Source organism: Dama dama, chromosome 1 (assembly GCF_033118175.1).
Source record: "Dama dama isolate Ldn47 chromosome 1, ASM3311817v1, whole genome shotgun sequence".
Lineage (NCBI taxonomy): Eukaryota > Metazoa > Chordata > Mammalia > Artiodactyla > Cervidae > Dama > Dama dama.
The window spans coordinates 55,687,796-55,801,633 of record NC_083681.1 but is presented as its reverse complement, the minus strand read 5'-3'; the positions used below and the strand labels follow the sequence as shown (position 1 = coordinate 55,801,633).

The 113,838-nt window shown below is 50.4% G+C and overlaps 1 protein-coding gene across 1 annotated transcript; it reads right to left on the bottom strand.

The window, feature by feature from the left end:
* Positions 1 to 7,961: 7,961 nt before the first annotated feature.
* Positions 7,962 to 109,827, bottom strand: MYO7A (myosin VIIA). The gene is made up of 48 exons (XM_061150984.1): positions 109,764 to 109,827; positions 95,908 to 96,021; positions 91,677 to 91,829; positions 81,851 to 82,035; positions 81,071 to 81,192; positions 80,831 to 80,973; positions 80,458 to 80,571; positions 78,942 to 79,095; positions 78,143 to 78,219; positions 77,545 to 77,664; positions 76,682 to 76,824; positions 75,489 to 75,699; positions 74,964 to 75,099; positions 70,919 to 71,025; positions 64,151 to 64,288; positions 61,621 to 61,779; positions 61,095 to 61,187; positions 58,906 to 59,000; positions 56,917 to 57,001; positions 56,145 to 56,363; positions 55,604 to 55,711; positions 50,647 to 50,856; positions 50,034 to 50,237; positions 49,547 to 49,723; positions 49,006 to 49,095; positions 47,551 to 47,678; positions 45,099 to 45,225; positions 43,784 to 43,903; positions 43,064 to 43,237; positions 41,714 to 41,941; positions 31,916 to 32,086; positions 29,395 to 29,512; positions 28,531 to 28,657; positions 27,196 to 27,365; positions 26,063 to 26,253; positions 25,241 to 25,365; positions 24,393 to 24,550; positions 23,262 to 23,415; positions 21,560 to 21,715; positions 20,929 to 21,034; positions 19,204 to 19,317; positions 18,051 to 18,138; positions 17,764 to 17,870; positions 16,904 to 17,089; positions 16,430 to 16,546; positions 15,301 to 15,384; positions 14,297 to 14,416; positions 7,962 to 8,725 (listed from the first exon to the last, which is right to left on the bottom strand). The coding sequence occupies exons 1-48, from the start codon at positions 109,779 to 109,781 to the stop codon at positions 8,636 to 8,638; spliced, it is 6,534 nt and encodes a 2,177-aa protein (XP_061006967.1). The 5' UTR covers positions 109,782 to 109,827; the 3' UTR covers positions 7,962 to 8,635.
* Positions 109,828 to 113,838: the final 4,011 nt, after the last annotated feature.

Below are 113,838 nucleotides of genomic sequence, written 5' to 3'. Positions count from 1 at the left end.
TCAAATTTCTTAAGATATACCGTGATCTCCAGTGACTCTGTTTTATGGATTTTAAAAAGATCACTCTGCTGGCTTTTAAGATGACTGAAGGCTGTGTTCCAGCTACCTTACGATTTTTAGTAATTTATTAGTAAACTAGGGCTTCCAAAATGAAGTACCAAGGACTGGGTGCCTTAAACAACAGAAGTTGATTTTTCTCACAGTTCTGAATTATGGTTTACCTTAGTGTATGTGAGTGTATTTATCTGCTTAGGGTTTGCTAAATGTCTGAGATAAGTAAGAAAATAAATGTTGTGTCTGTATTTTTTCAAATATTTTTCTCCCACTACTCTCTTTTTGGGATTCCTATTACCCAGATCATTTATTTTTATTTTTAACCTATTCAATTTTAATATTTTTTTCTTTTGACGGCACCAGGTCATAGCTGTAGCACATGGATCTTTAGTTATGCCTTGAAAACTCTTAGTTGTGGCATGTCAGATCTCGTTCCCTGCCCAGGGAGGGAACCTGGACCCCCTGCATTAGGAGTGGGGAGTCTTAGCCACTGGACCACCAGGGAAGTCCTCTATCCTATTTAATTTTTATGCTTCTTTTTGGATATATTCTATTACCATATGGTTAGTTTTTAATTGCTGTGTAACAAATTACCAGAAACCTAGAAGCTCAAAACAACACAAATCTATCATCTTACAGTTTGTGCAGGCCAGGAGTCCAGGCATTGTTTTGCTGGGTCCCCTGCATAAAATCTCAACAGGATAACATCAAGATGTTGGCCTGGACTGTAATCTCATCTGAGATACAGTCCTCTTCCAAGTTCACTGGTCATTGGCAGAATTTAGTTCCTTACAAGTACAAAGCCTTCTATGTTTTCTTAATCATTCTTGAAAGAGTTTTGCTCTAAGAGCCTAGAGACTACCTTCAGGCCCTACTCATAAGGCTTTCTCACAACATTGCATCTTACTTCTTCAAAGCCAGCAGGAGAATATCTCTTGTAACAGATGAATTGAGGAGAAAAATAACAAAGGAAACAAAACAATACACAAAACAAATAGAAAACAAGTTGAAACATGTCATAAATTCAACCATTTTATTAATTACATAAATATAAATGAACCAAATTCTCAAAACCAGGAGTAGGGAATGTCAGACTGGATAGAAGAAAGGAGGACCCAAACAGATGCTGTCTACAAAAGAAATACTTAAAATATAAAAACACAAATAAAGTAAAACCAAAAGGATAGAAAATAATATGCCATGTAAAAATAAACATAAGAAATAATATCTGAAAACTTCAAACCATGGAGCATTACTAGAAATAAAGATTTCATAATGATAAATAGTTGCTGTATCAGGAAGACACTGTAAATTATATACTTAAGAGCCAAGCATCAAAACATATTAAAAAAAGACTGAAAGAAGTCATACTCAGAGATTTTAAGATTCTTCTCCCATCACCTGAAAGAACAACACACAAAAAATAAAATCAGACAGGATATCTGAATACTTTCAGAGAACTTGACAGAAAATATTATAATTTTTCTATTTTCTATCAGTTTTCTAGTTGACAGAAAATATTATATTCAACAACTGCAGAATACCAACATTTTCAAATGTACATGGCATATTTGCCAAAATAGACCACACAGAAAGCCATAAAACAAATCTAGAAGAGATTGCTGATTTACCTCATACATGGACACAGAGAATTAAGCAAAATGAGAGGACAGAGAAATACGTTCCAAATAAAAGAATGACCAAACCTCAGAAAAGGAACTAAATGAAATAGGGATAAGCAATCTACCTGCTAAAGAGTTAAAATTAATGATCATAAATGTGATCACTGATCTTGGGGGGAAAGATGGAAGAGCAGTACAAACTTCATCAGAAAGATAAAATGTATAAGAAATTACCAAACAGTAGTTATAACTGAACTGAAAAATAGGTTAGAAGGGTTCAACAGCAGAATGGATGAGGTAGAAGAATATATCTGTGAGCTGGAAGACAAAAAAATGTAACTCACCCAGACACAGCAGCAAAATGAAGAAAGAATTTTAAAATGGGAAGATACTTGATGAGACATTTGAGACTGCATCAAGTGTAATAGTATTCACATTATAGGGCTTCTAGAAGGAGAAAAGAGAGAGAAAGATCCAGAAAAATTAAATGAAGAAAAAGTGGACTAACACTTTCCTAATATGGGGAAGAAAGCTGATATCCAGATCCAAGAAGCCCAGAAAGTTCCAAATAAGATGAACCCAAAAAGACACACACCAAGACACATTACAATTAAAATGGTAAGGGGGAGGGGAGGGAGGAGAGAGAGAAAGAGATATATATATATATACACATAATTATGACTGATTTGTGTGGTTGTATGGTAGAAACCAATACAACATTGTAAAGCAGTTATTCTCCAATTAAAAATAAAATTTTTTAAAAAGGAAATAATCCAAACATTCAACCATAGTACAGTATGAGCATTCTCTTAGTTGATGAAATACAATGTATCTATTAAAAAATATTAAACTTCCACATTCATACTTATTATGAGTCTAAGGGTCAGGGTACAGAAATGTGTTTGTGTGTGTATGTGTGTGTATATATATGTGATTTTACTACTCTTTTTTTAAAAAGGTAAAGATAAAGAGAAATCCTAAAAGGAGCAAGCAAAGACCAGCTTGTTACACACAAGGAAAATCCCAAAAATCTATCAACAAATATTTTAAGCAGAAAATATACAGGTCAGAAAGGACAGGCATGATACATTCAAAGTCCTGAAAAGAAAAAAATGTTCAACCAAGAATTATCTACCCAGCAAGAGTTGAAGGGGAGTGATCAAGAGTTTCCCAGATAAACAAAAGCTACGCGAGTTTCATCACCACTAAGCCAGTTCTGTAAGAAATGTTAAAGGGAGTTCTTTAAGCTGAAAAGAAATAGCACTAATTGATAAGGGAGCATGCAAAAGTAAAAATCTCACTGGAAAATGTACATATATAATAAAGGTAATATATGGATCACTTATATGAAGATTAAAAAACAAAAGTAGTAAAAATGACTGAAATTACAGTAATTAGTTATGGGTGCCAAAAATAAAAATATGTTAACTGTGTCATCAGTAAATTTCAAAAGCTCAAAATCACACACTGTTCTGTGACCACAAAAGAAATTAAATTACAAAAAAAAAAATCTAGATAATCCTAAATACTGAAAATTAATGTATTTCTTAACATTTCATTAATCAAGGGGTTAGTCACAAGGGAAATTGGAAAAGATTTTTAAAGGGTAATGCATATACTACAGCAAAATTTGTGGGGTACAGTTTAAAGTCTAACTTAGAGGGAAATTTGTAACTTTAAATGTTAGAAGGTAGATTGTTAAGGTAGACACTTATTAAAACAATCTAGAATAGCATTGAAACATGTATATTATCAATTGTGAAACAGATCGCCAGTCCAGGTTTGATGCATGAGACAAATGCTCAGGGCTGGGGCACTAGGATGACCCAGAGGGATGGGATGGGGAGCGAGGTGGGAGGAGGGTTCAGGATGGGGAACACATGCAAATCCATGGCTGATTCATATCAATGTATGGCAAGAAAACACTACAATATTGTAATTAACCTCCAACTAATACAAGTAAATGAAAAAAAATCTATAAACATAAATTTTTCTCCAAGTGAAAGGAAGGACATAATAAAAATAGGAGCAATGAAATAGAAAAGATAAAACAATAGAGAATTTTTTTAATTTATTTTTAATCAGAGGATAATTGCCTTACAATATTGTGTTGGTTTCTGCCAGACATCATCGTGAATCAGCCAAAGGTGTACATATGTCCTCTGCCTCTTGAACCTCCCACCCCATCCCACCCCACTAGATCGCCACAGTTTGCGCTCCCTGTATCATACCGCAAATTCCTACCAGCTATCTGTTTACTACATGGTAATACATATGTTTACATGCTACTCTCCATTTGTCACACCATCCCCTTCCACCACCGTGTCCACAAGTCTGCTTTCTATGTCTGAGTCTCCAAAACAATAGAGAAATTTTTTTAAAGTGAAAAGTTAGTTCTTAGGAAAGATAAATAAAATTGATAGATTCTTAGTAAAATGAATGAGGGAGAAAATTTGATTGCCTGTATGGGTGAATGATTAATGAAAGAGGGACTATCTCCAAATCCTAAAAGTATAAAGGAAAATTATAGACATTTTAAGCCATTAAATTTGACAATTTAAATGAAGTAAACAAACTCCTTGAAATATACAACTTACCAGAACTGAGAGAAGTAAAAACAGAAATTTGTAATAACCCACTATCTATCAGAATCAAATCTGTGTATCAAAAATATAGCACAAAGAAAAGTCCAGACCCAACAAGTTTCACTGGTTAATCAAATATTTAAAAATAATACCAATTTTATACCAACTCAGAAAAAGAAGGCAAAGGAACATTTCCTAGCTGATTCTTTGAGGCCAGCAATAATCTTCATAAAAGATATCTAACAAAGATAGTATAAGAACTAAATTTATAGATCAGTGTCTTTCATGAACTTAGACATAAAAATCCTGGACAAAACATTAACAGATTGAATCCATCAAAATAAAAGAGGGTAAAACATCTGGAGCAAGTGAGAATTAACCAGCAGTACAAGATGAACATGTCATTTGAAAATTAATCAAATTAATCTACTATATTAACATAAACATAACTGACAAAATTTAACAACTATTTATGATAAAAGCTCTGAGTAAGCTAGGACTAGAATGAAACTTCCTCAATCTAATGAGAGATTTATTCAAAAACCTCCAGCCAATATCATTTTTAACAGTGAAACAGTATTTTCCCTCTAAGATCAGAAATAAGGCAAGGATATCTGCCATTTCTGTTTGGCATTGTACTAGAGATCCTAGCCAGTTTAGTAAGATAAACAATAGGCATAAAGGAAGAAATAGAACTCCTGATTCACAGATATGATTATTTACATTAAAAAATTCTAAATTTCTCTAAACCTACTAGAACCAGGAACTTAAGCAATACCTCAGGACACAAGGTCAATGTACAAAAAAACCAACTGTATGTTGATACATTATCAGTTAAAGGTTGTAAACTTTAAAAATTGAAATAGCATCATTTAAAACAGCATAAAAACATAAATAGGAATTTTAGGAAGATACTGTAAGCCTTTGCAAAGAAGATAGATGATTGGTCACTGAAAACTACAAAAGTTTAGTGAGATAAAGAAGACCCAGATAAATGGAGAAACGTAACACATTCATGCATTTGAAAACCTAATATCATAGATATTGGATGTCATGGAATTTAATTATAAATTCAAGTGCAATAAAAGTCCTCTTTGCCTGTGAGGTTGACAAAAAAATGAAACTCATGCGTGCACCTGTTTCTCAAGACTGAAAATACAGTCAGGGCAAAAGCAACTGAATTCTGGGCTTGCTTTTTAGGATTTTCACTCTCCTAGATTTCAGTTCCACTGTTCCTCATTATATAGTAAATCCTTAGATAAATTTAAGATGTGTCCTTGGTTTTGTACACTATCCAGTTTTTAATTTTTCTTTCATACGAATCTGTTTCCTAGCTGTGTTACTATAAAAAGTCTCCATTGTCTATTTTTTCTATCATTCAGTTAGGAAAAAAGCTGTATTTTGAGCAATTACTGTGTGACAGATACTCCTGAGTACTGTATGTGGGGTGACAAGCAAGACAGAGTATCTGTCCTTAAAAAGCTCCCATTTTAATGGAGAATGTGTTCATTTTTCTATTCAAACTGCTTTGGAAGGAGTGGTTATGAAATGCACAAACTTTAAGCACATGTTGATCTGCCTTCTGACGGCTCCCGTGGTGAGTTAGAACCTCAGACAATAGACTTAAATTCCAGCACCTTGATGAATAGAGGACCATAGCAGTCTTCCCAAAGCCTGGGTAGGGACAGAAATAGGGGGAAAGAATATGAAATGGTAAGAGAGGGGCTGACATTTTAAAGATGACTAGGATTTTGCCATGTGACCAGCAAAGGTTGGAGAAGTGACTTTGGAGGAAACTATGTTATTTTCTATCCCACAGAAACTCCAAGTGTAAGAAGTCTCCATGAAGAAGTTTTGAGAGTTGAAGAAACTCCTGGAGTTTAACCAAAAGTAAAAGGGAACATCCAGGCTCTAAATCCATTATAGCAGAGGCTCTCAAGGAAACCACTAAACCAACGATGCATCCCAAGGAGGATGTTAGACAACCTGTGGCCACATAGCTGGTCTCTGAACCCATCCAAGCACCCACTTCAGAGGCCAACAGAGAAGCCACCCTCCAGACTGCAAACTGCATTGCCTACCATGAAAGCAAATGAACCAACAATTCCCTCCATGGAAGACCCTCCTCCTGAAACATAACCTGAACACCTCCCCCCCATTGATAATCCTCTTTTATGATGGTTTCTACCACATTCAGAATGCTCTTCTCCTTTGGGCTGTCTTCAAAGAAGAATTAGCCACAACTTGCCTCCTCCTCTTTCTTCCTCTCTGGGCCCAGGGTGAACTGATGGTAGAGAGCGGTCAAGAAAGAAGTGCAGAAGAGCCACGGAGGCTCTCAGGAAAACCATTTCTGATCTCGCCTTCCATCTTCAAGTGATGAGCAAAGGGAAAATCGTGTGATCCTGGAGGTGGAGCTGGTCGCTCTCGGGTGAGACAGGATTTGTCTCATCCTAACCCTTCATAATATTCCCCGCTAAACGAGTAGCTGTGGTGAACATCAGCATGTAAATAAAGGCAGCCTCTCAGGAACTCAGAAGGTAACGGATACACTGTTTGCACCCCTCTGTGGTCACTCAGACTGATAAAGACTAGGGGATGAGTGCCAAAGTGATGCCATCCAGAATCAGAAAAGGAGGAGTAGCGTGGGGCATGAGTCAGGGGCAAAGATCTCATCCCACACACATATCCTGTCATATAGCGTGCCTGGGGTGCTTCCTCACAGCTGGTCACTGGCTGATTCCCCATTGGGGTGATGGGCATAACGCAGTGGCCTTTGGCCATCAAGGGAAACTAGAACTAAAATTCCAGTGTTAGAAACAGCAAGTTGCATTCCACCCATGTGACCATCACCTATTCACGCTCCTTCTGCGGGCCTCACGTTCCCATGTATATGGTGATGGGCAGGGGCAGACACCACAGTACCTTCCCTGTGGCTCTGGTTTATCCTGGGCTGACGGTGGAGTCCTGTAAACATCAGTGGGGGAGGGCTGCCTCAGGCGGCCGCACTGTCATCCCAGAAAGCAGGGCTGTCTGATTTGGGGTCTCCATTTCAACAACAGCCCCTCCACCCTCCCACACAGGCGTCTGGAGAGAAGACTAATAGCACTTCCTGTGGAGTGGTTTGTCACCTACATGCAAGTGACCCCAGACCCTTGAGTGTGTGAGGGCAAACGAGCTGGTCTGGCAAGGCTGAATATCAGGGGTCTAGAGGACAGATCACTGACGTGCCTGTGGCGAGAGGATTCTCCCCCGTCACTTCTCCAGGCTGTCATCCCAGCCACAGCCCAGAGGGATGCCCCACCCCCACATCACACCTTCCCCATCTGAAGCCCTCACCCCTAGACCTGCCCAGGTCATGTCCAAACTTGCTTGTTCCGTCCTAGTCACAAAGTAATATTTTACAGACACCCACCGGACATAAGGATTAACCCAAGGCAGCATGGTTTCTGGGGTTCTTGGAGGTTTCTTGATGGACCAAGGAGACATTTCTGGCAGGATACAAGGGCCACTCTGGATCCACTGGCCCTAGGTAAGGCCCAGAAGCTGGTCCCCTCCCTGGATCTCCAGCCAACCACAATTAGGTCTCCACCTCCCAGGTTGACATCCAGCATTTCCCCTCAACCTACCCCAGTCCCAGCCTGTCCCGTTAAGCCCCTTTTAGCACACTATGGGCTCAGGCACCCCAACCCCCAAACCCAGACCAGCTTGATCCTGCACACACAGACCACAGAGAGAGTTATATAGGCCACTCCCCAACAGGGCCCTGTTCCTGGCCCCACACACTGCCCTCTCCCACTTCCCCCAGCAAAGACACTACCAGACTAGGAGATAAAACACAGGCTTTATGCCTGAGATCATCAGGGGAGATTTGAACAGCAGCTCAGCACTCACACTGTAATATTTAGAAGCAGTCTGTCTCCCTCATCCCAGCTGAGGCTCCTGGACTTAGGGCTATTAAGCTAGTTCCTGAGGTTTCAGGATAATCTGTTTGGTTGTTCCCAACATAGAGAACTAGGTCATCCTCTTGGTTACATTTCCGGGCCGTGACCTCAAAAGAGGTCACATGGTAGGGCTAGTATGAGTTAAGAATGACATCCGAGGAGCACAGGCTTTTATGACTGGGATTATCACAGCAAGCCAGGACTAGAACCAACCAGGTGTTTCAGGCTGGATGGAGGGAGTTCTACATCCCGGCAAGGTCACCTCACCGGAAGAAGGGTGAGAGGCCACGCTGGTGCAGTCAGTGGTGGCCAGCTGGTTCAGCCTCCCTGCCTGGATAGCCAAGGTCTTCCCCTGGATGCAGAGGTAGCTGATGGTCCTGAGCCAGCTGCTTCCTAGAGAGTAGGCACAGGGCCAGAGCTACCTTCCCACTGTTCACTTGCCACTCCTGGAGCCCCGCTGTTTGCTCATGGCCGTAAGCATCTGGCTAATATAGGAAGTCAGGAGGTCATCCATCTTGTAGCCCTGGAAAGAGCGGCAAGAAGATAAAACAGAGCACCGAGTAGGACACAGCCACCCACTCTTACCCAGAACACAGCTCCCAGGAAACTGCAGTGGACAGAAACCTGGAAAAGGCAAATCCTGCCCCACTCTGGGCTCAGCCACACAGCTGGAGGTATGGATTCATCCAGCCAGATATCTAGGGTTCTAAGTTGTTGTGATCCCACATTAAGGTGCTAGTTTGTGGGTTGCTCAAATCCCTACTAAGAATAAACACTGGATAAGAGGTTAGAATGTCATACCTCATTGTTTGGATGTGTGAAGAATGGTATTAGGACTAGGATTGAAAAGATTAGGGCTAGTACTTCTAGTTAATTGGGATTAATGAGTTGTTCATAGGATATGCAAGTAGAAAACACCACTCTGGTTTAATGTGTGGTAGTGTATTGAGAAGATTTACCAGGGCATAATTGTTGGGATCTCCTAATAAATCAGGTGAAAATAGGACTAATACTATTGGAAAATAGGACTAATACTAATTCTAGAACTAGTAAAAAGACACCTAGGATGTCTTTAATTTAGTAGGAATGAAATGGGATTTTACCTATATCAGATGATTTCTGTGGGATTATTAGCTCCTGTTTCGTGAAACATTAGTAGATGGACAGCAGCTACTGCTGCAATGATAAATGGAAGAATGAAGTGGAAAGTGAAGAATTGTGTAAGAGTTGCTTTATCTACTGAAAAACCACCTCAGATCCATTGAGCAAGGTTTATACTGACATATGAGATTGCTGAGAGAAGGTTGGTAATAACTGTCGCCCCCCCCCAAAATGATATTTGTCCTCAGGGTAGTATAAAACCTATAAATGTTGTGGCTATAACCGTAAATAACAGGAAAACTTCAATGTTTTCATGTTTCTAGAAAACTGTAGGATCCATTATATAGACTGCATCCTATAGGGATAAATAGGCAGATAAAGGATATAGAAGCTCTGTTTGCATATATGTGTTGAACAATTCATCTGTAATTTACATCTCAGCAGATATGTGTAACTAAAGAGAAGGAGGTTATCGTCTGATATGTAGAGCATTGCTAGAAACAAACCTGTTAAGATTTGTAAAACTAAATAAATACCTTTTAGGAACCAAAATTTCATGATGAAGAAATGTTTGATGGAGCTGGAAGATCAGTGAATGCATTGTTAATAATTTTTATTAATGGTCATGATTTTTCAGTGTTGGTCATTAGTGCTCTTGTAGTTGAATAATAATGATTTTTCATGTCAATGGCCATGGTTAGAGTCCATGTAAGAATAATGATAGCATACATTGTATTTTAAGTACTATCTTTGTAATTAGTTTTGTGGGTTTTTTCTTCAAAACCTTCATGGTGGGTTTAAGTTGATTGTAGATGGTAATGTTGGAATTGTGTTGAATTTTCATGGATTTTGGGGGGGATTAATAGTGTTTGGATTTATTTGTTGTTGTTGTTCAGTCACCAAGTCATGTCCAACTGCTTGCATGCAGTTGGACTGCAGCATGCCAGGCCTCCCTGTCCCTCACCATCTCCTGGAGGTTGCCCAAATTCATGCCATTGAATAAGTGATGCCATCCAACCATCTCATCATCTGTTTCCCTCTTCTCCTGTCCTCAATCTTTCCCAGAATCAGGGTCTTTTCCAGTCTCTCAGCTGCTTGAATACTTTTTATACAGACTTTTGCCAGCAAAGTGATGTCTTTGCTTTTTAATACCCTGTCTAGGTTTGTCATAGCTTTGGATTTATTTAAGGGAGATGTTAGTGGTGTTTGGGCGCCCTGGTGGCTCAGACAGTAAAGAATCCACCTGTAATGCAGGAGACCTGGGTTGGGAAGATCCCCTAGAGGGAGGGGCATGGCAACCAACTCCGGTATTCTTGCCTGGAGAATCCCCATGGACAGAAGAACCTGGCAGGCTACAGTCCATGGGGTTGCAGAGAGTCAGACAGGACAGAGCAACTAAGACAGCATTAGTGGTGTGTGGTTACACAACAGCTGTGGCTTCCGAGCAGTACCCTGAAGTTTGGATCTCCAATAAGACTCTATTAGGAGCATTTTTTTCAGATTTAATAACAGAGTTTTCAGTGGTATTTTATGTTTTAAAAGATGAGGAAGTGGAGGTTGTGTTTTAAGTTTAATGGTTTGGGAGGTTGGGTAATGCATGATGCAGGTGATTTTGGGTTTTTTTAGTGAAGAGTCTATGGGAACTGCAACACCATATAGCTGTGGTACTTGACTAGTGATTATTGCTGGTTGATCATTGCATATTGGTGTTGTGGTTATTACGGAGACTACTTGTGGTAATTAAATAGAATTATGTTTGGGAAGAGGGTGATGAGGAGTGAGGAAATATACCTTGATTAGATCTTTTTGGTCTGATACTAATGTAGAGATTTTTATCTGAATAAGGGAAGTAGTTTTTCGTAAAATATTTTCTAATCAACAGTCTGACTTCTGGTTTGTTGATAGATTTAACTAGGGTAATAAACAGTGTATAATAATACTTTCCCTCTTAGGGAAAATACCCTAAGAGGTTGGAAACTGAATATATTTGAAGAGTAAACTTTAAATTCTGTGTGTTATTATTAATTTCAAGTGCTAAGGTAAAACCTAGAATGGTTATGACAAGGGAAATTGGTTTTAGGTAATAAGGTATAGTTATTTAAGGGATTGTTGTTGGAGGGGTATTGTTGAAAATATAAACAGCTTCTGATTAATAGACATTTGATGGAACTGACTAGGAGACGATTATTTTCATTAGTTAAAGTTAGGGTGGGAAAGCGAGGTTGTCCTAGTAGTGCAAAGATGATAAGGCGAGTGCTGTAGACAGCTGTGAGGGGGGTGGCACTCAGACTCGGCAGGATCAGGTTTGGATTATCAGATCTTTAAATCCAGCAAGGAAAGGCATTCCTGTTAGTGCTAGGCCAGTGGGAAAGGCAGTTGTGGTAAAGAGTATTGCTTTAAACAGGCCTCCTATTTTTATGGATGTTTTATGGGTTCATTATGGATAATGAGCCCAGAGCATATCAATAATATGACTTTAAAGAAAGCATATGTACAGATATGGAGAAATGCTAGGGAGGGTTGATTGATGCCAGTTGTTACTATTATAGGCCTAGTTGGCTTGAAGTGGAAAAAGCAGCAATATTTTTTTTAACATTCTGGGTAAGAGTGCACATTGCCATAAACAGTTATTGTTTGAATAAACTTATTATTTTATGTTAAAGGAAAAAAGTGGATGAGTTAGAAAAGACCTGCTACCACTACTGTGCTTGAGTGGAGCAGGGCTGAGACAGGGGTAGGGCCTTCTGATGCTGAGGGACTGTAGTCCTGGGTGGAGGCCAAGTTGGGCAGATTTTCCAGTTGCAGCTGGTATGAGTCCTAGTAGGGGTATATTTGAGTGATTTAGTTGGAGAATAAAGACTTGTTGCAGATCTTATGCATTTAAATTACCAGAAATCATGCTAACAAATCTGGTAGCTCCAATACGGTTATATAGAATTGCTTGTAGAGCAGCTGTATGTGCATCTGCTCATCTGTATCATCACCCAATAAGCAGGAAAGATCATTCCTACCCCCTCATACCCAATGAAAAGCTATAAGGGTTATTAGCAGTAGCAAGAATTAGTCTTGCGATAAAAGGAGTAAATATTTGAGGAATCCACTGATGATAGGATCTGAGTGTATGTTTCATATTGAGAATTCTATGACGGACTGTGTAACAAATAATGCTACTGGTACAAATATTATTGAGAAGTAGTCTATTTTGAAGCTGAGTGATAATTTGAGAGTTTGGATAGTGATTCAGTATCAGTTTGAGATAAGCATTCATGCAGGCCAAGAGATTATTATTATTGGGATTATACTAATAATAAAAGTGTATGAGATAATGGATATTGTCACTCTTATTTGTTGACATTTGTTATAATTGGTATTAATATAAATAATGTAACTCATGTGAAAGGAAAATTACTTTTATTTGTAGTTGCACCAATTTTTTGGTTCCTAAGACCAATGGATAACTACTATCCTTTAAAAGTTTGAAAAAGTCATGTTACATGGTATTTTTACCATAAATGCATGCTAGTCATGTGAAGACATTCGATCAAGAATCAGATATTGCTAAAGCAGTTCTTACATACTTTCTTGGTAAATAAGGCTAAATCTTCTGTCTCTAGATTCACAATCTAGTATTTTTTAAAACTATACTTAGAGTACAAGGGGCCTAAAATGACTTGGGGATATAGTGATAGAAGTAGAGAGGTAAAATATGAAGTGTTAATGAGGGCATTTTCTTGTGTAAAAGATTATAAGATGTTACTAATGTAATGTGTGTATTTGCCTTGTTATATTATGATGAGTATGTATAGGGAGTATAAGGCAGTAATTACTATATTAATTCCTATTAGAGTAATTGTAATAGTCAATCATGAGAAGGATGCTATTACTACAAATAGCCCTCCAAACAGACTAATGGCTGGGGTAGAGGTAATTTGTCAGACTTGCTAACCATCATCAGGTAGCTATTATTGGGAGGAATGTTTGTAGGCCTAAGGTTATTGTTTGGCTGTGAATTCATTAATAACGTGAATTTGTTAAGCAGAATCAGATGGATGATGCGAAGCCATTGGCAATTATTAGAGTGGTAGCTTCTGTATAACTTCAAGGTGTCTGGATAAGAACAGCTACAATAACAAGTGCCAGGTGGCTGATGGAAGAATATGTGATGAGTGATTTTGACCTGTTTGATGTAAGCAAATTGAACTGGTTATAATTATAGGGATAATATGAAAAAAGGATATACTGTAAAATCTGTTAGTGGATTTAGTGTTGTTACAATTCATAATACACCATAACCTCTGAGTTTTAGTGATATGGCTCTAAGTACTACAGAACCTGCAATGGGGGCTTCTACACATGCTTTGGGTAATCAAAGATGAAGGCCCTAGAGTGGTATTTTTACCATAAATGCATGCTAGTCATGTGAAGACATTAGATCAAGAATCAGATATTGCTTGAGTGCAGTAGTGAAATGTTAAGAAATTTAGGGAGCCTGTAACATTTTGGATATAGTGAGAGAGCTCCTACTAAGTGTATAAAATAAAACATAAAGGCCTGCGTTAAGGTGTTCTGTTTGATTACCTCATCAGGTGATGATAAGTGTTAGGACTATTGTTGCCTCAAATAGAATGTAGAGTATGATTAATTCTATAGCAGTAAATGTTATGATTATGGTCTCTCCCAGAGTTAGGGATTTCTGAAGTCTGTACCAGCTGAGCTCAGTCCAGGAGACCTCATTGCTAACAGCTCTGCTGTTGACCTCAGTGGCCAAAGGTTCAATCTCTAAATATTAAAGGCACTGGGACATAGTTACTGAGTGGGTGGTCTGTTTCTCATCTCTAGATTAATAAGCCCATCCCCCAGACCTAATCTGACCTGACCCTTGATCCTGACTGCAGACCAGGCAGCACACTCCTCCTGTTTGTTGTGGGGACTGGGAGGATGGAGAGAAGGCAGGGCTGGGGAGCCCCCCAGGCCTGGAAGGAAGAGCTCTCACCAGTGACGTCTCACAGAGGAGTTTGCTCCCACGCACCAGGTTCCCAATGGTGATGTGGAAGTAGGTGTTGCCACTGCTCCAGTTGGAGATCTTGGTGAAGGGGTGAGTGGTTAGGATGTCCTAGGGGAGCAGAGAGAATCTGAGGCTGCACATCTGGACCGTCTGACCTCACTCCCCTCAGCTCCAGCCCACAGACACCACCCACACAAAGGACCTTGGGCCCTCAGACAAGGCAAGGAGCAAGAGAGTAGAGGCCAGCTGTGCCGTGGAGCTGCTGTGGGAGGCAGGCCTTGGTTGGGACCAGCTAGTGGGACAACCAAGGAAGCCCAGGAGGTTGTCACATGTGTGGAGCTGGAATTGGAAATTTTAAGAGGATGAGGAAACTGAAACAGTAGTCCCAGATGAGATGATCCAGTGGAGTTGAAGGGGGGAGACAAGAAGACACAGCCTTGTGGAACACAGTGTACGGGCCGGGTAGAGAAGCGCCCAGGGAAGTGCCTGAGAGGGAGACCAAGGGAGATGCGAGGAAAACCAGGTGAGTGGGCCCATGGATCCAAGCGGAAGATGGTGGTCTTTGCCCCCTTCGCCAGCAGCCCCAGTTGTGCTCTCCTGTGTCAGTGGTAGGACCTGCTCAGCCCACACATCTGAGCATCAGTTACCCCAGCACAGCCTGCCACCTGACCAATTGTGGGCAGAGAGCATTCTGGAGAGGGGAAGGGGTTGGTAGTGTCTGATGTTGCTGAGAGACCAAGTAGTAAAGAGTGGAATGGATTTCATAGTGAGGACTTTGTTAGTAACTCAGAGAGCAATTTTGATGGAGAGATGAGAGGTAAGGAAGTAGACACAGCAAACATGGACAGCCTCTCAAGACATGTGGCCAGGAGGGTAGATGAAGTGAGGATATTGGTAGCTGACAGAGTGTCTTGAAGTTTGGTTCTGGTGTCCTTTGTTAGAAGTACAGACAGAAAAGCCCCCCTTACCTGCTCTTCCCTGTCACTGCTCACCTTGGTTCTGGGATCAATGAGGCTGACCCCATACTTGTTGATGGCAATTAAGAGGATCTCAGGAAAGTTTGGCTCTGTAGTTTGCTAGTTTAAAAAAAAAAAAAAAAAAAAAACCATCAGATGGGGAACCCAGAGCAGGAAATGTTTTGTACATCTGGAGAGAAATAAAGCTGCCCCAAGTTGGGCTTAAGTCTGCCTCTCCAGCCACAACCTCAAGTTTCTGCCTCTTCTGGGTCCTCAGTGCTACCCTGAATCCTTTCATGGGTTCCCCAGCAACCAGCACGAGTTTCATCCCTTCTGTCCTCTTCTCTACGAGTCCCCGAGGTCTCTCTATCTCAGCTCTAAAGTCTCTCATCTTTAAAAAGACCTCCTTGAACCCTATACTTGCCTCCAGATGTACTTGCCTACCTCTCCTTGCACAGCCAAGCTGTGTCAAAGGGCCCCCATCCTAGGTGTGTAATGAGGCCACCGCTCCTCTCCATTCTGACCTGTCCCCTCACACCTCATGCCTATCCTCTCGCGCCAGTCTCTTCTCCATTCTCCTGCCTCTGGTCCCATCAACCCTGTTCAAAACCCTCCAAGGCTGGGCACCACCTCCAGGAGGAAGCCTACCTGCCTCTCACCACAGTCCACTCGCCTCATACCTCATGCCCATCCACACTCACCCACTTGCACTTCCTGCCCATGCCTGAGCTCTCACACTTCTGGGTCTTTGCTCAGGCCAGACTGTCTGCAGGAACACTGCCCCCAGGGTCTCCCTGGAGAGCTCAGGTGTTGCCTCTCCCAGGAAGCCTTCTCAGCCTTCACAGTCTGGTTGGGCCTCCCAGGCTCTGCCATCTCCATGAGGGTTCCCCACTGTCACAGAGCACAGATCATCCTCTATTACTCTGACCTTTGTACACATCTGCCTCCCCTGCCAGTCGAGGGGCTGGCCGCTCAGTGTCCTAGGACTGAGCCCAGGGCCCAGTACTTAGCTGAGACACCTAGCTGGGACAAAGCTGAGGGTCATTTCCTCCTTTCAGTGCCAGGCAGGTGGCAGAGACCACTGTTGTCTCCGCAAGTCATGGGGAGGAGTCCTGGTAACATGTGGTTCCCCTCCCCCTCTCAGAAGCACCCACCGATAGCATACCTTCACCTCAAAGAAGGCTGAGCCGAAGGTGGGCCACTTGAAGATGAGCTTCAGGAAGGCCAGCTTGGCCTCCTCCTTGGACTTCCCCGCATGCTTGTTGAAATAGGCGACGATGGACTGCAGAGGGAGGGTGGGTCAGAGTCCTCTCCCCCGCCAGTCCTGCCCCCTCTGCACTGTCAGCAGCTGTCATGAGCCATGGAGGGCCAGGCAGCCTCCCACTAATACCAGTTAATGGACTCCTGACAGCCCTTCCCACCCCAAAGCAAGCAGGTCAAACACTATCAAGGAAAACCAGGTCACCTTAGTAACCAGGACCAGACAAATTGCTGCGAAGTGACCAGCTGAATTTACAGGGGTCACAAGAGATACTTCCCTGGGCTGCTGTCCAGCACCTGCCCCCTTGACCCTGGGGTGTCCAGAGACCCATTTGAAGGGGGTCGGGGGGGCTTTCCCACTGTCTCCCTCTTTGCTCACCCGCTTCCAGTCGTCAGGTGAGACCTGCCGGATGAGGTCCTGGGGCACCAGCTCCCGGAGCAGCTTGGGGATACTGGGGAAGTAGGACTTGTCCTCCTCGAACTTGACCCTATAGATGAGCGCCCCCAGCTGCAGCACCTCTTCCCGCGTGCACTTGTGGTAGCCTCGGAGATACTTGGGCAACTCCTGCCAGAGACAGAGAAGGTCACAGGCGTGGAGGCACCTGAAGGAAGCAGGCTTCTCCCCTTAAACACCCCCACCGTGAGGCTGGGTCCACCTGCTCCCCAAGGAGGGAAGGCACAGGACAGGGAAACAGCCTTAGGCCACACAGATGCAGCGCTTTACAGTTTTAAATCAGAGCCAGGGGTGAATATTATCTCATTTACCCTCATAACAGTCCAGTGAGGCAAGCAGCTGCATTTCAAAGATGAAGAAACTCAGAGGGACCAGCTGGGGTGCCTGAGACTGTTCCATAACTCTGGCCCCCACACCAGGCCTATCCTTCCTTGGGAAAAAGCCTCTCTGGCTAGCCACCTCCCACTGTGTTCCCTTGAGACCCACTGGCTTCCTCAGCAGCACCAGCCCCTTCCCCACCTTGAACTTTCAGACCCAGAACCACAGTAGCTGAAGATGAGCTGACCAAAAGCAAAGATGAAGCCTCTAGCGCTGCCCACAGGCTCCTGAAAACTTAACAACTGTCTTATCCACCCTCTGAAGAGTAGGGAACTGGGATGGCCTGAAGACACGCCGCAGAGCGGGAGCTACCCACCCACTGTTGGTCTGCCGAGCAGGTCTCTGCTTTCACAGTCAGCACCCACGGCGGCAGCCCAAGCACAGCCCGGAGCCACCGAGCGGCTCACCTGGTAATAGTGGAAGATGGAGTCGGCCATGGGGTCCTTCCCGGGCACCGTGGTGGTCCACAGCTTCTTCATGAAGAACACTTGGTAGGTCAGAGAGGGAACGACTCCTGTGGCAGAGGGCAGGCGGTCACCCAGAAGATGCCAGCACAGGGGGCTGTCCAGCCCATCACCAGCCCCGGAGGAAGCCCCAGCTCGGGGCCCCACCCACATGGGCCTCAGGGATGGCCCTCAGCCAGCACCTGCCAGCCCCAGACCTCAGACGATCCCAGGACTCAGCCTCACGTTACCATCCCTGACAGGCCGGGCCTTCTTTATCCAGTCCGTCAGATGTCGTACAAAGTCGAAGAAGAAGTCGTTCTCGGGGACACTGATGACCTAGGGACATGGTCATTCTAGTCCACTCATTTTAACTTGAAAAATACTGAGTTCTCTGACTTTCCCACCCAAGGCCTCCACGGCAACCCCTTCTCCAGAAAGATTCCTGCTTGCAGCCAGGGTGGGTGTCTGTGGATCAGCCCCATCTTGCCCCAGTTTTGCCTGCGGAGTGTCCGGCCAGTGTCAGTGACTCCACTCATTCAGCAAAGAGTCACTGATCACTGCCCTAGGACCCTGGGGGGAAAGGCTGAGGTGGGGGCCCAGTCCCTGCTTTGGACATTCTCTGGCATCTGTTTCCTGAGCCACCCACGGAGCCCCTCCCACCCAGGTCCAGGACCTCACTAGATCACTTTGGGTCACAGTGTCTGGTACAGGGTCAGACCAGTGAGGAGACAGTCATGAATGCACACAGAACTGTGGGTGAGCAACAGGAGGGAGCACCTGACCTGTGCAAGGGTCAGGGAAGCCCCCCAAAGGAAGGGCTTTAGAGCTGGACCTTTGTCCCCCCATATTTATGTCCATGGGAGTCAATGAGGGGCGGAGGCAGGGCCCTGCACTTCAGAGCCAGACCTACCTGGCTCTGAGTCCCTGCTGTGTGATCTGGGATAAGTTACTTAACCTTTCTGAGCCCAGGGACTTGTAATCTATTAGTGGGGATAATCACCCTCTCTCTTCAAGGGCTTTTTCAGAGGTGAACCGACAGCCTGGCAGCTGAGGGACCAGTCAAATCAAATCTGGAAAGTCCATGTGTGTGGGGGCAGGGTGAGGAGCCTAGTGTGTCCAGAACACAGAGTGCCATGTGGCCCCCAAGAGATCTGTAGCCAGCCTGTGCCATGGCTCAGAGAGAGATATCCGGACAGCGGCTACATGGAAGGGGGCGCTGCAGGGATGTAAGGAGGAGGCAGAATCAGAGGCCGTGTGCAGGAGTGCCTCTTCCTCTCTTGCCCCATCCTTCCTTCTGTCTCCCTACCCCACTGTCCCATAAGCTCCCAGAGGCCCAGCAAAGTTCTCAGTAGACAGCCCAACAGCAGGTAGATTAGCATCCAATGGCCACCCATGACCCACCTTATCTGCAATTTTGACAAAGAGGCTGAATCCCTCGGAGGACTTGAGGAGCAGCCGGGCAGCGATGTTCTGGCAGAAGTCCTTGGCCTTGGTGCTGGACTCCACCTCGAAGGCCTGGTGCAGAGAGGCACTTGCTTGGCTCTGGCAGGGCCTCTTGCACCCCTAATGGCTGGGCCTCAGATACAGCCCCTTCCCATTCAAGACACCCTCCTTCTGAGGGGGCTTCCCCAGAGCTCAGCACAATGCGTAAGTGTACAAACTACTATGTAGAAGATAAACAAGCTACAAGGATATACTGTACAACATGGGGAATATAGCCAATATTTTATAACAGCTATAAATGGAATACAGCCTTGAAAAACTGTGATTCGTGGGCTCCGCTGGGGGCTCAATGGTAAAGAATCTGCCTGCCAATGCAGAAGGCATGCGTTCAAACCCTGATCCAGGAAGATCCCACATGCCTCGGAGCAACAAAGCCTGTGAGCCACAACTGCTGAGCCTGTGCTCTAGAGCCCAGGAACCACAGCTGCTGAAGGCTGCGTCCTAAGAGCCTGTGCTCTGCACCAGGAGAAGCCACCTCAGTCACAAGCCTCTGCGCCGCAACAGAGAGCAACCCCTCTCACCGCAACTAGAGAAACGTCTGCGCAGCAGCGAAGACAGAGCGCAGCCAAAAAAATAAATAAAATTAGTTTTAAAATGGTGAATCACTGTGTTGGACAGCTGACACTCATAATATTGTACATGAACTATACTTCCATTAAAAATAAATTTTAAAAAAAGTGAAAGCAACTCCTGTCTGGATCTTCCCAGTTGGTGCCCTTCCCACCCCTCCAAGCACTCCCAAGCCTTGGCCTCCAGGGTCCTGGATGCGGCTGTAGAAGCATGAGTGATGACGGAGGCCAAGGAAGCGCAGAAGAGATGGGGGTGTGGAAGAAAAGAGGCTGAAGGAGGGAGAAAACAAACTCCAGAAAGGTGAGGTGTCACAAGCGGGGAAGCCGCCCAGACGGGCTGAGAAGGATAGGAGAGTCCGGGGAAGTTTAGAAGAAGGAGAGTGGTTTGGGGGTCGGGGTGGGGGGTGGTGAATGTTCCATGTAAGCTTCCACTGGGGACAGGAGAGGATTTTAGGAAGATTTTCTGTCCTTGTGTCTAGAATCCTATAATAGAATTTCTGTGAATCTAGTCTCTAGACAAGTTTTTAAGCTGCTTTTCAAACCAAAAGTTTCAATGTTGGTCTTGTTTATCTGAATGAGATGCTGTGCTGGGACGGGGAAGGGGGTATAGATCAGAAGTCAGCCTGACCAAACAGGTGTGACAAGAAGTCAAGTAAGACCTCTGCCCAGGGGACCAAGGTAGAGGGCACTCACAGGTCAAGTGAAAAGGAGGGAAGGGGTCTGCAGGAGAGTGGACTTAGGACAACAGGGGAGGTCTGGGGCTGTGGAGCAGGCAGGCCTGTGCCCAGGAACAGAATGGGCACCGGGGAGGTGGCATCAACACAGAGCTCAACTTGGAGGGAGAACGCACGTTTCTGCAAGACAGAGGCTCCTCAGAGAAAGGGAGGGATGACCTTGTCAAGGAAGCTAATCCAATTAGTGAGAGGCTAGACCAGGAACCTAAGGGCTCCTGACTAGAGGAGTCTATGGCCCCAACTCCACTGAAGGGCAGGAGAATAGGGGCAAAGATGGGGGCGGTGGGGGAGAGGCATCAGGGCTGCCCCATGTCCCTTACCTCGTCAGTGTCATCAGGAAAGTAGACCTTGTGGAAAATCTGGGTGGTTTTGTGCTGGATAGCTTCCACCTCCACCAGGTGCGGGGGGTACTTCCGGGACCCGTTTCTGAAAATCAAGCAAGGGGGAGAGGGGCCAAGTCAGGAGGCAGCCATGGGAAGCAGAGAACAGGGGGAACTTCGGAGTCAGGCAAAGCCCAGTCCTAATCCCTGTCCACCACTTCCTACCAGGTGATAGTCACAAACTCAAGCCTTTTGTTCCTCATCTGTAAAACAAGATGATGATGGTACCCACCAGTAGGGATGTGGAGGGGAACAAATGAAGCAAAGGATGCAAGTGAGCTCTGCAGAGTATAGAGTGCAACCCAGGTGTCTGCCTCCCCAGCAGACTTGACGGTTTTAGAAAATAGCTTTCTGAGCAACCAGACTCTCAAACTATCTGGAATGGGTAGTAGGCACAGCAACCTTTGTCTACTGGGCAGCTGTGGGACCCCAAAGATGGGTCCCACCCACTGATACTGAGGTCATCAGTATCACCAAGGGACTCGTCTCCCAAGCCCATGTGGCTGGAAGCCCATCCCAGTGCCCACACTGTGCCCGCTGCCCCCCCACCATCCCTTGCAGACGGCCGTACCTCAGGGCTTTCTGGAGTCGCTGCAGGCAGTCGATGGCGAGTGGGCAGTGCTTGCGGGACTGCAGGAAGCGCTGCACGTGGGGCAGGAGGATGTTGCTGGGTGGGAAGAGCCCTGTGCACAACCAGAGTAGCTCCCAGCCCCGCTCCTCACTGTACCTGCGGGAAGAGGCGTGGTGTCCAGCAGGGCTCCTCACCAGGGCAGCACATGCCTGCACTCACTCCCACCCCTCTCTGAGACCAACATGGACCCACCCACCCGACAGTCAGATCCAAATCGTGCTACTTAAAGTGTGATCGACCAACCTGCCCCAGGCCACACACTTACTCGTCACTCGGCGGTAAAGTGCTTGTGCCAAAATGAAAATCAGTATGTCACCAAGCACTCTGGTTCACTTAAGATTTCTTTTTTTCTTTTTTTTTAGTAAGACTTTCCTATGATGCAAGCAGTATGTGGTTTATTCTGGCAGGAGATTTTTAACTCATCTGTTACTTGAAGCAAGAGACAAAGTTTTGATCCTTGGGTCAGGAAGATCCCTTGGAGGAGGAAAATGGCAACCCACTCCAGTATTCTTACCTGGAGAATCCCATAGACAGAGGAGCCTGGCAGGCTGTGGTTCAGGGGGTCACAAAGAGTCAGACACAACTGAGCACAATGAGCATGATTACTTGAGTAGCACTGAGTTAGACCAGCCCCAGGGCTCCCTCATGCACTCCCCTGAGCTCCTTCAGCCTGGAAAGAGGGAAGCTTGGAGGGCTTCCAGAAGGAGGTAGCATCTGCTCTAGGCTTTGAAAAGTGAAGTAACTGAGTCGTGTCCGACTCTTTGTGACCCCATGGACTGTAGCCTACCAGACTCCTCCAGTCATAGAATTTTCCAGGCAAGAATTCTGGAGTGTATTGCCATTTCCTTCTCCAGGGGATCGTCCTGACCCAGGGATTGAACCCGGGTCTCCTGCATTGCAGGCAGACACTTTACCATCTGAGACACCAGGGAAGGATGAGGTTTTGAAGGATGAGGCAAATTCTAACATGCAGAGGATATGAAAGGTTTTCCTGGCAATGGACACAGCATGTACAAAAGTGTAGCTTTGTGAAAAGATGTGACATGTGGTCTGATGGTGGATTTGTGTAAGAGATAGAGTGACAAGGCTGGGGAGGGAGTTGGAGGCCTGGGAATTAGGAGAGAGGGTGGGTCTTGTCTCTGGCTCTGAGATGAGCATGTGCATGACTTCCCCCTCCTGCCACTGTCTGGGCCATCAGGGAGGAAGTGACACCCTCCGGGGTCCAACACCCCCAGCCCATGAGAATTTTTAGCCAGAGCTTCTGACAGACAGCCTGCTCAGCCTGAGTGAGGGATGGGACAACTGCTCAGGAGATGTACATGCAGGCAGACAGCTACATCTGGGCTGGAGGCAGGTATCTAAAGGAGGGTATCCAGGCAGAGGGAAGCGGGCAATGAGGAGCTAGGACTGTTCAACTTGGGGGATGACAGACTCCAAGGGCACAGCCGCCACCTTTGGTTCTTGACCCTCCACCATGGACCTTGAGGAAGAGCCCCGAGGACACGTTCCTGCTCCAAGTGAAGGAGGATGGCTCCCAGACAGAGCCACCACTGCCTCAACAGGGAGTGAGCTCCCCGTCTTACTTTCAGCTGTTATCTCCAGGGTGGGGGCCTGCCTGCACCCTCCCACCACCCCGGCTAACCTGATGTGGTTGTCGGTCAGCTGCTTCAGGATCTGCACATACACCTCGTCCTTGAGGGGCTCGGCCTTCAGGGCTCCCTCGAAGATCTGGTCAGTGAGCTCATTGACGGAGCGCATCCTCTTGGACGGGTAGTCACCCATGTACTTGAGCACAGGTGGGGAGCCGTCAAGGAAGGCCGTGGCCAATCACGGAGCACTGGCCCAGGAGGCAGGCGGCCTCCTCCTCCTCTCCACCAGGGTCTGCCCCTCCCTGATCCTGTGGCCCTGGCCTCAGGCTGCTCACCCAGGAAATGGGCATAGTGTGCCCACACTGCTCTCCATGCCTGCTGCCCACCCTCTCTCCCCAGCTCCTCTGGCCACTCCTCACTGGCCATCCTGCTCCAGGCCCCAACCTCAGAACAAGAATCCTTACAGCAACCAGAATCAACTTTCCAAATCAGAAATCTAACTGTACCACGCCCCTTGGCCGCAGGACACAGTCCAAGCTTCTTAACAGGCCTGGGGAACCTTTCATCCATCGGCCCAGATCTTTGAATTCCCTTCTGGAGCTCTACACTCTAGCTGTGCTGAGTTAATCTGTGCCCTTGAAACAACCAGGCTCTGTTTTGCCTCAGGGCCTTTATGCATGCTTCTCCCTCTGTCAGGAGGGAGAAGCATTCTTCACCCATCTTCCCTTGGATGGGCCCAGGTGGGTCTCCAGCCTAGATGTCACTTCCTCCAGGAAGCCCTCCCTGCTCTCCAAGGCCAGGTCGGGCCACTGTGCTGTCGGGCCCCATCACAGCACTGACCCTGACCAGCATGTCTCCCCTCTCAATTACGGGCACCATGAGGCCAAAGTCTGCTCACCCCTGGGCCTCCATGCCTGGCCCAGCACACGGCACAGTTTAAATCTGTCACCCAAATGACAGGGTGTGAGGAGAGAGCGGAGGGGGCAGCCCCCGGCACCCTGGTAAGGGAGCCACCCCGTCAGCATCCCCCCATGTCTGCCCAGGCCCCAGCAGGGCCCCTCAGAAGAAAGTAGGTGATGAAAACCCTAGAGGCCTGGCCTGGTCCCACCCTCCCCTGGTGAACCCCTCCCAGTGGCCCCTGCCTGCCCTCCATGTCACCCCCCGCCCACTGTGGGTGCGGATATCGATGAAGGCCATGCAGGCCTCCTGAGAGAGCTCCTCGCTGCCCAGGATCTTCTTGAGCAGCGCCTGCTTAAGCGGCTCCCGTGTGTGGTTCCACAGCCGGTCCTTGCCGCGGGCCTTGGACACCATGACGCGGCTCAGCGTGTGCTTGGGCGGAGGCCTGCGGAGCACACCCAGTCGGCACTAATGGCCAGGATGTAACTCCAGCCCCATCCTGCCCCGTGCAGGAGGCTGAGCATAGGGAACTGGCCCTGTGCTTCCCCACTGTCCCCTGTGACCTGGGGTGAGTCACCAGCTCTGCCCAGGCCTTAATTTCTCAGCTGACAAATGCAGACACTAACAAGGCTGGCTGAGCCCCAGCCAGCCCTGCCTGCCTCCCCAGCCTGCTCGCCCTGGCTGCCCTCTGCTCCCTCTGCTCAGGCCATGGCATATGTTGCCCTGGCACTCCTCCACCCAGCAGCCCAGACACCACTTCCCCCAGGAAGCCTCCACTCCATCTCCACCCCACCCAGCATCTCCATCACAACACCAGGCACACAAAACAGCAGCTGCCTGGTTTCATGCCTGCCTCCCCACCAGGACTGTGAGTCCATGAGGCAAGAACAGGCTCGTGAGCTGAGTGCCCAGGACTCCACCTCTTAGAGCAGCACAGTCACAGGATCTTAAATGAAGGCAGGATAAGATGTCATGACATGAGAAGGGTCACCTCGATAAGACTGAAACTGCCCTCTGGCTCCCTCTGACCCAGGCCCTTCTCACAGGTGGGGGCACCACAAAGGGACCCCATGATGCAGACCGGAGAGTAGCAGAAGCCTGTAGTTCCCCGTCCTGTCTCCCCTTCCCCCATCACCTGAAGTAGTCGTAGGAAAACTCCTCCAGCGTGTAGGGCTTGGCGCGCGCCTCGGGCTCTGCCGTTCGCAGCTGCAGGAGTCGGATAACGTCCTGCCTCTGGTCAGGGGTCATGGTGACCAGGGCCTAGAGACCAAGAGACAGGAGCTGAAGTCAGCTCTCCACCTGGGGGCCCTGGATCAACATGGTAAAGTCCAGAGCCTTCTTGACTGGGGCTGGGGAAGACGGCCTTCATGGGGGTGGGCCCTGGGCCTGTCTGACCTGGGAGCCCCTTTCCTTCTGGGGAATCTCTGACGTTACCACTGCCTCCATCATGCTGGGCTTAAGACCCTTCCCTCAGTGCCCTGTCTGAAGGAGGTGGGGTCATCAGAAAGCCTGGACAAGGCCAAGGATGCAATGTGAGAAGTAGCTCAGGAACTGCCTGGAAAGCTGGGTTCCAAGTCCTCAGTGTTGGCTGGGGGGATGGGAGGGAGGATTCCAGAGGAACCAGGGCCTGCCTTCCCAGCTCTGACCTCACTGCCTTTTTAGCTAGTGCAAGCCCCATCCCCATTCTCCTGTCCCCTAGGCCACTCTCCTCTGATCCCCCAGCCCAGGCAGGTCTTCATCTGAAGCAGTTTCTAGGCTCCTCTCCACCTGGTACCAGTTTAATAGTTGCCCCAACTTTTAAGTCTGTGGTCCCATGAGACCCCCGGATCATCTTCATAGAAGCTGCAGAGCATGAATCTACAGTAATCCCCCATTCTTATTTTATGATGTGGGAATAAGACAAGGAGGGGCCAGAGGAGCCTCCCATCCATCTACCACCCCCAGCCAGGCCACATACCACAATCTCCCTCGGTGGCATAGTGACAGTAGGCATGACATAAACGCAGTCAGTGGGGAAGTCCCCACGCTGCTTGGTCCTCTCGTTGATGCCGCTGGCCCAGCCCGAGTTCATCACCTGTTCGCCCGTGTCGTGGTCCAGGATGAGGAGGTCCCCCTTGGCGAAGCTGAGGAAGCCGGACTCCTCGCCGGCTGGAAGGCAGAGATGGGCGGGGCCGCACAAGTGTCGAGGGAGGGGCAGAGAGGTCAGAGATGGGTTGGAACACCTTTATTTGGGCTGATGATCTATAAGCTGCTCCTCCCCACTGGAACTGAGGCCCTGTCCCTCTCAGATCTGCTCAGGAGCCACCTTGCCGCAACCCCCTACACACACACAGACACAGTCATTGGTCGAAAGCCTTCCGTGGCTCCTCACTGGCCTAAAAGAAATTCCTCGACAGATTCACAAGGCCTATTACTGGCGACCGCCTTCCTGACTTCCTCTGCCTCCCACTTCTTGCCTCTTCCACCTTTCCTCGCCCGTTTCAGCCAAACTGACCTATCTGCCGTTCCTAGCCTCCAACCTGGGCTCTCCAGCCTCTGCTCCGTGATCCTCTATGCCCCAAACATTCTGCTCACACAAATGTCCTCTCTGAACCCCAGGCTGCATGGGGGCCACCCCCCCACACCCAGGTTCCCATAGGCTCTGAGCTTCCCAGGTCACCGCTCTGTCACAGGGACTGTCACGGTCTGCTCCCACCCCCTCCCCACGATGGCAGGGCTGGGGTTCATCTCTTTCTCGAGCCCTGCCCAGGACCTCAAAGGCCTATGGACCAGGGATGCATGGTTTATAGTTGCTGTTGCTGTCATCACTTGAAGATGGTATTTGGGGAACACTGAGAAGGAGTGTTCCCCTGATCTCATGTGGAGAAGGTGGCAGGTGATAAGTATTTAGGATCGGGGGAAGGAAGATTTCCCACAAGGCACAGATCAAAGGCACAGAGGTGAGCTGTTTGGTCCATTTGGCACAGCAGGTGTCTGGGGAAGGCGGAGTAATAGGCACTTGAGATCTTGAGCACCAGGCCAAGGCCAGGGCATGTGATCTACCTAACACCCTGACCCAGGGACTGGCGGCCGGTGCCAGGAGCCACTCACCGGGGTTGGGGTTGTCCTGCAGGGCCACCACATACTTAGACCTCTTCCGGAGCCCCTCTAGGAAGGTGACCACCAGGTCACGGATGTCCTCGGCGTTGCTGGAGGTGAAGGTGTACTCATCGCCCTTGATGGTGGCCAGCGTGAAGCTGGGGGCTGCCAGCTTCGCTCCCCTGCAGGACCAACACGGAGAACAGGGCCCCGTCGGGGTCAGTCCAGCACAGCCCAGGTCAGAGCAGCCCAGCGAAAGCAAGACACGGCACTCCCTGAAGGAGACCAAGGCCAGCCCAGTCAGAAGTGGCCTGTCCAGAGAGAGGCCGGCCCGGCCAGGGTGACAAAGGGCCCCGGGAGCCACAGCTCAGCCTGACTCACCCATGGCCAGGCCAGAGTCACGCATGGTCTGGGGAGGCCTGCCTGAGGAGCTCACTTCCCTTTTGTTGTCTAATTCCTACTTACCCTTTAGGGCTCAGCCTAGATACCATTTCCTCCAGGAAGCCCTCCCATAGACCTCAGCACACTGGTCCCTACTTGAAAAGTGGCTTATTTGATGTCCATCTCCCCTCTCAACTGCAGCTACAAGAGAACAAGGATTATCTTGGCACCACTGCATCTGTGCTTGGTCTGAGCTGGATATGACCCAACCCTGGCCCACACTGGACACTGCTCAGAGACACTCAGAGACACTACAAGCCCCAGGTCGGGGACAAGGCACTGCTGGGACGAGTCCATTGCAGGACCCACTCCCAACGCTGCTCCTGTGTGCAGTGCACTTCTCTGTTTACAAAGGCTCCCATCAACTATGGCATTTATTCCTCACCACTGCTTTCTGTTATTGCAAGAGAGTTAAAACCTCTATTTGAGAGATGAGGACATGGAGGTGAGTCCCACACAGGCCCCCAGATGACAGGCCAGCTCTTTTTGCATATGCTCAACTGTCCCTGACTGTCCTAACCACCCACATCCATCTCAGCACAACCAGCAATGTGCCATAAAGACCCACCCCCCCACCCTATTGGGAGGAAGGTGCCAGGGGTCTGCAGGGCGCAGCACATGCTCTCAATCACCTGCGAGCAGGACAGGCCACTGCATGTCTCTGCATCTTGATGTCCTCTGTGAGGCGGGGGCTTCCCCCCAAGGCCCCCATGACCTGCAGGAAAGACCTCGGAGCCCTCTCCTCCCCACTCTGTCTGACTGTGTCTCCATCTACCCGCTTCACTTCAGAAAGTGCTGAATGAATCAGGACCCCGCGTTTGAGTCCCACCCCAGCCACTGGTCTTCGTGCAGCTCCGGACAAGTCCCCGCCCTGCACTAAAGTGGGGTGTGAGGAGCTAGACTGACCTACTGCTGGACACGGCCATGATCTCGGGGAAGGACAGCTCCAGAAGCACCTGCTCCTGCTCATCCACGAAGTAGACACCAGTCCAGTTGACTGCCACGATGACGTCGTTCTTGGGGAGGTTGGGGCCTGGGGCAGAGACAGGGGCACTGAGATGGTGCCAGCCCAGTCCCAGGCCCAGCCCTTCCCAATCCTCATAACCACCATGGAGATGGCCAGCCTGGGGTACACTGATGTCCGTTTTACAGATGGGGACACTAAGACTTAGGGAGCACAACTTCCCTACAAGCCCAAACCCCAGGTGCGGTGGGAAGAGAGTGCTGGATTAAGGAGCTGGGTTTGCACACTGTCGCTGCTGCTGGTCTGTGCGACTTGGGCCAAGGCCCTGAGAGCGGTGTGGCAGGATATGGACGGGGGAGGGTCACACTAACTGAGCCCCAGAGGTTCCCTCCAACCTGGTATTTGGTGGTTCTGCAAATCCAGCACCAGCAGAGGGCCTGGTGTGGAGCAGGTGGCTGATGCTGATGCCCAAGAATGGCTAAGCAAATGGCCTGTGTGGGTTTGTGACGGCTGCATCCGCTCTCAACTTCACGGGGTCGGCCACCCTATTCTGTACACAGTAGGTGCTTTAATGATCACAATACTCAGTTGTTCTACCCAGTGTGTGACTGAGCACCTACTAAGTGCCACAGAGCCCTACTGGACTGCAGAGAGGGAGGATCCACTCAGCACACTGACCTGGGGACCCAGCAGCCCTGAGAGCAGAAGGCTGGCTGACTAGGGAGTCTGGCCCAGGCCGCTCCCCTCCCCTGACTGTGAGCTGGAGCCTTCGAGGGAAGGACAGGAGGCAGGAGGGCTGGGGCTACCTGAGAACTTGTAGGCTTCGTAAAACCTGGAGAAGAGCAAGGGCCACTTGAAGCGGGCATAGTTGACCACGTCCTCTTTGACCTTCTGAGCATCAGTTCTCCTCTGGGCATAAATTCCCTGGAGGTGCACAGACAAGGACAAGGGAGAAAAGACATGGCACAAGCTCTGTCCCTGTCCCCAAAGCCAGAAGTGGGCCCTGGGCCACTGTGTCCTTGCATGCACCATGGCCTCACCTCACCCCACCAGCCCACAGTGTCCCAATCACTCTGTCTTCCTCCGATTCCACCAACAGCAGTGAGCCCTTGAGACACAAGGCAGCGGGCAGGAGAGGTGTTTGGGGAACAAGAACATGAGTGGCTAAGAGTGGGGGAGCGGTGCCAGGCATGACCAAGAAGAGGGAGTGGGAAACGGATGGGCAGGAGCCAGGTCGTACGGAACTGTGGGTGAGGCCACCCACCACTGCGAGGCTGGGCATTTAGTGGAAACTGGCAGGTGAACCTGAGAGTTAGGAAGACAGCAGCATGGAGAATGGTTGGAGCCTGAAGGGGGCAAGCAGCTGGGGGACAATCCAACACTTTCACAAGAAATGAATGCACCAATGTTTTATTATCTAAAAATATCCTGCTGCATTTTAATAAGAACTTGGTGGTACTGAAGTAGGACTGAAGTGATCAGAATGAACTTACTGGTTTTTATCACCTATAAACACAAGCATGGATAAAGACACATGGGTGCCAGCACCTAAGCGGTTGCATTTCCATGCACTAAGAGGACTCGGAAGCAGTGCCATCCCAGGAGCTGTGTTGGGACTTCCCTGGTGGTCCAGTGGTTAAGAATCCACCTTGCAATGCAGAGGATTTAGGTTCGATCCCTGGTCAGGAAACTAAGGCCCCACATGCTGCTGAGCAACTAAGCCTACAAGCCATGACTACTGAGCCTGTGTGCTTTGGAGCCCGTGCACCACGACCAGAGAGTCCATGCACTGCAAGGCAAGACTCACATGACATTACCAAGATCCTGCATGCTGCAACTAAGACCTCATGCAGCCAAATAAATAAGAAAAAAAGAAAAGAAAAACTGGGAGTTGTGAGTATTTAGGAATAAGGGGCTCAGTGTCTCAAATCTAATCTCCAATAGCTCAGAAAAAATAACGGGTATGTGTGCTGAGAAAGTCACAGCAGAAGTGGGACAGTGTTAAATACTGGTGAATCTGGGTGAGGTGTATACTGTACACAGCAGCTCTGATTTTTTTTTAACCTGCAACTTTCTCATAAGCTTGAAGTTATCTCAAAATAAAATATGTTTACCCATCTGACCCTAATAATCACACTAATTCACATCTATCCACCATACGAGGGGTCTGGCCCAGGGCTCTGGGCCATGCAGGCCAGGGCACTACCATCCAGCAGAGACCCAGTGAGCTTGGTCATGGGCTCTGGGAGGGCAGACAGCACACCTGTTTTGCCCACAGCTGAGTCTCCAGGGTCTGCTGCGGTGCCCAACACACAACAAGCACCCCAAATGAAAGGAATTCATGAACAGCGGCACCCAACCCAGAACAGGCCACATGTCACATGCCCCTTGGTGGTGGACACCGTGGACCCGGGGAAGGCAGAAGAGCCAAGGTGGGGATGGAGGCTGGAGCTGCTGGGGTCTTCAGCAGCTGACCAAGAGTGAGGGGTGAGGGAGAGGAGGCTGCCAATGTCAGAGAGAGAGGGAGGGGCGGGGAGGAGAACATGCATCTCTTCTAGGGGCACTGAGGACAGGGACGTCCTTGGGGGTGAGCCAAGCCTAGAAGCAGAGGGGGTGCCAGGAGCATTCGGGTACAGGTGGAGACTTGTGGGCAGCTCACCAGAGAAGGCAGAACTCAGGGGGAGACACACAGGGCTCCTGGGTTAGGGAAGAAGCCGCATGGGGAAGGGGATGATCTTGGAGCCCTCGATAGCTTGTGTGCAAAGGTGATTCTGCTCTTATACAACCAGGGCCTGGAGATGAGGGGGTGGCCTATGGATCCCCTTCAGCAGCCAGGGTCCCCCCACCCCACCAGGCCACCCCTGCTCTACTTAGGGTAGGTCTGTTAGTTTAGAACAGAGCTATTTAGGGCTGGTTATGGGCCTGAGGCCTCAAATAAGAGGCAGAGGGAGGCCTGTACCTCAAATTCCCCAGGCAGGAAGTTGGGCCAGAGCTCTTCCGGGGAGAAAGGAAGTGCATCTCCTAGAAGCTTCTCTAATGTGCAACCACCCTCCTGACCCACAGGGCTAGGAAGAGCACAGAACTGGATTTGACCCATCTGTGTCCCCAGCGTCCAGCCCAGAGTAGAGAGCACAAAACAGCAGCGAACCGATGTCCACAGTGGAGAGAGGCTGCTGGGAGCCAGGAAGTCAAGGTGCCGTCCTGTCCCCCAAGTCCCGTGGACAAGCAGATGCCAGGTAAGAGCCGGGATCCCTTGGATTTCTCAGGTCCCGACCCCTCGTCCAGGTCACCATAAAGCCCTCCCCTTCAAAGCCCCAGGCCTCTGACCTTCTTGTGGGCTGCGATGGCCAGCTGGGCCCACTTCTCCAGCGTCCTCAGGGGTGTGATCTCGCGGTCAGGGATGTAGGTGGGCACGAGGTTCAGCAGGCGCTCCAGGATCATCTCGGAGCCATAGTCCACGAAGTACTGCTGGGAGGCCAGTTCAGCCAGGTCATCCTCCTAGGTAGGGGGAGAGCTCATCAAAACAAGCTCTGGGAAGCTGTTCCAGGCCACCAAGCCTCCCGTACTTTCAGACCCAGGCCTTGGGGACTCTGTGCTCTCCCTGACTCACCAGGAGCTCCCGTCTGCTTGGTGGAACCATGAGCAGCCCAAGGGCAGGGTCCCACTTGCCTGCTCCTGGGTCGCCCCCTCAGCACCAGCACAGAGTTGGACTATGCCCAAGGGCACATGAGCTGACCCAGAGGAAGCCCATCAGTACTGGGTCAGCCACTACATTCTCAGCCTGGCGAGAAGGGCCTGCCCTGGAGAATAGGAGGCCTGGGTATGAGACTGTCAGAGGTGGGTGGAGGTATCACTGTGACTACCTCCATCATCACCACAACACTACCTGGGAATGGCCAAGGTATTGAGCAACCCCTGGGCTATACTGCCGAGACTGCAGAGTGCTAGGTGGGTGCTAAGCATTTGCCCCTTTTCTGCCTAAGCCTGGAGCATGGCAGCCCCAGAGATGACTGCCTGGGGCTCCCTTGGGCTCTGGAAGCAGGAGCGATAGAGATAAGACTCTTGGGCACCTTGAAGACAGTAGTTTTCCAACTAGCTTAAAGTATTTCAAAATTTTAGCAACTGATATGGCTATATTAATAAATTCTGCTTGAATATCAGTTCGCCAACACCAAAACCACCATCATTATCCCCACCACCATCCTCATCACTACCCATACCACCACCTGCCATCACTACCTCCACCATTGCCATCTCTGCCACCAACACTTCCCTTCATTTCCAACACTTCCCTTCATTTCCATCCTCATTCCTCCATCGAATCACCAGCAGAACCATAAATGTCACAAAACTATCAAAAACAAAGCATGCACGTCAATCCTGTCCTCAGAGATAAAAATGTTTGCAAACTCTGGTCTAAATGAATGGATCTCTTACTCCTTTAGAGAAACTTCTAGAGTAACTCAGAACAATACAACAGGATGCACAGAATAAGATGGTAGAGTGAAAGGACCTGAGCTCACCTTCTCTCATGAAAATACCAAAAGCACAACTAACTGCTGGAAAATCATCAACAAAAAAAGGACTGGAACCTACCAGAAAAGATACTCTACTTCCAAAGACAAAGAAGAAGCCACAATGAGACAGTAGGAAGGGTGCATTCCCCATAAAATCAAATCCCAAATATCCTGGGTGGGCAACCACAAACTGGAAAATAATTACATTGCAGAAGATTTTCCACAGGAATGAGAGTTCTGAGTCTCATGTCAGACTCCCCAGTGTGGGGGTCTGACCAAGGGACGAGGAGCCCCCAGAGCATTTGGCTTTGAAGGCCACCTGGGCTTAGTTGCAGGAATTTTACAGGACTGGGAGAAACAGACCCTCCAGTCTCAGAGGATGAAAACAAGGTTTCACATTCGGTTGGACCCAGGGCAAAGCAGCAGCTCCATAGGAGCCTGCAGGTCTTGGAGGGTCTCCTGGGGAGGTAGGGGGGAAAATATGGCTCACTGTGAGGACAGGTACACTTGTGGGGGAGGGACTGGGTATTCTTTGGCATAGAGTTGTCCTGGAGGCCACCATTTTGACATCAAGATGTGGCCCCACCCAACAGCCAAAGGCACTAATGCTGTGATGCACCAGGCCGAACAACCAAAAGGACAGGAACACAGCCCCATCCCATCAGCAGACAGCAGCTTAATATCTTCCTGAGCCCACAGCCATCTCCTAAATACACCTGTTGACACAGCCTTGCCCACGAGAGGGACAAGATCCAGCTCTAGCCGCCAGTGAGCAGGCACCAATCCTTCACACCAGGAAGCCCACACAAGCCTCTTAGACTAGCCCCGTCCACCAGAGGGCAGACACCAAAAGCAAGAGGAACTATAATCCTGCAGCCTGTGGGACTGCAAACACAGAAAGACAAATTGAGACAGCAGAAGAATATGTTCCTGATGAAGGAACAAGATAAAATGCAGAAGAACTAAGTGAAGGGGAGACAGACAACCTACCTGAAAAAGAATTCAGAGTAATGATGGTAAAGATGATCATCAAAGATCTCAGAAAAAGAATGAAGGCACAGATTGAGAAGATAAAATAATTTTTAACAAAGAGCTAGAAAATTTAAAGAAAAATAGAGATGAACAATAACTGAAATGAAAAATACACTAGGAGGAAAAATAGAATGAAGCAGAAGAAAGGATAAATGAGCCAGGAGACATAAAGGTGAAAATCACTGCCATAGAACAGAAAGAATAAAAAAAAAAGAAATGAGGACAGTTTAAGAGACCTCTAAGACAACATTAAACACATTAACATTCATGTTATAGGGGTCCCAGGAGGAGAAGAGGGAGAGAAAGGGCTGAGAATATATTTGAAGAGATAACAGGTGGAAACTTCTCAAATACAGGAAAGGAAACAGCCACCCAAGTCCATGGGAAGCAAAAAGTCCCATACAGAATAAATTCAGGGAAGAACATGTGATACATATTAATATACTGACAAAAATTGAAGACAAAAAGAAAATATTAAAAGCAACAAGGGGAAAGCAGCAAATAACATACAAAGGAATACCCAAAAAGTTATCAGCTGATTTTTCAGCAGAAACTCTGCAGGCCAGAATGGAGTGGCACAATATATTTAAAGTGATGAAATGGGAAAACCTACAAATAAGAGTACCCAGCAAGGCTCTTATTCATATTCGAGGGAGAAATCAAAAGCTTCACAGACAAGAAGAAGCTAGGAGAATTCAGCACCACCAGACTAACTTTGCAACAAATGCTAAAGAAACTTCTCTAGACAGAAAAGTCTACAACTAGAAACAAGAAAATAATGACTGGGAAAGCTCACCGGTAGAAGCAAACATACAGTAAAGGTAGGACATCATTCACACACAAAGGTGGTATCAAATCCAGCAATTGTGAGAAGAGGGTACAAATGCAGGATATTAGAAATGCATTTGAAATTAAGTGATCAGCAACTTAAAACAATCTTGGATACATGTAGACTGCTATATTGAAACTTCATGGTAACCACAAACCAAAAATCTACAATATATACACACACAAAAAGGAAAAAGGAATCTAAACAACACTAAATATAGTCATCAAATTACAAGGGGAGAGAATAAAAGAGGAAGAGAAGAAGCAAGAACTACAAAAACAATCCCAAAACAATTAACAAAATGGCAGTAAGAACATGCGTAAGTGAGTGCTAAGTCACTTCAGTTGTGTCCAACTCTTTGCGACACTATGGGCTGTAGCCTGCCAAGCTCCTCTGCCCATGGGATTCTTCAGGCAAGAATACTGGAATAGGTCGCCATGCTCTCCTCCAGGGGATCTTCCCAACCCAGAGACTGAACCAGTGTCTCTTACATCTCCTGCATTGGCAGGCAGGTTCTTTACCACTATCACCACCTGGGAAGCCCCAATAAGAGCATACATATTGGTAATTACCTTACATGAAAATGAATTAAATGCTACAACCAAAAGACATACACTAGCTGAATGGATACAAAACTAAGACCCATGTATATTCTGTCTACAAGAAACCCACTTCAGATGTAGGGACATACACAGACTGAAAGTGAGGGGATGAAAAAAACCACATTCCATGCAAATAAACATCAAAAGAAAGCTAGAGTAGTAACACTCCTATTAGACAAAATAGGCTTTAAAATAAAGACTGTTATAAAAGACAAAGGAGGACACTACATAATGACCAAGGAACCAATCCAAGAAGAAACTACTATAAATATATATGCACCCAACATAGGGGCACCTCAATATATAAAGAAAATGCTAACAGCCATAAAAGAATGTATTGACAGTAACACAATAATAGTGGAGGACTCTAACACCCCGTTTACATCAATGGACAGATCATCCAGACAGGAAATCAATAAAGAAACACAGGTCTTAAATGACACATTAGACCAGGTGGACTTAACTGATATTTATAAAGCATTTCACCCAAAAGCAGCAAATGCACATTCTTTTCAAGTGTACACAGAACATTCTCCAGGGTAGATCACATGCTGGGCCATAAAGCTAGCCTTAATAAATAAAAAGTGAAATCACATCAAGCATCTTTTCTGACCATAAAGCTATGAAATTAGAAATCAACAACAAGAAAAAAAATTGTAAAAAAAAACACAAACACATGGAGGATAAACAACATGCTACTAAATAATCAACAGAGAAATCAAAGGGGAAATCAAAAAATTCCTAGAGACAAATGAAAACGAAAACATGATAATCCAAAACCTGTGGAGTGCAGCAAAACTATTCTAAGAAGGAAGTTCATACAATACAATATTACATCACATAAGAAGAAAAATCTCAAATAAACAATCTAACATTACACCAAAAGCAACTAGAGAAAGAAGAACAGAGCCTAAAGTTAGTAGGAAGAAAATCATAAAGATCAGAGTAGAAATAAATGACAGAGACAAAGAAAATAATCCCAAAGATCTTCAAAAAGATAAGACTGATAAACCTTTATCCAGACTCATCAAGAAAAAAAGGGAGAGGGGGAGAATCAATAAAATTAGAAATGAAAAAGGAGAAATTACAATACCACAGAAACACAAAGTATTTTGAGACTACTACAAGCAACTATATGCCAATAAAATGGACAATCTAGAGGAAATGGACAAATTCTTAGAGATGTACAATCGTCCAGAACTGAACCTAGAAGAAATAGAAAATACGAACAGACCAATCACAAGTGCTGACATGGAAACTGTGATTTAAAAACTTCAAACAAACAAAAAATCCAGGACCAGATGCCTTCACAGACTAATTCTATCAAACATTTAGAGAAGGATTAACATCTATATTTCTGAACTGTTTCAAAAAAATTGCAGAGGAAACAACACTCCCAAACTCATTCTATGAGGCCACCATCACCCTGATACCAAAACCAGACAAAGATATCACCAAAAAAAAGAAAATCACTGATGAACACAGACACAAAAACCCTCAACAAAATACAAGCAAACCAAATTCAACACTACAGTAAAAGGATCATACACCATGATCAAGTGAGATTTATCCCAGGGATGCAAAAATTCTTCAATATTGGCAAATCAATATGATCTACTACATGCAGAAAATTGAAGAATAAAATCAATATGATCAACCTCATACAAGCAGGAAAAGCTTTTGACAGAATTCAACAGCCATATGTGATAAAAAAAAAAAAACTCTCCAGAAAGTGGGCATAGAGAGAAACTAACTCAACATAACAAAGCCCATATATGACAAAACCACAGCTAACATCCTTCACCATGGTGAAAAACTGAAAGTATTTCTTTTAAGACCAAGAACTAGAGAAGGATGTCCACTGTTGCCACTTTTCTTCAATGTAGTTTTGGAAGTTGTAGCCATGTCAGAGAAGAAACAGAAATAAAAGGAATCCAAATTGAAAAAGAAGTAAAATAGTCACTGTTTGCATACGGTATGATACTATACAGTAAGTCCCCTACATACGAACCTTCAGGTTGTGAACTTTCAAAGGTGTAAACGTGTTTGCATGTCCAGGCACATAAGTCAGTTCGTGTATCTGGCATACATTGTCATGTGAGTGCTCCCTCTACAAGGGGCTGGCATTTGTGTCCGTGACTGCACAGTACTGTATAGAGTACAGTATATTTATTTCAAGCTAGATCTGCAAGAGGATGACTGCGTTGAACTCCTTGCTCTGCAACACAAGTTTACTAATGAAGACCTGATGGAACTGGAGGCCCAGACAAAGGACAAAGAAGTGCTCGGGCCTGGTGCACTGGGAAGACCCAGAGGGATTGGGTAGAGAGGGAGGTGGGAGGGGGGATCGGGATGGGGAATACATGTAAATCCATGGCTGATTCATGTCAATGTATGACAAAAACCACTACAGTATTGTAAAGTAATTAGCCTCCAACTAATAAAAATAAATGAAAAGAAAAAGAAAAAAAAGAAAATAAAATAAAAATTCGTTTAAATAATAAATAAATAAATAAGAGAGACAAGAGGAAGAAGTAACCAAACAGATTCACAACACAGGGAATGGCAAGGTCTTCTGTATTTGAGGAGGCACTATCAGTTTTGAGGCACAGAACCTAAGCACAGAACAGTGCACGAAGCTTGCAGCTGCTGTTTAGAATGCAATCCAGGGCCACTGTGTCATTATGATGAGAAAAAAAGATCCAGACATCACTGGATCGTTTCTTCAAGAGGGTAGATAGAATTGAGTCCAGCAAGGAGCCAGAACCTGCCGTCAGCGTCAGACGTGAGTGAGACTGCAGCTTGCCCTCCATCTCCTAGTGCTGGTGATCCGTCAGCTCTACCATCTCCCACCTCCTCTCCCTCCTCCAGTCAATAACCTTCTTGCCCGTTTACTCAATGCCAGCCTCTCTATGCCAGCTGTTGTACTGTACTTTTAAGTTACTACATGCAAGATTGGAAATGTTTTATTTTGTTGTCTTTTATGTATTGTTTGTGTGAAAAGTACTATAAGACTATTATACTACAGTACTATATAGCTGATTGTGTTAGTTGGATACCGAGGATAACTGTCAGACATCAACAAATTAGACTCATGGATGCACTCTCAGAACAGAACTCGTTCAAATGTAGGGGACCTACTGTACACGGAAAATCCTAAAGATGCTACCAGAAAACTACTAGAGCTCATGAATGAACTTGGTAAAGTTCTAGGCTACAAAATTAATATGCAGAAATGTCTTGCATTTCTATACACTAACAAAAATCAGAAAGAGAAATTAAGGAAACAATCCCATTTATCATCACATCAAAAACAATAAAATACCCAGGAATAGACCTATATAAGGAGGCAAAAATCCTGTACTCTGAAAACTATAAAATGCTGATGAAAGAAACTGAAGGTGACATAAACAGATGGAAAGATATACCATGTTCTTGGATTAGAAGAATCAATATTGTCAAAATGTCTATACTGTCCAAGGCAATCTATGGATTCAATGCAATCCCTCTCAAATTACCAATGGCATTTTTCATAGAACTAAAATAAAAACCTTTAAAATCTGTATAGAGACACAAAAGAACCCGAATAGCCAAAGCAATCTTGAGAAAAAAGAAAACAGAAAAAGGCTGTCTAACTTCAGACTATTTACTACAAAGCTACAGTCAAAACAGTATGGTACTGGCACACAAATAGAAATATAGATCAGTGGAACATGATAGAAAGTCCAGAAATAAACCCAGAAACTAATGGTCAACTAATGTATGACAAAGGAAGCAGAACTATACAATGGAGAAAAGACAGTCTCTTCAATAAGTGGTGTTGGAAAAGCTGTACAGCTCCATGTAAAAGAATGAAATTAGAACATTCTCTAATACCATACACAAATATAAGCTCAAAATGGATTAAAGACCTAAATGTAAGACTGGATACTATAAAACTCTTGGAGGAAAAGATAGGCAGAACATTCTGTGACATAAATTACAGCAATATCTTTTCCAATCCATCTCTTAGAGTAGTGAAAATAAGAACAAAAATAAACACGTAGGAAATTCAAATGATTTTGCACAGCAAAGGAAATCACCAACAAAACAAAAAGATAACAGAGAATGGGAGAAAATATTTGCAAACAATGCAACCAACAAGGAATTAATCTCCAATATGTACAAACAATGCACACAACTCAGTAGCAAACAAACAACCTAATCAAAAAATGGGCAGATGATCTAAATAGATATTTCTCCAAAGACATACAGATGGTCAAAAAGCACATGAAAGATGGTCAATATCACTAATCATATCATAGTAATGCAAATCAAAACTACAATGAAGTATCACCTCACACCCAATCAGAAAGGCCATATTCAAAAAGTCTACAAATAATAAATGCTGGCGAGGATATGGAGAAAAGGGAACCCTCCTACACTTCTGATGGGGATGTAAATTTGGCATAGCTATTAACAACTAAGCACAGCACACTATGGAAACAGTAAGACAGGTCTTTTAAAAACTAAAATTAGAACTACCATGTGATCTAGCAATCTCACTCCTGGGCATATATCCAGAGAAAACCATACTTTGAAAAGATAGATGTGCCCCAGTGTTCACTGCAGCGCTGTTTATAATAGCCAAGACATGGAAGCAACCTAAATGTCCATCGACAGAGAAATGGATAAAGAATATGTCGTGAAAGTGAAAGTGTTAGTCACTCAGTCATGTCTGCCTCTCTACAACCCCATGGACTGTAGCCAGCCAGGCTCCTCTGTCCATGGAATTCTTCAGGCAAGAATACTGGAGAGGGTAGCCATTCCCTTTTCCAGGGGATCTTCCCAACCCAGGGATCGAACTCAGGTCTCCCACACTGCAGGCAGATTCTTTACCATCTGAGCCACCAAAAAAGCCCAAGAATATGTCATGCATATATACACAAAAGAATGTTGTTGTTGTTTCATTGCTAAGTTGTGTCCGACTCATTTGCAACCTCATGGACTGTAGCCCATCAGGATCCTCTATCCATGGGATTTCCCAGGCAAGAATACTGGAGTGGATTGCCATTTCTTTCTTCAGGGCATCTTCCCAAACCAGGGATCAAACCCACGTCTCCTGCTTGGCAGGTGGATTCTTTACCACTGAGCCATCTGGAAAGCCCCACAATGAAATATTACTCAACCATTAAGAGTTGAAACCATTAAGAATGAAACCATTAAGAACGAAATAACGCCATTTGCAGCAACATGGATGGACCAAGAGATTATCATACTAAGTAAAGTAAGTAAACAAAAGACAAATATCATATGATATCTCTTATATGTGGAATCTAAGAAAAATTACACAAATGAACTTATTTATAAAACAGAAACAGACACACTGACTTCGAAAACAAATTTCAGGTTACCAAAGAGGAAAAGAACACGGGATAAATTTGGAAGTTGGGATTAACATATATACACTAGTACATGTATTAATAAAATAGATAATCAATAAGGATCTACTATATAGCACAGGGAGTTCTATCAATACTCTGTAATAAGCTATATGGGAAAAGAATCCAAAGAAGAATGAATATATGTTCACGTATAACTAAATCACTTTGCTACAAACCTGACTCTAACACAACATTGTAAATCAAATATACTCCAATATAAATAAATAACCAAATAAATAAAATGATTTGATAGCGATAAAAAAAGAACAATACAGCGAGTTGTGAAGCACGTACTCTGTGCCATGCGGTCACCGCAGCAGGGCAGGAACACCTCCCACAGGCGAATTCAGGCTATTCTTCAAAGCCCTCACTCCTGTGTGCCAGGCTCAGCCACGTCAGTCATGTCTGACCCTGTGGACTGTAGCCTGCCAGGCTTCCCTGTCCATCACTGTCCGGACCTTGCTCAAACTCATGTCCATCGACTCAGTGATGCCATCCAACCATCTCATCCTCTGTCGCCCCCTTCTCCTCCTGCCTTCAATCTTTCCCAGCCTACGGGGTTGGTGTTAAATCTAAGAGGAGCCTAGATGACACCCCACTTCCACGTGACTAACCTCCCCATTCACCGATGGTGAGTCAGGGATAGCAACACTCAGCCAAATTCAGCAAACGGGCGACTAAGAACCAAGCAAGCTCAGCCAGAAAATGTCACTCTCACTCACCTTCTCACACCTGTACTCCCCAAACTTGACCCCTCGCACCACCTGCTGGTAGATGAGGTTAGTGGCCACGTTGTCTTCTGAGGGGTTGTGCCAGGGCGTGAAGACCTCCTTGCGGAAGAAGAGCCTCCATGGGGCGTTGCGCTCCTGGGCGCCCTGCTCCTTGGCGTACTGCTCACACTGGGAGATAGCATCCATGACGTGGTCACTGCCACTGCCCAGGGAGGACACCTGCGGGCACAGGGCTGGAAGTCAGCCAGTGGAAGGGTGGACAGGCAGGGAAGGACTGCAAGGAGCCATCAACTGCAACAGCTGTTCTGGCTCAGATGGAAAACCAAGGCTCAGGGCAAGGAGGTCACCCAGGTCACCCAGGAGGCAGACCAGCAGGGGGGAACCCCTGCATCCCAACATGGGTGCTGAGCTGGCACAGCCACCGGGGGATTCCTATTTCCTAATGAAAGCTTTTTGTGAAACTCTGGTGGGCACATGGTCACTGAAAACGCAGAAGATATCTGTTGGCATCAGAAAACATGTTGCTATCACTGGACCTGCTAGGATGGGGGGTGGGGGGCATCTCTATGGTCTGTGGTGATCCTGGGTGTGCAGGCAAAAGTCACCCACATCCAGGCCCAGCTCAGCTTCTCTGGTAGCTCAGTGGTAAAGAATCCACCTGCCAATGCAGGAGACATAAGAGATGCAAGTTCAATCTCTGGATCAGGAAGATCCCCTGGAGAAGGAAATGGCAGATTCCCCAGAAAAGGAAATGGCAACCCACTCTAGTATTCTTGCCTTGGCAAATCCCATGGACAGAGGAGCCTGGCGGGTCACAGTCAATGGAGTCTCAGAGAGTCAGTCATGACTTAGCAACGAACCAACAACAAGGCCCAGCTCAGCAGAGAGGGCTCCAGGCCGACATGCACCCCACAAGGCACACACTCTAGGTCTAGGTGGTCCGAAACAACTATAAAGAAACTACCATTCCTGATAAGGAATCATAAGTCCATTTGCAAACAGGAAAACTGAATCTCAGAGCCAGTGGCTCTCTCTCCACCATGTTCTTTCTCTGTCATCAGCAGAGGGTTGGATCCACCTGGGCACACATGTGTGCAGCGAGCCCCGGGCTTCAATCTCCATTGTATAGTTGGGTTTCTCTTGAGGTGCTTAGGATCCCTCCATGATCCTAAGGAGCTGGGGCAGGGCCAGGGTTCCCATTGGTTTATGGAGGAGGTAACTGAGGCCCTGGAAGGTCAGTAACAGTGCAAGGGCACCCGAGCCAGTAGGTGGCAGCACTGGGGTGGGAGCTGGGGGGTGGCCCTGGGGGTTCCGGGAGGAGGGTTTCCGGGCTGCCCTCACCTTATCAAACAGGGCGATGTAGAGAGAGAACCCAAAGCGGTCCTTGAGCGAGATCTTGTCAGCCAGCGCATTGCAGAGCTCCTTGGCCGTGGTCGCCGAGTCCGTCAGCAGCGTCTTGGTGGTCCCGTCCATGAACGTCACAGGCAGCATGATGGGCTTCTTGGACTTGGTGGCCTGAAAGTGACCCAAGAGGCTGTGTGGGAATCCTTTCACTTCAGAACATCTTACTCCCTCTGGGATCCAGGCTCCCTCTGGAGATGGAGCCCTCAGACCTAAACGTCCCACAGCACGTTGCCTGTCCCTGGTCACAGGTGCCCAGGGAGCCCTGCTGTGCTCCCCACCCTGAGAGGACCTGCAGGGTCCCTGAGCTGGGGCACTAGGGCTGGCCGGGTGGTCAGGCTTTGGCAGGTGCCAGGGACGCCTGTCCTCCTGTCATGTAACCATCACAAGACCCTGTGAAGTGACATTTTCATTGCCATGCTGCAGATGAAGCCATTGAGACACAGAGGAACACCCCCCCAAGTCACGTTGACTATTAACCCAGCAGATGGAGTCATTGCCCACAGGGGGCTTTCCTGTTCCAGGGGCTTGAGACTCCAGAACTCGAGGGTGCGAGCTTGAAAGACCACAGAATCCCAGAGCAGGGAACGTTTCTAGGGCACTGGGGTGTACTGGTCACACAAGCACACACACACAAGCACACACGCAAGGGGGTTGCACCTGCAGCTCCAGCCAGCTGGGTGGCTGTGTCCGTGTCCCATTGACAAAGGTCCTCCTGAGTCGCTCCTCACAGTACGGGGCGTAGCCAGGGGGTCCCCCATGGATGAAGTTCCGCAGGTACTATGGACAGAGGACCAACTCAGGGGACCCCACTCCAGCCTCCCTCAGCCTCTCCACCTGTGAGACAGGCTGATAGGCTGGGACCTGGGACCCTTTACTGGACTGCTTGCACCTAGACAAATATCTCCTTGAGCAACAAAATGCAAAGAAATCAAAAGTGACCGAAAATAACTGCACAGGTACAGTGGGAGCAATTATGAACAATAAGATACAAAAAGGCCACAAACCAACTGCCATTTCTGAGCTGCTGGGAGCAGAGGCAGGGACTCTTCCATGAGCCCTGCACACACCACCACCACCAAGGGGGTGGGCAGACAACCTCTGATCTGACCCACCAATCCATCCCACCCTCACCTCATTTAAGGAGCCAGGGAGCAAGCAGGGACACCCATTTCTTGTTCTTGCTCCCTTGTACTGCAGCACCAGCCTCAGTAAAGCCTTGCCTGAATTTCATGTCTGGCCTCTTATCAACTTTATTGATTAAAAGGTGCACAGACCCAGGTCATGGACCATCAGCAACTTTCCCAGGTCTCCTGCCTCTGGTTCCTCCACCCATACTCAGAACCTGCTCCTAGGGACACCTCCATCCATGCCCCTCTTCAGCTTCCCAGGGCTCCCCACTGCCCTCTAGATCAAGTCCACGTACCTCATGCTGGCAAAAAGGCTGCCACGATCCAGGCATTTCTAGTCTCAGCCATGCCTCCGGCCTCACCCCACACACCACCCCTGCCCTGCACCCAGCTTAACTACTCCTCTTCCTCCAGGGTCCACCTCCCTGACCCCTCCACTCCTCATAGTGCTGACCAGCTGGGCTGATCCAGCTGTCAGCTGCTCTGCCTCTGTGCTGGGTCCCCAGCACCCAGAGCCTGGCACCCAGGGTCACAAAAGAACCTGAGATGAACTGAAGTGCTTCGGACCAGCATGTGGAAGGTCCAGGAGATACTGCTGTCAAACACAGCAACTGCATAAATCAAATGGGGCCAGGGGAGACAGAAGTGAAGTGGTGGGTGCCTAGGAGGAGGGCCAGGAAGATGGGCCCTGCAGAGGCAGGGAGGTCTGGGAGGAGATGACCTGGGCAGGACCTCACTGCCAAGCCCCTCTGCCCTCTGAGATGCTTCTTGGTTCTCGGCTCCTTGACACCAGAGACCAGGCCCAGTTCCCCTTCCCATCACTGGAGGCCAAAAGCCTCCCCTACCTTAACGAACTTCTCAGAGGGGGCGAAGCAGCCCACGCAGAGAGAAACGAGGATCCAGCCCCGGGCATAGCTGCTCTTGGAGGGGTTATGAGTGAGCTGCTTGCTGATCTGGCAGTAGATCTCATCCCTAAGCAGAGTAGGGTACAAGGAAGGGAGAGAGACTGTCTCAGAGGGAAAGCCCACCCTCCATCCAGCAGCAGGTGAAATGCCTACTCCCCCACTTGCCAGGGATGACCCAGGAGGAGGGTGGTCAGTGTGGGACCAGGTGGGGAAGGCTGAGCCCAGGGCTCTGGGGAGGGTCTGGCTTTGGAGGAGACAGGCTCATCGGACGTGAAGCATGTTCATGCCTGACTCCAATCCAGAGTCCAGGGCCCCCAGTCCACAGGGTGGTGCACACCCTACTCTGGGCATAGGGCCATGGTCAGTGGTGACCACTCTGATGGGAAACACAGGCTCCATTCCCCTCCCTCGCCCCTCACCAAGCTGCGTGGCCTGGGCAGGTGAGTTCACCTCCGAGCCCAACCCACAGTCACAGCAGCAGGTACAACTTCCACTAATGAAAACCGGCAGAGCAAGAAATGGGAAAAACATCTAGGGAGTTTCTCTGGGGGAGGAAATGAGTAGGGACTTTGATGTTCTCTTGATATGTTTCCGTATGTTTGAATATTTAATTGGCCATGTGTTACTTTTGATCCCTGGGTCAGGAAGATGCCCTGAAGGAAGAAATGGCAACCCACTCCAGTATTCTTGCCTGGAAAATTCCATGGGCAGAGTAGCCTGGTGGACTGGCAGTCCATGGGGGGTCACAAAGAGTCGAACACGACTGAGTGAGTGAGCATGCACGCATTATTTTTGTAATCAGATAAAATCAGTGAAGGTAATTTTTTGTGTTGTTTTCATTTTAAAGGGAAATGATAGCACCCTCCTTATAAGATTGTTGTGAAGAAAAATGAGCCAAGGCTTATACAGCCCCTGGCACAATGCCCAGCACAGTAAACCCCCGAAAGATGCCGGCCTAGCTGCAGCCTTAAGATGCTGCCTGTCCATTCAGGGCCAAAGGCTGGACCCACCATGGTGCAGTAACCACCAGGGGGCACTCACTGCTGTTCTTCTCTCAGAAGGTCAGATTTCTAATTCAGTGTCTCCCCAATTTTGAGAGCTCACAGACCCATACAACTTCAAAATAAATTCTGGAAGTTGCTAACTTACTAAGTTGAATAGCTTATAATTTATTTGTCATCAACTTATAATGACAAATAAGGACATTTAAAACACACCAAATACACAGCACCTGCCCACTATCTATATCACAATCATTTTATAAAATGAAGGTAGTTTTAATATCCAAAAGTAGGAAAGGCAAAACCTCAGAACAAAGAACCGTCGTTTTAAATAAGTCAAATTAGAAACATCCTTATTTTCCCCATCTTGTCACAGACCAGTAGCTGGAAGCCCTGACCCTGTTCACTTTCTGAGCAGGGAGATGGAGGTCGACAGAAGGGAGGGATTAGTCCTGGACCCTCAGGGAGTTGGCACCCGAGCATTCTGACTCAGCCCAGGGCTCCTGGAACTGTGTTATTTAGAAGCACCACTTAAGGTCTGATGGTGAAATTAATTGGGAGGTAAATTCTTGACCCTTAACCATACCTTGGGCAATTACCTTTTCTTCCCAGGGGCTAACAGCCCCGAGTGCTACATCTCTGGTGAGCAAGGCAGTAACTGGCCTCAAGGAGCAATGAAAGAGAGGCCAGTGACCCCTGGGCAAACCTCTTCCCTTCTCTGGACCTCCTGTCTCCTATTGGTAAAATGATACTTGACCTCCCACCCAGCCCATCCTGCTGTTCTCCCAGCCAACACACATGAGTTCATGGTTGGCTCTCCTAACCAGACATCTTGTGCAGATGGAATTCTCAGAGAAACTGTGTTTTCCTGCCACTGATGCAGCTGAGTTGATTCCTTAATTGCTCCTGAAAAGTCACAGACCATCCCAGCTCCTCCACAACACCCCAGGGACCCAAGCAAAGGCCTCTCCTGGGCCTGAGTGGGGAAGGAGGCATGTGCACGATGCCTTCTGACCACAGTAACCCTGACCACAGGCCTGGGCTGGGTGCACTGAAGGTGCTGGCAGGGATGAGTTACACATCAGACAATGCTAATAGCCAACAGCTACCATTTACTGAGTGCCCACTATGGAGGTCCTAGGTCACACTTGCCATAGTTTTATCTGCCCACAAGCCTACAAGGCAGGTACTATTATTATTTCATCTTGACAGAGAAGGAAACTGAAGCTTGCAAAGATAAAATCACTCTATCAAGATCACACAACCAGCAGAGCTAAACCCAGGCCTGCTTGGCTTAATCACTTGCTAAAGTGACGGAGCCACGATTCTGCCACCCAAAGCCTTGTGGGGCTGGAAGAGCGGGATGGCTCCCCCTGCCAGCAGGCGCTGACCGGAGTGCTGGCCGCAGGATGCCATTGCCAATGATGAAGTGCAGCTTCTCCAGGTTGGAGGTGGGCCGGTCCTCCAGCATGCTGTTGCCCTGCACCGTGGACTCCCCGTCATGCAGTCTCTTGGTCACCTGGGACACAGGAGAGGGTGAAGGCTCAAACAGGGCTCTCCCGCTTACCTGAGTCTGCCCACTCCCCCAGAAAGCAGAACTCTGGGAGTGGCCAGAGAGCTGGCTGCTCAATACCGTCATACCGCTGGCCCATGCAGGACAGACGCTGGGTCAACGCCTGGCCCACACAGCCGGGGGGTGCTGGCCTGGTGCCACCCCCTTCTGAGGACAAGACTCCTCTGCAGTCTCCCTGACAGCGCTCCCCACAGGGAGGTCCCCCCAGCCAGGGCAGGGGCTGCTCCTCTGACCCCTGATGGGATCCCTAGCTCTCTAAGATGGACTGCATACCACTCCGACAGCCAGAGTCTACCCACGTTCCAAGCACCACCATTACCCATCATTAACACCCTGGCCCCATGCGAACAGGGTGTTCAGGCCTGGGTTCTTTCAAATGGACTTCTCAGGTTCCCCACAGCCCACAGTGCCAGCCCACCCTGTGCCCAGAGACACGGAGCAGGTGAGAGGTGAGTGGTAGGAGCATGCCCCTGCAGACAGGAAGGGCTCCGGAGGGCCTCATGTCTGCTGAGCACCCACAGTCAGCATCTCAGGCCATCATCCTAGGAACCCACTAGCAGGTGTTTTTCTTCTCTGGGTGCCTTGGCTATGGAGCAGAGCTGGGATTCAAATCTGGGGCTCTGAAGCTATCAGACCGGACTGGAGCCTCGGATGGGGAACAAGAGGAAGACAAAGGCAAGGCAGGCTCAGAAAGTCCCAGAGAAGCAGCCTGAGCCTGTCTTGGGGAAGGCTTCCTGGAGGAGGTGACCCCAAAGCACAGAAGAGGAAGGCAGAATTTTAGGCAGAGGAAACAGAGTGCACAAAAGCAGAGGCTTGGAGGAGCCAGTCCCTCTGCACCATGAATGCCTTCGTGTCTGTCAGCCCTCGCAGCCTGGACAGTCCTGGAGCAAGGGGCCAGGACAGTGCTCAGAAAACTCATGGTGACTAAATGAATGAATTCAAACAAACTAATAGTGTTAATGCCCCCAAGGATACTCTTAACCCACAGAAATGTTTTCATCAGTTAAAAAGTCCCTGGATCAGACGCAGTGAGTCCATGCCCTGGCAAGAAAGGTCTTCCCTCCCACCATCCTATGGCCCCTGTTCCAGGAAGCCCCCCTGACTGGCCCCTGACTGAGCACAACACCCTCTTCCTTGCATCCTGTCTGCCTGATCACACCTAACACTGTCCTGCCAGCCACCCCAGTCCCCTGAGGACAGACAGGATCCATTCCTGTCCGGTGGGTCCCAAGCCCAGTCTAGGCCACCAAGACTGTGCAGGGTCTGCTCTCACCTCCTCTGTCAGTTTGGACTTCTTTTTCAAGGTCAAGTGCACCAGCTTGTGCCTCACACTGCTCTTCTTTTGCCCATCAGGGAGCTGGGCCTGCAGGACAAACAAGGGTCAAGGTCAAGTGACTGGCCCATAAATAAGACAAGAGCAGCTGACAATGTATCTAGAATTAGCTCAAGCCCACACTAACATTTACAACATATACCTTACCTTGCCCTTACAGCCCACCATCAGTCAAGTGGCAGATGGGAAAACAGACTCTGAGAAGTACAGTAACCCACAAACCACCCCCTAACAAGTCCAGATGAAAGCTGGCTCTGACTGCAAAGCCTATTTCAAAATCTGCACCTGCCACATGGCCTCAACAGTGGTCAGCACTCTACAGTCTAGACAGCGCTCACACATTCATTCTCAGGAGTAGACAGAGCAGGTCAAAGGTCAGGGGGGTGAGGTAGAGGCAAGTTTTTGTATGTCCTTCTGCTGAAGACCTTAAGGCTGGGGATGGCCTGGGTGGGACCATGGCCACCTGGCACCTGGGACTCACCTCACCCTCGCTCTGCAGAGCCTGAAGCTCCCTCTTGTAGGTCTTCTTGCCCAGGGTCTCGTAAATCTTGGTCATCACGGGGATCTTCTCGCTGCCATCACTCATGGCCGTGTGGTACCTGGGCTCCGGGAGGTCCCCCATGAACCGGAGGATGGTGATCCAGACTGCCAGGGCCGCCTGGGAGGCAGAGCCATGCCACTCAGAAAGCCCGAGCACAGGATGTTACCAAAGCCATCAAAATGATCCACAGCTGGGGAGAGGCTAGAGAACCCCAACCTACCCCCCACCAGAGGAGGACCACTGAGCTGAGTGCCTCTGGGTGTTCTCCAGGCCTTGCGCTGTGATCTGCCCCAGGCTGGACGCCAGCATGGTGAAGTCAGCCCTGGTCCCTGCACACCAGGGCCCCTGCCCCTCCGCACCCATGCTGAGCATGGGGTCCCTGCCCCTCCACACCCATGCTGCCCGCACAGACGGTCCCAGCCCTCACCAGCTGATCACCCTCATCGTCGTGGTACAGCAGTGGCTGCTTGAGTGGCCGCCGGGTGTAGGTGTGCGTGGTCGTGCCCTGGAAGTAAGTGGCAGCGAACTTGGCGAATTTATACTCGGAGAGATCTTCCTCGTCCTCGTCGGGCAGGGGCAGGGCTGCGTCCAGGTCCTCTTCCACCATCTCCCTCCGCCCGCGCTCCAGGTCCTGGAGGGAGGAGAGGGGTTCCCTGCCATGGGGGCAGACCTGGGGCTGAGCTAGGGGCTCCCAGCCAGTCCCTGAGGGGCCAGCTCTTCCTCTAGGAGTGTAGGGGTCTGTCCATCTGGTTCACTCCCGAGACAGAGCCCAGCGCATGGTGGGTCCTCAACAGACAGACGAATAAAGGTTTGTGAACGGCCTTGGAGGGGGGCAGTGGCTGGCCCAAGGTCACACTGCAGGCTGGTGGCTGGACAGGGCCTGGGACCTGTGGTCCCTGTCCCAGATCATCACTGCTGCCTTCTGCTCAGAGGGGACCAGGTGGACTTTAACACAAAGTGGCATAAGGGGAGGGAAGGCCACCTTTCCAGGCCCACTAGGCCTGCTAGGGTCTGTCCCAGCTCCTTCCCCAGCCTGGTACCTCGAAGCCACTAGGAGCCTGGCCCTCCTGGCCTGGCAGGCCACCCGAAGTCCCCAGGAAGCCAAACATCTTGTCCACCATGTCCGAGTGATTGATGGGCTCGTGGCGGGCCCTCTCCATCTGCTCCAGGAGTTCCTTCTTCCTCCGAGCCTCCTCCTTCTCCTTCAGCTCCCGCTCTGCGTCCTCGCGGGCCAGCTGGGCCAGGCGCTCCTGTGAGGCGGAGGTGAGGCAGTGTCAGGGAGCAAGCCCCCTGTGGGGAGCCCACAGGAGCCCCTGCAGCAACCAGGCCTGAGTCCCAAACCCACGAGGCGCTCCTGACGCTGTGAAGGACTGAGCCTTGGGCCTCGCCACCCTGGGCCACACACTCAGTTCTCACAGCCCAGTGAAGACAGATGCCACACCAAGTCCAGACAGAAATGCCACCTGCCCTCAGGGCTCAGCTGGGACCACCTCTTCCAGGAAGCCCGCTCAGGCTTCCCCAGCCAAAAGGGACCACACTGACCCAGAAATCCCAGAGCCGCTGGGCAGAGGCTCCAGACCAATCGAAATATAATGCAGTCCATCCTGGGCCGCAAAGAGTCAGACACAACTTAGCGACTAAATGACAACATATACAGTGGCCTACATTTAAAATAGTTCTTTTAAAAAATAGATCAATTTTAATAATGCACTTCATTTAACCCAATATTTCCAAAGTATTGAAACAGAGCAGGACTCTCTGATCCCTGCCCTACCTCTACATACCTTTTGCCTGTGGAAAACTTAGGTCAAAGAATAAGTTTAATCAGAGAAGTGAGAAATGCTGAAACAAAGGAAAAGAGTCTAAGGAGATGAGTAACAACAGGGTCATCATTAAGCATAGTCAAGGAACTTTAGTTCTTTCTCAAGGGCTACAGATAATATTCTGAGCCCTACCCTGTGAGCTGTCTTATAGATACCAGAACACCAGGTGGAGAAGTTAACTGCGTGATGACCAGACAGTACCCTGGACATGAGCTGCCACAATTCTGAGAACTGACCACAGAGAAATGAGAACAAGTGCACCCCAGAACTGAAGATTAACTGTACCTGAAACAACCAAGATGATGCTAGTCAGACCACTGGTGACCAGTTGAAGATGACTGTTAGAGATGACTGTGCTATTTCTGCATGTAACCTCCCCCCAACTCTGTCTATAAAAGCTTTCACCCCCTGCTTATTTGGGGCAAGGTGGGGTGGGAGTCGGCCTTTGGACAGATGTCTGCCACCCTCCCCTGCAGTTGCCGGTATCTGAAATAAAGTAACTTTCCTTTCCACTAATCTGGCCTGCTTATTGGCTTTTGAGTGGCGAGCAGGCAGACCCCCGACGCATACCTTTTGCTAACAATATTATCTCTGCATGTAATTAATATTTAAGATATCTCAGCTATTTTATATTCCTCTTTTTTTTTTTTTCAACTAAGTCTTCAAAATCAAGCTTGTATTTGGGAATTCCCTGGCAGTCCAATGGTTAGGATTCAGTGTTTTCACAGTCGAGGGTCCAAGTTCAATCCCTGGTCAGGGAACTATGATTCCGCAACTTTTATCCAGAGTTATCTCCCAGCTGAGAGTCTGGACCAACAGCCTTCTGACCCAGCACAGAATAGGCACTTCATAGATCACAGCCTTGTCATGGCAAAGGGGCTTGTGTAACTCAGTGAAGCTATGAGCCACCCAAGACAGACAGGTCAAAGCAAAGAGTTTTAACAAAACATGATGGAGGAGGGAATGGAAAACCATTCCAGTATACTAGCCATGAGAACCTCATGAACTGTATAAAAAAGCCAAAAGATATGACACCGAAAGATGAGCCTCCCAGGTCAGAAGTTCCAATATGCTACTGGAGAAAAACAGAGGACAAATACTAATAGCTCCAGAAAGAATGAAGCAGCTGGGCCAAAGCAGAAATGATGCTCAGCTCTGGATGTGTCTGGTGATGAAAGTAAAGTCCAATGCTGTAAAGAGCAACATTGCATAGGAACCTGGAATGTCAGGTCCATAAATGCGTAAATTGGACATGGTCAAGCAAGAGATGGCAAGAGTAAACATCGACATCTTAGGAATCAGTGAACTCAAATGGATGGGAATGGGTGAATTTAATTCAGATGACCATTGTATCTATACTGTGGTCAAGAATCCCATAGAAGAAATGGAGTAGCCTCTATAATTAACAAGAGTCTGAAATGCAGTACTTGGGTGCAACCTTAAAAATGACAGAATTATCATGGTTTGTTTCCAAGGCAAACCATTCGCCATTACAGTAATCCAAGTCTATGCTCCAAACACCAGTGCCAAAGAAGCTGAAGTTGATCGGTTCTATGAAGATCTAGAAGATCTCCCAGAACTAACACCAAGAAATGATGTCCTATTCATGATAGGAGATTGGAATGCAAAAGTAGAAGTCAAGAGATACTGGAGTAACAGGCAAGTTTGGCCTTGGAGTACAAAATGAAGCAGGGAAAAGGCTAACAGAATTCTGCCAGGAGAATGCACTAGTCATAGCAAACACCCTTTTACAACAATACAGGAGATGACTTTACACATGGATATAACCAAATGTCAATGCCAAAATCAGATTGTTTATATTCTTTGTAGCTGAAGATGGAGAAGCTCTACAGAGTCAGCAAAACAATACCTGGAGCTGACTGTAGCTCAGATCATCAGTTCCTCATAGCAAAATGAGGACTGTAACTTTCTTTCTTAAACTAAAGAAAGTGGGGAATACCACTAGGCCAGTCAGGTACGACTTAAATCAAATCCCCTATGAATATACAGTGGAGGTGATGAATGGATTCAAGGGATTAGATCTGGTAAATAAAATGCTTAAAGAACTATGGACGGAGATCTGTAGTACTGTACAGGAGACAATGAACAAAATCATTCCAAAGAAAAAGAAATGCAAGAAGGCAAAGTGGTTGTCTAAGGAGGCTTACAAATAGCTGAGGAAAGAAGAGAAACAAAAAGCAAGGGAGAAAGGGAAAGGTACACTCAACTAAATGCAGAGTTCCAGAGAATAGCAAGGAAAGACAAGAAGGCCTTCTCCAATGAACAATGCAAAGAAATAGAGGCAACAATAGAAAGGGTAAGACTAAAGATATCTTCAAGAAAATTGGAAATATCAAAGGAAAATTTCACCCAAGATTGGCACAATAAAGGAGAGAAATGGTAAAGACCCAATAGAAGCAGAAGAGATCAAGAAGAGGTGGAAAGAATACACAGAAGAACTGTACAAAAAAGATCTTAATGACCCGGATAACCACGATAGTGTTGTCTCTCACTCAGAGTCAGACATTCTGGAGCATAAAGTCAAGTGGGCCTTAGGAAGCACTGCTGCCAATAAAGCTAGTGGAAGTGATGGAATTTCAGCAGAGCTATTTAAAATCCTATAAGATGATGCTGTTAAAAGTGCTGCACTCAATATGCCAGCAAATTTGGAAAACTCAGCAGTGGCCACAGGACTGGAAAAGGTCAATCCTCATCCCAATTCCCAAGAAGGGCAGTACTAAATAATGTTCAAACCACCAGACAATTTGACTCATCTCCCATGCTGGTAAGGTTATGTTTAAAATCCTCCAAGCTAGGCTTCAGCATTATGTGAACCGAGAATGTCCAGATGTTCAAACTGGATTTAGAAAAGGCAGAGGAACCAGAGATCAAATTGTCAACATTTGCTGGATCATAGAGAAAGCAAGGGAATTCCAGATCACTGACTACACTAAAGCCTTTGACTGTGTGGATCATAACAAACTGTGAAAAACTGTTGAAGAGATGGGAATACCAGACCATCTTACCTGTCTCCTGAAAAACCTGTATACAGGTCAAGAAGCAAGAGTTTGAACCCTGTACAGAACAACTGACTGGTTCAGCATTGAAAAAGGAGTATGGCAAAGCTGTTTATTGTCACCCTGTTTATTTATACACAGCACATCATGCAAAATGCAAGGCTGGATGAGTTACAAGCTGGAATCAAGATTGCCAGGAGAAATACCAACAACCTCAGATATGTGGATGATACCACTCTAATGGCAGAAAATGAAGAGGAACTAAAGAGCCTCTTGATGAGGGTAAAGGAAGAGAGTAAAAAAAAGTCGGCTTAAAACTCAATATTAAAAAAACTAATTTCATGGCATCTGGTCCAATTACTTCATGGCAAATAGAAGGGGAAAAGGTAGAAGCAGTGACAGATTTCCTCTTCTTGGGCTCTAAAATCACTGTGGATGATGACTGCAGCTATGAAATTAGAAGACAATTGCTTCTTGACAAAAAAGCTATGACAAACCTAGACAGTGTGTTAAAAAGCAAAGACATCACTTTGCCAACTAAGGTCCGTATAATCAAGACTATAGTCTTTTCAGGAGTCATGTACAGATGTGAGAGCTGGACAATAAAGAAGGCAGAGTGCCAACAAACTGATGTGGTGCTGGAGAAGACTCTTGAGAGTCCCTGGGACTGCAAGTTGATCAAACCAGTCAATCCTAAAGGAAATCAACCCGAATATTCATAGGAAGGACTGATGCTGAAGCTGAAGCCCCAGTACTTTGACCACCTGATATGAACAGCTGATTCACTGGAAAAGACCCTGATGATGGGAAAGACTGAAGGCAGGAGGAGAAGAGGGCAACAGAGGATGAGATGGTTGGATAGCATCATCAATTCAATGGACATGAACTTGGCCAAACTGCGAGAGATGTTGAGGGACAGGGAAGCCTGGCATGCTGCAGTTCATGGGATCGTGAAGGGTCAGACATGACTTGGAGACTGAACAACAAAATCTCCCAGCTGAGGGCCTGGACCCACAGCCTTCTAACCTGGCACAGAACAGGCACCCAGCGCACATATGAAGGAAGGTCACCTGAACAGAGGATGAACAGACAGTGTTGGCTGAGAGCCACTGAACCAGTGAATGGAAGTGCAAGGAGCCGGCACAGCCCCAGCTCACCTGATGTTTCCGTTCAGCCTCCTCCTTGGCCTTCTTGGCGCTCATCTCCTTCCGGAGCTTCTCCTCCTCCGCCAGCCGCATTTTCTCAGCATCCAGGCGCCGCAGGTACTGGGGGAGGGGGGCGGCAGGGTGGACACCGTACCATGCATGGAGCTGTCACAGTGCTCCCTGCCAGCTTGACCCCACCCCACACCCTTTGAGTTCCAGGACTGGGGATGATTTTGCCAAATAATTTGGCAGAGGGAAACTGAGGCATGCGAGAAACCCTCCAGGTCCCACAGCAGACTGAGGGCACCTTTGATCCCAAAGCCAAAGCAGGCTCGCCTTGGCCTCCCAAAGACTCACAAGAGGGACTGGGCCCCCGCCCTACCCCTGGCTGGGAGGAGGGAAATGAGGGTCCAGTCTTGTGCATCCTTCAGAGGGAGAGCCCTTCACCACCCGCCCCACCCCCCCAACAACGCAGGATGATTTGTCTGCCTGAGGTGGAGCGGCACCCTCGGAGGACCAAGAGCCAGGGGTCCTTGTGGACTGGGCCCCTCACCTCAGCCCTGAGGCGCCGGTGCAGCCTGCGGGCAATCATGCCCCGGGCATAGGCCTGCACGGTGATCACGGCCCAGAGGCGGTGGCGGAAGGCTTTGCGCACCAGGTAGGCCCGGCAGCGGGCCTGGAACCCGATGATGCGCCGGCGGGCCAGGCAGTACTGCTGGTGCAGCTTCCGGGAGCGGTGCAGGGCCTGCAGCCTCAGGAAGCCCAACCGCATCTGCAAGGACAGCCACCAGCTCAGAACCACAGCCCTGATGCCAGACCAGCCCTGCCCACGGAGGTCACTGCCCTGGCTCCACTCGCCAACCCACAAGCCCTAAAGGCACAGCTGGTTCCACTCAGACCAAAGTTCCCCAGGGACTGGGCTTGGCTTCCCCCTGAGGTGGGTCTCCCCACCAGGGACACCATCGTCAGACCAGAAGCCAGCCTCCTTCCTGTCTGCCTCTCCAGCCCCAAGTCCAGGCTGCAGCCCAGTTCCTTCCCAGAGGTCTCTGTGACACACCCATTCCTGGCCCCCTGTAAGGTGTTCAACAACCTGAGGCTCACAACCCACCAGGACATTGCAGAAGAAAAGCAGAAACATTGCTGACCAGCAGGGAAGAACCACAAGAACCAGATTTGGACTTTGGGCTGGAGGAATGGTAGTGGCTGGTGGAGGTGGGGGCGGGAGGCCAGCCAGGCCCCGCAAACAGGTAAGTCCTGTTGCTCTGACAACAGAACCAGGTTCAAAGGCCTTGCAGGTCACCAAGCAGCTCCCTCCGGAGGCTCACCAGCCCATAGTTCCTCCTGCAGTTGTGGCCCCGCCAGTGCCTCTGGATCAGTGTGGCGGCATTCTTCAGCTTCAGGAAGTTGGACCTGAAACAGCAGCAGCATGATGCAGGAGGATGTCTGTAGGGGTCTGGGTGGGGTTTGGAATCAGGTGAGCAGGGCTGAGTCCCAGCTCTGTGTCTCCTTGGCTCCACAACCTTAGGCAAAGACATATACTCTCTTTGTGCCTCAGTTTCCTCATCTGTAAAATGGGCAGAATAACACCTGTCCTGCCTACCTCACAGACTTGTCACATAAACTCAATAAGGTAGGCATTCAGAAGGTTATGAGTGAATAAATGTAGGACTTCCCTGGTGGCTCAGATGGTCAAGAATCTGCCTGCCACGTAGGTGACCCGGGTTCAATCCCTGGATCAGGAAGACGCCCTGGAAAAGTAAATGGCAATTCACTCCAGTATTCATACCTGGAAAAATCCCAAGGACAGAGGAGCCTGGTGGGCTACAGTCCATGGGGTCACAAAGAGCTGGACACGACTCAGTGACTGAACAACAAACAGTAAATAAGATAAGGATTAAACACTTGAAACACTGTGAAAGTGAAAGTGAAGTCTCTCAGTTGTGTCTGACTCTTTGTGACCCCCTGGACTGTCGCCTACCAGGCTCCTCCATCCATGGGATTTTCCAGGCAAGAGTACTGGAGTGGGTTGCCATTTCCTTCTCCAGGAGATCTCCCCAACCTAGGGACTGAACCCGGGTCTCCCTCATTGTAGGCAGACGCTTTACCATCTGAGCCACCAGGGAAGTCCTGGAACACTGTAAACATCACTTATTACTGATTGTCTAACTCCCTCATTTTATATGTGAGGAAACTGAGACTCGATGTGGTTGGGGCTAGAGTCCTGGTCTTCTGACTGAGCACCATGTTGTTCCCCTGCGCACACTAGGCTGCTGCTACAGGCGGACAGTCATCTTCGACCTCGTGGAGGACAAGAGGTCACATATCAAACAGCAGGTGTCTCCTTAACAGAGAAATAAGAGGAGGACTGAAGGATGGCTACCTCAATGTGGGTGAGTCCATGAACCAATGCCTGGATGCTCACACAAATGAGGGTACAGCCATGGAAAAGGATGGACAGGTGGATGGACAAACAGATGAATGGGTGGACCAAGGATGGCTGGACAGGTGGGTGGATGGGAAGAGGAAAGGGGTGGCCATATGAACTAAAAAAGGGGCAGGAAGTGTGGTTTTTGTGGAGCCTGAATCACAGAGTCAGCCCTGCCCAACTGGGAGGTGACACAACTGTACACATGCCCCTCACATGGAATACGGGATACACTTTGTAATTTACATGTAATTTACACAGAATACAGGACACACTTTGTAATTTACATGTATTTTACACGGAATATGGGACCCACTTTGTAATTTACATGTATTTTACATGGAATACGGGACACACTTTGTAATTTACATGGAATATGGGACACACTTTGTAATTTATATGTATTTTACACAGAATACGGGGCCTGCTTTGTAATTTACATGTATTTTACACGGAATACGGGACCCACTTTGTGATTTACATGTAATTTACATGGAATACGGGACACACTTTGTGATTTACATGTATTTTACACAGAATATGGGACATACTTTGTAATTTACATGTATTTTACACAGAATACGGGGCACACTCTGTAATTTACAAATCTCATAGCATCCACGTGTGTGTCTCACGAGCCCATGTGTGCAGGCATGTGTTGCTGGGCATGGGGGATATAGATGGGTCCATGTGTCTTAGTGTTCATCCATGTTCACATGATCCTGTGTGTATGCCTTGCACATGAGTGCATGTTTCTGTGTATGCACGTGGGTGTTTATCCCCCGTGTCTGCATGGGAGGAACTGCAGTGAGCCAAGCACATGCACACATGTGCATGCATGCACACACACACATCGCGGAGACAGGGAACAGCCCGTCCAGACACAAACCTGTCTTTGAAGCCCCGGATGACCTTCTGGAGGAGGATGACTCTGTCGGTGATGGCCTTGTCCCGCTCCACCTCCAGCAGCATGTCATGGTGGTCCTGGAGGGCAGAGCCTCCTGAGCAGAGCACCCACCAACCCCTCCAGTCCCAGAGCAGAGGCTGCCCCAGGTGGGCCCCTCTTCCTTCACTCAGGGCTCTGGCCTAGGGCTCAGTTGGGCCCTAATGGCTTCCAGCCCTGCTCTGGCCCCAGGGGGCAGCCTTCCTCAACCCCAAGTACAGACAGGTACTGTCATGGCTGGTTCCCAGAGGCCTGGGTGGGACAAATGGAGCAGGAGGGGCCCAACACGCACACACACTGACTCCATCCCAATGGCCATCTCTACCCTGAGACCTGGCTATTCTAGGTGTTTCTGTCGTATCAGCCGCTGACCTGGGCCAGGCCACCATCATTTCTCTCCTGGATCTTAGAAACAGTTTCCTGGCCTCTATCACACCCTCTCTGATACTCCTCAAGAGGGATCTTACAGCAATACCCCATGCTTCCCAGGGTCAAGTCAGGTCTTCTTCCCTGGCACCTGGGCCCTCCACCATCAGGCCCTGCCCTCTTCTCCAACCCTCTCTCCTCACCCCCAAGTCCCCAACCCTCACTCCAGTTGGATAAAACTTCATGGTTCATTCAATACATGAATCAAATATCTCCAGCTGCCCACCATGTGCTAGGTGATGGATGGGGCTGCAGTGAACTAGGCAAACCTGGGGCCTGCCCTAGGGAGGGTGAGTCTGGAAGGGGACTCAGATAATCAGATAATCCATCAGATAATCACACCTATCAAGATAATCACAGGTCACATCACTTGGGGACAGGGCCCAGCATGGACAGGCTGGTCAGCCAAGGCTTTCTGAATGAGTGAGTGAATGAATGAGAAGTAGTTTTGGGGTCTAGAAACCACTGCCTATTTCTGAAGAGCCCAGAGAGGTGAGGATGTGGAGGACGGGGACGAGGACAGTCCTCAGACGTCTCTGGTACTAGATGTCATCATGCTATAAGCTTTCCCTCCCTTAATCACATGAGCTGAGCATCAGGACTACAGGCTGGAAGACCTGATCTCTGCTCCGGGGCAGTGCCTGACCTGGGGCACCTTGCTTCCAAATGCTGCACCTCTGAAATGGTCATAATTCTTCTACCTCATGGGCTGCTATGATGACTAAATGAGATGATGGACAAGAAGCCCCCACTCCCACTGGAGCCTGGCACACAGAACAATGCTTTCCAGATAGCGGTTGTGAGATGCAGAGGCAGGAAATGAGGGTTCAGGGAGATGAAGACACTGGCCCAGGCCCCTCAGCCAGAGAGGCATCAGACTAGACCTCAGGACTCTCTCCAGCTGACGGCTGGCTCCCCCTTCCCTCTCCCCAGCTGTCCTGGGCTGCCTGGGCCCCACCCCGTGCCAGAGGAAGGAGCTCTGACCCATCACCAGGGACAAACCGGAAATCTAGAACAGCGGAAATGGAAATGGGGAAGCCAGGGTTCACCCTGTCCCTGCTGTGGCTGTCCCACCTCCACCATCTCCCAGCAAGCTCTCCCTGCCCAGCTTTCTGCTCCCAGCTCTGCCCCCTCCCAGCTGCCCAGCCCCCAGAGTCCTGCCCAGGCTGTGATGGGAGCCAGAGAGCCCTAGGTGCCAGTTCAGGGAGCATGGAGACAGGTCCAGGGACATAAGGCAGTCAGGCACATGCCACACAGCCAACCACAGCCCAGCATGAACCATGCCTGGCAGGAAACCACAGGAAAGGACCAAAGATACACTCAAGAGTGCCCCACCACAGGCACGTCCCATTGTACAGATGGGAAAATGAGACTCAAGAAAAGGGCAGTAACCTGCCCAAATTCCCAGGGCAGACCACCACAGGGTTGAGACTAAATCCAGGCCTCCCTGGTGAGGCCACCTCTGGCCTTTGGTTCCTCATGACCCCTCCCCCAGGCTAGAGGTCAGAGGCTCTCAAATACCAACTGCCCCTCCACCACCCAGGAGGCCAGACCCCACACCTGCTCAGGGCTGGAGGAGCACAAAGGCCCAGCACTGACCCCATTCTTTGCTGCAACTCCTTATAGGGACCCCTAAGACCTGTTCCCCACCCCCCTCCCAGGGAGTTCACAGCCCCTCCAAGGCAGCCAGAGTCAAAGGCCATGCTCACCTTCAGAAAAATCTTGGTTTTGCCAATCTGCCAGTCATCGTGGGTGCCCAGCACAGCCTCAGCCATGCGCTGACATGTCCCCCGAAGGTCGTCCTGGGCAGGGAGGTGGGGTTGGGGGGGTGATGCACAAGAGCTTGGGTGGTCCCACCAGTGGGACACCCAAGGTATCCCTCCCAAGGCTGGGGGACAGAGATCTTGCTCCAGCTCTGCCCCTGACTCTGTGTGGCTCCAGCCAGGCCCCGCCTTCTCTGACCCTCACTCTTCTCCTTAGCTCTGTCTGATGACTGTAAAACCCTCGCCTACAGCCAGGGCCCACTCAGCACATGTGTGAAGTCCACGCCAGGCAAGCACGGCAATGGAAGCTCTCAGATGCACTCCACTGCCTGACCCCAATTTTCCCAGCCACACCTGAGGTGGCCAAGCTGATGCTGTGCCCAGCATGGTGTTCCAGTGAGAAAACTGGGACTTTTGCCCGGCCCAGGGCTGGTGCCCTCCCTCCCACCGCCTCTGCCCCCGGCCTGCGTACCTGCTTGTAGGCCGGCTTCACGCCGGGCAGCAGAACTCGGTACCGCTCCACAAACTCCACGAAGCTGTAGCGGATGGGGTAGCCGGCTCGGCGGATGCGGATGGTCTCCATCATGCCCGAGTACCGCAGCTGGCGAACACACAGGTGCCGGTCGAACAGCTGTCGGGCAAGGAGCCAAGGGCATTAGTGCTGAAGGCTCCCGCTGGGAGACCAGCCCTGCTCTCTGTTTTCCTGGCCCCAGACAGAGGTCCTGAGAGGCCAAGGTCACACATTTCAGGAGGCGCAAAGGCGGGACCAGACCCGGATCTGCAGTCCAAACCCATGGAGCAGCACAGAATGAGACCCTCACTCGGGATGAGCTGAGTGCATTGAGGGCGCAGAGGAGAGACAGCTTAACTGGGACATCTTGAGGGGCTTCATGGAAGAGAAGATTAGCTTTATTCTAACCCTGCTGACAAAGGTCCACATAGTTGAAGCTGTGGTTTTTCCAATAGTCATGTACAGGTATGAGAATTGAACCATAAAGAAGGTTGAGCACGACGGAATTGATGCATTTGAACTGTGGTGCTGGATAAAACTCTTGAGAGTCCTTTGGACAGCAAAGAGATCAAACCAGTCAATCCTAAAGGAAATTAACCCTGAATATTCACTAGAAGGACTGGAGATGAAGCTGAAGCTCCGATACTTTGGCCATCTGATGCAAAGAGCCAACTCATTGGAAAAGACCCTGATGTTGGGAAAGACTGAAGGCAGGAGGAGAAGGGGACAACAGAGGACAAGATGGATGGATGACATCACTGACTCAATGAACATGAATCTGAGCAATCTCCAGCAGATAGTGAAAGACAGGGAAGCCTGGCATGCTGTAGTCCAGGGTCACAAAGAGTCAGACACAGCTGAGCAACTGAACAACAGTGACAGGAGAAAGAGTGCTGGAGCAGCAAGCACATGCAAAGGCACACAGTCATTTTTGTGACGGCCGCTGGGTTGGTGGAGAGGCTGGGCAGGGCCTCAGAGGCCAAGCTAGAAACATGGCAGGATGTGACTGGGTCAGATTTGTGTTTAAGACCCACGTCCCTCCCTGCAGTGGGGAGGGGAATGGGAGTGAGGGCTTGGGAGGCAGAAGACTCAGGGAGGAGGTCTTGTAGCCAGGTCCAGGACAGAGATGCTGAGGTCTGGGCCCAAAGAAGTTTTGAGAGGCATGTGAGAGCAGGAGAGATGGTGCCCAACTATAGGGCCCTGGCCTCAATCTCCTGGACCTCCTACCTTAGAGGGCAGCTCGCTGGAGCCCTCTGATTCTCACACCCCTGCAGACCGAATCCTGACCCCTAGAGGGACTGGCCAGCCCACTCTGGGGAATGTTTCCAGGCAGGGGACAGGGGACAGGGCCAGGAGGCGGAAGGCTGACTTCCGCCACCTGCTTCCTCTCTGTACCGGCACTTTCCCTGGCCCAGCGCTGGCCTCCTGCCTTCCGTCCCTCCGCAGACCCCAGCTTCCCCTGGGCCTGCCCTCCTATCTCTGGGAAGTGTCTAGTGGTAAACAACACCCCGCAGAGCTGTGGAAGGAGAGCACTCCCAGCAAGGGGCAGTCCAGGCTCCTGGCTCTGCAACCACTAGCCCCCGGCCTCCTTGAGCCTCCTGTACCCCATCTCGAATGCGTGCTTAGTCGCTCAGTTGTGTCTGACTCTTTACAACCCCATGGACTGTAGCCTGCCAGGCTCCTCGGTCCACGGGGATTCTCCAGGCAAGAATACTGGAGTGGGTTGCCATGCCCTCCTCCAGGGGGTCTTCCCAGCCCAGATCAAACCCATTGATTTTGGGTCTCCCGCATTGCAGGTGGATTCTTTACCATCTGAGCCACCAGGGAAGCCCACCAAATCTCAAATAAGGGGCCATAAAGGTCCCTCCCTCACTGGCTGTTGGGAAAGTTGAATGAGACTGTGGAAAGACAACCTAATCTGTTCTGGGCACACAGAAAGGGCTCAACAGATGTTATTCAGAAAAGTCAGAAATAGAAATATTCCCAACTACTCAGAGGAATCCAGGAAGGCTTCCAGGAGGAGGTAATCATTGGCAGAAGCAAAGGAAAGGGGACTTTCAAAGTTGGGACCACAGAAAGAACCATTTGCTGAGTTCCTTCCTAGGCGCCAGGCAGTTTGCATGCATCATTGAACAGAGTACTCCCAAGAGGTGGGTAAAATCAGTCCTGTTTCCATCTGAGAGGTAACTGAGGTATCAGAGAAAGAAGTGACTCCTCTACAGTCACCCTGCAGGAAGGTGGTGGACTCAGGATTTGAATATGCATTTAGCCCACTACTACAGAGTCCAGGCTCTTTTCAGGGAACTGGGCTGTCTCTGGTAAAGAGGAACTTCGTTCTGTAAGCCCCTCAGGGGCCCTGCCATTCCCCTCAGGGGACAAAGTCTCCCATGACCCACCCAGTCCACCCTGCTCCCTTGGCCCGGCCCCTCCCATCCCTCAGGCTGTTCCCAGCTGTCTACCCCCACCCCCCATCCCTGCCAGGGCTGCTCACCATGGGCTTCTTGAACTCATTGGGCTTGATGCAGCGCACGAAGAAGGGCTGGCAGGCACCCAGCGTCCGCATCAGCAGCTCCAGCGACCGCTTAAACTGGCTGCTGAGTGTGGGCGAGCGCTTCCTGGTCTCGGCGCCCTGGGGGGACGGACCACAGCAATGGGAGGGGCTGACCCTCACCCCTCCGGCCCTCCAGAAGGGAAGCAGGAGAGGTCGTCAGCTGTCGGGGCCTGAGGGAGAACCTCCCAGGGAAGCAGGCTGGCTGGTCGCGTAGGTTTTCCTATGACCGCCTGGTCTGGGCTAGAACTTAGACGCCCCCCAAACACACCCCCATGTGGGAAGCCTCCCTGATCCTGGGTCCAGGAGCACTGCAGAGAGAGTGAGGAGCTCTGGGGTCCCACTCTAGGTGCTGCATGACTCCGGGCAAGACACATGCAGCCCCTCTCCAGCCTCTGTCCTCCCTTTGCCATATAAATGAGTGGCCAGATCTCTGGACAATGGGGTCACCTCTAGAGGCAGGTTAGACAGACCTAAATTCAAACCCTAGCTCACCACCTCTGAGCCCTGTGATTCTAGGCAGGTCACTAAGCAACACTGGGCCTCAGTTTCTGAGGTAGGATAGGGCCATGTATCTAGCTGAGTGGGCTGTGAGTCTGTCTCAGTCAACAGCCACCCAGCAAGGTGGGGGTGCTGCCCGCACCCTCTGCCCTCCCTGCAGGATTAGCAGGTCAGCAGCAGGCGGGCGGGGCAGACGCACATAAGCCTCCTAAGAAGGCGCACAGCTGGCCTCTGGCCGCCGACCAGCACCAAGGCCCCGGGGCCCTGTGCTCCACCGGCCACTATCTGCGGGAACTGGCCAGCGGCCCCCTGCACCTCCTGCCCCACTGGGGTCCCTGTCTCAGAACACTGTGAAATGAGGTGGGGTCCTAGGGGAGAACCTGAGCAACAAACAGGCAGCAGACAAACAGCAGAACATCTCAGACCCAGAAACTGGACATAGAGACCAGATTCGATTCCAAAGCATTTTGACATTACTGCTTTCCTGGCAATTTCTTTTGGATGAGAATTTTTAATAAGTGAATTTGATTGTGATTTTAAGATTTTCTACTTTAAATGCACTATTGTATCTGATATCCTGTAGCACCAAACACTGGGGATGCAGATGTCAACGTGTGAGGTGGGCTGGGTGAGGGAGAGGAACTTAACCCATGCTAGAGTGAGACCATACACCCCAGGACTGAAATGAAACATGTCAAGAAATAGCAAATCCTTGTTATTCTGAAATTTTCTGTGTTTTCCATTATAGTGTTATCTAGAATTAGGATTCTCCCAAGAGAAGCTGGAGACTATTTTGCACGGGGATTGGGTGAATGTCAAGTCTGCGACCCCCATATCTGCCCCAGCACCTAACCCAGCAGCAGCACCAGGTGACCCCCACAAGTGGGGGGAAAGCTGTCCAGGTTGGGCTGTACCCAGCCTACATTAGAGGCCTTGCCACAAGCACATGTGTGCATACACGGAGTGCAAACACAACAGACACACAGCACACACAGTACATATACATATACACACAACACACAAATGTACACACATATACGCACACATCACACACACATGTACACAGAGACAGTACATACAGACACACACACATACACACCACTGATAAACACCACACACAGCACACACACCATACCTACACAACACACACAGACACATACACACACACAGGCACACACACCACACCTACACAACACACATAGACACATACACACAGGCACACACACCACACCTACACAACACACACAGACACATACACACACAGGCACACACAACACACCTACACAACACACACAGACACATACACACACAGGCACACACAACACACCTACACAACACACACACACACACAGGCACACACAACACATATACACAACACACAAAGCATGAGCACATGTACAACATGCACAAACAACACACACACACAGACACACACGACACCTACACCACACACAGACACATACACACACACAGGCACACACAACACATACACAACACACAAAGCATGAGCACATGTACAACACGCACAAACAACACACACAGACACATACACACACACAGGCACACACACCACACCTACACAACACACACAGACACACACACACAGGCACACACAACACACCTACACAACACAGACACACACACAGGCACACACAACACATACACATACAAAGCATGAGCACATGTACAACACGCACAAACAACACACACAGACACATACACACACACAGGCACACACACCACACCTACACAACACACACAGACACACACACACAGGCACACACAACACACCTACACAACACAGACACACACACAGGCACACACAACACATATACACAACACACAAAGCATGAGCACATGTACAACACGCACAAACAACATACACGCACATAAGGCACATCCTTCTCTGGTTGTGCACACTGGAACCACTCCTTTCTGTCTTTCCCGCTGAGCTATGAGCCCCGAGAGGACAGGTGGGTTTGCCTTGCTTACTACGGTGCCCCAGGGCCTGACACAGCAACAGTCAACAACATTTTGCTGAACTGAAGTGGAGCTGAACTGGTTGCTCACATTCAAGGGCTCCTAGAAATTGTCCAGCTGCTCAGGCCACAGGTCTAGGGGCCAACCCTAATTCCTCCTCTCTCATATCCAATATGCAGCAAACCTTATTGACCTTACCTCCAAAACGGATCCAGAATCTGACCCTCTTAACCACTTCCTCCACCGTCAGCCTGGTCCAGGCTGCCTGCCTGGCTCTCCTGCTATTGCAGTAACCTCCAAACTGGTCTCCCTGCTTCTGTCCCTCACACTGACCTCTACCCCACTATCAACACAGCAGCCTGAATGAGGCTGTTCAAACACCAATCCAGTCATGTCTCCCCTCTCCCAAATGATTCAAAACCCTCAATGGCTCCCCAGTTCACTCAGCATGAATACCAAGGTCCTTTGTAAGAACCAGCACTGTCCCACAGGATCTGGTCCCAGTTATCTCCAGCCCCTCCACCACCTCACTCCCCTGCTTCCAGCCACTCCTGCCTCCGTGCTCTTCCTACAATACACCAGGCAGGCTGGGGCTTATAAAGCACCTTGGAGTTTTACACTTACTGTTCCCTGTTCCCTCCAGAATGCATGTGGCCGGCTTCCTCACCTCCTCACCAACCTCTCCGTAAGGCCTTTCCTGATCCCTCTGCACAACTGCAAAACCCCACCACTGGCTCTCCTCCCTCCATTTTTCCCATCTCATATATCACCATCTGACATGATAATTCACATATTTGCTTATTAACTACTTTCCCCTTCTGCTAGAGGGTAAATCGCATGACAACAGAGGATTCTTTCAGTTTTGTTCACTACTGTGTCCCCAGGACACAGGACAATCAATATCTGGCATATAATGGGTACTCAATGGGTATTTCTGAAGGAAGAAAGGAGTAAGGGGGCTATGAATCCAGGGTCTGCTCTCAACTCCGTGGCCACCTGGTTTCTGATTTGGTTTTATTTCACTGAGGGGAAAGGTCATCTTTTCCAACATTTGTTGTTTTCTGGGATAGTCTGCAGATATTTAGGGATGGGGTAAAGGCAGAAGTGAGAAATCCAAAGGTCTGTGTTAAATGATTCCATGGAGGGGATGTGGGGGCAGGCACCTGAATGTAATGCAATGGGGGCTGGGAGGTCAGTGGCAGGAGATGCCTCCTGCATGAAGAGTGAACAAGCCTCCTGTGGACTCAGCTCCGTGGGGACATGTGCCTTGATTGGGGGTTAGAGGCTCCACGCCCTGGAAGAAGTACCATGCTTTTGGCTTACTGCTCCCCTCCAGCAGTAATGATTGGGGTGGGGCTTCCTGGAGCACCCCAAGAGGCAGACACAAGAGTCAAAAGGCAGAATTCAGGCACTGGGGACCTGCACAGATCATGGGTCTTATCACTGAAAGGATGTGGACCCTAAGGAGAGCACGGCAACCAGTATACTGTCATCCAATAAAATTTGACTCAGCATCCACACTTCACCAAGCCAATCTTGTTCTTTTAACAGAGCTATCATTTTTCCAACAGAAACAAAGCATTTTCTTAAGACAACACTCTCACAGACAGCACAGTACAGTGAAAAGGAGCAGGGACTCAAAAGCCTCACTTTAGCCTTCATTTGTCCACCACCTTGGCCAAGTCCCAGCATCTCCCCAAGATAGAAAAGTGAAAGTGTCAAGTTGCTCAGTCGTGTCCGACTTTTTGTGATCCCATGACAGTAGCCTGCCAGGATCCTCTGACCATGGGATTTCCCAGGCAAGAATACTGGAGTGAGTTGCCATTTCCTCCTCCAGAGGATCTTCCTGACCCAGGGATCAAACCCACATCTCCCACGTTGGCAAACGGATTCTTTACCATCTGAGCCACCAAACCTGGATCAAATCCCTGTGTCACCAGCTGTGTGACTTCAAACAAGTACCTTGGCCTCTCTGTAAAGTGGAGACAATAGTAATTACTCATGAGGGAGCTACAGTGAATGAATGAGATGAGAAATATGTGTGTGTAGCTCACAGGCTGGCCCAGAAGAGCAAAAGTGATTGTTATCAAATTGGTCCCTGCCATGTTCTAATCCTGTGCTCCAAAAACTCCCTTGGGGGTGGGCATTTCTGGACGCTGCCAACCCCCCCGCCCCAGTCTTATGCTGGAACCTCTCCACAGTTCCTCTGCAAGTAGGTTCCCAGCGTCCAGGGGAAGAAGACTCAGAACAGGAACTTCACAGGGAGGCCCCCACAGCCTCCAGGGGCTTGGAAAGAGAGGTAGGAGGACAAGTGGGTTCAGTGGCCTTGGAAGACAGCCCAGGAATGTGTGGGCTTGTCAGGGCAGCTGGGTCTACAAGAGGAAAGACTGGGGAGAGAACCCACAGTCATTCCTGTCTCACTAACTCTGTGACCTGCAATGTGTGGGCTTCGGGGTGGGGACTACCGGTGCTGGAGTTTCAGGCACCTGCACCCTCACTGGCAGTGGCCCTATGCCTCCCATCAGCCAGCTGGGCCGCAGTGTTGGCCTGGAGCCGACCCATGGCAGAGAGCCTCTGTCCAGACATGATGTGCCAGGGGCCCTGCTCCACAGCTGTGGTTTTGTGAATTGTGTCAGGATTCTGCCAGGCATGAGACAGCAGGGGGATGCCAGACAGGAAGGAAGCGGGATTCAGCATTAGGACTGAACGTGAGAGGATGTCAGACCTAAGCAGAGAGGAAATTGAAGGTAGAGAAGAGGTCAGAGCTATGCTGCTGCTAAGGTCACCCTGCATCTCTGGAGCCCAAAGCACCTTGGGAGTTATGCACCACCTGGAGCTGGTTGTCAGGACACATCGAGAATGCTGTCCAGGACCTAAGAAGGACCAGGGTGGGGGTAGCGTCCCGGCTCCCTCAGATGCTGGGACTTGGAGTGAACCACACACCACCTCTGAGCTTCAGTCCCCGTCTGCAAAATGCAGAAACCACCACCTGCCCCTCCTGCTTCACAAGGTTAATCAGAGGCTCTGACTGAGTCTCGGACGTAGAAACCCTTCGCAGGGCCTGATGGGAGGAGCAAGCCTTGATACCTCCAGAGACTCAAGGGAGCAGAGAACTTGGTAGACAAGGTTTTGGGTCCCAGCCTGGGCCCTGGTACACTGGGCAAGTCTCATCTCTTTCTCTAGGACTCAGTTTCCTCCTTTAAGAAACTGAGATGCCTGCAGTCCACACAACTCAATAAACAAAGATCAAACCACTCCACAAACCACTCCACAAAAACACACACTCCACAAAAATAAATGAAAACCAAACAACAACAACAAAAATGGCCGTTTCCCCAAGCCTCAGTGCCACGGGGGCCAAGGACACAGCCCAGTCCCAAGGGCCACTGAGGCCTCTTGCGCCATCCTCCATCCCCAGCTGGGGTCTTTTACCTTCACAGAAGCTGCTGAGTGGTGGAGAGTGCCCGATGAATAACCACAGAGAAACTACAACAGGAACCAGAGTGCACGGCGGCAGCGAGATGGGGTGGGGGGCAAGGAGAACGTGGTGGGTCAGAAAACAGAGGGCAAAATCCACCAGGGAGAGAGGATGACCCTCGGGGCAGCAGAGCTTCGGGGGGAGGGGGGGTGGGCAACAGAGGCAGCTGGACAGGCACAGAGGGGGCCATAGCTCTGCCCTCCTGTGAGTCCCTCCTGCGCTCTCCAGGAGGCCATGGGACAGGAGGAAAATACAGAACAAAAAGGCATACAATCCAGCAGGCAGTCCACCAGACTACCATTCCAGGGACAAAGAAAGCACCAAGGGTGGGAAATTCTCCATCCCCCGTGCGGGGTCCAGGGCTGGTGCAAATAGACTTTTGTGCCCGTTTCTCTCAACGCCCCCACACCCATCCACATCCTCAACGCTGGATGTCCCCCCTTCACCCACACTCCATCAGTGGCTAGAGGGTCAGGAGGGGACCCCAAAACTGCGTCCTGATCAGGCTCTGCTCTGCAACATCTCATGTGATCCTTCTCTGGGCTTTACACCCCACCCGCACCCGCTAATTAGTATAAGAGGACTAGAGAGGAGGATCTTGGAGGCCCCCCAGCCCCTCCTGGAACCACAGCAAAGCACTGCCCCCACCGTGTGGCCAGAGGAGCTCAGCTGAAGCCTAGACAAGGGGACGCCGAGACACAGGCCTGGCTTCTGGGGGCCCTGCCTGCCCAATGAAAGCACCCCCGTGTTACCATGGCAACGTCGGCCTGGAAGATCTGCTTGATGAACTTGTTCCTGGAGGAGTGCACCAGTTGGATGATGTCTCCATGCAGCGTGTCCCGGTTCTTCTCCAGGAAGCCTGGGCAGCACCACAGAGCAGTCATACATTACAACTCCAGCGGCCTCCCCCCAACCAGACTCACCCCCTTCCCAAAGCCACCACGCCTCGTCCACGAAAAGACCCTCAAAATCCCCCTAGTTCAACCATGTCCACTTTATAGTGGGGGCCTCTGGGGCCAAGAGAGGACAATGGCTTGCCCAAGGTCACAGAGAAAGCAAGGGGCAGAGCCAGAGCTGGAACTCAATCTCCCCGGCCACACGCCGCCCCCTCTTCCAAGCCTGGACAAAGAGAAGGGCAGGAGGTCTCGGTCCCCGGGAGGGAGCGGGGTTATCTTTCCCACCAAACCACCCCAATGCCCGAAACGCCAGCTTTAGTCTTTTGAACAAACGTGAGATAGGCTGGGGCGTTGGACCCTAGGCTGGGGCGTGTGATCCTTTCCTGGAGAGCTTGCACCTGGACAAACCTCTCCCTGAGCAATAGAAACAAAGGAGCTATGAGACTAAAAATGCAGTGCATGTATAACTTGGGCAGTTATGGGCAGTAAGACTCAAAAAGGCTACAAACCAATTACCATTTCTGAGCTGCGGGGAGGAAAAGCAGCAGGCTGCCTAGGAGCCCTGCACCCAGCACCAAGAGTGTGCGCAGGCCACGCCAGCCACCCTCCAGCCCGACCCACCTCACCAGTCCGCCCCCACCCTCACCTCATTTAAGGAACCAGCCCGCCCCCGCCCAGGGAGCCAGCAGGGACACCTGTTTCTTGTTCGAGTTCCCTCACTCCCTCATGCTGCAGCACAAGCCTCAGTAAAGCCTTGCCTGAACTTCTTGCCTGGCTTCTTATCAATTTCTACGGATTAAAGAGTCCAAGGACCCAGGTTGGTAACAAAGGTGTCAAAAACCCTCCTTCAGTGGGCCCGCTAGGAGAGAATGCAAGTTTGTTTGGCACCAGCTAATAGTAAAGGAATGAGTGTAAAAGTACCTTGCTTTTGGATATTGCCCTCACAGCTGTAACGCTCACAACTTCCCCTGTATATGTCAGACAGGTGGAGATTATCTTCCCCAACCCGGACAAGGAAAGAAATCGACGTTCAGAGAAGCTAAGCAAACTGTCCAACACCACACAGCAAGCTGCGGGCAGAAGTTAAGACCTGAGCCCAGGCACCAGCCCAGGGAGGCTCCCTGCACCACACAGACTTCAAAGAGAGCTCCCATTCCCTGGCCTGAGGATTAAGGAGCTGGTTAATGGGGGCCCTTGATAGGGTGGGGCAGAAGATGGGTGCCTGAAAAGGAGGAACCTTGCAGAGAAGCAGCATCCTTCCCCCCAGGACTCAGACTGCCCTGGCTAATGGACAGAGACCCAGTGAGAGGCTGCCCACCTGACATCTGGGGAAGGGCGAGCTGCAGGAGACACTCAGTACTGGAAGGGGGGCTCTGAAGCTAGGATGGAATTGGAGGACCCTAATTAAAACATAAAGAAGGCTGAGCACCGAAGAATTGATGCTTTTGAAATGTGGTGCTGGAGAAGACTCTTGAGAGTTCTCTGGACTGCAAGGAGATCAAACCAGTCAATCCTAGAGAAAATCAACCCTGAATATTCATTGAAAGGTCCAATACTTTGGCCACCTGATGCAAAGAGCAGACTCATTGGAAAAGACCTCGATACTGGGAAAGATTGAGGGCAGGAGAAGGTGGTGGCAGAGGATGAGATGGTTAGATAGCATCACTAACTCAATGGACATGAATCTGAGCAAATTCCAGGAGACAGTAGAGGACAGGGGAGACTGGTGTGCTGCAGTCCATGGGGTCGCAAAGAGTTGGACATGACTTGGTGACTGAACAACAACAAATTAAAGCTCTATGACAGACTCACTATGGGACCCTAGAGAGTCCCCTTCTGGGCTTTACGTTCTGTATCTTTTGAATGAGCATGATGTACCCAGGAGCTCTTGCTTCTTTTCGGATCACCTAAACCATTTATGTTATAAATAAAATGCTAAAAAATTAAAACAGTGCTCTGTGAACAGAAAATGCCAACAGAATTGTTAAAAGCAGCTCAGAACTGATTAGTGACCTTAGGTAAGTCATTTCCCTCTTGGGGCCTCAGTTTTCAAATCCATAAAAGTAGATGAGTCTTCTGTTCCCTCTAGATCTAATAGTATTCTATAATTTTATAAGTGAATAGAGTTCACTCAATTTTCATTTTCATATCCTCAGCAACAGTATGAAATATGAACCCTGATCAATGAATGTTAGTTGAACTGAACTGAAAACACCCTCTCTTACCCTAAACAACAGACCCTTTGGTTTACCCAACAGTCCTTCAAAATTAACATTGGCTTCCTTCTTCCTAACAGGAGGCTCAAATCTCACACGTGATATCTTAAGGAAGGCTGACGGCCCTCTGATCCCATAACTGCTGCATGATTCACTCTCTGCCTTCTGGACCAATTCCACAAGGAAGTATGAAACCGGTGGCTCTTTGCTTGTTGACAATTTCACTGACTTCGGCTGTGGGAGGGACCCTTCAGGGCTGAGGGCAGTAGGGCAGACACATCCCACAGCTGATGCCCACTCAAGGTCAGCTCTTTGCACCAGGTGGGAGGGATGGAGTTGGCAAGGGCAGTCTGTGGGCTTTTGACAGACGGTGTGAGAATTCCAAAGGGAAAAACTTAACTATGTTCTGATCTTCTTCCTCAATTTTAGCTTTAAAATGAGCCCAATTATATCTCCCAGGAGAAAAGAAGATGAAAGTCCTTCAAAGACCAAACTCGGTCTTGTTACTCAAAGACTTTTGGTGACTAACTGTGCTGGTCCTAGGTCTGGCTTTGCGCCCAATAGGCTGTGGGATCTACAAACTAACTGGTCCTTCTGAGCCTCAGTTTCCCCTTAAGTGCAAAAGAGTGTTGAGCCCATACAAAGAACTGAAACCAGGGACTAAAGAAGATACTGTACCCCCATGTTCACTTGGATTACAAGGATATCAAGCCAGTCAATCCTAAAGAACATCAACCCTCAATATTCACTGGAAGGACTGATGTTGAAGCTGAATCGCCAATACTTTGACCAACTGATGCGAAGAGTCGACTCATTGGAAAAGACTCTGATGCAGGGGAAGACTGAAGGTAAAAGGAGAAGAAGGCAGCAAAGGAAGAGATGGTTGGATGGCATCACTGGCTCAATGGACATGAATCTGAGCAAACTCTGGGAGATAGTGGAGGACGGTGAAGCCTGGCATGCTGCAGTCCATGGGGTCGCAAAGAGCTGGACACACCTTAGCGACTAAAACAACAATGCCCATGTTCACAGCAGCATTATCCACAGCAGCCAAAAGGTGGGAAAAACCCAGATGTCCATCAACAGATAAATGGATAAATAAACTGTGCTGTGTGTGTGTACATATATGTATATGCAATAGAATATTATTGTCATAAAAAGGACAAAATTCTGACACGTGCTACAACATGGATGAACCTTGAGGGTATTAGGCTAAGTGAAATAAGCCAGACACAAAAGGACAAATACTGTATGTTTCACTTATATGAGGTACTTGAATAGTTAGATACATAGAGACAGAAAGCAGAGTAGAGTTTATCAGGGACTAGGGGGTGAGGGGAGGATGCAGTTACTGTTTTATGCATACAGAGCTCCTATTTGGGGTGATGGATAGACTCTGGAGAGTGGTGACAGTTGCACAGTATCGTGAATGTGGTTAATGCTACTGAATTATAAACCTAAAAATTGTTAAAATGGTTAATTTTATATTACATATATTTTACCAAAATTTTGTAAACTCTAAAAAAAAAATTTTTTTTAAAAAGCACTGAACCCAGTGTTTTCTAACATCCCTTCCCTCTTTGTATTTCAGCACTCTGGTGTGTCTATCCTGGGCTGGAGAAGGGGAAGGAAGGGAGGGAACACAGGCAAAGAGAGACAGCCAGCCGCAGGGGGCGCTCCTATACCTTGACTCTCATAGTAAACGATGCCTGCAAAGTGGTTGATCCCAAACTGGGTCTCGTGATTGTTCTTGGGGGGAATGTAGTTCGAGTTGAGCTTGTGCTGGGAGTTGAGCTTATGCAACATGGTGGTGTCCGTGCCCTGTGGGAACCGAGGAGCACCCATCAAGCTCTCCCTCTCCTCCCCACCCCACTCTCCACCAGACCCTATTGCCTCTCCTGCCCTCTGTCATTTCACCCCCATTCTATCTTTCCCAAGAGCCTCCCTCCATTTATTTATATCCCAACACAGGAGCTCTCTGGGCCTCCATTTCCCCATCTGTTAAGTGGGTGAATTGGAATTACAAAACCTTGAAAGTACATCCCAGTATAGAAAATCTATTTCCCAAGATTAAAATCATGCAAGTAGCCCCTCCCCAACTCTAAGACATATTCTGTGCCTGGAGCACCTATCCTGCGCCAGTGGCATACTTGGATCTTCATCGTATGGGGTGAAGGAGTCTCGTCTGCCTTGCCCTGCCCCAGGCCCACCTTGGGGAACTTGCTCTCCTCATCAATGAGGGAGATGATGTTCATGGGTTTGTTGGCAATCATGTCCAGGGCGTCCTGGTTGTCTGTGAACTCGATGTGCATCCAGTCGATGCTTTCCAGGTCATACTCCTCCTGCTCCAGCTTGAACACGTGCCGCACGAAGAACTGCTGCAGGTGCTCATTGGCAAAGTTGATGCAGAGCTGCTCAAAGCTGCAGGCAGGGGCAGGGGACAGGGGGGCCGCAGGGTAGCGGGAGGGGTGTTCAGGCCCTGCTCTGCCACTTAGGGGTGACCCCAGCTTGGTGGTCAGTGTGCCCCTGGGATTTTCAGTCTCTAAGGTGGAAAAGTATTGTTAAGTCCAACCTCCTCCATGACAAAAGAGGGCATGGACGCCCAGCGAGGGCACAGCACCCACCCAGGGTCACTGAGTGAGTCAGAGGAGAGTTAAGGATGGATGACCAGGCCCTGGGAGAGGGCTGGCCGATGGGCACCACACCCCTGGCAGAGCACCCAGGAGAAGAAGAGCCAAGGCACTGGGGAGGTGGGCCTCAAAGACTCAAAGCATCAGCAGATATGGGAAAGGGGCTCACAAGATCTGGCAAGCAGGGCCTTGAGGGTGACATCTCTGAGCCACCAACTCAGCGTTCTCCCAGGTGACTGACACTTTGTGTGTTCAGGGTGGGTGTTTGGGTAGGGGGAGGGCTTTGAGACATCTGAACATTATTGGAATTGAAGTGATTCACCAGGGGTCACATAGCTAAAAAGTGAGGCAGGCCAGCTGCCTCTAGCCCCAGCATTCTCCTGGGCCTGCTCCATCCATCTGCCCCTCACATGACCCCCAAGAGGGGTGAGACATCAAGCAAGGCCAAGACCCCATTTCAAACATTGCTCAGTCTCAGCCTCACTTGCTTCGAAGCATCTTGCAGCTTGGAAGTGGACTAATGGGCAGTGGAGACAAGAGTGTCACAATGGGCTAAGAGCCTTCGCCCCACCACCACACTGGCCTCAGCTGGCCCAGGGACTGGAGGGGATGGGGAGGAAGGGGAAGGGCCCCCAGGATGTCTGTAGTCACATTTTTCAACAGCCTGGAAGAGTGTGCTTGGGACCAGCTAAATGCAGTTTAAAGGGAGAGATGTGATCTGTAAGTCCACACTTTAGAAGAAAATTCCCACAAGACACAGCCCCACATGGTACCTGTTCACCGCAAAGTTCTCGAACCCAAAAATGTCCAGGAGACCGATGGACCGGCGAGAGTTCTTCACTTCCTGGGAAGGGGGCTTATAAATGGCTGCGTTGATCTTGTCCACGATCCACACAAAGAGCCGCCCGTAGATGCCCTGAAGGGAGAGGCAGCTGCATAAGTCACAGCTTCCCAGGGAGACCGGCCGGATGGAGACCTTCTCTGGGCCTCGGAGGCCTCACTCCAGCCCCTTCCTGCTGCAGGAAACCCTCACGTCTTTATTCCAGCTGTTCCCTCTGCCTGGAGCACCCTCTCCTGCCTGAATAATGTCTGCTTGATTTTCAAAGCTCTATGGAGATATCAGCTCCACCAAGAAAACTCCCCTCCCCTCCCCTGGAAGTTTGGGTCCCCACCCCTCCAACCATCTCTGTCTCCCAAGTCCCAGAGGCCAGGACAGGGTCTGGCACAGGGCAAGGGCTCAATGGATGACAAAATGGCAGGACTGGGGGGCCTCCCCACCTGGCCCATTCCCTCCTTGGGGTCTTCTCTAGAAGGAGAGACCAGAGAGGGTATCCACAGGGCTGGGAATAGCACAGCAGACTGAATGACCAGCGAATATGATTCAACGTGAAGCAGGCCAGGGGTGGAAGGCCTCAGGTCACCAGAGCTGTTCAGGCCCTTGAAGAACACAAGTCCCAGCCCCTTGGGCTCAGGAGGAAGGCAGACTCCTGTCCAGGCCCCAGAGAGCCAGTGGCTGGAGCCAGACCCAAGGGCAGAGTAGGGTCAAGCCTGACATCCCTCCACTCTGGGCTCCTCGGCTCCTGCCCATCAACAACCCAGCCTCTCGTGGGGTGAGGAGAGCAGGCAGCCACTCCACCTTGACGAAGGCGTCTCGCACGTCCAGCGCCTGCTCCCTGCTGAGCGGAGTGGACACCGTCTCCCCGCGAGTGATGAGGGTGCGGCTGGTCAGGCAGTTCATCAGGTTTGGGGGGTTCACCTGATGGGGCGACATCCAGGCGCTCACTCAGCCCCCCGCCAGCCTGTCCCTCCCTTGGCCACAGCCCAATCCTCCCCAGTCATCAAAACCAACCAGACGCCTCTGTCCTCCACAGCCCCTTCCCACCCCCAGGAGGTCACCTGTCCCCTCCAGCACTGGCTCCACTGGCTCAGACTCTGACTTTATTCATTCCAGTTTTCCAACTCAAGGCAGAGGCTAGTATATATTTACTAAAAGACTGACTGACCCGCTCAGGGTCCCCAGACCCCCACCCTCTCCAGGGGCAGCCTGGAGGACTAGGGCTCTGCTCCCGCCCTGGGACCCCATGCCCAGCACAGATCCTGCACACAACGGGTTGGTTCTCCATGTTGAACTCCCAGGATTCTCCAAGCAGAGGGCCCCGGCTCTCTGAGCCAGAAGTCAAAACCATCCCTCTGAGAGAAAGAACAGCAGACGGGGACAGCAGGCTCTCACTGACCTCCAGCAAGGACGCGGCTGTTGCCAGGGACGGCGAGAAGAGAACCTCGCAGGCATCCAGGTTTTCAAACGTGCGGTCTGTCAGCGGCATCAGGCACAGTGTCAGGCAAGGGAGGTGGGGGCCGGGGACAGCCTAGGGCGACGGGGTGGCCCTGCCCACTCTCAGGGGAGCTGCCCTGTCCACGGAGGGCACCACCATCATGATTAAATGCTTTTCTGGGCTAATAGCTGTCTGACGAATGTTGTCTCCATGAGCCATGGGGACCATGAGGGCAGGAAGTAGGAATGCCCAGCATCTGGCCCCCTGCCTGACATCCAAGTAAGCAGACCCTGGCAATCACGCCCCCCCCCCACCTCCCGTGACCCCCACTCCAGACTCCCAGAGTAATCAGGGACTCCTGACACAGGCCTGGTGAACCTGCCTGGCTCTGTGCCTGACACCATCTGCCCTTCCCCAAATATGCCCTACTCTGTCAGGCCCCAGGACCTTTGCACAAGCTCTTGTTGCTGCTCAGCGCACCCGTTCTCCATGTCTCTGTCTTTCAAGACTCATCAGACTGTGAGCTCCTTAGATCTGGGATCATTCATTCATTCACTGAGCAAACTTTCCTAGGGCTCTCACTCGGCCCAGGAGCCACGCTGGACGCCAGAGCGAGAGCAGAGAGGACCTGGTACCTGCCACAGCCTGGCACCACCTCCCAGCCCAGCACATTATCAGTGCCCCGGGAGCGCTAGACGAGTGAGCACGTCTCCTTCACTAGCCTTCCCTCTTCACTAGACACGGCTGCTGGGTCCCTCACCCTCATACTGCAGGTTGCCCAGGTGCAGGATGGCAGCTAGAAGCTTCGAGATCTCCCAGTTCTCCGTGTCAGTGAACATGAGCACCTTCATGGCCGAGCGGATGTTGGCATATTCCTGGCTGTCCTCGCGGCCCTCACAGGTTATGCAGTTACCCTGGTGGGAGGAAGTTGGAAAGCGGGAAGCAGGAGGGTGTCACAGAGACCATAGGTTACCCCCAGAGAGGCAGCGCCTGGGCTAGGCCAGCCTGAGTTTCTGGGCACTGATCTCACCTAGGACTCCCCCAGAAAATCTAGAAAGCTCCTGGCTGGGCTTCTCAAGAACACATTCCCACATCAGGGGAGCCTGGATGCCCCTTCTTCCCAAGAGTGAGAGAAGCCAGGTCACTGATGCCAGGCCTCCCACTGTCACCCTGCCCTGCAGACACAGCACCGAGGTCTTACCACGCCCCTCGCCCCCTGTGGACACACACTCTCAGGGACTTAAACCCCTCACCAGGTGCAGCCTGGGGTGGAAGGTGGGGTGGTAAGTGTAGACAGGCAGGGTGTCAAGGGGTCTGCCCCACTGTGTGTACCTATGAGACGTGTGTGTGTGTGTGTCCAAGTGTGCCAGCCAGCTAAAGGAAGTGTCCAGGAAGGCCTGTCACACCTACAACACACACACACACACATCTTTGTTGTCCCATATCCCTCATGTGCTATAGCCCATAATTGTGTCCGTGTGGCTGGCCAAGCTTGGGTCTAGACAACCAGGCATGGGCTCCTTCCAGGGCAAAGGAAGCCAGTGCCCCCCCAAGCCAGCCTGCTGTGTGCATGGCCCCTCACTGGCACCGAGGGGCAGCAACGGCCTCAGGCCCACTTATCCTTGGTGGCCAGACCCCAGCAAGAGGCCGGCACCAGGGCCCTGCAGCCAGCTAGCTCCCAAGGCTGAAGCCTGTGCTCACAGGCCTGGGGGGGCCCTGGCAGGGGTCACAGTCTCCACGACCTCAAAGACTAAAGTACCACAGCACATGTGTGCATGCAGGGCCCAGTGTGTATACACGTGGGCACGTGTGTGCCTATGTGTCCCTGGGTCTGGGACACCTACACATTTAGGAATGTGTGTGTCTGTGGTGGGCTTCCCAGGTGGCGCTAGTGGTAAAGGACTGCTGCCAATGCAAGAGGTGTAAGAGATGTGGGTTCAATCCCTGGGCCAGGAAGATCCCCTAGAGGAGGGCACGCCAACCCACTTCCGTATTCTTGCCTGGAGAATCGATGGACAGAGGAACCTGGCAGGCTACCGTCCATGGGGTCACAAGTCAGACACAACTGAAGCATTATTACTAGTGTCTGTGGCGGGAATTCATCTAGATGGGTGGGGAAGCAAGTGTGTGCCCACATGGGAAACATGCTTTATGGTAGGCTGGTGCCCTTCAGAGGATAAAAGAAGGCCCACAGAAAAGTTCCCACCCACCAGGCCTGGAGCTGGGGAGGGGCTGGGAGAGGCATCCCCCTCCCTGGGTGCCCACCTGGGCCTCACCATGGCCAAGTAGTTATAGTCCGTGGCCTGGCCCAGGCCCAGCTTCTTCTTCTGCTCCTCATTCATGCCCTCCAGCATGCAATAGAACACGTGGTAATTCCTTTCATCTGGAGCCTGAAAACGTGGGCACAAGGTGTTGGGGGATGCGAGGGCAGGACAGGGCCCTCGGGCAGCAGACAATTAAGCAGACTATAAACAGTTCACTGTTTTAACAAGTGTCTTTCATGAAAAAGTCCCCATGGGTAGGTTTCCTGATGGGATCCCAGGCCCTGAGGCAAGCAAGCAGGAACACAGGGACAAGCAAGGCCATGCAAAGTGCACCCCCCACTCCCCACCCCGAGTCAGGGGCTCCTGTGCAGGGGCTCGGGCCCACCTGGCGACAGACTCGTGACTTCTCCAGCAGGTACTGCTCGATCCTGGCGCCCTCTATGGCGCCCCGCTTGTTGAAGTGGATGTCGATGTACTTCCCAAAGCGGCTTGAGTTGTCATTGCGGATGGTCTTAGCATTCCCAAATGCTGCAAGCGTAGGAGAAGGTCACGGGTCATGGTCAAGGTCAACTCCCCCCACCCACCCCACAGCCACCCAGCTCCTCCCTGAGTGCCCCAGCCCTACCTTCCAAGATGGGAGTGGCTTCCAGCACCTGCTGCTCAATCCACGAGTGCTGCCCACTGATGGCCGCCAGGAACTGCAGGATCAGCTTCGTGCTCTCTGTTTTCCCCGCCCCAGACTCCCCACTGCAGAGGAGACACAAGCAGAGGCGGGACCTGTTACAGCTGCTGCCCCACTCCAATCAGCTCCCCATCTGTAAAACGGGCTGAAACCAAGGACTTTCGGGGGCTTCCCTGGTGGTTCAGATGGTAAAGAATCTGCCTGCATTGCAGGAGACCCAGGTTCAATCCCTGGGTTAAGAAGATCCCCTGGAGGAAGGCATGGTGACCCACCCCAGTATTCTTGCCTGGAGAATTCCACGGACAGAGGAGCCTGGTGGGCTACAGTCCATGGAGTCGGAAAGAGTCAGACATGACTAAGTGACAAACACTTCACTTTCAAGGACTTTTCAAACCTGGGGAAGGTAAAAGGAGCTCGGTTAACTTTCCTTCCCCTGCATCCATACTGCCACACAGCATGGCATTAACTAGATGCTCTGTCAATGCTTTGTCCTTTTATCCTCTGCCCAAGAGAGAATGGGAGCCTGAGGTTGCAACTGACCATAACTTAACAGGAGCCAGCAGTAAGGTTGGCATCAAAAGCTAACATGAGCTCTGGTGACAATAGAGATAAAAGGCCTGGGAAAGGGGAGGTGATTCTCTATATTATGAGGCATTAGCAGGAGCATAGAGCAGGAGTTCCAGGGGCTAAGCCTGGAGCTCCAAGCTGGTGCTGGGTGCCCACCTGATGATGCAGCACTGGTCACGGCTGTTGCGCTTCATATTGAAGTAGCAATTGTCAGCAATGGCAAAGATGTGGGGGGGCATCTCCCCAATCTTCTTGTTGGTATACTGGCGGATGTGTTCTGGCGAGTAGATAGAGAGCAGCTGGTAGGGGTTCACAGCCACCAGGATGGAGCCTGTGTAGGTCTGTGGGCAACAAGGAACAGAGAGCTCATCCCTTCCTATGTAGGGGGCTCTGATTCTAGAAAGCTCTCAGGCTCTGCCCTACTCCGTCCCTCTGGAAGGCAGAGCACTGGCTTTGGTGTTGGAATCCTACCTCCCTATGAGCTGGGGGGGTGGGGGTGGGGGGCGGAGTGCAGGCAGCGGGCTTCAGGTTAGCATTGGGCCGGCTCGGAGTAGGTGCATAGAAACATTTGATGAAAGGAGGAAGCGGGGGGCCGGGGAGGGAGGGAGGGTCTCAAAGCCTCGATTTCCTTATCTTTATCTGTAAAATGGGTATAGTATAACTGTCTATGAAGATTAAAGAAGATGGTGGACTTTAAAATTCATAGCAGGTAATCCTCAAAGGCTGACTCCCACCTTTGCCTCCAAACCCTGCACCTCAAACTATGGGAGTGAAATTCACAAATTGGACCTTTCCAGAGTAGAGGAGATGGGTAGGTGAGAAGGGAGTGGAATGAAGCCATTAAGAGCTAAAGGGGCTGGGTGGGTCCCCGTCTCTGCAGCACTGCCCCTGCACTCTGGGGAACAGAGCACCCCCAGCCATCCTGGGTGGTGTGGGCACAGGGGCCAGACAGACCTCAGAGAGCCTTCCGGGGGGGTTTCCCCTCCTCGAGCTCCTTGGTTAGTGCACCTGGGTGCAAAATTTCCTGCTGTGGACCCAGATCCTGCCACACAGGGGACAACAAGACCTGGTCCTCCTGCCTCCAGGTCACAGTGAGGCCCTCAGGGGTTACTTCTCCTTCTCCGCCCCCCTCCACTTCCCATTCCAACTGTAAAAGGTCATGCCCAGCCGATCACTGGTGATGGATCTATTGACATCTGAGCCCAGATGGGCTGAAGAAAGTTGTGAGTTTGCAGGGGAGGGATCAGCCCCATCCATCCCCTCCCACCCGGGGCTGCGGGCATCACACCAGAGCCACAGCCACACCCTGGCAGCCTCAGCCCCTAGGTGGCCATGCAGGGAAAGCTCTGCTGCTAGCACCACATACCAGGCCAGTGCCCACCCCAGGGCCAGCTGTGCCATGCAAGGCAGCCCTGGCCTGGGCGCCCCAGACCCAGGCTTCCGTCCTATCAGACATCGCCTTTCTGAGCCCCAGAGGACCCTCCTCTCCCCATCCTGGCTCTTCCTCTGAGTAGCCCAGGCCAGAAGCAGCTGAGATTCACCAGGCTCACTGCCTGACCATGTGCCAGAGCCTGAGCAGCAGGGATGGGGTGGGATGGGGAAGGAGGCTGGAGGGGAGCTGCCAGGCCAAGCACATACGGAGAGCGGGAGCCTGCTCTGTGCTACTCACCCGCCCTCCACAGTTGGTCTGAGGTTGGAAAGTAGGGAAAAAAGAGAACTCATCAGTGGGAATGGGGTGATAAGGATCTTCTCCAGCAGCAACACCCAACACAGCCCAGGTGAGTCCATTGGGCTGGCTCCCCAGAGCAGGACCTGTCAACCTCTAGCCCCAGGGGGCCTCGGCCACTGTCCCCCACAGCTCAGCCCTGCCAAGCAGTGGATATCAGCTAGATTATGGTCCCCAGGTGGGAGAGACAGCCACAAGAAACATCCCTGTGAATTTAGAAAGATGGTAACAATAACCCTATATGCAAGACAGCAAAAGAGACACAGATGTATAGAACAGTCTTTTGGACTCTGTGGGAGAGGGTGAGGGTGGGATGATTTTCGAGAATGACACTGAAACATGCATATTATCATATATGAAACGAATTGCCAGTCCAGTTTCGATGCATGAGACAGGATGCTCAGGGCTGGTGCACTGGGATGACCCAGAGGGATGGGATGGGGAGGGAGGTTCAGGATGGGGAACACATGTACACCCGTGGCGGATTCATGTCAATGTATGGCAAAACCACTACAATATTGTAAAGTAATTAGCCTCCAATTAAAATAAATAAATTTATATTTTAAAAATCTAACTTAAAAAAAGAAAAGAAAGAAACAGCCCTGTGGCAAATCAACTACTTCTCTAAGTCTGTCTGTTCATCTGTAAAAGGGGTATGGTTAACACCCACCTCCCAAGGCTGCTATAAAGACCAAAGGGCACAACCTTTGCCAAGTGCCTGGTGCCGGGCTGGCTGTCTACAAGCACCTTCCTTTCTTCTGAGTATTTCCTTAACAGCAGGCACGGCTCTCAACCACTTGGCCCTTGATTGCCATGTGGTCTGAGGCTGACTGTGTGCTGGTATTCAAGAACCCTTCCCTGAGGCACAAGGGAAGGCTGACAGCCACACCTGGGTGCCCAGGAGGGAGAGCCTGGGGCCAAGGGGAACTCATACCAGGCACACGAGATGGAGAGGGTGCAGGGCGGGCAGAGGGCTCTCAGCGGGAATCAAGCACAGAGGCGTGAAAGGGCAGGAGGTTTGGGAAGATTGCTAGGAAAAGGTCACCCTGACAGCTGGGGAGGATAAATAGCAGTTACAGAGGCTGGAGGCAGACGCACTATTTCAAACCCAATGAACCAGTCAACAGCAGAGTCAGAGCCAGACCGAGGTGGCCCTGAGGACAGGTTGGTGACCGAGCACAGACAGGAGCAGTGCCAGAGAGGGCGCGGGTGCGCTGAGACACCACGAGGAGCCTTCCCAGGGCTGGGCCTGGACCATTTCTCCTCATCACCCTTCCATGGCCCTCTCTCCTCTGCCCACAGCCCAGAGGGCCCTCCTGAGCACTAGGCCCCTCAGCCCTCTGCCCCCTAGACATCCCCACTTGATGTCCACCAGCCTGCCCAGACCACAGCCCACTCTCCACTCCAATCCTGCTCCTCCTCTGCCTCCCAGCTCGGCCAACAGTGCCACCACTGTCCTTCACCACCATCCTTCACCAGGGCGGGATGCTGGGGGAGTCTCCCCTCCTTCCTAACAACCCACTTCTCTCCACGGACATGGCCATGTTCCTGGCCAGGCACCTCCCCTCCGGACTCCCAGCCTTCACCATGCCCTCTACAATCTGCCCACCACTGGGAATCTGGGTCAGCTCTTTGAAAATCTGACCGTGTCATCCCCCTGCTATAACCCTTTAGGAGGTTCCCCATGGCCTCAGGACAGAATCCATATCCTTTCCCTGCCCACAAGACCCCTGAGCCCTGGCCCCTGCCAGCCAAAGCCCACAGACAGAGGCTATCTCCACATTAAACGCTCAGTTAAAAGCACCATAATCTATCCCCTGCCCCCTCACCCAACTCACGCCTGATCATTCCTTTGCATCCAAGAGATGACCACTCCCTCCGCAGGAAGTCAGCACCCTCCCATGTGACCCATCACAGCCTGCCCAGCTCCTTTCACTTGACCATCTGACTCCTCCATAATTCTGGCTCAAGGCCTCTGGCCCCAGCCTTGCTCTCCTCTCTACCTGAGGTCAGTACTATCCACAGTGCATAGGACATGCTCAGCACATGTTTGGTGAGTGAATGGAAGAGTGACTAAATTAATGGGTGGAGAAGAAATTCACTTCTGTCCACAGGAAACAGCAAGGAAGGGAGCTAAGGGGTCAAGCGTTAGTTGCTCAGTCATGTCTGACTCTTTGCAACCCCATAGACAATAGCCCGCCAGGCTCCTCTGTCCACGGAATTCTCCAGGCAAGAAGGCTGGAGTGGGTTGCCATGCCCTTCTCCAGGAGATCTCCTGCATTGCAGGCAGAGTCTTTACCATCTGAGCCACCAGGAAAGCCCATAAGAGGACACACCTGTCAGCAATACTGCGGCAGCCCTGCCTATGCTGATAGGAAGGATGGCCCGGGGCTGTGGCTAGTGGAAAAGCACACAACAGTGTGTGGAGCAATGCTATCACATGTGTAGGAAAAAAGTTTTAATTATATGTATAATTTAATATCACAGATATCATATATATATATATATATATATATAAAATCTTTCTCTTGAAGGATAGATAAGAAGTTAGTAGCAGTGGTTGTGTCCGTGGCAAAAGGAACACTTTCCAATCTGTAGCACCTGCACCCATTTCAAACTAAACAATGAAAAAGCCTCTTCCTTCAGAGAGAGGATGCACACCAGCAGAGGAACAAGGACACACCCCCTGCCAGGTGCAGGACTTGGCAGCTCCCAGGCCATTGCTCTCTGTATTGTCGGAAGGCCCCTGTGAGGTGTAGTTATGACGCTCCTTCTCAGATGGGAGAACTGAGCCTCCAAGAAGGGGCGGGACTTGCCAAGGTCACACAGCAGATAAGTGGGGATTGGGATAACGGAAGGACCCTGGCACCAGAGCCCCAGCTCTCACCTCCCCACCTGGACTCCCCCAAATCCCAGGGATTCACCTGCAAGACTGTGGGGCTGGTGGCAGGGGAGGCAGAAGAAGTGAGGGGCTTGGCCACTGCTGACAAGGAGACTCAAGCCTCTCTCTGCACTTCAGACCTGTCCTCTGCCTTAGGCTCTGGGCACTGCTCTCTGAGCCCCTCTGGCCCTGTCTCTCCAAGGCTTCATGGTAAACAGAGGGTTAATGTCCACTCCCCAACACTGGCATTTTGTCGAGTCTCCAGTGATAAAGCCCACCCTGTGGGGCCGTGGGCTGGGGTAGGGAAGAGATAAGGACTATTCCTGAGTCAAAGACATAGCACACAGGTCCCTAGGGGGCCCCAAGTTCCAGGTGGAGATCAAGGAGCCTCTCTTAGGTCGGAGACACACCCCAGGAGATACAGTAGGAATCCACCTCCTCCTCTGGGAAACCCCTGGGCCTGCTATCCCTGGGGCCTTCTGCTTAGCAGGCCATGGAGACACATACGATAGCAATGTCACAGAGCTACCCACCCCATTGTACCAAAGGGGTGACAGAGACCAGAAATGGGTAGGGATTCCCCAAAGGCCACCTGTCAAAACCTGGACCCAGGCCTCCCAGCTCCCAGACCAGAGCTCCAGTCCCTGCTCAGCATCAGCCCTGCCACCTGTTCCTTGAAAGACCCAGCAATGACCCCTGGCCTCTGGGACCACCCGATGAGAGGCTGCTGTTTGCTGTTTAGTCACTAAGTCATGTCTGACTCATTGCAACCCCATGGACTGTAGCCCACAGGTTCCTCTGTCCACGGGATTTCCCATGCAAAATACTGGAGTGGGTTGCCATTTCCTTCTCCAGGGGATCTTTCCAACCCAGGAATCAAACTCATATCTCCTGCATTGGCAGGTGGGTTCTTTACCACTGAGCTACCAGGGTAGCTCACATAAGGGATACTTTGAGATTAAATCAGTTAATTCATGTAAAATACTTACAACAGTGCCGAGCAGAAGTTGAAGACTGAATAAACGTTATTCATGGCAGTATTCGTCTAGAGATTAAAAATGCTGCCCTATCTGTGTGCTAAGTTGCTTCAGTTGTGTCTGACTCTTTGCAACCCTGTAGACTGTAGTCCGCCAAGCTCCCCTGTCCATGCGATTTTCCAGGCCAGACCACTGGAGTGGGTTGCCATTTCCTCCTCCAGTGGATTTTCCCAACCGAGATATCAAACCCACATCTCTTAGTTCTCCTGCATTGGCAGGCGGGTTCTTTATCACTAGTACCACCTGGGCGCTAAAATTACACTAAAACAAAAAGATTCATTTCTACCATATTACTCAGACATATACAGTAGAGTACATTAAGAGAAAACTGCTCTAAACCTCACTCATCATATAGTATCAATACTATAAGCAACCAACATCTCAATCTCGCAAAAAAAAGTTTACTAACCCAATACTAAGTACTTGTCTGACTCAACAGAAGCACACTGTGACTTTTGGTATATTTGATATATTCTGAGTATTTGACATAGTGATCAAATGCAGAATCATGAACAAGCTTATAACCCCTTCTTCAGAAGTTACTGATACTTGGTGGAATCAATGCTACCATAGTCTGAACTCACAATACTACTGTAAATTACTCTGTAAATTATCTTACACTTGAAATTAACAAATACTAACCATTCCCACTGCATCTTGGTCAAAGGGATTCCAGTCCACATTCTCAGGATATTGTGCAAGGACCTTAGACTTGAATGTTTGTCTCAGTGGTGTCTGCTCAAAATTTTTGCCTTCAGTTGAGAGGTTACTAGGGGTCCTCCGAGGGCTCTGCCCCACTTAGGGTGCCTGGGGCTAACTTACGGCCCTGGGGTGCTGTCCCTCAGGCTCCTGGGGGCAGACCAGCTGGAGCAGGCAAGTCCTGGGCAGACAGCCAGGGACAGAGCCTCCTCCAGGCCCAAGGCTATGAGTGGCCGTGGTAATCTGAGGAAATCCCAGGTGCGTAGGGCTGTACCCAGTGTAACCTAAGCCATGAAGTGATCAGGGTTGCCATGGTTAGGGACAGGTACAGTTTCTGAGTGGGACAATAACCCAGCTGCTTCTTCAAAGCCCTGGTCTAATCCTACTTCATTCACTCAGTCACAAAAGCACAGAGTCAGCAAGTCAAGGAAACCTCCTTGAGCCCTGCAGCTCTGGAGCGCAGGACCCTGCACCAACAGACACCCCTAATCTTAGGTCCACAGACTACGCAAGCTGGGGACCTTCCAGGTGCTGTGGCTGGATTTCCGACCGTGAGTCTCTGAATGGGAAAGAGAGCTTAGACACCTCATCTGGGCTCCATCCCCATGCCCTTCCCACCCCCACTTCCTGTCCCTCACCCAAAAATCAGTCAGAAAGGTTACTAGCAAAACTTCTAATGAGGCAAATGGCACAGACCTCAGGGTTTTCTGGAGAATCCATAAATCTCTGGAATTCTTTTATTTGATCCCACAGTCAACCTAGGTAAGGCCATAATGTCCAGGCTGATTTCTTTCCTGACTGCCCCCTAATCACACACAGAAGAATATTAGTCAGTCATGTCCAACTCTCTGTGACCCCATGAACTCTAGCCCACCAGATTCCTCTGTCCACGGAATTCTCCATGCAAGAACACTGGAGTGGGTTACCATTCCCTTCTCCAGGGGATCTTCCCGACCCAGGGATCCAACCTGGGTCTCCTGCATTGCAGGCATATTCTTTACCATCTGAGCCACCAGGGAAGCCAGCTAATTAGTCTACTCTGAAAACTTAACAAACCAGATTCACTGATCTGGGACTTCCCTGAACTTTTGGGCAGTCCAGTGGTTAAGGCTCTTCCAGTGCAGGGAGTGCAGGTTCGACCCCCAGTGGGGGAATTAATATCTCACATGCTGTATGGCGCATCCAAAAATAAAAATAAGATTTACTTATGCCAGACTGTCTAAAGTTTTTTCCTCTCTTCTCCCTTTTGGATCCTGTTTTTGCCTTTGTTCTTTGAATCAGTCTACCAACCAACTCCCTCACATATGAGAAACCAGTTTGCGGGCAAAATCACTAAACTGTGTGCTAAATAACCAACTTCATGCCTCAGAGTTATTCTTAGACATGGTCTGCGGGGTCCCTGGTGGAGACAACCCCCATTCAGCTCCTTCCTGTGAAATTCTCCCCAACAGGAGACTGCGTCAGGACATGAGCTCTGCAGTAGCCTCCCTGGGAAGGCAGGTGGGCAGGCTCCCGCTCATCTCCAGACCCAAGTATCAGATTCTACCCCCGCCTGAGTGAGTGGTCACAGAGAGTCTTAGGCCCTCCTGTGTCCAGCTGCTATCCAAGGAGAGGAGCGGGCAGGGAACTGCCAAGAACTGGGGTGTTGACACCAGTGGTCACATGGGGCTTCTCTGGCCTGGGCTCAAGTCCTAGCCCCACCCCACTGTCTGGGTGATGCTGCTCATATCTGGAGGTATCATCATGTCCTGCCCTCTGGATGAGGGAAGGAGTAAAAGGGGCTTTGTCAGTACTAAGGGGCTCCTGTGTTGTCTCTGCCTACACAATCAACACATGTCCAAGGCCAGAGCACAGCTTGAGAGCCCAAGGCTGCAGAAGGACCCAGAGTGGGGAGGCTGGCAGAGGGCCTCCCCAGCAGCTGAGATGCCACAATGCCAGGGCTTTTGGGGGCCCTGAGAGCTCCTTGTTGTGCTTCCTCAGGCTCCCTCAGACTCTCCCGGCCCTGGCTCCTATTCACGGTCCTGACAACTCACTCGCCTGGCATGGTCCTGCCCCATGCCTTCTGATCATGCAATGCCCCTTCCTGAATGCCACCTCTCCTGGCATTCAGGAAGGGAACTGGGAGTGAGGCCTCCCTTTCACAGACCCTGTGTGACCAGCTCTGCACTTCTCCCAGGCACTTATCACCCCATCTCTCCTGAGCATGACTGGCCTGGGGACCTGCCTCAGGGGGTTCTCGCCAGCACTTTCTTTGTTGTACATCCATGGCTTCCTTTGCCCCTGAGCTGCTCAGGCCAGGGACATGCAGTGACCCCAGCACACAGCTCTACAACTCAGCCTTGTGAAGCCTCAGTTTCCCTCTCTGTAAAATGGGACTACGGGGCTAGATCAGCCATTCTCAGAGAAGGCTGAGATCCCGGAGGATCCCCAGGATCCTTTCAGGAAGTCCATAAAGCCTTGTCTTTTCCACCAGCATATCTGTAAGGCCAGATTTTCTTCATACACTTCAGCCAAAGCAATATCACATCAGTATGGATGTGTGGCAGAGAATCAGGTTGTCTTCTATTGAGTTGGCCAAAAAATTCACTTGGGTTATATGTAAGATGTTACAGAAGCAAACAAACTTTTTGGCCCACCATAATATTAAGTCAGATACTAAAGATATTTGAATTTTAAAAACTGTAAAACAGTGCCACTCTTCTCATTAATTTTTTTATACTGACAAATTTATTTTCTTAAAAATATGCTATGTTATTCTGTAATGGATTTTTGTGGTTATTGTTTAATGAATTAATAATTTTAAATGTCCTGGTTATAATTTGTAATATGGTAAATATCAATAGATACAACATACATAAACAAAAGCTCTTTGAGGCCCTCAAAAAAATTTAATAGCATAAGGGGTTCCTGAGGCCAAAAAGTGTGAGGATCTTTAGACTAATGGTCTCAATAAGACCATCTTGTCCTGATGGTCTCTGAGGTCACCTCTTGGAATCAATTCAGTCCTAGCTGAGTGAGATGCTCTTTATTTGTCCTCATGAATTTCAAGGTGAGGAAGTGTGGTGTGTGTGTATGACAGGGTTCTAGTTTCAAGGTTTTGGGGGATCCAGGAGCATGTTCCATCCTTCATCCCCTTCCTGAGGATACAGACTTCCAACCCATCCTCCTCTTGACCTTGAAAGACCCATGGCAGGTCCTGACCCCACCGCAAACCCAGGGAAAGCTGCAGATCCCCCATCCCTGGGCAAAGCACTGAGCCTGTTGCCCTCCCCTGACTGGTCTGGCCTCCCAGCAGTTTCAGCAGCCTCCCTACAGAGGCACAGAAACCTGTGGGAAAAAACTTTCCGTTCCTCAATCACAAACCACACAAGGAAGAGTCAGTCGATCAGTCGTGTCGGATTCTTTGTGACCCCGTGGACTGTAGCCCGCCAGGCTCCTCTGTCCATGCGATTCCCCAGGCGACAATACTGGAGGGGGTTGCCATCCAGACCAAAAGTGAGGATAAGCCACAGACAGAGCGGCTGTGGGCAAGGGCTGAGTCCCTGATCCCAGCAGGCCGCTGCAGAGGCGGGGTGGGGCGGGGCTACACGTGGAGGGACCAGAGGTAGGCGGGGTGGCTGGCGGCCGGGCAAGACTCACGTAGATGAGATGGTCTCGGTATCTAATGAGCAGGTTGCGCAGGATGCCGGCTTCATTGAGGTCCCCCAAGCGGATCATGTCCTCCACGCCGTGGACCGACGTGGGGTGCATGGGCTTGATGTGCGTGGCATTCTGCGGGGAGATCCAGTGTTCCTGCGGAGATGCACAGTGGCTAACGTCAGCTTGTCCTCCTGAGACACAGGCTACACTCTGCCAGGGAAGGGAACCCCGGATATCTGCGACCCCACAAGGGCCTCGTCCTCTGCTGCGCCAAACACTGTCGGTTCTAACAGGTTGACTCCCACGAGTAAAAGTGATACCGCCCACCCTTACCCTCCATGGAGCGCTCTTCCTCCTCTTAGGGAATTCTCTTTGCAGACCTTACATGTGGGCATGGCAGGGACTTTGGCCCTACCTTGTAGCTGTCATAAAAGGGATTAGTCTCTCCAGTCAGTTTATAGGATGGAGTGAAAAGTGTAATAATTGGAGTTAGACTTGACTTTAAATCCAAACTCCAGTAAACTGTCGTACAAAAAGTTACTCAGATGGTGCAATACTATTGCACTATCTGCCTGCTGCCACGGGGTGGCAGATGGTTGCACATCTGGGCAATAGCTTTGGCTTGTTCATAGAGCTTGCAAAGCTCTGGTTTCCTCTGACCGCTGGAATCCTCCCCTCCCCTCGGAGGTCTCCAGCACCCTCTACTTACATTCCTCACCTCTCAGAGAAATGGGAATCACTCCTGTGCTCTGTGGTATGGCTATAACCTGAGTCAAACCTCCAAAGACCTCTGGGTCCCTCTCCCTATTCCCAAAGGCTCGAAGCATAGGAGCCTGAAGACCAGGCAGGAGCCAGGGTTCCCATGGCTGGGTCAGGGCCTCCTCTCAGCCCCCACACACCCTGGGTATCCCACTGAAAGGCAGTGGTCACACTGGGTTACCATTGTGTGAACACAGTTCTGGCCCTGACCCCTCAATTTTCCCCAAGGCTGGGCGATTAGGTTCCATGTTTGCTATAGCCTGGTTCACAGTGCTTCAAACAGGGGCCAGGCACAAAGTCGGGGCAGAGAATCCCTGATGAACAGATGGCTGACTTCTGACAACTAGGAACCAAGTCTGAATTAAAAGCCAAGTCCTAGTCCTGGAGAGACCCCACAAGTCCCCTATTCCAGCTTCCTTACTTCACATGAGAAAATAGGATCAGAAGACCAAGGCCCTCAGAGAGCTCAGGGACAGGCTAGCCATTGCCGGTGACTCCAGTTTCCCTGGCATTGCAAGGCACTTCCTGGGCCAGGGGCATTGCATTCCAGGTCAGGCCCTCACACAGCCCTGACGTGAATGGGCTGGATGGTGAGATCAGAGAACCCTCCTAGACTTTCCAGTCCCGGGTGGAACATTCCTCTCTTCCACCCCATTTCTTGATAAAAGTTGGTCCAGATGGAAAATTCCCTTTCCCTATTTGGTCCTAGGCCCTAGCATGGGTCAGAGGGGAGAGGATGCCGGGCAGGCTGTCTGCCTTCCCCACTCGACCCCAGTCTCTGTTTCCATAATTCCTCTGCAGGACACTTCAGCCCAGAGTTAAGAGGTAGCTCAGCCTCTGCAAGACCCATAGCCCTGTGCGTGTCAGTTTGCTTCCCTGAACCTCTACGACCTCATCTATGAAATGGGGATGAGAATAACAATCCCCTTTTCTTAGGGATGTTGGGAGGGTTAATAGATATGATAATGGTCAACTTTTGTTTCACTCCTCCTAGGTCTAAAAAGCCCTAGTTCCTGGTAACTGATCAACCAGTCCTGGGTATTATCACTCTAACGCCTTCTAGTTTTTGTTGCAAAAGAGATGTATATTCTCATTTGTTCCTCTTAACATCGCATCATGGAATTACTGGCCCTGTTTTACAGTGAAGTGGTACATTGGAGAGGTAAAGTGCTCTGCTCAGTTAAATGGCAGAGCTGAGCCTCTCCCCACTCCTTTCCTGCATGGAGAGTCACCCAGCTGAGGTCAGCACCCCTCAGGTCAATGTCCACAGATAGCTACGACACAGACCAAAGTGCAACCAGGGCAGAAACTGAGGCCTGACCCTGAAGGCAAACCAGTGAGAGACAGAGAGGGCCTGGGGATACATCTGGGAAAGAGCTGACCTGGCAATGAATTCAGAGAGACAGGGACCATGTGCTCTGCAAAGGAGGGGAAGAAGGGGTATGTCCGGCAATGAGAACAGCTTGGACAAAAGCAGAGTATTAGGACTTCAGTGAAGATGGGAACCATGGCCTCTCATTCATTCAGCACATCTTCATAGAGAAACTTCTCTAAGGAGAACTTTGTTGTGCTCCAGGGAACCAGATGTGACTCACCTGGCCTCAGGCTGGGGGAGTCTGTGGCAGAGAGGTCAAAGATGATAGCTTGGAGGTGGATCGGGGAGGGAATGGGAGTGGGAAAAGCTGGTGAAAGAAGAGGCCAGAAGCCCCCCGGGGCCCAGCGCCACCAAAGCAAACGCAGGCCCCATCCTGCTCGCAGCCAGTCGATCACATTCCTCCCTGCTCTGCAGCCCCCATTCTCAGGGCCTCTGTGGGGGCGAGTGGGAGTGGATCTCTGGGATCTGGTAACACAGTTACGGGACACCATCTGACATGCAACATGACCCAGGTGAAACTCAAGCCTGCAGGCAGAGTCCCTGGGCCCCACCCCGGGGGTTCCAGGCTGGTTCCTGGACCTGTCTGTGCTGCCAGCCAAACCCGGGCGCCCCTTCTGCGCCTGCAACCTCACAAGAGCTTCCTGGAGGGCCCTGGAACTGGAGCCTCTGGGATGACACTGCAGGCACTCTGCTTCTAAAGCCCAGGGGACAAAAGTGTGGTTAACAGAACCTGAGCTCCAAAGTTGCCACTGAGATGTTGGGAGAGGAAACACACACACACAAAGGCCAGAGGCCCTGGATCCCATCCCCTCACGGCAGCACCCCTCACTAGCTGTGTAAGTGGGCCTGGGGTCCCTCTCTGGACTCCAGTTTCCCCTTGAGGTCACAGAGGCTGTCCTCCCTGCCTTTCACACACACTGTGAGGACTTAAAGACAGAACCTGGGTCAAAAGGCTTTGCAAACCCCAAGGCTGGTATCTCTGGAGGCTGCAAAGATAATAGTGATGCCCCCACCTTCTCCATGGCCCTTACTGGGCCTCCAGGGTCCTGAGCCCACCCCAACCCGCAACAGAGCCTTCTTCTCCAAGTCACAGCACCCTTTCACATCCATCAGACTCAGAGGCTAAGACAGGACAGTCTCTACGTCTCTAGCACCACCCACAGTATTGGGTACAACCCAAATTATGGTAAATTGAATTTCCCCAGTCTCTCACGTCTCTGCCAAACCACAACCGTGTACTCCGCACCACATTTACACATGCCCCCACCACATACGCATGTGCCATGCCCACGAACACACGCCCAGAGTTCCCAGACTTCCCTCATCTGGGCCACCCACCCACCTTCTCTAAGGCAGGACCCTGACTTTAGACCTTTCCTTCCGTCCCCAAGGCCCCACTATCACTGCCTCTGAAATTTATACTTCTGTGTCCCTTTCCTTCAGGGTCACAAGAGATAAAGGGTTCAACTGTTAGACTGATTTCCGGGCAGCACTGGGGTGGACAGTGGATTCATCTGATGCTGTAACTCCGCAGAACCAGACTGGCTGTTTTCAGAGCACCTCTCCCTTTTCTGAGTCATTCATGTGTGATCTCACATATGAGTCAATACCCCTGTGAGATAGTTGTTAGAGATAGTTATCTCCATTTTACAGAAGGGGAAACTGAGGTTCAGAAGGGAAAGAGATTTGGCCAAGGTTGCATAGCTTGGGCATCAAGTGGGCAGGATGGCATTTGAATCCAGTCTCTCTGACCCCAAAGCATCCCTGAACCTGAGGAGCTCCCAGCCTAGTACCACCTCCCTGCCCCCACCATATACACTCACACGTCCACACAGACACAGATCTCTAATACCAGGCAGAATGGACCGAAGTACTTACAGCAATTAAAACAAATATCCTGGGGCAGAAAGGGAAGTTCCCTCTCACGGGGGCCATCGGGAAAACTCCATGGAGGAAGGGAGTTCTGAGAGGCAGAAGTGGGGCCCAGGAGCTGTCTCCTTCCCCCTGAGGCCGGTCCCTGCTAGGTCCCTGCATCAGGTCACTGTAAGCCCGTGTCCCTGTCAAGGCACGGGGGTGGGATGGTAACAGGCTACTCACATTGCCTTCATCATCCACCACCTGGATCTGCCCAGAATCACAGAGTTTCACCACCGCGCCGATGGGCACATCAAACTCCTGCCCAGATCTCAGGTCCATCCAGACGTAGTCGCCCTGTGGGTGAGAGCGTCCCAGGTGAGCAGAAAGGGGCATCAGGAACACCTTCCAAGCAGTGCTGTGCCCACCCCCACCAACCTGCGGCTCTTGTGCCAACCACAGAAGAGAGAAGAGAACCAGCACTTGTATAAGCCCTGGCGCCTGGTCCTCGGCTGGGCACTTACACAGTGTCGTGACTGTCCCCAGTTTACAGATGAATAAGCAGAGGCTCAGAGAGGGGAACAGCTGAGACCACACAGCTGGGCAGCTTCAAACCCAGGCCTGGCCGAAGCCCAGCTCTCCCCAAGGCTCTACATCACATGCAGGTACAGTAGACTCATTGAGGTTTAGGCAGAAACACTGAAGCACCCAAACCACTTCCCCTCCGTCCTAAAGGAGGCGTTCCCCCGGACATTCAAACAGCCTCCATCACCTCCAAGGTCAACACTCACAGTCACAGCTATGACTTCCCTGCCGTGACACTGCTGGGCCCTGTGACACACGCGGACATCGCTGTCAGCCACACTGTCCCCTGGCTTGTGGGGACAGCCCGACCTGGGGCGGGCGGAGCATCACATCTGTGTCCCTTGTGGCATCTGGCACAGGGCCTGGCTCTCACTACACGCTCAGTGAGCGTGCACAGAAGCCACATCGACAGCCCAGAGTCAGAGAAAGGACTTAGAAGAACCACCTTTCAGCACTGGCATCAAACACGCGTGTACTGAGCACTTACTGGGTACAAGGCACCGATGGATCTAAATGCTGGGATCAAGCAGTGAGCGTGGAGTCCACATTCTAGTTGGGAGGAGCCAGAAAACAAACTGAGGAAGTACGTTCGGGTTGGAAGGAGGCAGAAAACAAAAAACTGAGCAAGTCACAGTCACTTGGGATGGCTGTAGTGTGGTGATGACAGTGAGCACCCCAGTGCTGGAAAATGACCAAGCCAGCCAAGCGGAGATTCAGTAGCTGGGGAAGCCACTCTGGAGGAAACCTCTGAACAGAGACCTGAAGGGTAAGAAGCAGACAGGCGAGGAAAGAGCAAGGGTAGAAATCTGGGCAGAGGAAATGAGAAGGGCAAAGGCCCTCAGGCAGGCAGGAAGGACTGATAGGAGAGAGGTGGGGAAGAACCAGGACTCACAGACTCTTAAAAGCTTGGATTTTATTCTAATCTTAATAAGAGTGTTCTTTTTGGGTGATTCCCAAATTCCCTAGAGGGTAAAAGAGCCTGGATATTCTAATAAAAATATCAAGCGGCAGTTAGAACCGTAACAGCTGCTAAAATTGATTCACAATGAAATGAGCCCATGGGAATGGCCCAGTGGAAATAGCTCTGGGCTATGAGACTGGGTTTGGGGACCTGCTTGGGACCTCAGACAAGTCCCTGACCTCTTTGAACCTCAGTTTCCACATGCCTCAGTGAGGGGTGAGCTCGTTGAGTACCAAAGCCAACCTATCACTGTTTTGGCTTCCTGTTACCATCAGAACCAACTACTTTTCAGCCCCAGTTGACACTATGAACTTCCCTTCATGGGAGGTCAGCACATGTTAGAAACAGGCTAGCTGCAAACCCAAGCTTTCTCCCAGAAAAACTAAGAAAGTTTGGAGAGCCTCCGGCAGGAGAGGAGAACTCATGTGTTTGCTATGTATCTACTGTTGCCCAGGCCTTATGGTTGTTCCCCATAAACTGCCCTATCTAGTGCTCACGACTGCTTTAATCCCAAGTCCAAGCTGTGCTTCCTGCCACACTCCTCGCCCTAAGTGCTGACCCAGGACCGCTGGACACACCCCTGCTGAGGCTGTTCTGTTCCACCTCCCCCCCTCCCCACCCCATCTTTCCACTGAGTGGACATTTATCCAAGAGCAAACAGCAACTCTTCCCAACCCCTCCTCACTGCCCCACCTCCTTCCTCCCCCTTCCCACCCCCTGAAGAGTTAGTTCAGTCATTCGGAACACATTTGTGGAGAGCCTGCTGCGGGCCAGTTTCATTCCAGACTCTGGGGACAGAGCAGTGAAGGGGAAGCAGAGGGTCTAGTAAGGGGAGCCCCAGGTTGACACTAGATGAGGGGGCACTCGGAGAATGTGGGCAGCGGGCACATAGGGCCCCGTGAGCCATGGACGGAAGTTGGACTTTAAGTAGGACAAGAAGCTATTGGAAGGTTTTAAAGCAGGAGAGGATAGCACGATGCCATTTTTAAAAACTTCATCCTGAGAAGAGAACCCAGGAGTTCCTCCAGACTCCAGGGCCCCTGGGCTTGCCCCTTACAGCCAGCACCAGGCTGGGTCATCATTGTGTGTGCCCACCCTTTGCTAGCCTGCAGCCCCATGAGGGTAGGGCTGATCTGAGTCTTCCATCTGTGTTTCCCCAGAACCAAACATAGAGAAACTCTTTCTCTCAATGAGAGAGAGAATCAGAATGTGAGAGTGTGTGTGTGTGAGCATGGGTGTGAGTGTGTAGGAGGGAGCACGTGACAGAGTTCATGTGTGTGAGAGAGAAAAAGAGAGACTACCTGATTCCCAGAGGCTGGCAGTGGTGGGAAGTGGCACCAGGACATTGCTCTCTGCACACATAATACCCCTGCAGCAGGCCAGGTAGTGACTGACACGCTTCCCTGGAATTAACCATCTCATTGAACCTCATGACAATGCTTCGACAGAGGATTCCACCTCTACTTTATCTCCTCAAAGAGGTCAAGACCCATGCCCAAGGTCACACAGGTGTTTTGTGGTAGAACCAAGAATGAAGCCCAAGACTGGCAAACTCCAAATCCAGTCCTATCTCCCAACCACCCCACCCTAGGTCCCCGCCCTGAGCCCAGTTTTGCAAGCAGAATAGGAAGCACAAATAGGGTTCCTGCCTCGAGATGCTTAGTGGACCCAAAATGCAAACTGGAAGGTCCAGCTGGGGGCACCAAAGCAAACAGAAGTGACTTTAGAACCCTCCTAGCCAAGGACTGTCATCAGGAGGGCAATGACTTGATTTTCCCTTCTCTTGATCTGAACTTGAGGAAAGAAGCAAAAACGGCAGCTAAGAGGCTTCCAAGAGGACTCGTGGGCCTGAAAACCTCTGAGAAGACAGTTCCCACTGTCCCATGGAAAGTACTTGGGGCATGAGAATGCAGCTGGATTGTAAGGGTCCCCATTTTACAGATGAGGAAACTGAGGCCCAGAGAAAGTAATTTGGCCACTCATCAAATCAGTTACTCATGAGACTGCAAACAACCGCAGGGCAGAGTCAGATCCCAAAACAAGGTGGGTCAGGAAATGCTGATGGGTGAAGGAAGGAGGGAAGGAGGGAAGATGTAAAAGAACACGACACTTTTTTGAGGGGCGGGAGGAGAGGAAAGGAGCATTGGGCTCAGGTCTAACCCCACTGGCTTCTCCCCACAGCCAGACTCCAGGCAGTCCATGACTGCATCTTGCCCCATTCCTACAACCCTACCACCCCACTGTCAGGAGAACCCCATTAGGGAGCTTTCCTGGAATCAAAAGTTCCATTTGTGAGACTCCTGCCCCTGCATGGCTGTGTAAACTGGAGAAAGTAACAGCTTCTCCACGGTGGGATGAGCAGCTCTCAGCCCCCACACAGTGGCTTCCTAGATGGATTTGCCTAAATGTCCTCAAGGATACTTCACAACCTTAGCCCACATCCACCACAAAAACATGGTAGAGAGTTCTGGATTCAGGTCCCAGTTCTGCCACCAGTGCTGCGTGACTTTGGTTAAGTCTTTCCGTCTCTCTGGGCCTTAGTGTTCCCCAACTTTAAAATGAAAGAAGTCAGTGCTTGGGAAGATAAGAGACCCATTTAAAGAGGAGTTGTCCTTGATGTCCACTTGCCTTCCCCCTAGGCGTGAACCCAGGATCAGAGCAATACTGACTCCCCCACAAGGCCTTAGTCTTATGTGCCTCTTTCCTCCCTGGGGAAGGGTCTGAGGTTCAGTCCCTGTTTGTGGAATGAAAACGAGTCTGTTTTAGGACATGTCTCCCCCTCTCCCCCACTTAGGGGCTTCCCTGGTGGCTCAGCAGATAAAGAATTCCCTGGTGCAATGCAGGAGACCGAGGAAAAGAGGGTTCGATCCCTGGATGGGGAAGATCCCCTGGAGAAGGGCATGGCAACCCACTGCAGTATTCTTGCCTGAAGAATCCCATGGACAGAGGAGCCTGGCCGGCTACAGTCCGTGGGGTCGCACAGACTCTGACAAGACTGAAGAGACTGAGCAAGCAGGCATCCCCTCCTTTATCCTCATAGTCACTCTGAGACACTGGTGGTCTTAGTCCTGTTTTCACAGGCGGGAAAGATGGTCCGACTGACTTGCCAGCGGCCTGGGTAAGTAAGGAAGTGTTCGATTGCTAACCTTCTGGGATGGAGGGGCCTTGCGGGCCACACTTTCCTTCTACCAGCCGGTCAGCGAGCCCACAAACGTCCACCGAGCCCCCTCAGGGCACCTGGAGGCGCTCCCTGCTCTGGACCAGGGCAAAGGCAGGGAATCCCCTTCTGGGCACCTCCCGTTTCCCAGCTGCAGAAGCTCCCGGCTCGGAGGGGAAGCAAGCGGGCCAAGTGCACTTTGGGCACGGGAGCGTCGGAGGATCGGAGTCTGTGTGCACCCTGGGGTTTTGCGACCCTGCGGCCCGCCCGGCTTCTAAAAGGCGCGTCCTCCCCCCTCCGGCCCGGGGCTCACCGGCAGGACCGCGTATGTCTTCAGCGCCTGGTTCAGACTGCGCACCAGCGCCCACCTGCCCTTGCCCGGCTGCTTGGCGCTCGCCTCGGCGGAGTCGCCGGGGTCTGCGGCGTCCGCGGGGTCGGCGGGGTGGGCGGGGGGCTCCATGGCGCCCAGGGCCTGGTGGCGGCCGGCTACAGTGGCAGCACGTCTCGGGCTCCCTAATTCACCTAATCCCGTGCGCACCGCCCGCCGGGGAACCCTAAACCCAGCCATCTGCCGCGGGCCCATGGCAACGGCGGCTTAGGTGACGCCTGCGGGCGGGAACGGGGAGGGGGCGCCCGGGCCGCTTTGCCCCCTCCCACCCTGGCTGGACCCCGACCACCTGACGTCACCGGGGATTCCCGGCGGCCTCACTGGGACCGCAGCCTCTGGCGCCCAGGAACCGGGCTGCGGGACTCGGCATAAAAGAGGGCCCTGGAACCTCACCTTGACTGTAGTTTTGAAGAAAATCAGTGTATTTTCTACAGAAAGAAACGTGGGGCTGTTTTGGAATAGAATGCAATACACTTAGTGAATTTTTTAAGACTAAAGGCGAGGGACATCAAAGATCTTTCTGGTCCCATGACTGCCTCTGGGGAGTGAGGGTGGAAACAAGTGTTGAGGTTGGAGGGGGCTCTGAGGGGAAAGCCTGGAAGAGTCTGTCTCTGGTCCTCCTGCACCCTCCCGGGCTACCCAATGGGTGATCTCCAGCTCAAAGAGGAGGCACTGAGGCTTCCAGGAGGGCAGCCCCTGGTCCCCAGGACAGCCAGCCACCTCCAAGGGCTCAGACTCACCTGGCAGTGGGCATCAAGTCGGGCTCCTGTGTCCCGGCCACCACACAGGCTCCGGTCCATGCTGGACTGCAAGCCACAGCAGCCACCATCCACCCAGAAGGCGTGGGATGCCCAGGCCCCGCAACTCTCCTCCTACACCTGCCTTCTCCGCTCTCCCTGCCTAGCTTTATCTTCCCCCTCTTTTCGCCTACGCACTCTTCAAGGTCTCAATTTTGGCCCTCAGCATTGTCTGGAACTCTGGAAGACCCAACCTTCTGCTCTAGACAAGCAAACCAAGGCGGGGAGCAGGGGAATGGCAAGGAAGGAGATAGCAATGCCTCACACAGAACCCAGAGCTGCCCCTCCGGACCTGACCTTCCTTTTACCCCCACCTCCGTTCCAGCCTTGAAGACCCAGCACTCTGCCACCCAGCACACAGATGACTGACTGCAGTGATTCCCAGCTATTTCCTGGGCCCCCTCAGGGATGCTGCTCTCAGGGGTCCTTCCCTGACTTAAGCCCAGAACAAGCACACGTACCACCCCACCCTACCCCTGCCCACCCACCCAGGGGAGTTCGTGGAAACAGGAACCAGACCCTAAGATACATACGGAGGGCTAGGGAATGGGCTACTATCCTTCCATCTGTCCATTTAACCAACCTTCATAGGCTCAGACTAAGGCTTAGGGGATACCATCCTCAGAGTTTCCAGCCTGGGGGACGGACAGACCCAGACACAGATTAGGATAGTACCACCGGATGAGGGACAGTTTAACCCTGGAGAGACAGGATCGCATGACTGCTAAGAGGCTGGACTCTAGAACCAACACCAGCTTAATGCTGGCGAGGCCATTCAAATGCCGTCAGACCTCGGGCAAGTTCCTCAACCTTTCTGTGCCTTTGTTTTCTCTTTAGTTCAGTGACAGTTTAACAATACCTCAGGAGGTGCTTGTGAGGATTAAACAGGTTGTGTGTAACTCAGGTCAGTGCCTGTTAGAGCAAACCCTGTATGAGTACCGGTTATTACTAACTGAGCAAGTCGTGTTGTTGTGGTGTTGTGATTTTTCAGGCAGACACGAGGGGGAGGACTGTTCCCAAAGAGGGGACAGCAAAGCACAGAGAAGCAGAAGTAAGAAGGAGGAGATGGTAAAACAGGTCTGGTTGATGGAGAGAGGCCCCCTGACAGAGAGCCAGGAGAGGACTGAGACGCTGGCCCTCCCTGACCCAGATCCACTGCTCGACCCAGGAGTACCCAGGCCACTCCTGAGCCGAAGCCTGGGAGTAAGCCCCTTCCCTGCAAGTTGCACCCCAGGCCTGGGAGGCAGGTCTCACGCCACTGGGGCCCTCTTTGGCATCACACCAGGTTCCCTCCCAAAGCCAGGGTTCATGGCTCCCCGAGCCTTGTCTCCGGCTGCCTAGTCACACAGGACAGGGCCTCCCAGGAGTGCTGAGTGCTCCACCAGGAATGCTTCACCTCGACCTTCCTCTTCCCACACCACCCCACCCAGCCACCAAGGCTGCACTTAGCCACGTGCCCCTGGTCCCCACACTTCACTACCTTCTTTTCTTTACTCCTTTTGCACCTCACACATAGCCACAGAGCTGCTTTCACCTCCACCATATCACCATTTCTGACCCCCCCCATTTTTAAATATGGGGAGACTTTGGTTCAGAAGGGGGCAAAGGAAACTAACCAAAGATACATAGCAAGCTGGAACAAAAAAAAAAACCTTCAGGAAATAATCATGGCAATTGTCATCAGCGAGTGATGTCAGCAAAGAGTAGAGAACTCTGCCAAGAACTCTTCAGAAACACCAAAAACCAGCAAAAATTGTCAGTCAACTTTACTAGAACTCTAGAAAATATGCACAAGTTCATAGTCACCATTGGAACACTTGAGGAAGAGAAAGATGACTGAAACCCAGCAGGAGAAATTTGTGGTACTTCAACATATTCATCCTTCTCCAACCTCCACTTTGAGGATGGCAGCCTGTATCCCTGCTGGGGGTTACTGGGGTCAGAGGGAGCAGAACAGACCTTGATATCAAAGAATTATGGTGGTTTTAAACTGTCTGAGGACTCCCTGAAGGAGTAGTGCTAAAAGCTTGTCTTTATTCCCCAGGTAGGAACACCCCCAGGGTGAAGTACTATGGAGGGCAAGAGTGGGGCAGGGGTCAAAAACATCCAAAGGCAAATGAACTATCTACTGCCTTCTGGGGGGGGGGGTGGGGAGTGGGAACCATTTGGAGCAAACAATAGCTCCCCCCAAAAAAAGTTCAAAAAGCCTGGAAGAAAAATAGGAGAATGAGATGCTTCAGAGAAAAAGGGCTTTGAAAAGCATATACAGGGGAGTCTAGAAGACCACATACACACCCAGGATTGGACAAATGTTCAGAGAAAGCATGAGATGACCATAAGCTCTCACCTCTGACTGACCTCAAGCTCCATGCAGACAGGGAATAAAGGCTAAGGCTGAGTTGTAAATGACCTGACAGGGCGTTAAAGTCACACCCAAACACACATGCACAGCCCAGCTGTAAAGATCAAGATTTTCTAGTTTTGTTCTTCTTTTTTTTTGGCTCCAGGTCATTTAGAGACTTCAGTGACCACACACAATACAGAATGTAGTGGCCATAAAAATAGTTCAGAAAAGTCATTAAACAAAACAACAGTTCACAAACAGCAACAACAAACCCTGAGGAGGCAGAGAATCTGACTTGCAGAATTATCACATTGTAATAATCAAAATGTCCAGTTTTCAACAACAACAAAAAAATGAGAGTTGCAAAGAAATAATAAAATATGGCCCATCCACAGGGAAAAAAGAAGTTGATAGAAAATTTCCCTGAGGAAGCCCAGACATTGGACTTAATAGAAAAAGACTTTAATCACCAGTTTTAAATATGCACAAAGGACTGAAGGAAACCAGAACAACATCTCACCAAGTAGGGACTATCAGCAAAGAAACAGAAATTATAAAAAGGGACCAAATAGAAATTCTGGAGTTCAAAAGTAACTAAGATGAAAAATCCTGTAGATTTGAAAAGGCAGAAAGAAAAATCAGCAAACCAGAAGATACTTGGAGATTATTCAGTCTGAGGAGCAGAAAGATAAAAAAGGATTAAGAAAAATGAGCAGAGACTAAGAAACCTACAAGATACCATCAAGTGAATCAACATATGCTCAATGGAAATCCCAGAAGGGCAGGAGAGAGAGGCAGAAAGAATATTTGAAGACATAATGATCCCAAACTCCCCAAACTCAAAGAAAGATATGAAAATCTACACATCTATAAAGGTCAATAAATTCCAGGTAGTACAAACTCAAAAAATCCTCACTGAGACACATTATAATCAAACTATCAAAAGATAAGGATGAAAAGAGTATCTTAAAACCAATGAGAGAGAAGTGACTCATCATATACAAAGGATCTTCGATATGATTAGTTGCTAATTTCTCATCAGAAACTATGGAGACCAGAAGGCAGTAGGATGATATACTTAAAGTGCAAAAAGGGGGAAAAAAACACATTTCAAACAAGAGTTCTGTATGTGGCAAAAATATCCTTCAAAAGTGAGAAAGAAACTTGAACTTTCCTGGTGCTACAGTGGATAAGAATACACGCGCCAATGCAGGGGACACAGGCCCAATCCCTGGTTGGGGACGATTCCACATGCTGTGGGACAACTAAGCCCATGGGCCACAGTTACTGAGCCTGCACTCTAGAGCCTTAGAGACGTAACTACGGAGGCCATGTGCTGCAACTACTGAAGCCCAAGAGCCTAGAACCTGCGCTCTGCGGCAAGGGAAGCCACCGCAATGAGTTCAGGTACCACAACGAGGAGGAGCCCCCGACCCCATTGCCACAACTAGAGAAAGCCCTCACACAGCAATGAAGACCCAGCACAATCAAATTAAATAAATAAACAAACCATTTTTTTAAAAGTGAAAGAGAAACTAAAACATTCCCTGATAAACAAAAATTGAGGGAGTTTATAGCTAGTAAACCTGCTCTATAAGAAATGCCAAAAGTAATCATTAAGGCTAAAATTAAATGGCACTAGACAGCAACTCAAGCCATACAAAGAAATAAAGAATCCAGTAAGGTTACTACAAAGGTAAATATAAAAGCCTGCCTCATTGTTATTTTTGTTTTGTAACTCTGCTTTTTTCCTATGTGATTTAAAAGACAAATGCATAAAATAACAAATCTGTGTTAATGGGCTCATAGTGTATAAAGATGTAATTTCTGACAGTAACACTATAAAGAGAGAGAGCTGAAACTGTATAGGAGCAGAGTTTTTATATACGACTGAAGCTAAGTTGGTGTTAACCCCCACTAGTTTGTTATTAAATGTAAGGTGTTAATTGTAAACCCCAATAGAAAAAAAACTGTAAACTCCAGAGTAACTAGAGAGAGGGGGGGAGAAATGAATAAGAAGGGAACCAAAACAGTAGAATGGGGGAAAAAATCAATTAAACACAAATTGGGAACTTGAGATTAGATATAGTAGATATGCACTACTATATATAAAATAGATAACCCAACAAGGACCTACTGTATAATGCAGGGAATTGTACTAAATATTTTATAACTTATAAGGGAAAAGAATCTGAAAAAAATATATATGTATGTATGTGTAACTGAAGCACTTTTCTATGCACCTGAAACTAACACAATATTGTAAACCAACTATACTTCAAAAAAAATAAAAGAATTTTAAAAGTCATCATAGAGGAGTTGAGGGAGGGAAGATATGACATAAAGAAAAATCACAAAATGGCAGAAGTAAGTTTTTAAATGGAAATAAATTTAACTCTTGAATTAAAAGGTAGCAGTTGGCATAATAGGCTAAAAAAATTAAACATAATCCAACGATATGCTATCATGTCTATAAGAGACTCACTTTCGATCCAAAGACACAAATAGGTTGAAAGCGAAAGGATAGAAAAATATATCCATGCAAATAGTAACCAAAAAAGAGCTGGGGTGGCTATACTAATATCTGACAAAATGGACTTTAAATCAGAAACTGTTACAACAGACAAAGAAAAGCATTATATTTTAATAAAAGACTTAATCCAACTGTTACCAACAGTCCACAAATTTATCTTCAAACTTCACTCTGATCTATGAAACTGGGCAAAGTACATCTAGTCCCTCCACTGGCCTCACCACTGAGGCAGAAATCATATCTTACTTAAGCACGGCAGCCTTCCCCAAGGCCCTCAAAAAAGCAGGTTACATGTACCACGGACCTCTGGGTTCTCACGAGCACTGGCTAGCCTTGCAACCTGGGGCAATTCCCTCGCGCTGAGACCACAGTCTCCCATCTGCATGTGAGGGGCTACCACAACAGCCTCAAAGCCTTCCCTGACACCACCCCCCCACCCACCCCATATCACAGAAGCCTCCCCATCCTCAAGATCCTTTCCACCCCACTCCACCCCCAGGAGTCCCCCAGGACTCCTGCTATCACAGTTCTGCTTACGGGGAGCCCCTGCTGTGTTTCAGAGCTGTCTCCCCCTTTGGTCTGGAAACCCTCCAGGACAAGGAGTAGTCAGTTTATCTCTGCATCCTTTGTGCCCAGCCTGGTACAGAGAAGGGACTGAGTGCCACTTTGTTGGGTGGGTGAGTAAGACTGTGGCTGGAGGAAGTGGCTCCCGGCATACTAGGAACCTCCAGACACTCCCCCCACCCCACCACCTGCCTCCCCGCCACTCCCAAAGCCATCAGCATGATGGGTCTGCTCAGACAACCACAGGGTCCCTAGGAAGGAGCTCATGCTCAACAAATGTCACTTCACTCAGCAGGGGGAGCCTGAGCTCCTCCTCTGAGCCCTGTGCCCTGAAGCCCCCTCACGAGGTCTCCTCTCTTGCGTGCTGCCCCCCTCACCAGCATGGCTCCCTATCCTATCTGGACCTGCCCCAGCTCATGTCTAAATTACTCTGTCTGGGCTTCAATTTCTTCACCTGCGATATTGGCACAAAGACCCTTACCTCACTGCCTTATGACAATAAAATGAAATCAGGTATAGAGAGTACCCAGCATATAGTAGGACCAATGCGCATGCTACTTAAAGAATTAGAATCCATAGCAAATGAATAAAATTTTTTCCTGAGTGAAGAGATTTAGATTCTTAACACATCTTTATGAAGATGTTTTCGGTGCCTGGTACTCATGGGGCGTCTACACAAAGGCTAGGATGGGACACTCTACATATGGGTCAAGAATCATCAGATTCCCTGTGGTCTCCTCAAAGAATTTATCCCAATAAGGTGAAAGAGAGAAAGAATGGGAAACCCTCATACACAGGAATGCTATTAATATGATTTTAGTAGTATGCATTGTGGCTGTTAATTTTTTTGAGCTGAGTCCATCACTGGGTTAACATTGTCTAGTGTTATCATATTTTGTTCTTAAATATCCCTTTGAGGCCTACCTGTCATTATGCCCTAGCCCTCTGAACCAAATGAGGGTGTAAACCACAATCATTCATTCATTCAGCACAGAGCTTCATCTTTGAGACGGCTGATACCAGGGCTGAGAGGCAGTGCGGGGGCAGGATGAAGGCTGTCTCCGATTTCTGGGCTCACCAGGAGGCCCCAGTAAGGTAGGGGAAGAAGGTGGAGTGTGACCGGACTCTAATGTGGGCAGGACAGGGAAGGGTCCCAAAGGCAGTGGTCACAGTGAGGCCTTAGAAGTCAGCCAGGAGAAAGGAGACGAAGTGCTCAGGATGGGGAAGGGGTGGCAGGAGGAGGGAGGAGGACCTGGGAGGCAGGTGAAAGAAGAAGCACTTTGATTGAACCCCTTGGGGCATTTCATTTTCTCAGCAGTCAGGCTGGGAAATGAGGTTTTTATCCTTGTTTTGACAGATATGGCAACCTACTCCAGTACTCTTGCCTGGAAAATTCCATGGACTGAGGAGCCTGGTAGGCTACAGTCCATGGGGTCGCAAAGAGTCGGACACAACTGAGCGACTTCACTTTCACTTTGACGGATAAGGAAACTGAGGCTCAAGAAAGCTGAAGGATGCACTCAAAGTCCGCTGACTTATCAATAGCAAAGCCCAAGATGAGCTCAAGGCTGTGTGGCTGGCTGGCTCCCCAGAGCTGGGACCTCATTCAGGATCAGAGAAGTAACAGGAATGTGCTTTCCGTGTGAGGGGTGGGCAGAGCCAGGTTCAGATGAGGTGGGCCAGGGTTTGGGGGCAGGTTGGGGGAGAGTGACCAGTGAGGCAGAGATCTGCTGAGGGAAAACACCCTTGGCAGCTATGGGTGACCCAAGCCCTTCCTCTGGAGTCTGCAAATGTCCCCATTCACCTATCTCCGCTTGCAGCTCAGTTCCTGGCACCCAGCCAACACTCTGATCGTGACTTTCCCTTCTGTTGGTGGTCTTAGCCATCTCTGACAGTCCTTTGAACAGACTCTCAGGCCCAGGAGCTCTAGAGGGGGTCTTTTCCAGCCCCATGACAGAAATCTGTCTCTCCCGATCCTACTTCCTCACACACTAATCCACATACTCACACTCAAACACGCAACTGCCGGATGAGGCTGCCGATTGGTCCCAGATGGTCCTGGAGGACATGAGGCCACTGGCCAAGCCCCCAAGGGCACACCCCCCCCCCCAGCCCGAGGGCCTGGTGCCAGGCCAACCTGGCTCAGGGCCCACATTCCTGGCTCTGCCGACCAGGAGCTCATTAGAGCCTCGGGCTGATCACGGGGAAGGGCTGAAGGTCAGGGGCCATTGTGACCCTGGGAAAGAAGAGGGACTGGAGGACTCAGCTGGGGGCAGCACCTCTGCTTCTTCCTCATATTACCCTCAGGGGCTGCAGCTCCAACCATGTCACCCCCGACTCACTGCTCCCCAGTCAGGCTCAAGGCCCTTCCGGGTCTGGCTTCAGTAGACTTGCCAACTTCCTCTTCCCTTTCCCCAATGGCTTTCCTACATTTGGGCCTTTTCCATGCTGTTCCACTGCCTGGAATACCCAGGGATTTGGAGGTGTACATAAATAAATAATTTCTGACCAGTGGGGTGAGTGCAATGAGAAAGTGAGGCCCCAGGAGACATCTCAGAGGGAGAAGTTCTAGACTGGGCCCGAGAGAGTCGGGAAAAGTTTCACACCTGGGTTTTGAAGCATAGATAGGAGTTTTCTATAAGAAAGGATTAGGGAGGGGGTGCTACAGCTAAGAATATAGATCTAAGAATATAGAAAATGTGGGATGATGGAGCAGGGTTATTCCTGGCATAGAAAGATGAAGGCCAGTGGGGTGGGGAGAAGCACTCACCTGCTGAAGAATCACCATTGCCCTTGGTTAAATGCTCCTGCTGCCCGCCTGGCCAGACACGATTCTGCAGGGGAAGAGACCATAGCAAGCCTCTGAGAAGGCCAGCCCTGGAAGCACTGAGCCTGCCTGGGGTCACCCGGGCTCTTCCCAAAGCCCCAGCCCCTCCTGCCCCTGGGGAACCCTCTCTGGCTTCTCTCCCTCTGGCCACAGCCCAGCCTGTGTGACCTGAGCCTCTGCCACTGTCACCAGCTCTGGCCAGAGCAGCTGAGCTGTTCTCTCACTGCTGTTATTCACAGATTCCCAAAGGGCTCCTAAGAAGTAGCAAGTGCAGCCCCGTTCACCCAGATATATGGGCAAAGGGGCCCAGAGAGGGACCAAGACTTGCCAAAGGTCACACAGCAGGGCAGGGCAAATTCGGGACTAAGCCTTGATCTCTAACCACCCAGCTCAGGGCTGCCCCAGGAGTGCGGGTGGCAGGGACAGCCTAGCCCAAGAGGAAGGGCAGGCTGAGCATGACCTGCTCATGACAGGCCCTGCCTTCAGGATGGGAACCCTAATCTCTCTTCCATATTGTGTTTAAGGCCCAGACTGTGCCTCTCAGCCTTGCCTCTCTGCTTTCTTCCTGCCCTACCCTTGCCCTTAGGCCATCCTCAGCACTCACTCTTCCTGAAATATGCCAGCCCTTTTCATACCTCTTGGCCTTTGCATACTCTGGCCTCTCTGCCTGGAACTCAAATTCCTAGCTAGGTTTCATGGCACCTCCTCCAGGAAGCCTTCCCTGACCATCCCCAGGCTGCCAAGAGCTCTGATGTTTCCCTCTGTCCAGCCCTGACTCTATGCATTTGTTGTCTGGTCAGGGTCTGTCCCCACCTCTGCTTCCAAAGTAGGGGAGTTGATCCAGGGCAGGGTGTGGGGCTCAGCCATTACCTCATACAGCTCAAGGCCAGATCCACGGCCAGCTCAGGAAGAACTTGTGGGACTGAGCATGGTGATCAATGTCAACCCCAGCCCACAGGCTCTGTCATGAGGCCCCTCTGGTCCCCTACCTGCCTCCCAGGATGAGAGGATGAGCATCAATTTTTCATAAGGTCCATTCAGAGGCACTGGGGCATTTGATCCTCTGCCCATGACACTGCCTGACACCTGAGCCCTGACCCCCTGCCCTGGGGCTCCAGGATCCAGCAGGCGCACTCTCTTTCTGGAGACTGCACTCGGCCTGAGTGCTTGGCTGGGGAGAGAATTCAACAAGGATTGCCCAGCTGTGGTGCTGGGCCTTCATGGCTTTAAGAGTGTGGAAAGGGGTTGTTGAAAGGGAGTAGAATTTAAGGGCCACATGTAAGGGAAAAGCTACAAAATGGACTTTTTCTTTTCTAAAAATAAAAACTAATCCCTGTTCAAGTTAATTGCTTTTTAATTGACAACAGGGAACAGAGAACTGATTTTACATGTCGATGTGTGTGTGCTAAAGTCGCTTCAGTCATATCCGACTCTGCGACCCTATAGACGGTAGCCTGCCAGGCTCCTCTGTCCATGAAGGAGCAAGAATACTGGAGTGGGTTGCCATGCCCTCCTCCAGGGATCTTCCTGACTCAGGGATCGAACCCGCATCTCATGTCTCCTGTATTGGCAGGCAAGTTCTTTATAATTAGCACCACCTGGGAAGCTCTTAGCTGTCTATACCTGGTGCTCAATTTTACCTGGTCCCCCTAACAACCCTGACTGATGGGGTTTCATTTCCCATTTCACAGATGGGAAATTTAAGGCACAGACTAAGTGACTTACCCAAGGAGAGAGAGAAAGAGATAGTGGCTAAGAGAGGCCTAAGGAGACAGAGTCAGCGCAGAGGACTCTGCCACTCCTACCCCCAGCCCCTGCCTGTCATTCCCAGCCTCCCTTCCCGTCCCGGCTCCTGTTGGAGAGATGGCAGGGGGCCCAGACCAGGAGCAAGTGAGGGCAGTAGCTCCAGGGTGGCCCAAGCCCCTGACACCCCCAAAATTTAGCAAACCTTTCCCCCGGTGCCCAGGAGAGCGAGCAGCCTGTCCTTACCTGGCTCCCAGCTGCCCGGCACCTGGGCTGCAGCTTCCACCTGCAAGGAGGGCTCAGAAAGCTGGGGCGGTGGGCCTTGGCCAGCCTGCAGACACACGCCCCCTCTTCTGTCTCACTCTGTGACCTGCTCTGGGAGTCGCTCTGGGTTTTTCACAGCATGACTTTCTCTCTCTCTCAGTCTCCCCCTCTCTTTCCTGCCCAGGGCAGCTCTGTGGCCAGCACTGCTGCCCCCGCCTTCCCACTCCGGAGCCTTCCCCTGGAGGCGGAGTCGGAGGGCCCTTGAAGGTCTGGGTGTCATGACATCAGCCTGGGAGGCGGGCTGTGCTGCCCAGGGCCCTGGTAGGGAGGACCCGCCGCCCCGCAGGGAGGCAGCGGCACCGAGGCCCTTCTGTGCGTCTGACCAGCGTGGGGCCAGGCCCGGGGCCCCTCATCCCAACCTCAGCTGCCTCCTATCCTTTGCAGTAACACCCACCGCCTGCTCTCAGCACCTAGGCTCTCAGGAAACCTCGTTCTGATCCTGACTCTGTCACTGATTTGCTGGGTCCAGGCCCTTGCCTGCTCTCTGCCACGCCTGGTTCCTTCTCTGCAAAACGGCCGGCCGTGAGAGCAAAGGACCAGCCAGCAGGGAGGGAGGTAGAGAGCCCTGCCTCCTGGCCCTTCCTCCCCGCCCCCAACACACTGCCATTGCCCCAGGCCACTTCCTCAAGGGCTCCCCTCAGAAGTGTCCCCTTGAAGCTCATCACTTCACCACCGATCCACAGCTTGTTCTGGGGGGTAAGGGTCGGGGGTGCCTGTGGTCACTCATCATCCAGGAAGCTTTCTCAAACCAGCTGACTGTGTGACTCATGCAAATTAAAGTGGAAAATGTGCTTTTACAGTAGGGGAGGAGAGTAAACAACGAAGAATAAATAAAGTATTCGCTATTAGCGTCAGGGAAGACAGTGACACCCAGGACTCCCCGCTGAGACCTGGCCCTTGCATTTCAGGGCCCTTCGCCTGCAGCGACCCTGGCAGCCGCCCCAGCCAAGCAGGCCTCTCCAGGGCAGCTTTGGCTGGGGTGGAGGGAGGCGCTCTTTTGAATTCTCTGTAACTGGGATGTGCCTGAGGGAAGGGGCCACCTGGCTGCCACCCACAGGATGGTGTAGGGCACCCGGTGTGGAGAGGGGAACCAATGGCCCAATGGCGCCCCCTGGAGAGCAAGGTTGAGCACCCAGCCTGTGCCTGGAGCAAGTGGGTGACAGCACTGGACTCAGCCTCTGCTGGGGCTGGGGCCCCCTAACCTGAAGATCCTGACCCTTGAAGACCCCTGGCTGCGGGAGTGTGTTTGAGCAGGTGCCCATGATACGAGTTGCTCCCGGACCCCATCCCCGCTGCTGGACTCCCACCCGCCGTCTGGGGAGGCTCCTCTTGGTACCTAGCACCCCCCAATCATCTCTTGCCAAGCTTCCCAGAGTGGGCGGGCAATGGGTGTCAGCCTCACACATATGGGAAAACTGAGCCCTGGAGAGGAAATGGTGCTCCAGGCAGAGTGCAGGGACGGAGGGAAGTGGTGAGGGGTGGGGCATGTGTTTCTCTCCAGATGCTGTCTAGCTACAACTACTCAGCACCCACCAGGGGCCAGGCACCAAACTAAGGTGGGCACCTCACTCATCATGTCCTGCTCTCCATCTTAGGGGGAAATATTGGCCTTAATTCAGTTATTTCTCTCTTGTTCCCCTCCCTCAACCCAGTCACCAAGCTCTGTCTATTCTATCTCCAAAATCTACCCGGTTTCTCCTCACCGACAGCCCTGGCTTGCTGGCTTGAGCTGCCGGCATCTTCCCCCCAACAGCCTCCACTCTGGTCCACGCCCCCCCCCCCCACTGTGCCCCCACAAGCCCATCTCCTTTTTGGCCTCCTTCATGCAACTGCCCCCCACCCCCTGCTATTCCTGCCCCCAGCAGGCTCCCACACCACCTCACCACTCATTCTGTGTCCCTCACCACTCTGTAGACTGCCCCACAGAACGCACTGTGGCCATCTCCCTGCA

Excerpts from the sequence above, each read along its gene's own strand:
- MYO7A (XM_061150984.1), bottom strand. Across the intron at positions 50,238-50,646 it reads AGGCTCCTAGTGGCTTCGAG|GACCTGGAGCGCGGGCGGAG; the intron begins GTACCAGGCTGG and ends TCCTCCCTCCAG. Across the intron at positions 21,035-21,559 it reads CGACTCCAGAAAGCCCTGAG|AAACGGGTCCCGGAAGTACC; the intron begins GTACGGCCGTCT and ends CTTGATTTTCAG.